General features: G+C 42.9%; 4 protein-coding genes and 2 pseudogenes across 11 annotated transcripts; 4 read left to right on the plus strand and 2 right to left on the minus strand.

The window, feature by feature from the left end:
* Positions 1-12536: 12536 nt before the first annotated feature.
* On the minus strand, positions 12537-96156 carry SLX4IP (SLX4 interacting protein). 6 transcript variants are annotated; one of them, XM_066639000.1, is made up of 9 exons: positions 96065-96156; positions 88158-88231; positions 82739-82793; positions 41939-42028; positions 40411-40534; positions 30066-30143; positions 26573-26661; positions 16055-16164; positions 12537-14373 (listed from the first exon to the last, which is right to left on the minus strand). In XM_066639000.1, exons 3-9 carry the CDS (start codon positions 82763-82765, stop codon positions 14271-14273), a joined length of 621 nt encoding a protein of 206 aa, XP_066495097.1. In that variant the 5' UTR covers positions 82766-82793; positions 88158-88231; positions 96065-96156; the 3' UTR covers positions 12537-14270. The 6 variants fall into 6 exon arrangements, with proteins under 6 accessions (XP_066495097.1, XP_066495117.1, XP_066495090.1 ...); XM_066639020.1 differs by lacking the exon at positions 96065-96156 and adding an exon at positions 94128-94208 and having other exon boundaries at positions 26594-26661; XM_066638993.1 differs by lacking the exon at positions 96065-96156 and adding an exon at positions 94128-94208.
* On the minus strand, positions 53244-53360 carry LOC136638350 (5S ribosomal RNA; annotated as a pseudogene).
* A 121-nt stretch (positions 96157-96277) lies between the features above and the next one.
* On the plus strand, positions 96278-99541 carry LOC136635013 (uncharacterized). 3 transcript variants are annotated; one of them, XM_066610222.1, is made up of 3 exons: positions 96278-96361; positions 97225-97361; positions 99333-99541. In XM_066610222.1, exon 3 carries the CDS (start codon positions 99350-99352, stop codon positions 99539-99541), a length of 192 nt encoding a protein of 63 aa, XP_066466319.1. In that variant the 5' UTR covers positions 96278-96361; positions 97225-97361; positions 99333-99349. The 3 variants fall into 3 exon arrangements, with proteins under 3 accessions (XP_066466319.1, XP_066466403.1, XP_066466242.1); XM_066610306.1 differs by lacking the exons at positions 96278-96361; positions 97225-97361 and adding an exon at positions 96438-96525; XM_066610145.1 differs by lacking the exons at positions 96278-96361; positions 97225-97361 and adding an exon at positions 98866-98923.
* A 3138-nt stretch (positions 99542-102679) lies between these two features.
* Positions 102680-102974, plus strand: LOC136635232 (uncharacterized). Its single transcript, XM_066610420.1, has one exon. It carries the CDS (start codon positions 102680-102682, stop codon positions 102830-102832), a length of 153 nt encoding a protein of 50 aa, XP_066466517.1. The 3' UTR covers positions 102833-102974.
* A 44-nt stretch (positions 102975-103018) lies between these two features.
* Positions 103019-112511, plus strand: MKKS (MKKS centrosomal shuttling protein). Its single transcript, XM_066610118.1, has 4 exons — positions 103019-104019; positions 105440-105615; positions 107843-107953; positions 110003-112511. Exons 1-4 carry the CDS (start codon positions 103029-103031, stop codon positions 110441-110443), a joined length of 1719 nt encoding a protein of 572 aa, XP_066466215.1. The 5' UTR covers positions 103019-103028; the 3' UTR covers positions 110444-112511.
* Positions 112512-132990: 20479 nt separating this feature from the next.
* LOC136637852 (5S ribosomal RNA) lies at positions 132991-133107 on the plus strand (annotated as a pseudogene).
* Positions 133108-144179: the final 11072 nt, after the last annotated feature.

Consider the following 144179-nt stretch of genomic DNA (forward strand, 5'->3'; position numbering starts at 1 on the left):
CCTGCCCCCCCCCCCAGGACTGCAGCACTGGCTGCAGGTAAGTAGAAAACCCCCTTCCTGCCCCAGCAGCAGCACAATCCTGGGAATCACACTGCTGCCTTCTCCCGCAACAACTTACCCCTTGTAGGAGTTTGGGAAGCCCTGATCTAAACTATTTTAGCTGGCATTTCAAGGTTCTCCAAAGCTCTCTTCCCCAACCCAAGGATGAATTCATCAGTTCACTTCTCATTACTTAAAGCCCACTTAAATATGCAAACACACCTGCCAAGCTTGTCTTTCTGCATGAGGAATCATCATCAAAACAAAACCTTCATCCCTTTTCGACCTAGAGGAAACCAACATGCACCACAATTCCCTAAAATGAGATTTTCAAGGGTTTGCTGTCTCCACTGCTGTGAATTGACAAATGTCCTCCTTTCCTGTCAATATCACTCCACAAAATGGTGAGTGAACACACTGGGAGCTGTTTCTACTGCTCAAGAATGCTTGGATGAATTAATTTTAGACAACCTAAATTGTGGTCCCTTATTATGTCCAGGCAGGAGCTGCAACTCACAGGAGTCTCCAACTGAATGCGCCTGCCGGTGAGCAAGACTATACAAAGACTCTGGAAGGTGAAAGATGCCTGTGGTTTGAAGTCCAAAGGCCAAAAGACCCAGCATCAAAACAAACTGCTCAGCTCTTTTTAGTGATACTGTTTGAGATTGTTTCTGTGGTCTGTTTGCTTGGTGATGTTATTGCTTAACAACAACAACAACAGGTATTTATATACCGCCTTTCTTGGTCTTTATTCAAGACTTTATTCAAGGCGGTTTACATAGGCAGGCTTTTATTTAAATCCCTTATTAAATAGGGATTTTTACAATTTTGAAAGAAGGTTCTTTCTTTCAAGAACCACTACATTCAAGGTGTTTCGTTCCGATCTGGCTTCACATTCTGGCCTCCTTCTCCCACGCTCAGAGCAGATGGAATGGCTCGGCTTCAGCTTGTCAGCTGCTTGAAGGTCGCACGGTGCCGGTGGCCTCGAACTGGTGACCTTGTGGATGTTAATCTTCAGGCAAATGGAGGCTCTACCCTCTAGACCAGACATCCTGCTTACTGCTGCTTTTGTGTGTGTGTCCCCCTTTTACTATATTGACTTCATTTTCTTGTATTATTTTAGAGTGGTGGTAACCACGGTGTCTTTCTAGTGGCAGGAGAAAGGCACGATATAAATATATTAAGCAAAATACTATAGATTACTATAGAATACTATATAGATTTACTACTGAATTCAGCCTCCAGTTAAAACTACCATGTTTAGTTGGCAACCTTCAGTCTCGAGAGACTATGGTATTGCGCTCTGAATGGTGGTTCTGGAACAGCGTCTAGTGTGGCTGAAAAGGCCAATTCGGGAGTGACAATCCCTTCCACACCGGGAGCAAGTGCAGTCTGTCCCTGGTCTGTCTCCCTGGCTATGGGCCTTCCTTCTTTGCCTCTTAGCCTCAGACTGTTGGCCAAGCGTCTCTTCAAACTGGGAAAGGCCATGCTGCACAGCCTGCCTCCAAGCGGGCCGCTCAGAGGCCAGGGTTTCCCACCTGTTGAGGTCCACTCCTAAGGCCTTCAGATCCCTCTTGCAGATGTCCTTGTATCGCAGCTGTGGTCTACCTGTAGGGCGCTTTCCTTGCATGAGTTCTCCATAGAGGAGATCCTTTGGGATCCGGCCATCATCCATTCTCACGACATGACCGAGCCAACGCAGGCGTCTCAGCAGTGCATACATGCTAAGGATTCCTCGTTCCAGGACTATGTGGTTTGGACCTTTGTCCTGCCAAGTGATGCTGAGGATGCGTCGGAGGAAGCGCATGTGGAAAGCGTTCAGTTTCCTCTCCTGTTGTGAGCGAAGAGTCCATGACTTGCTGCAGTACAGAAGTGTACTCAGGACACAAGCTCTGTAGACCTGGATCTTGGTATGTTCCGTCAGCTTCTTGTTGGACCAGACTCTCTTTGTGAGTCTGGAAAACGTGGTAGCTGCTTTACCGACGCGTTTGTTTAGCTCGGTATCGAGAGGAAGAGTGTCGGAGATCGTTGAGCCAAGGTACACAAAGTTATGGACAACCTCCAGTTCATGCGCAGAGATTGTAATGCAGGGAGGTGAGTCCACATCCTGAACCATGACCTGTGTTTTCTTAAGGCTGATCGTCAGTCCAAAATCTTGGCAGGCCTTGCTAAAACGATCCATGAGCTGCTGAAGATCTTTGGCTGAATGGGTAGTGACAGCTGCATCGTCTGCAAAGAGGAAGTCATGTAGACATTTCAGCTGGACTTTGGACTTTGCTCTCAGTCTGGAGAGATTGAAGAGCTTTCCGTCTGATCTGGTCCGGAGATAGATGCCTTCTGTTGCAGTTCCAAAGGCATGCTTCAGCAGGACGGCAAAGAAAATCCCAAACAAGGTTGGTGCAAGAACACAGCCCTGCTTCACTCCGCTTTGGATGTCAAAGGGGTCTGATGTGGAGCCATCAAAGACAACAGTGCCCTTCAAGTCCTTGTGGAAAGATCTGGTGATGCTGAGGAGCCTGGCTGGACATCCGATCTTGGGGAGAATCTTGAAGAGAGAGAATCTTGAAGAATCTTTTGTATCGAAAGACAATGACAAACCACTGTAAGGGCTGGAATACTGAATATAAGTACTGATTTATGAGATTTATAGGAGTCAATATCATTTTGTGTGTTACTGTGAACAAAAATTATTCTGTCTATCTTACAAGAGGACTGAAATGTACTAGGACCTACCAATTTCCAGCTTAGTCTGGCTTAATTCCAAAGTGGCACAGTGCACAAGCATAGTGTGATGACATCATCACAGTCATGGCAAGAAGCTTCTTAGAATCTGAAACGGATTTTTGCTAAGGAGCCAGAAGATTGGAAGTGTCATTTAATAACAAACCAAGTCAGTAAATCTTTTCCAGAGGACTGGATCTGGCCATCATTCAGTTGAAAATATAAAACATGGGCAGCCCAATCCTAACCTGTGCCGGTACAGCCAGGCCATGGTGGGGAGGCTGCTGGAGGTCACCTCAGGATAAGGGAATATTTTCCCCCTTTTCCTGTGGTGAGCCCCAGCCTATCCTTTGGGGCTATTCAGATGCGCACCAGCTAAATCCAAAAAGACCATGTACGGTTCCGAAGCCTGGGAGGGGGTGGGGGTAGGATTCAGCAGTGGCATCACCAGGGTTTGCGTCACCCGGTGCAGGATGCCAGCACGTCACCCCCCCATGCAGTGGGCGGGGCAACACCCCAGGTGGTGGGCGTGGAGTACCATCACTCCATCCCCACTGGTTTTTTGGTAGTACCTTTTGATAGAACAAAGTTAGAACACATTCTGGATGAAATTACGCATTGATTGATATATAACATGATAGTTTTATTCTTCCAAACTAATTTTAGTGATTTTGGTCACTAGTGGTGCCACACCCCCCACAAGAATGTCAACTTACTAACACCTTATTGCAGCAGTTCTCAAACTTTTAGCACTGGGACCCACTTTTTAGAATGACAATCTGTCCAAGACCCGCCAGAAGTGATGTCATGCTGGAAGTGACATCATCAGGCAAATTAAAAAATAAGTATAAATAATTAAAAGTAAAACAAATAATTAAATAAGCAGAAGCCAGCCCTGTTCCACCAAGTGAATTTCCTCTGTAGCCTGGCAGCAATAACACCCTCTCCTCCAAAACCAGTAAGATTTTCAGCCCTACCCAGTGCCCAGTTCCACTGAAGAACTTCTGTTTCAACCAGATCACTGTCAGGATCCACCTGGCTTCGCAAGTCTTAAAAAGGTTCACTTTATCAGCTGAAGCCTGTTTTGAACCTTTTTAGTGGGGGGGGGGGGGGGAGCCTGCCTTTTGGAGCACTTGTTTAACTGCAGGTTCATAGGATCAGGAACATTCTGGTAGCCTTGCACTCTCCTTCACCTGATCTTCCACACCAACCAAGGCACAGTAGCTTACTTGCAAGTAAACACAACAGTGAGGCTTAGTTTTGCTTTCCATAGGGCTCAATACATTCATCTGCTTGGAGGGAGGGACTTCCTTCTCAGGTGTTTTTGGGGGCTGCATTCAATGGATCAGGACCATTCTGGTGTTCTTGGATTCCTCTCAGCCTGCTCTTTCGAATGGACTAAGGTGGGTTCACCTACTCACTAGTAAACGCACGGTATGGCTCACTTTCACTTTTCATAGGGATCCAGGCATTTTTTGTTCTCCAGTTTTTTGGCCATAACATTTGATAGAAAGGGGATATTTCACTCAGGTTTTTTGCATTGCATTCTGCTTGAAATTCCGCATCCAACGGTATATAATATGATCAGGTTACTCCTAACCACCACAATTTTAGCGTGTCACCCCCAAGTGTGTGTCACCCCCCCCCCCGTGTGCATCACCCGGTGCGGTCCACACCCCCACACCTCCCTAGCAATGCCACTGGGATTCAGCATGTACTACTACCTCCAATCCCGCCCCCTCCTCCCCCGTTCCACACTCCTCCACCCCAAAACACCGCTCCCCACCCTGGAATGCCCTCCTGCCACCCTCTCCCACCCCTGGTGCAAACCCACCCCATCCAGCTGGTGCAAGGGCTGGATCCAGCTCTGCCATGCTAGCCAAACTGACTCCCAAGTTGGTGCAAATGTGCCTTATGGCACATTTGCAACATTCAGAAGCCTGCACTAGCTCAACATGCACTAGCTGCCTAGTTCAACATGGTGTTTGGATTGCACTCTAAGTAGGTTGCATTTAGCTGTGTTTTTGCTTTTAAATTATTCCATCCCATGTGCCAGCATCAGAAAGAACACTTAACAGTGCAATCTTATGCATATCCACTCAGCTTTTGAATCAATGGAGCTTATCCCAGGTCAATATACATAGGACTGCAGCCTTAGAGAGGAGTTCTTGCCTTTACATCCCACAAAAGCAGAGTTGTCTTCCCCTTAAGGTCAGCAGGAACTTTGGCTGCACCCCTATGGACAGTTTCCTGGGAGTAAGCACCACTGAACACAGGAACTCACTGCTGTGTAAACATGCATAGGATTGTATTGTTAGAATCTTCTGGAAGACTTACATGCTAAGCTTCTGGAATTTTAGTAAATGTTTTTGCCCAGTTTGATAAAGTATTACATTTTAGATTGCAATCTGCCTTGAGCCCAAGGGACAGAGTGACCTAGAAAAGAAAATAAAAAAAGCTGAAACAGTAAGTTTCGTAAAATAAACAGAAAAAAAAAATTTCAGAACAGTACCAAATGCTTCCAGAAAATGCACATGGTTTAATATACTGATGCATGCCCCTTTCGTCAGTTTGAAAAATATGTATTAAACACACTTGCATTTCATTCTGCACAATTAAGGTGAAACCTGCCTAAAAGCATGGTTTTTCCTGGAAAAAAAAAAAAATTCAGTTATGCCCTTGAACCATAATTCATACTAAATACACACTATGCACTGTCATAATAAAGAACAGAAAGCAGAAAATGGGAATAAACAGGCTATTTTCACAGTGGTGTAAGAAGTGCCCCCCCATTAGTGCTTTCAGACTTGTGCTTACTAAAGTGTTCAAAAGTGACCTGGGGTAAACAAGTGAGGTGCTCAAGTTTACAGATGCTACTCAACGATTTAGATGTTTCACAGTGCTCCAAAACAATTTCTCTAAATTGAGTGAATGGAGAACCAACTAACAGTGGGATTTAGAGTACAAAATTTTTTAGCGATGCACACTGGGGCATACTCACCAAAGGGGTCTGAGTGACAAACCAGGAAAGAGATCTTGGGGTTGTGGCAAATAGCTAGAGGTGTTTGTTTCTGGTGAGATAGGATTACAGCCTAAACTTTAATGGGATTACTTTTGAGTAAAATAAATAACAGTTTTCAAACACCTCTACCCAGTGCGTGTCAACCCAGTTTGTGTCAGTGGTAAGAAAGCAAATTCCATGCCAGGGGATTAGTAGAAAAGAGATAATGAATAGGATTAGGAATATTAAAATAATTCTTTCCAAATCCATTATGAGGCCCTCATTTGGAGTACAGTTTACACTTCTGGTTGCCCAGAACCCCGAGGAGATTTGACAGCTTGGAAAAAAAGGTGCCAAAGAGGGCAACCAAAACAATGAGCTGGAGCAGTTCCTTAGCAGGAGACATTAGAACATTTGGTGTATTCTAGCTTGGAAAAAAGGCAGGAGAAAGGGGAAGACGTGATTAAGGGCACAATTCTACATAACCAACTTTCCAGCACTGGCAAACCTGTGCCAGTGGGGCATGTACTCCTTACCCCAGTGCTGGGAAGTTGGTTAGGATTGTGCCCTGAGGCAAAAAAATGATGAGCTGTGGGGAGACAGAGAAGCTCTGTCTCACACACAGTACTAGAACCAGGTGTCATCCAATGAAACCAATTGGAGGAAGATTCAGGAAGATTCTTCACATGGCACAAGTATGTGGAATTCTTGCCTCAAGATGCGGTGATAGCCATTGGCTTGGATGGCTTTAAGAACATAAGAACATAAGAACAGGCCCACTGGATCAGGCCATAGGCCCATCTAGTCCAGCTTCCTGTATCTCACCGCGGCCCACCAAATGCCCCAGGGAGCACACCAGATAACAAGAGACCTCGTCCTGGTGCCCTCCCTTGCATCTGACATAGCCCATTTCTAAAATCAGGAGGTTGCACATGCACATCATGGCTTGTACCCCGTAATGGATTTTTCCTCCAGAAACTTGTCCAATCCCCTTTTAAAGGCATCTAGGCTAGACGCCAGCACCACATCCTGTGGCAAGGAGTTCCACAGACCGACCACACGCTGAGTAAAGAAATATTTTCTTTTGTCTGTCCTAACCTGCCCAACACTCAATTTTAGTGGATGTCCTCTGGTTCTGGTATTATGTGAGAATGTAAAGAGCATCTCCCTATCCACTCTGTCCATCCCCTGCATAATTTTGTATGTCTCAATCATGTCCCCCCTCAGGCGTCTCTTTTCTAGGCTGAAGAGGCCCAAACGCCGTAGCCTTTCCTCATAAGGAAGGTGCCCCAGCCCCATAATCATCTTAGTCGCTCTCTTTTGCACCTTTTCCATTTCCACTATGTCTTTTTTGAGATGCAGCGACCAGAACTGGACACAATACTCCAGGTGTGGCCTTACCATAGATTTGTACAATGGCATTACAATACTAGCTGTTTTGTTCTCAATACCCTTCCTAATGATCCCAAGCATAGAATTGGCCTTCTTCACTGCTGCCGCACATTGGGTCGACACTTTCATTGACCTGTCCACCACCACCCCAAGATCTGATCTGTCACAGACAGCTCAGAACCCATCAGCCTATATCTAAAGTTTTGATTTTTTGCCCCAATGTGCATGACTTTACACTTACTGACATTGAAGCACATCTGCCATTTTGCTGCCCATTCTGCCAGTCTGGAGAGATCCTTCTGGAGCTCCTCACAATCACTTCTGGTCTTCACCACTCGGAAAAGTTTGGTGTCGTCTGCAAACTTAGCCACTTCACTGCTCAACTCTGTCTCCAGGTCATTTATGAAGAGGTTGAAAAGTACCGGTCCCAGGACAGATCCTTGGGGCACACCGCTTTTCACCTCTCTCCATTGTGAAAATTGCCCATTGACACCCACTCTCTGCTTCCTGGCCTCCAACCAGTTCTCAATCCATGAGAGGACCTGTCCTCTAATTCCCTGACTGTGGAGTTTTTTCAGTAGCCTTTGGTGAGGGACCGTGTCAAACGCCTTCTGAAAGTCCATATATATAATGTCCGCGGGTTCTCCCACATCCACATGCCTGTTGACCTTTTCAAAGAATTCTATAAGGTTCGTGAGGCAAGACTTACCCTTACAGAAGCCATGCTGACTCTCCCTCAGCAAGGCCTGTTTGTCTATGTGTTTTGAGATCCTATCTTTGATGAGGCATTCCACCATCTTACCCGGTATGGATGTTAGGCTGACCGGCCTATAGTTTCCCGGGTCCCCCCTCTTTCCCTTTTTAAAAATAGGCGTGACATTTGCTATCCTCCAATCTTCTGGCACCGTGGCCGTTTTGAGGGACAAGTTGCATACCTTAGTCAAGAGATCTGCAACTTCATTCTTCAATTCCTTAATAACTCTTGGGTGGATGCCATCAGGGCCCGGTGACTTATTGATCTTTAATTTATCAATGAGGTCTGAAACATCTTCTCTTTTAACCTCTATCTGACTTAACTCCTCGGTCAGGAGGGGCCGTTCGGGCAGCGGTATCTGCCCAAGGTCTTCTGCCGTGAAGACAGATGCAAAGAACTCATTTAATTTCTCTGCCATCTCTAAGTCTCCTTTTATCTCCCCTTTCCCTCCCTCACCATCCAGAGGGCCAACCGCTTCTCTGGCGGGTTTCCTGCTTCTAACATATTTGAAGAAGCTTTTATTATTCCCCTTAATGTTGCTGGCCATGCGTTCCTCATAGTCTCGCTTGGCCTCCCGTATCACCTTCTTACATTTCTTTTGCCACAGTTTATGTTCCTTTTTACTCTCCTCATTAGGGCAAGACTTCCATTTACGGAAGGAAGCTTCCTGACCCTTAACAGCCTCTCTAACTTGGCTGGTTAGCCATGCGGGCACCCTCCTGGATTTAGTGGAACCCTTCTTTCTTTGTGGTATACACCTCTGCTGGGCCTCTATTACTGTTGTTTTAAGCAGCCTCCATGCACTCTGGAGAGATTGGGCTCTTTTTACCCTCCCTTTCAACCTCCTTCTAACCAGCCTCCTCATTTGGGGGAAGTCCAACCGTCAGAAGTCAAGGGTTTTTGTTAGAGATTTGCCTGGTATTCTTCCCCCAACGTGCACATCAAAACGGATCGCAGCATGATCACTGTTCCCCAATGGCTCAGTAACGTTTACATTTCTAACCAGGTCCTGCATACCGCACAATATTAAATCCAGAGTCACCTGTCCTCTGGTGGGCTTCGTGACTAGCTGCTCTAAGCCACAGTCATTTAGTACGTCAAGAAATCCAGTTTCTTTATCGTGACCAGAACACAAATTGACCCAGTCAATATGAGGATAATTGAACATGATTACAACCCTGTCCCTCCTTGTCACCTCCCTGATCTGTTTCCTCATTTCAAGGTCCCCATTCAATTTCTGGTCTGGAGGACGATAGCACGCCCCCAGTATTACATCGCTGCACAAGCCTGGTAATTTAACCCACAGAGATTCTACGGTGGAGTCGGACCCACCTTCAGTCTCTACTTTGCTGGATTCTATCCCTTCCTTAACATAAAGGGCCACCCCACCTCCAACACGCCCCTGCCTGTCCCTCCTGTAGAGTTTATAGCCCGGGATTGCGGTATCCCACTGATTCTCCGCATTCCACCAGGTTTCCGTTATGCCCACTATGTCAATGTATTTCCTTGTCACCAGACATTCCAGTTCTCCCACCTTTGCTCGTAGACTTCGGGCATTCGCATAAAAGCATTTGTACACGGAATGCCCCAGGATGGGCTGCTTATTCACTCCTTTGTCCCCACATCCTCTCATTGTGCCAAACCGTCTATCACATCCCATCACGTTACCATTCCCAATTTCTTCTCCTACTCTGCCTTTGTCTTGTTGTTCTCTAACCTCCCCATCCTCATCCCATAGCCTCATCCCATAGGGATGAGGAGTCCCGAACCGGATGCCCCTTGGCTCCTGTCGGCCTTCCCCCAAGGATCAGTTTAAAAGCTGCTCTGCCACCTTTTTAATGTTATGCGCCAGCAGTCTGGTTCCATTCTGGTTCAAGTGGAGCCCGTCCCTCTTGTACAGGCCCCGCTTGTCCCAAAATGTTCCCCAGTGCCTAACAAATCTAAACCCCTCCTTCCTACACCACCGTCTCATACACGCATTGAGACCCCTGATCTCCGCCTGCCTAGCTGGCTCTGCGTGTGGAACAGGTAGCACTTCAGAGAACGCTATCTTTGAGGTCCTGGCTTTCAGCTTTCAAGGGGATTGGACAAATTCATGGAAAACAAGATTATCAGTAGCTACCAGTCATTGTAGCTATGGGCTACCTCCAGGTTGAGTGGTATTATTCCCCTGAATACCAGTTGCCAGGCAGAAATGATGGGAGATAAGCCTCTCTCCTGCTTGTGGGCTTCAAAAGGCCATTGGTAGATCACTCGGGGACATAGGATTCTGGACTAGATGGGACTTTGCCCTGACCCAGCAAGGCTCTTATGAATTTCTGATTAACTTTCTTCTGTAAAGGCTCCATTTGAATACTAACATCCCAATTCTAACCAACTTTCCGGTGCTGATGCAGCCACAATGCAGTCCCAAGGGAAGGAACAAATCTTGAGACGTCTGTGAGTGCCCCCCCAACTGGCACAGCTGCATTGACACTGGAAAGTTAGTTAAGATTGGGCTGTAAGTTTCCCCCTCCTTCTAAGCAAGGAAAGGACTGTAAGTACTATTTAATGCTGGTGTTTTTGATTCCTGCTTGCTCAAACATGTTAGCACTCATAAAATAAATTTAGTCAATGTTTTGACAAAGCAGGCAGAGAACCTCTTAATGGACAAAGAGGAATTCTTTTAAAAAAAAAAAAAAAAAGCAAAATCAGGGTCATTTCCCATATACAAGTCATTGCATGCCAGTTTAAAAGATTATCGGTTGAAGTTCCAACAATTTTTTTTTAAATAAAAAGGCAATTCTCTATTGTATGTAGAGCCATGCTAGATGAAATGGAGAAAGATCCTGGATTAGATTTCCTGTAATATTTTTAAAAATTGAAAGTGTAGTTGTGGGGTGCTCCAGTTCTGATTGGGATAGCAGTGTGGGTGGTGGGGATGCTTTCCCCTTGCACAATTTTCCAGTTTAGAATTGCTGCCCTGGAATAGGCAAACTGTCCACATACCTTCAAAGCACAGAGTACTGAGAATGTAAAGTGGATTGGAGAAAGAAGCAGCTGTCTAGGTTATCGTGTGTACCTGTGGTTTGGAGAACAGACAAGGTGGAACCTAAGCAGCTCAATAAGATACAATGATAGCTCACAGTGATAGTCCCAATGATAGCCTCAACCAGTATAAAGAATATTTAGAATTGTGTCTTGATGGCATTAAGCAGCAGGTTAACGTTACATGGGAATACAATCTTAGCAAAAGAAGAAAAAACTACATTCATTGTGAATGTATCTGAAGGACCACTTTCTCTCATATGAAAGTCCTATACCTGTCCTATAAAACCCTTTAGAGGGTTCTTATGGGTTCTACCACCTGCTCAGTGGTGACCCCCTGTGCTATGGAACTCCCTTCCGTGGAAGCGTGGTCGGTATCATTTGCCTGCTGAAGTCCTGGTTTCTTCATCAGGTCTTCACAGTTTATTTAAAATAATTTGGCTCTTTCAGTCATTCTCTCGGCTGTATTGTTTTCAGCTGTAGTGGCAGCTTTCTTTACTTCAGCTTTTCAGTGTATTTGTTTTCAAAATTTTGTGTTAGCCACCCTGAATCCTCTTTGAGAAGGCAGGAGGATGTAAGTTTTTACAATAATCAGTCACTGAAATCAAAGGGTCTGTCCAAGAGAATAAACTATGGTCAGTTCTCGCTAACTGTGGATTTGTTACCTGCCAATTCACTTATCCACAGGCAGCAGGATTGCCACTTACCTTGTGCCATTTGTCAGATGTTCTCAGCTATCCAGCCTCTGAAGCTTGCCACTATCATTTTAAATGGCTCTGTGCTAATCATAGGTGCCATTTTGAAGGTCTCTGCTGCCATGCCGAGGGTCTCCACTGAATTTTCAGGGTCTCCGCTGTTGGCAGGTAAGCTACCACACCCCTTAACCCCATTGATCCTGTTGGATCAATGGTTTGCTATCCACAGACTTGCTAGGATTTCCTGGAACCTAACCCCAGCAGGTGAAAACTGATTGCATATTCTTTAAACAGCAGATTATACAATACAGGATCCGAGCCAATTCACAAGCTGCAGTCCGTTGTACATTTACTCAGGAGTCAGCGCCACTACTTGGATTTGCTTCCAAGTAAAAATGCAAAGAAGCAGGTGGACAGTTCCTTCTGATAGGGCAAGTATTCTTTAACTTGATTCCATAGATGGGATTCAGGGTGTCTGTGAACCAGGTGCAAAAGACATTTTGCGAATACATGTTTACGTGCATTTTTCTGGGGAGGAGGTCCATAGTTTTCATCCAATTCTCAAAGGGGTCTGTGACCCCAAAAAGGTTAACAACCACTGTGATGTGGCATTTGCAGATACAGTCCTTGTGTCCCTAAATTTCGCTGTAATATCCAAAGAAGGGACTCTGGGATTGAGCATACTGATTGATTCATGAACATTAGGTGACCAAAGAAGAGATTCTCAAGAGGATACTACATTCAGAAATATGAATCATTTGTAAATCTGCCTTCTTCCTTATTATTTACAACTTATTTTCCTTTTGCTGAAAGTCGCACAAGGCAACCCACAAAACAAAACTGGAATCATGTCAAAATATCACATGGAAAGCAATCACAAGTGATCTATCAATAAGAAGTCCAACGGTTTTATTTAACAGACCAAAGTGGTTAGCAGTCAGGGTGGCACAACAGTTAAGAGAACTGGAATGGGTCATGAAGACCAGAGTTCAAATTCCTCACCTTGAGCTTGAAGTTCTCTAGTTGGGCTAATCACATCCTCTTGATTAACCTACTTCACAAGGTTGTTGGGACAAAATGGAAGTAAGCTCTGTATGCAGCACTCTGAACTCGAGGGAGGGAGGGAAGACAAATGTGCGTGAGACACAAATAAAACCAGTATATTTCTTCCATGTTCAATAGTACTGACAAGTTTTGCAGCCTTGTAGGTTCTAAGCCTCTATAAAGGAGTTTTATGAAGTTTTATTTCCCCATAAACGTTTATCACAGCAGACTAAATAAGCAAAAATGAGCCAAGTGAATGACAAATCTCATAATAATCGACTAATGGATATTTAGCTTAAAGTCAGTTTAAATGGATTTGAGGCACAAGCACGATTTTATTCCACTCTGTGTGCGCGCGTTTGTGTGTGTGCCTTTCTTCCCAAGTTGCTAGCTGTGAAGATGGATTCTATTAGTGTACTCTATTTCTTCTAAATGAAGTTTGCACAGGAAAGGCTGTCATGCAAAACTGAGAACAAAAAGCATTCGCAAGTACATACATTTCCCAACCCCTCACAATATACAGTAAAAAGTGGACTGTAAACATCTCAGCAGATAAAAGGTTGATAATTCACTTATGGCAACATGATGTACGCTCTTTTTCGGAAGTCAAAGAACTTAAATCACCAACTCTGCAATCACCTTCTGTGGAGAACTTCCAGAGATTCATGGAGATGCCTCTGAGGTAAAGTACGTCAAGAGCCATTCACACAATTAAGGAAGCTGCACCCTCTTAAACTCCAATGCCTTTGTAGTAACCTAACCTAACCTTGTAGTAACCCCTGTAAACATTCTTTTGAAAGCCACTGGACAAGGAGAAATTTTCATTTTGGCATTCCATTCAAACATTTGAATAAATTCCTCCAGGAGCTGGTATATATGCTTAGAAGTGACTTTGGCAGCAGAAATTGCACTGAGAAGCATGTGTATGTGTTTATGTTGCTTTGAGTTTTGTGCTTTCCTTTTGCGCTGGCCTTTCCCTTGCTTGGATCCTCTGTGGGCTTAGCATATAGGGGAGAAGAGGCACTAAGGATTACTCTTTAGCAACTGTGGTTGGTTTGCAATTGTCTGCCCAGCGGCTGCACATTTCTCATAAAACCAGGTCTCAGGGGAAGGTTTTTCTTCAAGTAAGCAAGTCTTCATGAGACATGGCTCTTGCCAAGCCCCATTTGGAAAACAATGTGGGATTTGGTGGAGACTTCTCCCAACGATGGCCCTGAACAAACAGCATGGCCACATGTCTGTGAACCGAGTGATCTTGTCTGGAGACATGCTCCTGCATGATGCATGCTCAGAGCAGCAGCATTTATGCTGCTTCAGTCACCCTTTGACTCTGGTTTGGATGTGACAGTGCTAGCTCACAGCACCGCAGAGAGTTAATACATACGAGTCATGTCTGTCCACTCCGCCAAAGGACATTTTTGCTGGCTGCTGACACTGCTTAGTTGTCTCCAATTTTCATCACTGTCCAGTTCTAAAACAGGAAGCCCCAAGCTGCTCTCAGTTGTATTTATGCAAACCTCTGGTTGTTCTGTCTGCCTACAGACAGAACAGTTTTGCTTCAGACTGAGCATCAGAAGGAGCTTTAGATACATTCTTCCTATTCCCTGTCTGAGCACAGTGAGCCAAGATATACTGTCATGGTGTCCTTGCTGGGCTGAAGTTGGCTCTGAACAGCTTTCTTGGCTTTTGTCCTCTTCACTCTAGTTATAAAAAAAACAACAGACTTTTAGTAATGTTGAGCTCTTCATTGCTTCAGTTCACCCTTCCTACAAATTCTGAGAAGCAACTGAGGCAACTGCTTTTGGAAACTATAAACCTGCTTATTTTGACAAGCAGCAATGCTGGCCCAGTCCTGATAACATCAAGCAGCCACTGGTAGAGGGAACCCTATTTAGTGCAGAATTAGTTGTGAAAGAGCTACATTCCAACTGTTGTACCAGCGATATGATTTGAAGGCTTACGTCTTCATCCTTTTCTCCTCACCAAATTCACCTAAGTTCACTCGGAGACATGTTTCTGCCTTTTGCATAGGGCTTAATGGTTTTTTACTTCAATGTCTGCAAATGTAGAATCATACTGTAGCCCTCTGATCACAAACTGGGAGCTTCTACATGTGAAGGGAGGGCCTCTACACAGATGGGATCTTTTACTCTTTGAAGAAAGACAGCAGGGAGACCACATCAACTCTGAGCCCCAAGGAATCAAGTGAGCACATAGATACTGCCTGGCAACAGAGGGGCATAGGCTGGCTAGGGCTTCTGGTGGCGTAGGGCTGCTTGCTTCCCAGCACAAGCCCTGTGAAACATGGCCAATGACAATCTTACCCCATTTTCAGCTGCAAAGTCATGGGCAGAAGAGGTCAGAGTTCAAGAAAAGCTACAGCAACTCCTTCAGGGCCAATGGGGGGCGTCACACACAATAAAGTGTTTTCCTTCCCCCCCCCCATTTGTGCAGGAGAAAGGACACATTCCATGGTAGAAGGACAATGCCATGTTTGCTCATCCACAGTGATGTATTATTTTTCCCAGTCTTCTCCAGCAGAAAAGGTGAGGAGAAGAAATCTGAGGGTGGAGGTCCCTGTTCCTGTAATTGTTTTTGGTAGTGGATGGGGAAGCACTCATAAGGATGAAAGAAATTAGGATCTGATGAGCCCAATTTCCCCCTCCTCCTCCACAGTTCTTTCAGGGATGGAGGGAGGCTGCCTTCCTCTACGCCTGAAGCAATCACCCAATGGGATAGAAGTGGAACTGGATTGCATAAAGGAGTGCCGAAGGGCATAGTTTCTCTGAGATTAATTCCTTTTCTTTCTCCAGTGATCACTGCAAAAGAGGGGCCAAGAAATAAAAACACAAAAATGAAAGTCTATTATCCACCTCACTCCTTTTCCTTCTCCTTCCAACTCCTCGCATGTTCTAACTTGTCTTCAATATTTTATAAATAGAGCTGATTTTATGGAACCCAATGACACTCACAGTGGGTATGTGGGGTGGAGCAAGAAGCAAGGGGACAAAGCACAGTATTTGCAGTACAGGTCCAGGCTGATTCCGCAGATTTGGGACCCATGGTTTTATCTAACCGTGGCTTCCGAACCTGTGGGTTCAGCTGGACCTGGTCCAGTGATCAGAGTTGTGCTCCCATTGCATCGAGAGAGTCTTCTAAGGATCAAAGGGGCTTCCCCGGCCCTCAGAACGCAACCGGAGGATTTGGAAGATGCCTGACCCAAAGACTTCATTATCCACAGGTTTTGGCATCCATGGGGGCTCCAGGAACAAATCCCTCACAGATGCCAAGGCACTACTGTACTTTGCTGCAATCTTGTCACAATTGTCCTTTGGATTTCTACTTAAAATAGATGAAAAGCAGGGGTGCAAAGTGGCTTACATCGTTTTCAGGATAGTTCGCTTTTCCTGCTGAGTGAGTGGCGTCCTGCACTTTTCACCTTCGACTGATTTGCCAAAATAGTCAGATGTCCCAGGGGATAGGACCTCTTTCTAACCAAAAAAGGATAACACATGTTTTTTAAAAAGAAGCATTCCATTAGTACTGATACAATCCAAATATACAATTCTTTATCATTGCCACCTCTGTAAATGAAGAGAAGCAAATCAGAACTACACTTAGATCTTATAACACACAAGGCTATCTTCTCCACTACAATCTTCTGCTGCACACTTTTCATACTTAAAACTGCACCACAAACGAACAAGGCCAGTCATCTAGATTCCACACGCCATCTGAAGAAACTATTGGCAAATGTTCGATGTTTGTGTCTCAAACTGTGGCGAATGCCAGGAATCTGCATAGCAGACACAGCAAGCCTTGACATTAACAGCCTTAAGCTGTTATTAAAGAGGCTTAGTGGCACAGCAATCTTGATTTTCTCTGAAGGATTCTCATGATTTTCCATATTTACTACATGGGATAGAGTAAGATTGTATTTTACTTATAAAAATGCACAGAGACTAATATGCATAATTCTAGTTCTAGTCGGTATTCAGCTAAGAGGCGTGAGAAGTTCTATTAATGCACCTCCAAAATATGCCCCTCCCATACATGCACATTAGCTACATCACCACTCTATGCTGTCCCCCCTTCTACTTCTGAATAAACCACAGGTCACTTCAGATTATTCCATTTCAAGTGACCTTTGGCATGTTCAGCCCATCCTGTCACTGATTCGGTTATTGCCAAACATATCCAAATGCCACAAGATTGTGTCACTTCAGGTGATGGGGGGAGGGGGGTTTCACATTATTTAATGCTTCTCCATACAACTTCCTCCCTCAAACCACACATACCTTCACCTTATACCTAGAAAATCAGCACGTCAGAGAGCAGGGTTCTAGCTTTGTATTCTCTCCAGCATGTAAATAACACGACCATCCACCTACAGCCCAAAGTGGTACATCATGGACATAGGTTTACCTCCTCATTAAGAATTAGGCCTTTCAAAAGTACCTTCAGAATGGCAGACTCTCACCTGGTATGCACAACAACAAAGTCCCCAAATCCCATTGGCCATTTCTTAATGCTTGGGTGCACCTGGTGAAGTTCTTTCAATCCACTATGACAGAGGTTCCCAAAGTGTGTGCTGTGGTGCTCGAAGGTGCCACGGTGCTCCAAGATGCCAGAGTCAGGCCTCACTTGCTGGGTTGACATCACATGAGATCTCGCAAGAACAGCATGAGATTTCATGTGATGTTGGCTGGCAAGCCAGAAAGAAGAAGCTGTACAGCGCCACTGTGAGTGCAAAGGGCACCATGGAGTGAGTTTACTCCAGTTTACTCCAGTGAGTTTGGGCTGCACTATAACATAATAGGCATTGAGATGGCTGTAAACAGCAGTCAAATAATAATACAGCCAGGGAAGTGAAGATTGATCATGAGACTCTTTATAAGGTTGAAAAATCCAATGATCTAGTTTATTTTGGAGACTGAAATCCAGACTCAACACATACATTAAGTACTTCTCAGATGCTTGTGTTTTTACTTTGAAGCAGGAGGGGGGTGGTTAGAATTTGATTGCAGCAGCAACAGCCAGTGGGGGTGCTTAACTCATTCATTGCTGTTCATTTTCAAAATCAAACTCACCTGCCTGCTGCTTTCCCATCCAGAAAAGAAAAGATACTGCATCCATGAATCTTTCCCCATGTGTGATGTAAAGAGCTAGGTCTTATTTTGATTGGGAAAGCAGCCTGCAAGGAAGGGGTTAAGCACAGACACCCCTCTGCAGTCCCAATTCAGAGTCTTCTGCAGCCACATTACAGGTTTTTTTTTATTTTTTATTTTTAAAAACCTACATATACTGTTGTAAGACATTCTGTGTGTCTTTCCCATCACATCCAGTTGCCCTCTAGTGACATGAGTAAGAATCTTCAGTGATCAAGAACACAAATGTCACTTGAACAGCCTTTGAAGTTAGTCATTTGCAAGTCAGAATGCCAGATGCAAGGGAGGGCACCAGGATGAGGTCTCTTGTTATCTGGTGTGCTCCCTGGGGCATTTGGTGGGCTGCTGTGAGATACAGGAAGCTGGACTAGATGGGCCTGTGGCCTGATCCAGTGGGGCTGTTCTTATGTTCTTAAGTGAAAAAATTGGTGGGCTAAAATGGCTGCGCTCTTGGACTCAGGCTTTGCTTTAAAATATTTATCCCATTAAGAAGTGACCGAAAAGGGTTAAAGCTTTGAAAAACTAGAAGGAGAAAATGATGTATATGTGAAACACTTCTCAACTTGCCCTATAAGTATAGTAGATTTTCCCCTTGGAGCCACACCCTGTAAGTGCTATATTTTGAGAACCGAACAATTAACATAAGGAATATGAGTCATCCGTTGAACGACTTTGTGGGAACCAGAGAGCCTCTTGCTTTTAGGAGGGATGTAAATTGCCTGAGGCTGGAAGAACTCCACAACAGAGGATTAAAAAAAAAAAGTAACAAGAAGTGGACTCTGCATACACCATGATGTCACTACAGTATTAATGGCGATACTTGCTGTAACAATCAGCTAATTGGAAGGAGAGAGAGGGAGAGAAAGAGAGAGAATTTGTTTTGGGAGTACTGTTTATTTCCTGCGGGAATACCAAGCTTGTGGAAAAAGAGAGAAGATTAAATCTGTTCTCATCCTGTCCAGTAATCCCAAATACGTTTTAGCCAACACAATAATTAAAGAAAAATATTACAGACAACGAAAGGACATCAGAGGTAGACGCCACAAGTTACTATGAAGAGAGAAATGCTGAAAAAATGAGTGACTTTAACAATCAAGGGGTTGGCTCATTTTCTCTGTGAGGAACGGCTAAAGCGTTGGGGAGCTTTTTTAGCCTAGAAAAAGGGTGACTAAAAGAGGACATGATAGAGGTGTGTGATGCACAGTGTGGATCAAGTGGAGAGAGATTTTTCCCTTCTTATCCATCCACCCCCTGCCATAATAATAGAATAAGGATCACCCCATGAAAAGACAGGGGGGAAAAAGTACTCCTTTGGGCAATGCATAAGTCACTTAGGCAACTTGGTGCTACGAGATGTGGTGATGGCCACTGCCTTAGACGGTTATAAAAAAAGGATTAGACAAATTCATGGAGGAAGACAGGCCTATCAGCAGCTATAAACCATGACAGCTAAATACAGTTTCCAGGTTCAGAGGCTAAACATGTTGGTTGCTAGAAGGGGGAACTCTGGCGTGACCCAGGAGAGCTGTCATGTTATCTTAAATTTGTGAAGAGCACCAGAACAGTGCTAATGCTCTTTTCTAATGCTAAGATGGAGATCATGTGGGGCTGAGATTTAGCAGCACAAAATGTAAAGCATACACTTTGGCAAGCTGTTAAAAGAGATTTACCTATTTTTGTGTCAGTGCAGGCATCCAGTTACTTTCTCACCTCTTTCAAATATAAAACCCCATTAGGCAACTTGCATTCAATTCTTCAACCTTATTACTATGAACAATGATGACATCGGTTATCAAAGAGAGAGACAGTCCTTTTCAGATTTACTTTATAGTGCCACAAATCCCCCTGGACTCACATATCTTTCCTCAAGGAAATACATTCAGCCTATAAATAAGGGACTTGCATAGGAGCTGAAACCTACGTATTAATGGCAAAGTCTTAGGAAGCCCCCTTTCACTGCCTCCCATCTACCTCTGAACTTTGCCTTTAGACTGGATAGTTGGATCAAACAAACAAGATGGTACTCCAGAATATGAGACTATTTAGTCTCAAATTTCAAGAATGCATTTTGGAAAAAGAATATGCAAATAATGTGTTTTGAATGCAATATTTTACAGATCTTTTAAAAGAGTATGTAACACCTTACTACTGGGGAAAAGCCACTATTGAGAGCAGAATATAAGTTTTAGCCTTACAAATGTAATAGTTACCCCTAATAGCTTGTTCGGCACCATGTCACAAACTGAGGTGATATGGTCCACAGCCAGTGGTCTCCCAGGTCAAATTTAGTAGCAGCGGATAAATGTGACTGTGGAAAAAAGATTTTGATGAGGAAGCAGCAACCATAACGCAGGAAAAGTTAACTGGTAGCATACCATGGTGGTCTGTGGCTGGATTTAAGTTATGGAAATCGGGCAACCACTATGTTTGCCAGAATTTGGAAAGCTGACTGGGGTTGAATACTCAAGTGAGAAAATGATACAGACTCAACCAATTGATTATAGTATGGGAATGGATGTTGGTTATTTTTAAGCATCATAAAACATAATTAGCTACAGTGTTACTGAAGTGCTTGAACCCCAGTATGCATTTTTACTGAGCCCACATCAGTTGCACACTGCAGGGCTACTCACTTTACCCGGGGGGGGGGGGAAAGGGGACAAAAGTCCCCTTCTCCCAAGGAGCCGCTGGTGTATAGAATGCACCTTTCAAGGTGCCCAGATGGACTGACTAACAGGTGTGTCTGGAGGTGGGCAGCTGCTCCTGCCCCTGTTCAAATGACACAGCTACCACTTGGGCTTTAAGGGGAGCCAACGGTGGCTCTGCAGGGATGAGCTGCATAGCTTATGTTAGCTCCAACAAGGGCTCCCATTGCCATTGCAGCGGGGACATGTTGTCCAGGGATTCTGGGATAAAGAAGAAGGTATGGAGGAGACAGGTTAGGCTTCAAAGCCCAGTTGCAAGCTCACGATGAAGCAGGAGGTGGACAGAGGCAGCCAGGTGCTGCAGTGGAGGGTGTTTGCTGAGAGGGAAAATGGAGCCAAGGGGCCTCAACTACACCCAGGGAAGTCATGGAAGCCCCTTTCATGAGAAGGATTTGAGTGCTGTATGATTCCCTTCTCACAGCTTCGGGGGGGGGGGGAGACAATGCCACTCTTTTTGGGGTGCTGTGTAGCCAGCCTGGAACCTTCCCTCCCCCCACAGGTGTTACTGTTTTCCAAAATAAGCTGGTTTAATTGACCAGGTACTGTTTACCTGCTTTGCCTTGACTAATGAACACAGTGTACTCTTTTTGCTGCCACAGAAAAGGGAAGGATGGCTACGTTCACACAAAAGCTGCATTTATATGCCAAGAGACATAAGCAATGCACATTTTACATGATTACTCCAGAGCAACTATATTAACAGAGGCATGAATGGCTCTTGGTCAAATATGATGTCACATGACACTAGGCAGAGGATTCAGAGGAAATATTTGCAGAGAATGGTTCTATTGTTCACTGAGAACACAAAAGGGAGTAAAGGTCAGTAGCTCTGAGCCAGGACAATATTAATGACATGCTAAGGAAATCCAAGCCATAGTCATCTTTGCAGTTTTACTCTTCCTAGTTGTTTAATTGTCTGTAGTGCAGAAGGTACTGAGAGAGATAATGGTTAGGCAGAAGTGGCATTGAAAGCTTTGTGTCTGAGACTTGGTACACGCTGAGCATCCCTTATCCAAAGTGCTTGGGACCAGAAGCATTTTGGATATCGGATTTTTCCAAATTTCAAAATACTTGCATATAAAAAATGAGAGATCTTGGGGATGGCGTCCAAATTTTAAACACAAAATTCATGAATGCTTCATATACCCCTTATACGCATAGCCTGAAGGTAATTTTATACAATATTTTTAATAATTTTGTGCATGACACCAAGTTTGTGTATGAAACGCAGTTCGTGATTTTATTTCTTTAGGTAGAAAGTAAAAAAGTCATGACAGTGCAAAAAAGTTCCATATTTCGGAATACTCCATATCTTGGAATTCTGGATAAGGGCTGCCCAACTTGTAATACAACACCCCCCCCCCCCTTTTAAACCATTTCTACCAAAAGTTGCATATACGCAACAGGGATCAAATGTGTACACCTGCAGGTTGGGCAGAAATGGGGTAATTAGAAACACAGGGAAATACCAACATGCACTTTCCACCGTCAAAGTTCTTCATGCTTAATAAGGCATGTAGGCTTAGTAAGGTAGGCTCTGTAGATGGGCAGACCAATCCTGAGCTGCCCAGTGCGCAGGGCTGCAGCGATGCAGAAAATGGCTGCCGCCGCATCCTAGGTACCCTAAGCAGCCACCAGCGGCACCTTGGGAGAAGGGGACTTTTGTCCCCTTCTCCCAGGTAAAGTGAGTAGCCCCACAAAGGGGCTACTCAATTCTATGGCGACCCAAAGGTCGGTGTAGAATCAAGAGCTTCGGTGTCAGGCCTGACATAGAGGCTAGCCTGACATAGAGGCTCTGGATCCAGTGCAGCAAAGCTCCTCCCTCCCACCACACTCCCTCCCCCGCACGCCTCCTCCCCACCCTCCCTCTGCCTCCCACCAACCTGGAACACCTTCTCCCTGTCTCATGCCTCCACCTACCTCTCTGCTGCTCAGTGATACATGCAACTGCCGAGTGGCAGAGTTTCAGTGCTTGCCCAGCACTACCCAGCACCAGCCACAGCTGGATTAGAACCAGTGGAGCACCGGCACTAGGGCCCACAAACGTACCTTAAGGCACGTTTGTGACAGTGCGTGCCGAAAGTGAGCCAGCGTGCAAAGCTTAGGATTGGGCCATTAATAAGGTTTTGAGTTGAAAGGAGGGCAAGAAGGTCACCAAGTGTTTATTATGGAATGGAAGTAAGAAGGTGGGAAAAGGTAGATTAAAATATTACAAACTTTATCAGAAAAGTATACAAAATTTAATTTTTTTAAAGTTCTTTATGAACTGAGCAGGCTACACAGGGAAGACACAAGGTTCTCATAGTGTTGCAGTCTGTATCATTAGAATATTGACCATTTGCAGATGGGAACTGGCAGGTTAATATTTCCCCTTCCTGCCAATTCTCCCCAATTCCACCAGCATTACTTTCCTATTTTTTTTTTCAGACACCTCCCATAAATAAGACTGGAAGAGGAAGAGAATGGGGGGGGGGCAGAACTGGAGAAGGGCAAACATTAAGCAAACCACTTCTCCTTTGTACATGCTCCCCTGCGTTACTGCTAACTAGTCAATGTCTGTTTGCCAAGGCAACCCTTTGGAGTTCACTGAAAATAGCCCACCATCTTGTTCCTCTTAGTTGCAGGATCAAAACTGTGCATGCAGTTGTCACACTGCAATTCTTTATACAAAATTACAAGCCCCCTTTCCTTTGGGGCCACACTCCATTTCTCACTAATAGTTTTCTCTCATTTACCCACTCCACCCTATGCCCTCTCCTCTGCATCTTGAGAAAAAGTTGCAAAGATGAACTCAAGGTATCTATATATATATAGCTTTAAAACTACTAGAAATTTATATAACAAGGATGAATTCTAAAACAGCAATAGGAGTACTGTTTGTGGCTCTAATTATGAACAATAACTGCTGATGACTTCAAAGGTTAATAGAACATATCCTTGATCTTGCCACTGATAGTTAGATTAGTTATGTTGACTTGCCAGTGCCAACTGGTCTGAGATAAGTGTTATAGTTAAGCAAGGAAGTATCCTTATCAAAACAAATCCCTTCATTCATACTTTAATTTTAGTCCCTTATCCAGTGAAGAGACAGAGGGTTAAACTAGCCACGACATGGTTGGCCACAGTTGTTCGTGTGTCTGCATCACTCACACCTAAAGCAGGGTATGAGATTTTTTAAATTTTTTTTCTCCATATACTTTCCCCCAGCCTGGCTCCAATACCGTAAGTAGGTGTGAGGCAGGGGACCATTTAATGCTCTTCACCTGAACTCCACCCTTTGAATTAAGAATCAGACCTCTCCTCCCACTATATATGTGAATAAGGAAGACACATGAGGAAACAAACATGGTTGCCCTATCACTTCTAGTTTGGTCCTGAAGAGGAGAAAGGATAGGTCTGAAAACTTAATTTACAATCTTTAAATTAAAAAAAACAAAACAAAAAAAAACTCCAATCTTCTATTTTGAGTTAAGAAAAGGGAAAAATGGAAATGACACAACTGGACAAAAGGAATTAAGAGAACCTCTGAGAAGGATCACCAAAATTAAATGTCTTTATGCTATATTTAATGTGTTAAACTTAAAATAACATCTCTTTTTAACTTCTCTAGAGAATAAGAGGACAGCTTTGGGAAAGTAAAAAAAGGCCAGTGATATTATGGCTATATTACTAGACTACATAGTGCCCATTTTGTTCTGAAATGTATATTTTATAGGACATCTATATAGCACTATCTTGAATATGCAATGCAGTGCAATTGGAAAGCAAAACTCAGATCAAATTTTACAGCTAATGAGATAATGAAAAGACTTTAGGGGGGAAAATACCACATTAAATCTAAACAGACATGCTCTATGTTTCAAATTGTGCCTAACACTGAATCACAGCTCAATTCTATCCACACTTTCCTGGGAGTAAGCCCCATTGACTGTAATGGGACTTACTTCTGAGTAGAAATGCATAGGATTGGGCTGCCAGGCACTATTAAGTAACAATCTATTTTCAGGAGGATTGTTTTTTTCTCGCCCACTATCTTGGCATCTTTGAACCACAGGGGCACTATTAAAAAAATGTTCATATAAAATCTACCACTTGTAAAATGCAAAGGAACACATTTTTTTCTGGCTTACCTTCCTGAAGTTTATCATTATTTATCACTGGATAATTATTACACTCTCAGCTACCCACAAACATCAACCAAGGTCACAGACAAAGATATTGTTTTATATATTCAGCACAAACAAGTAGTAAAGCTTTTCCTAGTTTATACCATTTCAGAGAGCAGGTGAGGGAGTTACTTATTTGAATGATTTCCCATAAGACTTCCTGCACAATGAAACACAGCCACTCTGAAAGAAGACTGGTCTGAATCTCTCTCTTTGTTATTTTAGTTTTATATGCACAAAGGTGTGTCTCTCTTCACACACACGTGTACATTCCTAAGATTGATGACTCTCCTAATAAGCAAGCCCTTCTCTAGATTGCTAAAGATTACTATACAAAACATCAGTAACACCCCCCCCCAAAATCCCTAGCAATACAATGCGCTAAATAAAGAGCACATCATCTGCAGAATAATTGAGCAAACAGAACTGAAAGTTGAAACAAACAGGCGACAATCTTATTTCAAAACACCAAAATGAGTGATGATGCATTCAGTGCAATGTGGGAATGTTTACAGCAGACCAGGTCTGATACAGTCTCATATTAGAGAAAAGCATGACAAACTATACACCATTTCTCATATCGACATCAAGCAAAAGTATAGCTATTCTTGCAAAAGAATTTATATTGCATGCTTCAACCATGAGATCTGACACAAGCTGATATGATGAACCATGGTCAGAACCATCTCAGCTTAGGACACTATCTACATTCCTATTCCCTCAGAAATGCCTTCATCACTGTTCCTTTAAGCTGCTTGAAGCCTTGGGAAGCCCAGAAATGATGCATAACATCATCATCGTGCATCCCAAAAGCACAGCATTCCAGGATTCTAGACTGAGGGGCTCATAATATAACTTTCAACTTTAATGCATTCATTTTGAAAATAATCACTCTAAAAATACTTGAGAGCATGCCCTGATGCTCTTCAGCATTTACAGTCCCTGCAGTGCTAATACGCTTATTGTTTTGGCTTTGCTTGTTCTACTACTGGTCCACGTCACTGATAAGGACCAGTACAGGCTCTGCAACCTGCTCTGCCACTTCCCATGAAAAGAGTGGGAAAAGTGGGTAGAGCAACTGTGCAAAACTGCACTTTGAATGTAATAGTCTCCAATGACTTGCCTCCTACGCTGGCAGAAGTGGTAGATCTTGTTTACCCTCCTGACTTGGGCTAAGTAACTTAATAAAACCAGCTTTTCTGTTATGCTTGGCTTGATTATCTGGTACGTGACAGGTGAAAAGCTGAGAAACAGTGCCCACTGAGATATAACTCAATAAAGAAATTGTGGTTAGCATGTAACCTAGTTAGTCCGCCGCTGGCCATCTTCAACAGTGAGAAAGTTGCAGTCTAAAATCAAAACAATTACAGTACAACACTAAAAAATCCAGGAAGAATAATTAAGGTTCTAAGCTCCTTCTCCTGTTCTTAAAGCAACATCTGCTATGATTTTGAGTTTTTAAGAATCACTGGATGCACTTCCTATTCCAAAAGATATGATCAATATTTAGTTTAGCTGAAGTATGTATAGCAAAAGCATCCTAAAATTACTTTTTATAATATAGATAATTTAAATCCACAACAAGGTGGCAAGTTCCCTATTTCAGAACCTTAAGGAATAGCCTTGTTTCCCCAAAGTGTCAGCTTCCCAGAAGCTCTCATCATCTTCTCTACCTTGTGAGTTGAGAGAACAATTTTTGACTCCAGCTTTTAAACATCTTGGCCCGAGGACTTGTGTAACATTTTCCATCCTAAGCACATGCCAAGAAACTATGAATGGCAAAGGCCTGTGTAAAACCACCCACGTTCCTAACCACTGCACAGTAAAACATGCTACTTGTTAATACTCTTTCATACATACTGGTGCCACACTTTCACTAACCCGAAGAGGTGGACTGGATTCAAGTCTTGTGACACAGATCACAAACCGGTCTGGAAAAACACGCAACTCTGTGTAAAAAAAAAAGGAAGTGTAGAAATATCACGTATCTCTTTGGACATCTTTCTGTTTCATAACTACAAGTTTAAAGACATACTCTGAACAGAGAAATGAATTTTTAAAACATTAACACACTACGCTTTGTTTTGCTCAATCCACTTCCACACCCCTTCTTTACTTCTCCTTTAATGAATAAGAACTCCTGCCTGTATTGATCTCCAGTGCAATATACTGATCCAGAGATAGTACTGGCAAAATAGTACCATTTAGTCACACAACCCATAGGGCAAGACTTGTAGCTGACTGGTGAACTGCCCCAGGATACACCGATCAGCCTGCCACCCTCTTCAATTCGGAAGTAATTGCAGTGAGATGATGACATCACAGCAATTACTTCCAGCACAGTCAAAGTGAAGCCAGTCACTTCTGGAAAGTGGCCAGTTTCACTCCAAACGACTTCGCTGAGAAAGGTGAACCTGCCCACCCGCTCAGCCTCTCTCAGCACAGTCGATTGGAGTAAAGCCGGCCGCTTCTCTGAACTATCACAGCTCAGAAGGTGGGGAGGGGGGTAATGACTGTGGCAACTGGATTGCATTGCTGCACCCGGAAGAGTGACGCCCAGGGTCCTATGATCCCCCCTCAGCAGTCAGTCCTATGATCCCCCCTCAGCAACTGTGTAGGGCAGAACAAACCCATTTTCAAAAGTCCATTATTCGTCCCTGCCTGATATTCTTTAAAAGCCACACTGCAATGTGTGGCATCGAAACCGGGCTTAAATGTCAGTCATAGTTAGACAGCCATATTCCCCATGCCAATAGGCAACAAAACATATTTAAAGAAATACATAACAGTTTCCTATGTCTGAATCATGTACATTAGCAATTCTGGCAGAGCTATCCAATAACAAGCTCAGAAACACAAATACTATAGTCACTCCAGGCCAAGCTTTATTACAACTGTCAAGAGCACATTGGATCAGATCTGAGCAACTTTACCAACAAAATGATCACAGGAGCTGTGTGTGCCTCACTATCTGCGGATCTCTTATAAGCATTTATAATAAACACAAAAACCAGAATTCAGTATCCTCTAAGATGCTACAACAAAACTTCAGCTACAATAGACTTTGAGGAGGGGGCACCTTACACTTTTTTAATATGAGTACTGAACTGCTCAAGACTACACTAGTTTGGCAGCTTGGGGCTTGGACTTGTAATCTTCTGATTGGTGGGCTGGATCAGGGGCATGATCCAGAAGCAGGGGCATGATGGTGCAAGTAATCTCCTCTGCCATACTGCAGCTCCCCAAGTCCCCCAAAAGCTGCTTCTGTGGATTGGGAGATCCTGGGAATGATGTGGGATACAGTATGGTGGGTTTCAGTAGGAGGGGAGCTAATACCCCAATATGGGGTATTCACTTTCTGCTGAACCCCACATGACACAAGTCCCACCAACCCTCAGGGAAAGCGGGGGGGGGGGGGGAACTCAAGGAGGTGCAGTAGGGAGAAGGGAAAGGGGAAGATATTGTGTGTATGCACACGCATTGAACATGCACTTATTTTGGCATAAAATTGCATTCAGAATCAAAACTGATAATATAAAATCAAACAACTGAAAGAAAAAACTGTAGCATATAACCAACTATCTAAAATTCCAGAGGAAAAAGATAGAGCTAAAGCTTAAATATTTTTGACACAGAGTTCTACTGTTAAAGTCAAGGTTTAACTAGGATTCCAAGATATAGGATATTCTACATTAAAGACGAACATGATACAAATAGGTTTTTCAACCGTAGCTCTGAGTTCTTTTTGTTATTTCTGGCAGAACAAGATTTGATGTCACATCCTCCTATGGTTCCTTGTCTTGGGAAAACATAAAATGACATCATCTAGAAGTAGTTTTATAGCAGCGGGATGAACTGAAGCATTTTCTTGCATGCACTTATGCCACCCCTTGGCAACAGCCCACTAGGCAAACTCTACTGATTCATAATCTACAGACTCAATAAAATGCTCAGCCCCAGCTTGATATAAACGATGGTGCAATTACACTGACCAAAGTGAAAACCAAACTTTGTTAATTTGTAAAGTCAGTTAAAACCCTTCTAAATACCACATCAACTTTTGTCCCAATCTAGGAGATAGGCTTTCCCAGTAGACAGAATAAGCCTGTGCGTGTGGACAGCCCTTCTGGGCTGGCTCCTAATTCACAGTTGGCTGTTACTCTGCTGGAAAACAATCCTGCTTCCAGAAACTGGGTCCCTGACCTAGAGAATTTTGCATGTGAGAAGGGGCAGTGTACTTGCTGCTGTTCAAGAGGACCTCCCCTCCTCCCTCTCCCCATATAGGTGAATGCCCACCTATGCACTCTGTAATAATGCCCATCTGTTGGATGGACTGGATGCCCCTGTCCCTCTCCTTCCCGAAACATGGTCAGCAACATCAGAGAGAACAATACTGGTTATATGCTCAAGGAAGGGGTGGTGAAAAGGAAATCCAGGGAGTTAAACCAAACTCAAAAACCAGTTGAGGGAGCTGTTTCCCCCCAATGAACTGGAACTGAATCTGAACCTAAAACTTGTTGGTGGACTTTAACTGGAACCAAATCCAAAAAGTAGTAACTGATATGGCACAGGTTCAGTACACAAGAGACATGCAGGAGATTATTCTGAGCTGTGAGGAGAACTCTCTCCTCCAGTAATATCTATATTCCCTAGTGAAACATCTGAAAAGAACAAAAAGAGAATGGTAGGCAGAGCCTGGCAGCCCTCATGGAGTTTCAAGAAGAGGCCTGCTGACTCATAGGCTCTTGTCCAGCAAAAAGGCTTCATGATGGAAGATTCTTGAACGGAGGCTGGAAGTTTCTTGCATTTCTTTGACATTTCAGTGTCTTCCTAACTGCCATTTTACCAGTCATTTAAAAAAAATTTCTGCTTGTGCTATTTTAAATTCTGCTATATTCTATTTGTAAATTTTAAAATAGGAATAATTTTAATTTTAATCTTAATTTTAAAAATAATAATCTTAATTTTAAAATCAAGAAATATTTTCCCTCAAGTTAAATAGTTATTAACTTTATAGAGTTGCACTGCAAACAAAAAAACACAAATTCTATATTATTATACGTGAAATATATCTAAGCTGGTCACTGCACATTTTTAAAGTCAGTATTTGAACCAGAGATTGAAAAAATAATGATAAATCTGAACCAAATCCACATTTTTAGAAGTTCTGACGCCCTGGAAAGATTTGTTTATTTTAGAACATTTATATACTGCTTTTCAACAAAGTTCTTTCAAGGACAGCATAATTCTGTCCAAAAACAGCTCTTGATCAGGGCAAGTTATAAAAACAAATTTCTCCTGCCTTCACCCACTTTCTCCAAAATCCTACAGCGGGAGAAGAAAAAGAACTTACCACTATGCTGTTGCCCCCCAATACAGCGCAAATTTGTCCGTCGCTTCACAAAGTAGGCGGCAACACGAAAGCCATCAGCTGCAACATTAAAATAGTTTAGGTTTAATATACCCTGAGATCATCTTTGCCACTTGTGTGACCACTGGAATATTTTAATTAAAGGCTATATACAAAAAGTGTAGATAATGAAAACACACCAAGTGGATATAAAACAGCAGAGGTGTAAACTCTATATCTCTGCCCTAACTGGAAATGCCAGAAATTGAATCTGGAAGCTGTTCTATCACTGGACTACAGCCCTATGCCCAGGAACAGGGTATACAATGAGGTATATTGTATTGTATTGTATTGTATCAATTGTAACATACTGATGTGTTAATATCAAGGAAAGGGAAGATAAATCAATCCATGCTTCAAAGACAGAATTGGGTCTTGGGGCACACCTTGAGGCAGGGATCAGACCATGAATACTGGTGTGCCAAAGGAGGACTGGACATGAACATGAAACAATTCTGTCCAGGAAAACATCATATAGGAGGAGAGACCTGTATGAACAAACTCCATACCTTCAACATCAAGACAGTCAAAACGTTTGGGCTCAATGTCTGTTCAGAGCAATAAAAACTATCCAGAAAAGAGGGCTGAGAAGAAAGATAATGACAGAGACATGTGTACCAAGACAATGCCAAAGTTCCTTGGTTCTCAAAGTGTTACATAAGTTCTGCATAATGTGGTATGAGCAGCTGCCAGAAAGAGCACATGATCCTTTGTGGTCCTTCCTTGTCTATTTTCAGACTCCCAATTGAGTCCAAAGGCAATGCACCAACCTGTTCCTACCCCCCTAGAAGCTCCCTTGTGTGTTTGATGACACTGTGAACAAAGGGACAGGCACTTCTCCATAGTATTATTTCCCCTACCTTTGCCTTCAGTATTTTCATTCTGGCCTGTACTTCTGAATGCTTGTTAATGATGAAATCCTTTTTTGCTTTTGAAAGAGATATGGATGGCATGACACAAATCTAAGCACCACTGAAGCGTTACTTTTCATGCATGGCTTCTATTGCAGCCTTGTACAGCGACATTCAGCCAAATAGCATGATCACTCAGGATAATATTTTTGGAGAGCTCAATTCCTTTTCAATTTTTAAAACCTTTTCCTACTAAAAGACCATTCATATTTGCATGCACCCTAAAGATTAGGTCAAGATATGAAGAGTTTAATGCAAAATGTAAAGAAAAAGTCTGAAGCAATGCACACTAGGGTCAAAAAAATCTCAGCTTCACATATATGCGGATAGGGTCAGAGCCGTCAGTGACAAACCAGAAAAGAGAACATGGAGTCATGGTGGATAGCAAAATGGAAAAAGCTGAACGATCGTGGAAGAGCGGTGAAGAAGGAAAATGCTAGAATCATTATGAAAAGGATCAAGAATAAGATTGCTAATATAGGTATGTGTCACTTAATGATGTGGATATATTCCACAAACCCCATCATTTAGGCTCATTCATCGTTATCCAGACAACCTTGACTGGCTGTTGGGTAACATCCCAAAATGCCTTGTGGGGCTGGGAAGGCAGGAAGGAAGGCAGCTAGCTGGTAAAAGGAAAACACACAAAGTGTGGATTAACAGGTTGAGCTGGCAATGAAGACAGAGGTAGGTAGCTTGTGAATGTGCAAAAGAAAAGCATCAAAAGCACTGGTTAGCTGGTTGAGCCAGCAAAGGAGGAGGAAAGGAAGCTAGCCCATCGAGTTCAGTGGGACCACCACCATATATGCATTCAGTCATTGGCCAGAACATTGTTATATGTTATATGGTGTATGCCTGTATTAAAAAGCCCCTATTCAAACCTATAGTTTTTACTTACTTATGGCAGGCCTCTTGACTGCCCTCCCCCCACAGGATGCAATGTGTGCTCCACTAACACAGGTGCATCAGTCCCAATGGTGGGGGATAGGACTGGGCAATTTACATTGTATTGTAGATCAACTGGTTTAAATTAGTAGTTCAATGGGAAGGGGCGATAAGCAAACGCTTTGCGTTCAACAGGTCCCTGCTTTGATCCCTGGCATCCCCAGGTACAGCTGAGAAATTTCTCTGTCTGAAATACTGGAGAATCACTGCCATTCAAGGTAGACAATGGAGAGCTAGGCAGACCAATGATCTAACTCAGCACAAGATAGTTATGTGATCGTAACAGTAAAGTTTTATCCCTGGTATGCGTGCTCAGAGACTAAATTTGCTCACATGAAGTTCAATTTTTGTGTACCCCATTTAGGATTTAAAATATCCACAGTAAATCTAGGTCATTTTAGTTAGCTTCCACAAAGAGGAAAGTATATGACCTGCACCATGAATAAGGCCTCCTATGGGAGTTGGAGCTCATTCAAATGATACAAATTTCACTTGGAACTATGCCTCAGAAATGACAACTATGGACAAAAGTCTTCATCACTATGTTCACACCCTTTGGTTAGAGATTAGAAATCAGACAGCTGCTAATCAACTGCCTCACCCTGTGTTCTTAGTGCACTTCAGGATTTAACAGGAAAGACCCTAAGTGCAGATTGACAACAGCAGGAATTTTAGGACAAATTCTAGAGGGTAGCCATGTAGGTCCTTAGCAGAAAACAGGAGACTTGCGACACTTTAAAGACGAATCAGTGTATCATGTCATAAACCTTTGTAAACCAGAGCCCACGTTCAGATAAAGTGAAATGGTCACAAAGTAGCTACCTACCCAGCTAAAGTGGCTGCTTCACGCGTCTGATGAAGTGGGTTCTGGTCACGAAAGCTTATGCCACAATAGATAAGGCTTTAAAATGCTGGAATACAGTCAGCAAAACAAGACTGCATTTTTAGGGTCAAATAACAGTCTTACTGTATATAGAATCCCCCTTCACAACATTCATCCCTCCATGTTCAGGAAACACATGAAGGGGAAACGGGAGTGTGTCAGTTGACCATGCCCCCCCAACTTGTCCACCATGACCTCCATGCTCCCCCAGATGCCCACATTCTCCACTGCTGGTCAGTAGGCATGCTTGCATGGTGGGGCACAGTTAATAGGTCTTGCTTCCCCCTCACAAATGTCTGAATTTGTGTGAGGGGGGGATATTTTCTCTAAACAGCGCCAGAGTCTCTGAGGTAGGGTGGTACGTTAACATACAAGTACTTATTAGTAGGGAAAGAGTGTGTACCTTTTAAAAACAAAAACAAAATGGTACACACAATCAAAAATAAAGCAGAAAGTAAAAGTTATCTAGTAAGAATATTTTTTAGGATTTTTAACTTAACTAATCAAAAATACCACAAACAGAAACCAAATTGTGACGGATTAAGTCCCGTTTTGTGTTTTACTGTAAGGTTTGTTGATGGAAGGTGTAATTTAACCTGTCTGGTATACTACATAGTCCCAGGACTCAGAGGAAGTATCATATACAGCCCTTTTGGTTAAGCTACCTCACAACACGTGTTTGCTGAAGAACAATTAGGTTGACTGGAGCATCTACCAGACTGCCAGCAGAACTCTGAGGTACGGTATGTAACAGCAGAAAGCTGTCTCCCACGGCTATTAAAGACCATTCACCTGGGAGCCTGGGAAAATGCCTCTGAGCTGCCGAGTTATCTGCTGCAGCCTGGCAGGTGTTCACTTCCCAGCAAAATCTGGCACCTGAACAGCTTTGTTACTGAATTCAGCAAAGTCTTCTCCAAAACCACAAGACAGGCCTAAGGAGGCCCACAATGTGTTTGCACCCGACACTCCTGTGTTTCATATCATAATGTTTATTCTATACTCTCCTCCAAAACATCTACTTTTCTCCCTTACAATCAAATATTTTAGATGTTAAACTCCCTGTCCTTAGCTTCCCTGCTATGCTTGTTTTCCTAGGTTGCAAGAGCTGAAACTCTCACGTTTGGAAAATATATTCCAAATTTATTTCTTGCCAGATAAAATGGGAAGCACATTTTTAAAAGTGTAGTAGAAAGCTCAGTGGGTTGAACCAGAAGTTCATGGAAGTGCTGACGTACTTGATTGTCTAATTTGGTTATATTTTTAAAAAGCATAAAATTCCAGTAATTTTATTAGACCGCACAGTTTAGCAGTCATATAAACGTACAACATAACTAGTATATAGTATGCTTCATTTTCAATGCTTTTAATTACATCTAATCCTTTAATTACCTTTCTTCTCTCAATATTTCAACACCAAGCTTGGAGCTACAAAAAAGTGCTTTCATTCAAATTCTACCTACTGGTCCTTGAAAAATTCCAGGGCAGGCTGAATGCTCAAGAAATTCCATCTAGTACTGGGACACACACATGCATAGAAGATAATACGCAATTTGATCTATTTATGACTAAGGGCAATGGTTTCTACTATCTTGTGATTCTGGTGCCTGACCTGCTCTAAAGCAGGATGCCTTTTTGCTAGGTTGCATCAGGTTCTCAACTATACACAACAGGGAATGGTTAACCTGCTGTCTCAGAATGAACCCCAACTATATCACGTACTGTACACTCTTCCCTCTTTATCGATACACTCGCTATAAGAATGCCCACTTATCCATTCTGCACCTATTAAGACAATCTCCCTTTATCCATATCAAGATTTCCAATTAGAAGTACAGGAACAGTACAGGAACAGGAACAGATTGGGCAGCCCAATCCTAACTAAATCCCCTTGTGGTGATGCAGTGGTACCTGTGTGGGCTGAGCTGCATCCCACGGGAAATTTTCACCTGCCGGAAGTCTCCTCGAGATAAGGGGACACTTGTCCCCTTGCCTGTGGGCAAACCTCAGCAGCTACAATAGGTTGCTACAACAGCAGCTACTCAGACCTGTGCCAGCTGTATAGTTGGCACAAATCCACGTTAATCTATCCAGATGGAAGGGAGTCAGGATACAGTGTGCACTAGCACTGAAGATTGTTCCATCCCTCCCCTGCCGTCCTCCCTGCGCTGGACTTACCTGGTTTGGTGGGTGTCCCAACGACCGCCAGTGTGCATGGGAAGGCTTCAGCCTTCCTGCCAATGCACCAGCTTCTTATGCTGTTGCAAAGCACTTTACAGTAGTATTCTTGTGACTGCAAAGCATTATCTTATCAACAGCACAGCTGGATGAGTTAGTTGGGCCCACAGTTTTATTCAAATATATTTTTGCCTCTGTGAAGTGAGTATGATAGAGTGCCAATACCCTTCTAAGGTCTCATTCTCTCAAACAACACGTCAGGTGGTAAAATTGGTTTCTGGACCATATTTCTTTAGTGTGCAGGTGATGGGCTCAAATGCTTGAATGCTCCTCCATACTAAATAAATAAAATTCATCCACATGGAAAACTAGCAGGTTCGTGCCTAGCTTTCTCCCTTTCTCCTCAATGTTCAATTTTCTACAATTTTTTGTACAGAGGAGCATTTCATCAAGTGAACTTCCAACTGAATCTGAAACTGTGCAGTCTGTACAGCTGAGATACAGGTTTACTATCTCACCTGCAGTTTGTGAGAACTAAGACAAGAACTCTGGAGGATAAAGACAAAGACTAATTGCCCCTGTTTCCAAATGAGCCCTGTAATCATACTGTCAAATTAGTTAACCTGGCACCTCTTTCCAGCACACAAATTTATTATGTATTCTATAGCACCATCCATGTATTACACTATACCAAGCAACATAAGCAGAAAAACAAGCTCTCTGCCCCCAAGGGCTGACACTCAAATATAGAGTACCATATTGCTAGATGTAACAGATAAAGGAAGTGGGGACAAGAAAAAAGGGGAGACAAGGGTAACAAGGAATGACAATGCACGAATGTATTTAAATATTGTTATAACTTAGCAGTGGTTTGAGAAGAGGACCAAGGAATTTGTTTCCAGTGCCCTGATTCTTAAACACTGCACTCAGGAATATGTATATATTTGATAAATCTAACTTTTTCTCTCATTAGTAGCCAGGTTTGGAAATATACTTCTAAGTTATCTGAATATTTCATTTTCTTTGAGATATAGTTGTCTGGAAGTTTTTTCAATGCTGATAATAGTCCAACCCAGTGCTTGCTACATAACAAATATAGGAATCATTCAGAAAGATGCGACTTTACATTAGACTTCTCTTGATGAAAATAGGCTTCCAAAAATTAACAAAAACATTAAAAATATTTAAAAGCAGTGATCTGGCTGTCAGATGTCACAGTAAATGTATTTTTAAGGCTGCAACTATATGCACACTTACTTGCGTCCATGTGCCACTGAACTCAGTGGGATATATTTAAATAAATATGCATGAGATCAAGCTGTCAGTGAATTTTCCTTCAACTGAATGTACTCTGAAGGTCAGAACCTACAAGACACTCTCTGACAATATATTCCCTCCACAAATTTTGCATGTGAGCACACGTACAGGAACTCAACTAGATTGTGCTCAGTAGAAGATTACCACACAATGATTTTAGGTGGAAACAGAGAGGCACGCTTTATAATAGGCAGGATCCTAAGGGTCACCAAAAGGGTGCCCAGACTCTGTGCGGACACAACCTTCCATTCCTGCTTTTTTGACAGAGACTGTAGGGTTTTCTAGCAAGCCTGGAAAATCTGCAAGGATGCTGCTACTTACTTACACCAGTGAGAAAAACCCCTAACATGCCCTATTCATAGTACACACCACTGGGATGGGGAGAATATGCACACTTTAGGAAACTAGGTCAGGCTGCAATTTCTCCATCCAAATTCAGGAATTATTTTTTAATCAATTTTTGTCATCTTCAGCTTTCTTCTTTTGCAAAGGATTCTCAATCCTCAAGCATCTTCCCAAAGGGAAGATGGAAGGCAGGAGGCTAAAATGCAGGTGGGGAAAAAACAAAGCCCCAAAACATCTTACTGGATATGAGCCCGCCCACCTCCACCACCTGCAGTTCCAGGGTCCTGCCGCTGTCATCCTCATTGCAGCAAGGTGACTGGGCAAATGTTCGTAAAGTATCAGTGGATTTATATACCCTGTGGGTGTTAGCCAGGCTTCGCTTATGGGACTGAACATTTGGGGTCACTTGGGCCACCTGAACTGCCCACTCTAAGGTGGGCTTCATAATCCAATGAGCTGGCTCAAAGCCAGGTCCTTTGTTAACAATCAGACCAGCAGCAAAGGAACAAGGGCTTCTGAATCTAGATGACACAGCAGCCTCTGAGGTGACAGACAGTCCAGAGAGGTCAAAGTCTGCAAAAAATGGGGGGGGGGGATACTGATTTCTTTACATGCTCTCAAGCAAACCAGCAAGAATATTTCTAGAAACTGCATACTAATATAAGATGTTGTTTTCCATCTGTGTCCCATCTACAGTTAAAACTTATTTAAACAAATTGGAAGAGTTTTTCGTTATTAAACACCAAATCAAAATTTAAAGGCAAAATAAACATTGCCTCCAGTCAATAAAGGTACTTTAATGTTATTTATCTCTGCATAATCCTTTTACAGTCTCCAGAGTGGATGGTTCCATGTGTGCAAGTTCAAAACCCCTTCCTTCATAGCCTCCCCTACTTGCCGTACAGAGCCAGAGTGGTGTAGTGGTTCGGGAGGTAGACTTAGACCTGGACGATCCAGGTTCAAATCTCCCCTCAGCCACAAAGTTTCCTGGGTGACCTTGGGCCAGTCACTTTCTCTCAGCCTCACCTACCTCACAGGGTTGTTGTGAGGACAACAGGAGGGGAGCAGCTGTGTACACTGCCCTGAGCTCTTTGGAGGAAGGGCGGTATAAAAACGTGAAAATAAATAAATAAATAAATAAAACGGCTGTGACCAGTTTTTTCCTTGGATCAGAGTCATTAGATTGCATTGCTATATACAGGCAGCCATCTTTTCTAGACCCTAGCATGCTAGAACCTAAAAAAGCAACACTCCTAACATGCTAGGAGCCAAAAATACCAGCTCTCTAGTGCTTGTAGCGCTAGAAGGTAAAAAAGAACTCGGTCTCAGTCAGAACATCTCTGTTGCTATTTAAATCCTCGTGCTGGAAAACATTCACACTTATGCTTCATTTTAAATGCCTAGATAGCTTTAATGTCCTACTAAACAATGCAGAAATGTTCATTTTCAAAGATCATATCTGACCACAACACAGAACGAAAGACAAATATGCAAAGATTAAAATACACGCCTAACTTTGACTGATACACATAGTTACACAGACTTGTTTTCAGCCGGGTTGCTTACTCGTAACTATAGATCCTGTTGTCATCTGCAAAGACACATGTAGTTGAGTTCTGTGCATGTGCAGAACAGACCTTAGAAGCTTCCTGAGCTTTGCTGAACATTTGGTCCTTGTGCTCAAGGGGGGAACTATACCCAGTTGTATGCACCTCAAGAGCCCAGAGGAGGCAGCAAGAGCATGCCTGTTCACTGAAGACTACTTAAGCCAAGCAGACCTTCTACATCTATCCATACTACAGAAGTTCAACAAGGCTTCTTCATCTTGCCCTAAGCCACCAGTTCCCAAACTACGTGCTTTGGCACTCTAGGGTGCCACAGTAAACTCAAAGGGGTGCTGTGCACACCATGGGATGTTTTCCCAGAAATTCCGACTGCAGGTCTCTAAGATGGCAATGAAACTGTAGGGGTGCTGTGAAAGAATTACTCTGACATGAAGGGTGCCATGACCAAATAAGTTTGGGAACTTACTTTATCATGTTTCCCTACATTACAAAACCAAAAGATTCCTCAATTTAATTTTATCCATTTTCCAGGATGCTCTCTTCCTTCCAGATTATGATCCCTTCCAGACACAACAGACTGGGGAGACAGGCGCAAGAGGCAGAGAACCTTGTGTGAGGATACTTTCCGGAAGAGTTAGTTCTGGTGCTTTTAAAAACAATAAGACTGAACAATATGACCTCCTATAGAGGATAAGGGAGTATTCAAAGGGAAGGAGATAGCAATTTGAGCCCTCACTCTGGGCTCTGCTAGTCTGTCTCACCAGCTAATTTAGCTGCCACTCACTGTTTCACAAACTGTGGCAAGTTCTTAAATAGATGGGAGTACCAAACCACCTTATCTGTTTCCTAAGAAATCTGTATGCGGGTCAAGAGACAACAGTTAGAACCGGATATGGAACAACTGATTTGTTTAAAATAGGGAAGGGAGTACAACAACGCTGCATATTATCACCCTGCTTACTTAACTTATATGCAGAGTACATCATGCAAAAAGCTGGGCTGGATGAATCACATGCGGAGTTATATCAATAACTCAATTGAGAAAAATATCAATAATCTCAGATATGCTGATGATACCACTTTAATGGCAGAAAGCGAGGAGGATCTAAAGAACCTCTTGATGAGGGTGAAAGAGGAAAATGCAAAATGTGGCTTGAAACTTAATGTTAAAAAACTAAGATCATGGCATCTGATCTCATCACCTCATGGCAAATAGAAGGGGAAGAAATAGAAGCTGTGACAGAGTTTATCTTCTTGAGCTCCAAGATCACTGCAGATGGAGATTGCAGCCATGAAATTAAAAGACCCCTGCTTCTTGGGAGGAAAGCTAGGGTAAGCCTAGATAACAATGAAAAAGCCAAGACATTACAATGTCAACAAAGCTCCGTATAGTCAAAGCTATGGTTTTCCCAGTTGTTATGTATGGCTGAGAGCTGGACCATCAGGAGGGCTGAGCACTGTACAACAGACACTTTCGAATTATGGTGTTGGAGAAGACTTTTGAGAGTCCCCTGGACTGCAAGGAGATCAAATCAGTCAATCCTACAGGAAATCAACCCTGACTGTCGATCCTTCCAGATGCTGAAGCTTTAATACTTGGCCATCTCACAAGAAGGAAGGACTCTTTAGAAAAGACCTTGATGCTGGGAAAAATTGAAGGCAAAAGGAGAAGGAGCAGTAGAGGATGAGATGGTTAGATAGGCAATGAACATGAATTTGGACACACTCTGGAAGTTAGTAGTGGACGGGGGGCCTGGTGTGCCGTGGTCCATGGGGACATGAAGAGTCAGGCATGACTTAACAACTGAACAACAACAACACTGTTTAACAGCATTATTCTCTCCCCCCATCACACTATTTTAGCAAAATTGTTCATTCTATGGGCCTGTATGCATACGGAGACACTAGGATACTCACTTGAGCTATGACTCAAGACTAGGACAATGGTACCTGGGTTGGCAGGAAGCCTGATCCAATGAATGTTTCGCCATCCATCCCTACCTGTTGTAATACAGTGTTCCTCTCCCATAACCATCAAGGTGTGTACTCTTGTTTCATTACATAACATGATCCCACAGAGACAATTCAGCATTCAAAAGCTTAAGTTAAAAACCACTGAGTATGAAAGCAACATAAAGTGCTCCTACCTTTCAGAGACAAGGGATTTCCTTCTAAATATTCCTCCTGCTTTCCTTGACCATGGCATTTTCGAGCTTTCAGGTACTGTTTCACTCTTGAATCAATTGTGTCTCTTAGCAGCATGCAGATTTCCTGGAAGAAAATTTATTTATAGGGGTAGATTTGTACATATTCTACAAAAGTCTGAGATATCAATTATGACTTTTCAAATTTGTTAATTACATAGAGAAATGCATTATTTGAAAACTTATATAAGAACATAAAAGAGCCCTGCTGGATCAGGCCAAAGGCCTATCTAGTCCAGCTTCCTATATCTCACAGTGGCCTACTAAATGAGTCAGAGCACACAAGACAACAAGGGAACTGCATCCTTGTGCCCTCCCTTGCATCTGGCATTCTGATAGCCTACTTCTGATAGCCTACCGCATCTGGTAGCGTACTTCTAAAAGCAGGAGGTTGCACATACCCATCATAGCTTGTAACCTGTCTTGGATTTTTCCTCCAGAAATTTGTCCAATCCCCCTTTAAAGGCATTTAGTCCAGATGCCATAACTACATCTTGTGGCAAGGAGTTCCACAGACTAATTACAATCTGGGTAAAGAAATATTTTATTTTGTCTGTCCTAACTACCCCAACACTCAATTTTAGTGGATGTCCCCTGTTTCTGATGTTATGTGAGAGGGAAAAGAACATCCCTCTCCATTCCCTGTATAATTTTGGATGTTTCAATCATGCCCCCCTCAGGTGCCGTTTTTCTAAATTGAAGAGCCCCAATGCTGTAGTATTTCCTTATAAAGGAGGTGACACAGCCCCGTAATCATTTTGGTCGCTCTCTCCTGCACCTTTACCATTTCCACTATAATCTGCGCTCAAGCAAAAAAAAAAAAAAATCACAGATAATTTAATTTCAAAGGAAACTTAGCAGTGTAACCAAATCCATGAAATTTACTTTCAAGTAAATAATTGTTACTCCTTCACTGACTGGTATATAAACACAAATAAAGGCATAGATCCTAGGCTTAAAAGAGAAAGGAGATAAGTAGGGGCCTAATATTGGAGATTTTATACTTAAAATGATAGCCCCAATACCCTAATTATGTAACATGGCCCTTACTAGATCTTTCTCAATGTCATTCTACAGGCTGCTGTGACACACAGAATTTGGAATTGCCAGGGTAAGCATAAACTTAGAATGGATAGTGGTGGTGAAAGAGAGAACAGTAGATTCTCCTTTTGCTGCAATAACATAAATAAAATGTTGCACCTATGCAAAGGTAACTAATCTATGGGATAATGAACTTCAGCGCAAGCACTCAGACATGATCTTCAAATCTGAAATTGGTACATCAATTTAAAGGTAGCATATCATGTCAATCGACGGATTAAAAGGAAAGCCTCCAATGATGAAAAGAGAGATAAGGTTCTGGAATAGCATGCAAGAACTGACTGTGGACAGGTATAATTTGCAATATATTCACAATATGACTAAACCAATGCAGTCCAGTGCTTTAAAGAACAAAAAGATTAAGCCCTACCTCTCTCTTTTGATCAGAAAACCATGTGGTATCCTTACTGGAATCCTCTGGCCTAACATGGAAATCCACCAGGACTGCAAAGATTCCACACTTGAAGTAGAAAGTGGGGGTGAGGAAACACAGAAAGTGAGAACAGGAAAAACAATCTTGCAAAGTGGGTTGGTAAAGTGGTCAAGTGACTATTCAGTAACATTTTATTTATACTATGCTTTATGTAAATAAAAGTATAGGCAAAGTAATATTTCTGAGTTTCTAAAGCAGATAATATAGGTCTGATGAGTACCATAAATGCTTGCCTATAGGGCGAGAAATTTATGTCAATAAATCAAGCTTAGATCATCACCTCGCCTTGTCTCTGAGGTCATTCGGGGTCAGGGCTTTTCAAGCAACTCCAATGCAGAGATAATTAGAGGGCTGTTAATCTCCACAGTTACCTCCCTGGAAAGCTCCAGCCAAAGTTAACCTTTCATTCTCCTCCTGAGAAAAGGGCTAAAGGCTTCCATTTCAAGCAAGAAAGCTTTGTTCCATTTTGCAAACATCTGTTTTTTTTTAAACACCAGCATGAAATCCTAATTTCCATTTGAAACAAAGTCCCAGGCTACAATTCCCAGGCACCATGTCTTAATAACACCCATGGAAAGCAATGGGTCTGCTTCTAAGTAAATAAGATTGCAACTATATGCAGTTGCACTTGCACAAAGTCATTCCTTGGTGTTTGTCTCTGCTGTGAATTGACTTGCACACTCCCTGTCAGGTCTTTGGCATCCCAGGCGCTGAATTCTTGTAAGCCAGGTTGTGGCAGGAGGGGCCTTGATGTCCAGGCCTGGTATGGAATGTACTTCAAGGAACAGCTGCACTGTATATGTGTGTGATTAGCAATCAACTGCACCTGTGTTAGGTGGGAGCCATGTGACCTGGGAGGTTGTGTGCAGAGTCTATGGTGGAGTGGTGCAATGCAATGCACCACTGGACAGCCAATCAGAAAGGGTCACAAGACAGTCTTGTGACGATGAGGTTGCCCTATTCTGATTGGTTGGTATATAAGGGGGCAAGCACAGACTCCAGGTGTGGGTTGTTGTGGTGGAGTTTCTACGTGCTGTGCTGCTGATTTGGACTGCCTTCTCATGACTGTGACCTGCTGTATCCCTGACTTCTGGACCGTATGACTGACTACTCTTCTGCCTGCTCCTTGTTTACATGCTTCTGCAACAAACAAGCCTGTGTCTGCTCCTTTGGCTCTGTTTGGGATCACCTGCTTCTTGTGCTGTCTCCCTGCACTCCTGTGCCACTCTGCTATTGGGAAAGCAAGGGCTATCCTCCCCTGCTGCCCTGACACTCCCAGTTATGTGTTATAAGTTATTTATAGAGCTTCTGGCTTAACACACCAGGCACCTTAAAGAAGGATTTGATTAATAGTTCTCCTACAGTGGTTCCCAACCTTTTTTAACTTGCATACCCCTTGGCAGCCCATTTCAATAAATTGTACCCCTCATATTAGCTAAATGCTTACACTCGCACACCATTTTCTAAAATATACCATTTAATTATTGGGAACAGAAACATAACCGAGAAAAACCATGTATGGATAAGTGGAAGAAAGATGTAAAAATCATTCCCATTCAAAAACATTTCCTATTTGATGAATGGTGTTAATTATTTCAATAGTGTTGATTTCACGATTGAATACTGATTTCAAGGAGAATTGTATTATTAGGATGATCACACAGATGGTCAAACAGTGGCACTTAATCCACTGGAAATTATGTGAAATACACTGGTTTGGAGAATAAGAGTCAATCAAGAAAAGGTTATTTTTTGTGGTGGAAATGTCTTAAAGCAAAAAAGAAATTGAGAATATTCTTATAATTTATTAATAAAGGTATTGCATATATGATACAGTTCGACCCTTTGGTCAGTCTTTTTAATAACTGGAAGGTCTTTCCGAAAACTACAAGGAACCAGTACTATATGCTTTAATATCAGCTAGATTTATGCTTACTGTAATATTGGAAGGAGAATGAGATACCCAGGCAGAAGGACTGACTCAAAAGAACGTAGGAATAGATGAGGTTGATAAAATTGATGACTTGGGGAAAAAACTGGAATGAAATCACCAATGAACTATCAGTAACTAGTACTAGAACCTGGTGTCTGGGGGCAGAATTGTTGGCCTGCTTGGCAGGCACTGGGCTGGGTTCAGGCTAAGAGAGGCTGGGGAAGACAAGAGGCAGAAAGGTGTGGCAAGTAGTTGCAAGAGCCTCCCTGCTTCCCCAGAGGGGAGGTTTAGGACCCAGAGAGTGAGCAAGCCAAGTGGGTAGAACCAGGAAGGGGGGAGGGACCAGTCAGGGGAATATAAGGAGAGGGTAAGGAATGAGAAAGGGCTGGAGTTTGGCTGGAAGAAAGTCTCCGGGGCCCAGAGAGGATGGAGAAGGTCCTGAAGCAGAGCAGGAGTAAGGTGCTGCAAATTCCCTCCCTGCCTCTGCTTTGAGGCCCAGGGGAGGAACACAGGAGACAAGCAAGGGTGGTGTGGCTATGGAAGCCCTGCTTAGTCGACTTGCTCCTATACAGGCTGAGACCCCAGTGATAGGCAGACAATTAAGACTGGCGCCCTTGACAAACAGTAACTGAATATTTGTAAGTTTTAGTGACTTAGATTTTGAATTTGTTAAACAGGAGTTGCACGGGGGGTCCGCAAATCCATGGTTTCACTTATCTGCGGTTTTGTGGATGCAGGAGTCCCCCTGCCCCCCCTCCTGAGGTCTTGCCTCCGGAGGTTCTTCTGAGCCCTGCAAAGGTTCCCATTTCTGCCCTCGGCCTCTGTGGGCCTCAGAATGTCTGTTACAATGAAAAAAACTAGTGACTTCTGGTTTTGCAGCAAAACCAGAAGTTTTATGCCTTCAAAAGGCATTATGAGGACCAGGGAAGTCCTGAGTGTAGCTCCCCAAACCTCTGGAGGGTCCAAGGTGTGTGAGGGAGGAGTGTCCCACAGATATGGGGGCACACCTGCATATGCCTTTTTAATTGTTTTATACATTTAGAATGCCAGGTATATTTCATATTACATTTTTGTATATTAATACATACAAAGTGATGGTATCATATGCAACATGTTATGACCCTAAATAAATAAATAATATCTTGCAGACAGTAAAAAATCATCGTCATCACCAATATACTGCTTTTCAACTGAAAGTTCGCAAAATGGTTTGCAGAGAAAGTCAAATAAATAATGACTCCCTGTCCCAAAAGCATTCACAATCTAAAAAGATGCAAAAGAACACCAGCAGACAGCCACTAGAGGTGGGGTGAGGAGGGCCAGTTACTCTCCCCCTGCTAAATAAGAGGCTATCACTGAGCAATAACCAAAAGGGACACAGTGCTCTTACTGGTGGGTGTTCCGAGGGAGTAGCAAGAGATGGCATCGACAGGTCAAGCACTGAATAAGCAGTTGCTTGTAAAGGCATCAAATCCTCCCTCAGCCACTGTTACCTACCAATGAACTATTTCTTCAGTTGCCACTCTGTCCACATTAAATTATATTAACACTGAGTCAATTATAATATCAAGAGCTGATTCATGAACAAGGGTCCATGTAGTGTTTACTTTCAATCAAGTTCTGTGGTCACTGCCTCTGCAGGATGAGAGAAGTGTTTGCGGATAGCTCACCATGCAAAGATGAGGTCTGCCTCCACAGGCATATACATTTCAGACAAATTTACGTTTCAATACGGTTGCAATGTCTCAAGGGCTGAAGGCTTCTATCTGTTTGGAAGTATCATCAAAACATTCCTTTCTGATTTTCAACCAAATGTAAAATTACAGGCCACCATTTCCATTCCCACTGCCTGGAAATGGATGGGGAAAAAAAAAAGTTTCTCTTTAGTAATTCAGAGATGCCTGCTGGAAGAATATACTTTTTACTCTGATGAATAAGGTTGAAAAGTTCACAGGAGTACGGATTTTTCAAGAACAATGACTAGAATCAAAAGGATGACAAGTTGAAAATATATTTTTTTTAAAAAAGGTTAATTTCAGATACAGGACAGGGAAATGGGATAGACAGGGCTAGGTCTACACAGGTTACACATCAGGATAATGGTCTTGGGTTACAACATGCATTCTTTAAAAAAAAATTTTTAAACAGCTATAAAAAAAATTATCCATGCAGATGTTACTTCATTTGTTATTATAATATTTACTAATTAATCTAAACCATCAATATTTATCTAAAATTGTCTTTCCAGTCATAAAAAGGCCTCCAATATCATCTTATTTTACCTAATTCTCTCTTTCATTCTATCTGTTAAGACATCCATTTCTGCTATGTCATCAATCTTATCTATCAATTTTTCTCTATTTGGAACGTCTATAGATTTCCACATTTGCGCATATAATATTCTTGCCGCTGTACTAATATGTACAATAAGGTGTTTCTTGTGTTGGTCTTTCATTTCTGATGACAAGATGAAAATCTCTCGAAAACAGACATTTCAAGACAGATTCTTGAAGACAGAAAAATACATTCAGATGATTTCTAGTGGTATGGGATGATTATAATGTATGACTTTTAGTGAGAATTCACATATGTGCTAGTATCTGAGACAGAGCAGGTGTGTAAGAAAGGCAGAGAACAGAAAAGCATTTACAACAGCAGGGTCAGCCCAAGAAAATTACTGCCTGAAACAAATAACAAGATGGAGCCCTCCTGGTATAAAAACAACATAAAATAATAAATGCTGGTATTGGTCCACAAAAAGAATGCAATTCAAAGGAGGAGGATAATTTCTTGCTATAGAACAGCCCTTGGGTCATTTCATATAATGGGTCGAACAGCATTCATGCTGCCTGCTGAGGGCGGGAACTGACATCATTAAGCAGGTGATGACTAGAAATGAGCACATTTTTCTTACTTAAGTACTCATTAGCTGTAAATGACCGAAGAGAAGATACGTAAATCTCGATCATATTGTCAAGATGTAGGATAGCCCTACATGAGCCACTTTTCAATAGCATCGCTTCTGCTGAGGCATCACTTTGCAAAGTGACACCTTGGCAGAAGTGGCGTTGCTGAAAGGGCAGTCTGGGTGTTAATTGGGCTCCCCCAGCAGCTCGGCAGTGTCTCCCTACTTTCAACCCTCTTGTCTGCCTCTTCCCCTGTACCATTCCTTGCCTTCTGAAGCAAAAGGAACTTCCCCACAGAAGACAGACGCAAGCAAAACTGGACACTTGCAAGATACCCTATATACTTAACAAGCTATACTCTCAAACATGGTCAGCTGGAAGAAACAGGCCCTCTTCACCATAGACTGAAAGGTCATAGAGCTACCATATCAATCAGAAAAATTTAGCAAACAAAACAAAACAGTACTTTTGTTAAATCTTAAATGTAGCATAGTAAATGTAGCAAGTAAAATGTGATGCAGTAGGGTTTCAGTGTACCACATTAGTACATCTACCTAATTAAAAGACAAATACTGTTCTAACTGGAGGTTGTTCATGACTTTGTGTACCTTGGCTCAACGATCTCCGACACTCTTTCTCTCGATACAGAGCTAAACAAACGCATCGGTAAAGCAGCTACCACGTTTTCCAGACTCACAAAGAGAGTCTGGTCCAACAAGAAGCTGACGGAACATACCAAGATCCAGGTCTACAGAGCTTGCGTCCTGAGTACACTTCTGTACTGCAGTGAGTCATGGACTCTTCGCTCACAACAGGAGAGGAAACTGAACACATTCCACATGCGCTGCCTCCAACGCATCCTCAGCATCACCTGGCAGGACAAAGTTCCAAACAACACAGTCCTGGAACGTGCTGGAATCCCTAGCATGTATGCACTGCTGAAACAGAGATGCCTGCATTGGCTCGGTCATGTCGTGAGAATGGATGATGGCTGGATCCCAAAGGATCTCCTCTATGGAGAACTCGTGCAAGGAAAGTGCCCTACAGGTAGACCACAGCTGCGATACAAGGACATCTGCAAGAGGGATCTGAAGGCCTTAGGAGTGGACCTCAACAGGTGGGAAACCTTGGCCTCTGAGTGGCCCGCTTGGAGGCAGGCTGTGCAGCATGGCCTTTCCCAGTTTGACGAGACACTTGGCCTACAGACTGAGGCAAAGAGGCAAAGAAGGAAGGCCCATAGCCAGGGAGACAGACTAGGGACAGACTGCATTTGCTCCCGGTGTGGAAGGGATTGTCACTCCTGAATTGGCCTTTTCAGCCACACTAGACGCTGTTCCAGAACGACCATTCAGAGCGCGATACCATAGTCTTTCGAGACTGAAGCTTGCCAACTAAGACTGTTCTAAACATCATCCTTTACATGCTCCCAGCATCAAATATGATATCCTATGATTTTTAAAGCATATAGTATAATGGGATTATACTGCCAAATTGCTTGGAATGTATAAAATGACATTAAAAGTTCCCGGTTTGATGCTAACTGATGACTCACGGAAGATTTTAAAGGAATGCTTTATCTCATCAAATGAAAAACATGAAAAGTTTGAGTTCAGTAGTCATCTGTTAATTCTTTATTCTCCTGAGGAAAATAGAAGGTAGGCTTTTGATAAACAGATCAAAGCATTCTGTTCTTTCAGTGAGTGATTCCTATAACACGGGAGGCCTAGCAAACCGATTCCACAATGACTCAGTTGTAAAAGTTGCATTCTATCTACTGATATTCTGTTTCTAGAATTCAAATACAACTTAAATGCTTTTTAGTAATCTTAAATAATTCTCCCCTGCACAGGCTGCAAGGGTCAGTAACTAGGCCCAGACCAACCCAAACCAAGCTCCCTAAAGAAAGAGGAGAAACAAAGATGCAGAGGATGCAACATTAGAACCTATCTAAAGGCAACTTCGAGGTTCAGGTTTGGTCTAAGATCACATACCTCTTCCTTTTCAGCACGAAAGCTTCCCATCACACCAGCAAAACATCTTGCTGGTCATAGACACAGGAACAACCCTGACCACAGGTGTATTGTATTTCAAATTGCCCTTCGCTTAGGGATGAAAGGTATAGGGAAGAGGTACTCAAAAGTTTCATTATGATTCTGGTCATTGAATTAAAACCACTTTCCAAGAAGAAGACATTACAGCAAACTAACACTTACACTGCCATCCCAACACCTTATTATAAAAGTAAAGTCTGTATATATTAGAACTCCAATAGTTGGGCATCTTTCAAACCTGTGTGGCATCTGATAATCAGATATACTGGACTATGAGGAGATGCTATTCCACCTAGATCAAGCGACAGAGTCGCTACCTATCTTACTGTCTCTGTGACACCATCACTACTTACATAACTGCCGAGATGCTCAGATTGTCCCCAAAGGGCTGTTGTTGCCTGTTTCAGCAACACTGTTGCTGGGCTAGGTGCACCTGTATCAGGGCAAAAGTGTTCAGGAGCCCACTCCTTAGCCAGGAGCTCTCCCAGACAATTGGGTTCCAGATTACTGGAGTTTGACTGTCCAAGGCTCTCTTTTCCATAACTAGCATAGAAAAGAAAGTTAATCCCATTTGGATGTACTTTTTTGGTGACTATGTTCCTTTAGGAAGAATTATGAAATACTGACTTGAAAAACTTACCTTTTTCTTGAAACCATTGATCCAATCCCTTAGGCACCATACAATATTGAATCTAAGCCTAAATCAGTGTAAATGACTTAGGGGCATCCGGTCTGGGACTCCTCATCCCTATGGGTCAAGGGTGGGGAGGTTAGAGAACAACAAGACAAAGGCAGAGTAGGAGAAGAAATTGGGAATGGTAGCGTGATGGGATGTGATAGACGGTTTGGCACAGTGAGAGGATGCGGGGACAAAGGAGCTAATAAGCAGCCCATCCTGGGGCATTCCATGTACAAATGCTTTTATGCAAATGCCCGAAGTTTCTGAGCAAAGATGGGAGAACTGGAATGTCTGGTGACAAGGGAAAACATTGACACAGTGGGCATAACGGAAACCTGGTAGAATGCGGAAAATCAGTGGGATACTGCAATCCCAGGCTATAAACTCTACAGGAGGGACAAGGAGGGGCGTGTTGGAGGTGGGGTGGCCATTTACATTAAGGAAGGGATAGAATCCTGCAAAGTAGAGATTGAAGGTGGGTCCGACTCCATAGAATCTCTATGGGTTAAATTACCAGGCCTGTGGAGCGATGCAATACTGGGGGCGTACTATCGTCCTCCAGACCAGAAACCGGAAGGGGGCCTTGAAATGAGGAAACAGATCAGGGAGGTGACAAGGAGGGACAGGGTTGTAATCATGGGGGACTTCAATTATCCTCATATTGACTGAGTCAATTTGTGCTCTGGACACAAAAAGGAGACTGGATTCCTTGATATGCTAAATGACTGTGCCTTAGAGCAGTTAGTCATGGAGCCCACCAGAGGACAGTTGACTCTGGATTTAATATTGTGCAATACTCAGGACCTGGTTAGAGATGTCAATGTTATTGGGGAACAGTGATCATGCTGCGATCTGTTTCGACATGCATGTCGGGGGAAGAATACTGGGCAAATCTCTCACAAAAACCCTTGACTTCCGATGAGCAGACTTCCCTCAAATGAGGAGGCTGGTTAGGAGGAGGTTGAAAGGGAAGGTAAAAAGAGTCCAATATCTACAGAGTGCTTGGAGGTTGCTCAGATCAACAGTAATAGAGGCCCAGCGGAAGTGTATAAGGAAGAAGGGCTCAACCAAGTCTAGGAGGGTGCCCGCATGGCTAACCAGCCAAGTTAGAGAGGCCGTAAAGGGCAAGGAAGCTTCCTTCCGAAAATGGAAATCTTGCCCTAATGAGGAGAATAAAAAGGAACATAAACTGTGGCAAAAGAAATGTAAGAAGGTGATACGGGAGGCCAAGAGAGACTATGAGGAACACATGGCTAGCAGCATTAAGGGGAACAATAAAAGCTTCTTCAAATATGTTAGAAGCAGGAAAACCGCCAGAGAAGTGGTTGGCCCTCTGGATGGTGGGGGAGGGAAAGGGGAAATAAAAGGAGACTTAGAGTGGCAGAGAAATTGAATGAGTTCTTTGCATCTGTCTTCACGGCAGAAGATCTCGGGCAGAAACCGCTGCCCGAACGACCCCTCCTGACCGAGGAGTTAAGTCAGATAGAGGTTAAAAGAGAAGATGTTTCAGACCTCATTGATAAATTAAAGATCAATAAGTCACCGGGCCCTGATGGCATCCACCCAAGAGTTACTAAGGAATTGAAGAATGAAGTTGCTGATCTCTTAACTAAAATATGCAACTTGTCCCTCAAAATGGCCACGGTGCCAGAAGATTGGAGGATAGCAAATGTCACGCCGATCTTTAAAAAGGGAAAGAGGGGGGACCCGGGAAACTATGGGCCAGTCAGCCTAACATCTATACCGGGTAAGATGGTGGAATGCCTCATCAAAGATAGAATCTCAAAACACATAGATGAACAGGCCTTGCTGAGGGAGAATCAGCATGGCTTCTATAAGGGTAAGTCTTGCCTCATGAACCTTTTAGAATTCTTTGAAAAGGTCAACAGGCATGTGGATGCGGGAGAACCCATGGACATTATATATCTGGACTTTCAGAAGGCCTTCGACACAGTCCCTCACCAAAGGCTACTAAAAAAACTCCACAATCAGGGAATTAGGGGGCAAGTCCTCTCCTGGATTGAGACTTGGTTGAAGGCCAGGAAACAGAGAGTGGGTGTCAATGGGCAATTTTCACAATGAAGAGGTGAAAAGCAGTGTGCCCCAAGGATCTGTCCTGGGACCGGTGCTCTTCAACTTCTTCATAAATGACCTGGAGACAGGGTTGAGCAGTGAGGTGGCTAAGTTTGCAGATGACACCAAACGTTTCTGAGTGGTGAAGATCAGAAGTGATTGTGAGGAGCTCCAGAAGGATCTCTCCAAACTGGCAGAATGGGCAGCAAAATGACAGATGTGTTTCAATGTAAGTAAGTCTAAAGTCATGCACACTGGGACAAAAAATCAAAACTTAACATATAGGCTAATGGGTTCTGAGCTGTCGGTGACAGATCAGGAGAGAGATCTTGGGGTGGTGGTGGACAAGTCAATGAAAGTGTCCACCCAATGTGCGGCAGCAATAAGAGGGCCAATTCTATGCTGGGGATCACTAGAAAAGGTATTGAGAACAAAACAGCTAATATTATAATGCCGTTGTACAAATCTATGGTAAGGCCACAGCTGGAGTATTGTGTCCAGTTCTGGTTGCCACATCTCAAAAAGGATATAGTGGAAATGGAAAAAGTGCAAAAGAGAGCAAATAAGGTGATTGCTGGGCTGGGGTACCTTCCTTAAGAGGAAAGGCTATGGCATTTGGGCCTCTAGGCGTTTGGGCCTCTTCAGCCTAGAAAAAAGATGCCTGAGGGGGGACATGATTGAGACATACAAAATTATGCATGGGAAGGTTAAAGGGAACAGAGAGATGCTCTTTACACTCTCACATAACACCAGAACCAGGGGCATCCACTAAAATTGAGTGTTGGGAGAGTTAGGACAGACAAAAGAAAATATTTCTTTACTCAGCGTGTGGTTGGTCTGTGGAACTCCTTGCCATAGGATGTGGTGACAGCATCTGGCCTGGATGCCTTTAAAAGGGGATTGGACAAGTTTCTGGAGGAAAAATCCATTACGGGGTACAAGCCATGATGTGTATGTGCAACATCCTGATTTTAGAAATGGGCTATGTCAGATGCAAAGGAAGGCATCAGGATGCAGGTCTCTTGTTATCAGGTGTGCTCCCTGGGGCATTTGGTGGGCCGCTGCGAGATACAGGAAGCTGGACTAGATGGGCCTATGGCCTGATCTAGTGGGGCTGTTCTTATGTTCTTAAATGATAAATAAGTATTTTTAAAACTATTTTAATAGTCAGAAGTTTTGAAAGTGTGCTCAGTTAATCAAATCATAATATTGTCATAGGGGATAAAGAAGCTAAGACCATCATTCTTTTGAAAATATAAACATTCATATCATTCTATAATTGCTAGTATCTAACCACTAGCGTTTAAATTTCCAAAGGGAGAATCATAGAATCTTCTTTCCAGCAGGCTTTGGCACAATCTGGGCTCTTTTACACTTTGTACAAACTAACAATTGGTCTGCAGAGAGCTTCCTAAATCACTACCTTAGGATTGTCCATATTAAAGAGACCGTCTCCATCTGTCGTTAACCTGCAGTATATTTCTCTCTCCCCTCTCGTTTTTAAGGGACAGAGGCAGTGTAAATTTCAGCTTCAGGAAAAGTTCTGCAGAATATGAAAGCTGATGGTTGGCAACCTTCAGTCTCGGAAGACTATGGTATAAGCCTACAGCACCCGGTATTTCCAGGCAGTCTCCCATCCAAGTACTAACCAGGCCTGACCCTGCTTAGCTTCCGAGATCAGACGAGATCGGGCATGTGCAGGGTAACAGTTGCTAGCTCACAACTTTATGCTTTTCAAGTTAGTCCTAATAAAGGTATTATAAGTACTTCTTGGATCTTTTCTAAGGCATTAATAAGACAGCTTGCATTTTTCTTTAGTCTACTTTGGAGAGTTCCCAATAAGAAATCAATAAGCTACATTCAACTCTGCCTTCTAAAGTTCTGCTCTGATGAGCTGTGAAATCATTGATGACTGACCACAAATTAGAGTACCAGTGAAAGGTTAGTTTCCTTAGCAACCATCTGTTTTCCCCTCCTTAGACTGCTTAGTTATTAACAGAGGGAAAAGACAAGGAACAGGTTTGTGCAGGGATAAAACTCTGTCAATCAGTTCCCAGGGCACGCTGAAAATGAAATTTATAATAAAGTAATTTCTCATGAATGTGTTAGTTCTTGTGTACAATTAAATTCTTTAAAGTGTCCTGTACCTTAATGCTGATATTTGTCAACATTTTACGCTGCCACCACGATAAAAGTTTGTGTTTTCTTAAGTTACAGAATGGTCAAAATGTCTTTATTCTCCTCCAAGGTGAAACATATAACTGCCAAGACTCTGCCATATGAATTACAAACTTTTGATAGAAATCCTCATATTTTGAGATTGTGTTTTAAAAATTGACAAATTTTGAGGAGTCAGTTACAGAGATAATTAAACCAATGGCTCCTAAATGCTCACAGCTAACAGCACATACAACTTGGTGAAGTTTAATTTTCACCAAGAAAATTCACTAGGGGTTATTCACTAGTCTAGGAAAAAAAAAAAAAAACTCTACTTGCCACTTCCATACTTGTACTCAGCTACTGTTCCCCTAATCCAGTAATTTTCAATCTTTTTTTCATTTCACGGAACACTAAGAAGCTGCTAAAACTGTTGAGGCACACCATCAGTTATTTGACAATTAAGGCACACCACACTGCTGGCTCACATGGCACTAATACATTACTCTCCCCCAAATTCCCATGGTACACCTACAGACCATTTGCAGCGCACCAATGTGCTATGGCACAGTAGTTGAAAATCATTGCCCTACTCTGTCACTGGTAGGGCATTGCACCTAAAGAGTTTGTTCTTCTACTTTGCATTACTTTCAGTGGGATCCCCATTTTGTTGCAAACCCTAGTGTTTCTCCTGATGCTCCTCCTATGCAATAGTTTGGCATCCCTTCAAGAAGCGAGGGGGAAAGGTTTGCGAAATGCACAGCGCTCCCATTTTAACTCAGCACTATTCACAGTTCCATCAGCAAAATCTCCAAAATTGGAGGTGTCATGTTTCATGACTGAAGAGCCATCTCACTATTTTAAAGGTCAGGAATTGTTAGTCTCCTCAGTGTTGCTACAGCATTCCTCAGTGCTATAAGATGATAAAATGGATGCTCTTTCTGAGCACGTGCAAGGCACAAGGGGCAGCAGCATGTTGAACAGGACATTCATCACATTCCTGGCAGCTACCAGTTGTGGAGAACCCAAGGCTATCTGCCTATGGCAGGTAAGGGTAAACATCAACCAACCAGGCAAGTTTCCTGCAGTTCAACCGCTGCTTCACTACGGTGAATCAACATATCTGCAAGTGAAGGTATGGCATTAGGGGTCTGAGGAAGTTGTGGAGTGCTCTCATGACTACACAGAAGAAAACAAAACATTGGCTAAAACTGTATGAACCCAGAGCACGAAACCTCTTCTCACTTTGCATTAAGCAGTCTTTTCATGTGAAAAGTGAGACAACTTTAGAGTATAGAGTATAGGAACCACTTCAATATTATGATCAATTTGTAACGGCCATTTCCAGATCGGTTACGCTCAGTGCTGGATTGACCCAGCTCAGTAGTGTAACTGGAGCCTTCCAATACTTTGTGTTCACAATATATACTGCAAGCCTACTAAAAAGGAACTCCAATAATTTCCCTAGAGTGAGGATTTTGTAAAGTGTTGTTCTAAAATTTCACCTGGTATATACATGCTTCAACCTATAAGTCCTCATATCCTATACTAATTTCCTTTGAGCGCATAGGAAAACAACTGAGATTCTGAGGGTACACTATATTCTCCCAATCACTGCAGGAAAAAAATGTAAGAAAACAAGGAATGGTCCTAATTTAACAAAAAAACAAAAAAAAGCTGCCTGAAAAGCCTGGATAACTGCAATATCTATGGGGATAAAGTTTAAAAATTATTTAGGAGGCGTGCTTTGCTTAATTATTTAGGAGGCGTGCTTTGCTTAAATACCCAGAACAGAGTGCTTAAAAGTGGGTCCAGATTTTGCTTTCTAACTTCAGTCCATTTGACAGATGTGAGATTATCAAATACAGGACAATGTGTCTCTACAAATAACCAATTTAAGAATTAATCTTTAAACTGAAGAGGCATAGTTGGAAAGAACAAGGATATTTTTCAGTAGTATCGCTTTCTACCAAGCACAGTTTCACAAGTTGCCAAGCCGTCCTGAATACAAAACTCAAGAAAACCTGAAACAGATTCAGAACTTTCTACTCCAAAGTAAAATCCATATTTTCAGAGACCTGCTGTGATCAATAAAGATGCAAGAGTAAAAATGTCCTCATAAAATGAATACAATAGTCATTTTGAGAGCAACTAATTAGGAAAGGAGAAAAAATATATTAAATACACCAACTGCAAAGCAATAAAAAGGCAAGGTCTGCTAAGCTCTACTTTAACTGAAAGGTACAATACATTTAATTAGCGACCTGTATATGCAAACTACTATAAAATACCTAAATACTGAGAACCAAGATTATCATCTCTGGAGCTTTTGATGTGCATTATTACTTTACTAAGACACTCACCTCAGTCATAGATACCTGAGAAAGGTTTGCAAAGGTCAGGAAGTTCAGATAAAGTGATGAAGAATGGAAGTGTAAGGTAAGGTATCCACCCTTTAGGTGAATTTTCAAAGGGACAATAGCTTCAGGCTCCTTTCTCCATACTGTCTAGTAAATGCACAACATGGGGAGGTGGAGAAAGTTTATTCCCTTGTCTTGACACTGAAGGACTGTGAGATTGCTTCCTCAGAATTTGCAGTTAATTTCATAAAAATGAGCTTCCCAACTGGATTGAAAGAGGGGAGTGGTGAGTTCCATGTGCTTTACTTATCTTCATCTTCCTATTATTTTAAGAGGCTACCTACCGCAGCAATCAACTCAAGTCATCATCTGCACACCATATTCCTGCATAAAACATCTGCAGATGTTGAATTCCTATGCCAGAATACTTCAGTGCATTAGAAGATATGATGATCACACAGCATGAAGTTGTAATGTTACGAAGTTTCAGCTTACATATTTGAGAGGATGGGGGCTCACCATATCTGTGGATTCATTTATCTGTGGACTGAGTCTGCAGGGCCCCCCGGCATGCACCCCTTCCAGAGGTGCTCCAGAGGTGCTCCCCTGACCTCAGCAAAGGCTGTGCAAGTCCGTCCGCAGTCTCTGCCAGGCTCAGACTGAACCTTACAGCAAAAAAAAAAAAAATCACTTCTGGTTTGTTTTTTTTTAAAACTGGATGTCTATAATTTCTTATAATGCATTAGGAGGCCCAGGGAAGCCTTTCCAAAAAACTGGAAGCAACTTTTTAAAAATTTTTAAGGCTCAGGCTGAGCCTGGCAGTGGCCGCAGACAGACGTGCATGGCTCCGGAGGATGGGGGGCATTCCCTGGTATTCACGGTTTCATGTAACCATGAGGAATAAAACCCCCGCGAATACTGGGGCATGCCTGTATTCATATACAGTACGGGTAGGCCCCTGTATCTGCGTGGGTTCCATTCCTGAATCAGCGAATATGAGGGGACATCCCCAACTTCCCCTCAACAGCTGGGCTCCTCTCACCTCTGGAGGGTCTTCTGAGGTTGGCAGAGAACTGAGGCCCACAGAGATCTCAGAATGGTTGAAAAGGCCCAAAAAAGCAACTTCCGGTTTTACGATAAACCGGAATGTTCCTCGTGCCTGCCAATGCCTTATGAGGCATTAAAAACGTCACTTCTGGTTTTATCATCTTCCTAATTTGATAAGGATGGTGATAAGGTTTCATTTTAATCTGAGGAGCAGACAACAGTTCTAACATACAACAACTGCACAATCCATTTCTATTTCCTAGTCAATTCAGGATTGTGGCATTAGTCCATAAGATGACCTAGGGCCCAATCCTATGCTGCCCTGGCACCGTGCAGTATAGCGGCAGCTAAAGTGCCACCGCTGCATCCTGCGAAGCCAGAGCTACACAGCTGTAGGTCTCCTTGGGCAGGAAACATCCGTTCCTTTACCCTGTGTAGTTCCCCTGCAGTCCCTATGGATCTACTCACGTATGCATTAACGAAACCCAGAGTTTGAGAACCACTGCCCTAGATGGTTGGGGGCATGGAATTTAGAATGACTGCTTCCTTTTGTAGGACACTGCCCATCCTCTCAGAACACTTGCGGGGCCTCACGTCTACATTCCTCCTCCATCTCAAGTATAGTTGATAGTACATGAGTTATATATTGTACATTGATAGCACATTGTTATACAGAAGTGCGTGCGTGTGTGCGTGTATATAAAAAATATAATATTGTTGTCTATAGAAGTTGGGGTTTGGGTTTATATAATAAAAGGAAAGGAACTTGGGGTTTGCTATGAACCTGAGGAGGACACAGCAGATTGGACCTCATCCTCTGCTCCCCTCTCTGTGCAGAAGACAACATTGCCTGCCAGTGTTAATTTGTACATAAAATGCTCCAGAATCTACACATTCCATGTCTAGAAATACTACTGACCAAAGGCTACTATTTCCAGATATACTTCCAACACCAGATACAAGAAGTTTGGAGAAGTGCATTTCTAAACTTGCCCTTACAAGTTTAATACTTCAAAGCCTTACTTCTAATTTCCATTGGATTGTGTTACTAGATGAAAATATTTCCCACAGTTAACTATTATAACGATAATGGGTGGTAATTAGGAAAACAACACACACACACCTGGGAAACATTAGATTGTTTCAAAAAGCTTCTCTGAACTTCCTTTCGCCTTTTATGAAGTAACTAACTCCATCATAAAAACACTGGCAGATTCTGCAGTGTCATAAATATACTCAACTAAAATTGTAGCTATGGAAAGTCTTTAGCAAAGTCAGTGTGATTTCATAGCTCAGAAAACAGCTCCTAGTGAGAAATGCAAATACATTAAAGATTTTTTCCCCTGTCCTCCATCTTGAAATCCTTGCACCATTCAGGCAGTATCTACTCAGAAGTAAGTCCTACTGAGCTAAATGGGAGCGACTCCCAGGTAAGTGTTTAGAGGACTAGTCTAAATTTACATTTCAAAATTGAATACATTAGTAGCATCAAGAGTTTCACTTCCTCTGAGGCGAAGTTTCGCTTCCTCTGAGTCCCTCTGGATTCTGGATGCTACCCAATGCTTTAAATAAAACAATAGTTTAAGTCAGTGCTTCCCAAACTTCTTCAAGGCAGTTCGGAGCACTGTAAATGTGTGCAGAGGAGGGGCTATGGCAGCAGTGCGGTTCCCGGGATCATGCTGCTGCCTTGGCGGAGTGTTTTTTAAAAAACTTACCTGAGGGGCTGTTGGCCCCCAGAGAGTGCAGGGAGCCCGGCAGGTACCTCTGCAGGGTTCCCCAAACCTACAAAACCAAAAATCACTTTCTATTTTTGATTGAAAACTGGCATTTGCAGGACTCTCCCCCCCACCCCGGAGGCCGACACTCCCTCAGGTAATTTTAAACTGCCCTCCTCCCCAGTAGCATGCAATTTATGTTAGTCCAATCCTAACTCCCCACATGGTTATGCAGTGGCACCAACACGGCATCCGCTGCATCCTGCGGGAGAGGCCACCTTAGGGAAGGGAACATTTGTTCCCTTCTCCTGGGGTAAACCCCTGTTGCTGCCATGGGACAGCTTCAACCTGCGCCAGTGATATCGCTGGTGCAAGTCTGTGTTGAAGGTGGATCAGACCCAGGAAGGGGGTTAGGATTTGGTGGGTGCTGCCGCCACGCTCTTCCCAGGCATGATCGGCCCTCCTCTCTGCTCACTCCCTCCCCATTCTGCCCACCTCCCATCCGTTCCGCCCCCTCCCTTGCCTCCAACCCCTGCACAAACTTACTTACATCCACTGTCTATTGTCACGCGGACTTGGCCACTTGCTGCTCGCGGTCAGGCCATGCTTACTGGTGCTGTTGCATTTGTGTTGTCATAAAGCTGTTTAAGCAGCCGGAACGCTCAATTCAGCAAACGCCCCTTAGAATTGGGCCGCAATTCTGATTTTGGCAGCTTTTCTAAATAGCGTCCAGAAACACTAGAGTTATACATTTTATCATATTTCAAAAATCCACCACAAAAGTACTCTACTCCCAGAACAGAGATCACAACAGTATCCAAACTGTGTGATATCACAACAGAGATCACAACAGTATCCAAAAAGAGAGTTTCAGGCAGCACAGGGCTGTGTGAGCAATACATTCCTATCAGCAAAAAGTAATACATTTTACACTTCAACTTTTTTTTTTTTTTAAAGTGTAAAATATGGGCTTTCAGCAAGGAAAAAAATACTCCTACACATACATGTATCCTATGTGCCAACAAAAACAATAATGTTTAGCTCTCCATTCATTTTTATCTATCATCACAGCAAGATTAGAAATAAAAAAAATATATAAATTTCTGGTTCATACACATTCAAAGAATAATTGCTGGCACATTGAATTTAAAAGATTATTCTTCTCACTCCTATAGTACTTATGGAAACACAGCTCTGGTCTACATCAGGCTCAATTCCCCAAAGTCCTTCAACCTTTACTAATCTCTTTCAGAGGTTCCCACTGTCAAAAGCCTGTTCTTAAAACAAGGGAAGCTGTAAGTAAAGATTACTGTTATTGATCAGCACTTGATAACACTTGATAGTGATAGCATCACTATCTCCCACAATGATTGGACTTTTGGGGTATAATATCCATTGTGGTATCTAGACACGTTTATTGAAAATTTAATATTTCATTAAGTGCATAGTCATATAATACAGCTTTTTATATTAAAATCAAATAGCCCTGAACTTAGTTGTTCAACATATTTAACACTATCATAAGAATCTGAAAGTACTGTATATCATTGTATGCAAATAGCAGAAACCAATTTTTTAAAAAAAAAATCTTAATATGCAAAATAAAGAATTTGAATTACACATAAAATGCTTACACAAAGTTCTGATACAAAAACTAATAAAAACACAGCTTCTCCAGAAAGATTAACCAATAGAAATGTTAAGAGTTTGCTTCTGATAGATGAATGTATGAACACATCTCATGCTTTAATATTATTATTTATTATTTACTTACTGTATTTCTTTGTGTATTATTGTACGCCACCTTTCTCCCCGAAGGGACCCAAGGTGGCATACAACATAATTAGAAATACAAAACCATAAAATCACAATTAAAAGCACAAATTAAAACAAGATATTAACACATTAAAACCAATCATAATAAATAGGATCTTAAAAACAACAATCAGGGTTCATACACTAAAGAGAGCAACAGCAGCAATTTTACAAAGCCCCAAACCTGTCAAAAAAGATGTGAAAAGGCCAAAAGGTTTATCTTAAAAAAAAAAAAAAAATCCCTTCAGGCCTCATCAAAAAGGTTCCAGGGAGGGAGAGGTTGTAATCAAGGGGAAGGGAGTTCCATATGTTGGTGCCACTACTGAGAAGGCCCTATTTCCTGCCGTCACCTCATGCATCTCTCTGGGTGGAGGCACTCCCTTCTCCAATGACCTATGGCAGCAGTTTTCAAACTCTCAACTATGGGAGAGTTTGAGCCACTCTAAGTTCTTGCAGGGGCAGGGGGGAGGCAGTAGGCGTGGGGGGAAGGCAGCGGTACGATCCCTAGGACGAAAGTTCCCTTCCCCTGAGGAGCCACTGCGATCTACCTGGATGTATGCTGGATGCCGCGCTAGCCATTTTGGCACCACGGCAGCCTTGCGTGCTGGGCAGCCCAGGATTGGGCTGCCCGACAGCAGACAACAGGAAAGTGAAAATGTTATCGTCAACCCAATAGCGGCTTGAAAGGACAACAGTTCAACTTAACTCCATCTGTTGAGTCACCCTAATGAACCCACCACAGTGTATATCCAGAATGAAAATAAAGGTGATTTTAGAGTCTAGAGCAGGAATTCCCAAAGCAAACTACATAGCGAGAAGGAAAATCTTTAAAAAGTAAAAATGAGCGGTGAAGTTGACATAAAACTGACACTTGTCAATCACGTTGTCATTAAGACCAAAAAGGCCTCAGGACTCCTTCTGTAAACAGGTTCTTTCAACACATTATTTCAGTCACATTACCTCCACACAGCATGCAGTTTCTCACTGCTTTGAAGACAGCCAATGGTTGCAAAGTGAGTGCATTTGAAAATGCTTAACTCACTCCAGACACTAATTACTACATCAAATCTGCATAAGTAAACAATTTAGTTCTACATTATCAAGAGGTTACAGAAATGAAAACTATGCCAAGCAGCACTGACATAGCTGCATACAGGGCTTTAACATGTTGATCGTATTAAGAACAGAGCACAAGACATTTTTCCACTTCGTAAGAAGCCAGACTGTTTACATGCTTAAGTGGCTAGGGACTTGGCTATCTGTGTGTGGTCTATTTTTTAGTATTATAACCTCAAGTATAAAGAGGAGCAGCATGGAATTCATTTTACTTTGCAAATGAGGCCACAGTTTGCTTACCAAAATTTTTCAAGATAAAATTTAAAGGGTGTTCTCAACATACAAGTATTGAACAAAAATGATTCAACAGGAGAGAAACGACAGTGGAACAGACAGGAAATCTAAATGCAATTCCAAGATTTTCTTCAAACAGAAGTCAAACTAACAGCCCAATCTTGACAGCGGTATACAGGCAAAATGTGTGTTCTGTTGGTGCACCTGGTCTTTGCGCTATCGCAAAAGCACTTTAAAGTGATTTGCAACAGTGCTTCTAGTAGGTGCGCTTGGTGGAAGGACTATAGCCTTCCTGCTGGCAACAGCACTCCCATGGACACCCACTGGAGCAGGTAAGTCCAGCACAGGGGTGTTGTAACAGGGTATAACAAGGTGGAAGAAGGCGGATTGGGCCTGGGAGTGGAATTAGCAGCACCGGTGCACACCACATCCCAGGCCCCTTCACTTGCACATGCACAGGTGGGGCTTACATAGGGGTAAGGGAGAAATGTTCCCTTACCCTGAGAAGACTTCCAGCTGCTGAAATTCCCCCGTGAGATGCAGTGTAGCCAGCACTGGTGCTGCTGCATTGCCAGTGGGATTTTAGTTAGGATTTGGCTGCCCAATGCTTTAACAATGCACAGAAGAAAGATAGACATTCACAGGGCTAAGCTTGCCATCTTAATTTTAAGTGCATAAAATTATCATCACTAATAGGGACACAATTGTTGACAAATTCTGCAGAAGAGTTTGATTTGATTGGTTCCCTTATCTGAATATAGGTGGCATAAAAAGATTAAATGTTTATTTGCATGCCCTTATATCAGGTGGTGAAGAGAGCAAAGGAATGACAATGTATTTCTATGCAAAAACCCAGATGATATGAACTGGGTTATAAGAGCTGCAGGACAGTTGGGTCATCAAACCCTAGAATGAAAATGTGTACTTGTTTAAAAGGCTAAAATTAAATCATAGTTTTATACCTTTGGGTATGAAACGCAAACCTAGAAATGTTTACTCAACTGTTAAATACTATTGTGGTCAATAGGATTTACTCCAAGGTAAGTGTGCATAAAATTACAGCTTAAGGCACAAGCTCTCCATTTTATTATCACTTTAGATGCTGCTTTTCAGCAGAGAAGGTAGTCCATAAATGCTCAAATAAATAAATGCCACATTTGCCAGTAAGACACCATGGTAACTACTCCTCAGAACGCTGTCAATTAAGCCTATGTGTGTTGTCTGTGCATAGTCTTTGCAAATCATTCTGCAGAAAATAAATATTCTCAATTCAATATTTCAAAGCATACACAACTTTGAACAACGTCAGGAATAGCAGGTGTGAGAAATGAATAGGATGCATTGCAGAAACGCCATTCCAGAAAGCTTCTTTAAGTCCTTAGGTTACAAACACTGGTCAGGGGATGGGAAGCTAAACGGTTTTTTTTTTTCCACTCAGAAAGAGACATATTTCCAAACATATTTTGTGCCTAACACTAGTACCCAGGTTTGCGCTGCGATACTGCAGGGGGAAAAATATCATGCTGTGATCAAGAGCTCACCTGATCAAAGAGTATGTTTATGTAAAATAAACACGTGCACGTTTCAGACATTCGCTCCCAGTACTCATCATGCAGCATGCTTCTTGAGAAAAGTCATTATCAAGATATTAAATACAATTACCATGTCTTTTAAAAAAGTTGACAAAGAGCCAAATTATCCTAGAATTAATCCAGGGTTCCAATACTCCTTTGCATTTTAATTTTTCCCCCCAAGTGAAGCAAATTCAATCTGCCCGAAGAGAAGAACAATAAAAAATCAGTAATAATAATAATAATAATAATAATAATAATAATAATAATAATAATAATAATACTTTATTTGTATCTCGCCCTTCTCCCTGAAAGGGACCCAGGGCAGCTAATTCTGACTTTACTACTCAGTACTAATTTTAGTACTATTAGTACTAAGTACTAAAGTAAAATTAGTACTAAAATTAGTACTCAGTACTAAATTTAGTACTAATTTTATTAGGGTTAGTTATTAGTACTCAGTACTAATTTTAAAAATTTTACTAATTTTTATTTATTAGTACTATAAATATTAGTACTAATATTTATTAGTATTAGGACCCAGTACTAATTCTGACTTTAGTACTCCCTGACTTTCAAGACAGAATGTTCCACTGGTACGCAAGTATACATACAGGCTTGTTTGCGTACACATGAGCCAATGTTATACCTACTAGAGACATGCACAGAGCTTTGGTTAGTCATCTCAAATTAATGTGTGTTGCCAACATAGTTCTCATTCACTCTCACACATACCCCTACCACTACATGTATACACACATGCACAATCTTGGGTCTGAGTCTGCCCAGCCCACAATTAAACTCAATTGGGAAATTTATAACTAAAGAAGTTGAAATGCAGTGCATTGCTATTTTGGGACCATTGCTTGGATAATACAGTGAACAACCTCAAAATGCCTCCAATGGTAACCATGGGACAGAGTTTTCCAAAATATAGATTTTATTAAGAGATATAGGAAAAGCTAGTTTACAAGTGTCCCCCTGAACCCACAGGGATAGGTTCCTGCTGCCACCACAGATACCCAAAACCGGAGACAGCAGAGAACCCTACAGGAAGCAGGAAGTGATAATGGGAAGCATTGTTTTCAGTTCTCCAACCCACTTTCTGTTAGCACTTCCTGCTAGCGTTTGCAGAGAGCACAGAGACAACAAGACTCGGGAGACAAATACCAAGGCCCTTCCTAGTCCATCACTGAACCTCAGTTACCTAATTTACCTCATCACTGGGCAAGGGGTGAAATTGCTTAATAGCAAACTGGTCTACAATTAAACATCTATCGGCCATGATTTAATCTTGGATAAGGGTGCTAACCTGCTTGTATTACCAAGAACTAGGAGGATGAGCTGGGAGGAGTTTGCCTTTCAGCTATGTCTGCCTGGGTTCTTCTAACACCGGCACGATGGTTGAGGAAGGGTGGGTCATGTTATCTATATTAAATTCCATCTTCCTTCCCAGTACTTGCGTTCTGGTTATGGATACTTGTACGGGTGTTGGTCACTCACAACAGATTTGGAATTCAGTTGGTGTGTACCAACCAAACCACACCACTGCTCCCTGCTCAAGCAAATGAAGGAAGTCTTGAATTTGGAGTTGAGAATCTTACACGCTTGTAGTTCAAGGGCCCTGAAAGGGCAGTGATTCAGGCAGAGGTTACTTTGTCTGGAGCAGCTAAGGACTTCAAGGCCATCAAGACAACAGTGGGGCTGTCCCAACATGTCATCAACTCATGTCACACTCTGGACTTGGTCATGCTCACGTATTTCCTGATGAGATTTGGACTTGCAGTAATCTCTCCCCTAGTGGCTGATGAAATCTGATAGTCCTCAGGGAGTTTTCAGCCAGCATGGCTGACACTCTTATTGAAACCACAGACACCCTGTGGGATATTGAGATGACTCTGGTGGTAACATGAATACTCCCAAGTGCTTCCCTGCTAAGCAGAACTTGTTCAGCAACTCAGTTCACTATGGTGCTGGGAGCTATGAAGCGAGACTGCTAGAATGGAGGGAGCAGAAAACTTGATGTGAATCCAACCAAAGAGAGCTAAAACATCACTATTGAGTCTACTCTGGAGTAGGGATGCCATCAAAGCAGCAATACTTTGCCACTCTTACATCCTTGCAGTGCTGAACTAACTGAACTTCTTTTTTCTGAAATCAGGAACCATCACAGAAATGTGAAGGAACACTCAAAGACATGTTATAAACTTAATGATCAGAGGATAAAATTCTCAAGTTCAATGTGTCTTGAACACCATTCGCTTTGCAGTTCAGTCTATAGATGTAACCAGAACACTGCCTGGTCAGGTTTTGTGGGATGAATTCCAGTTGTTACAGTCTAAGAAAATGGACACGATCCTTGATGGAGTGCAGCCTGTCACCTGTCAGTTCAACCCTTACCTTCTTGGCTGACAACATTTAGCAAGAAGGGATTGAGTGGCTGGATCTAGGAGGTCATGAAGGCCTCTGTCCAAGAGGGAGTGATCCCAGTTGCCCAGAAGGACGCACTTGCAAAACCACTGCTGAAGAAATCTTCTTTGGATCTAGAAGACTACAATAATAGTCAGTTGCAAATACACCCTTCAAAGCGCCCAAGCAAGTGGCTGCCATACAACTCCAAGTAATCTTGATCCATTACCTCCGTAGATCCATTTCGATCTAGTTTAAGAACCGAAACTGCCTTGGTCACCCTGACTGGATCAATGTGTTGAGAGAAACAGGAGAGTTGTCTTGAACTTCTCTCAATACAATCACCTATGTTATCCATGTACAAGTCCTCTGGGTTTGAAGGGCACTTGTTTCACGGTTACACTCCTATCTGAAGGAAAAACCACAAGAAGTGATGCTGGAAGATTATAGCTCTGCCCCCAAATTTATGCCTAAGGGTTGCATTTGGACTCCAGTGTTTTTAACATCTACATGTAGCTGCTGAGTAAAGTCATTCAGGGATTTGGAATGAAGTATCATCAGTATATCAATATCTAGCTCTATTTCTCCTTTTCATTGATCTGGATGAGGCAGCAAAGAGACTGAAACAGCATCTGGGATCGATAACGGACTGAATGAGAGCCAATAAACCGAAGTGTATTCTCAACAAAACAAAGGTGCTCTTGGTGGATGGTTCATCTGCCCAGGATGGGATCAAGCATGGAGGTGCTAACTGATCCCACTTTCCCACTGGATCTGTGGAACAAAACACTTTCCACCAGAATGGTTTACTAGCCATTACCACTCCTGGACAGAAATAATTCATGCTCTCATTACTTCCAGATTAGACGACTATACTGAATTGTATCCAGGGTTGCCTTTGAATACCATTTGAAAACTTCAGTCAGCTGCTAGGTACTAACTTATGAGCTGAAAAGAAAATAGCTTCACTGTCTGGCAGCCAACTTTTGAGCTCAAGTCAAAGTGCTGGTGCTTTTCTTTAAAGCTCCATATGTTTTGGGCTCTTTAAGGCTCCATATATTTAGGACTCAGGTAACCAGAGGATCAGCTTCTCATATGAACCCGTCCCTCTTAATATTCTGAATATTCTTCAACATTGTATGCCATAATAATTGTCAGAGGTCCTTTTCCAGTAGTCCCTACTTTTAAAGATCCAGTTTTACTTTTAAAGATCCACTCTACTTTTAAAGATCCAGTTAGTGACTACCAGGCTTTTTATGCTTGTGGTACCCTGCCTCTGGAATACCCTCTACAGGAAGGCTTGTCTAGAATCAATCCCATCCCCTTTGGGGAACAGCAAAAGCAATGTTATTTTCCCCTAAGCATTTTAAAAACTTGTTCAGAGCTGGTTTTATCCATGCCTCTACTTATTACTCTGTTTTTACTGTTGTTTTACTGATACTTTATTGTTCAATGTTTTAGCTGGATCAATATTTTATGTTTCTTGTAAACCGCTTTGGAGATTTTTTTTAAGTATATAAATAGCCTGAATAAAACAAACAGATTGCCAAACAAACATCCTCTGCCTCCTACCTCCAAAAATTGGCTTCATGTTTCTTAATTCTGCTGCTTCCTGGATCCTCTTCCTATTTAAATGTTCAGTCTTCCTGCCCACCCAGTTAGAAATAATGGTTAACAGCTAAATGATATATATTCAATTAAGTTACAGGTACACTCTCTCACACATGCACCCACCTCTAGCAAGCATATATTGCAGAACACAAGATTCCTTGTGTACTGTAAATCCTGGATTCCCAAAGTATGTGTCACAACACCTTACGGTAAAACGGCTAACTGCCAGGGACGCCGTGGGATGTTCCCAGTTGCCCCTGGATACAACCACCTTGGATTTTTCTAGATCCAAGACACTGACGCCCAACACAGCCGGGAAGAAGAGATTGTGGGGGTGTCATGACCCAGGTGAGTTTGGGAAACACTGCTGTAGACCATTATGAATTAATCTTTAGTGTAACAAAGATGATTTTCTGAAGTAATCCAATGTGTACATTTGCTCTTGTTATGCCAGAACAAGGTGTCTTCACAAAGAGAATCCTACTTAGTGGATCATCCCTAGAAAGAGTTGGATAATCACATAAGTTGAGATGTTCGAAAAACGTCGTTTATTCAGAAGTTTGTAAACGACTAAGTTCAGTAAGACTTAAGCTATAATCCTATCTTACTCACCGGAAACACATAAGGTATCTAGCTTCTTTCACAAATATGCATTCATAAGATACTTCATCCTATCTATACCAAAATAATTTGTAACATTCATTTTTGTAGTCATTCCACAAAAAGAAAAGCACTGAGTTTTTAGTACGCTGTGTCAATAAACTGAAAACAGGCTCCTAAAACAGAACAAAGATTATTGGCTATTCAGATTGTCATTGGTTTGTGATGTGTTGCATGCTTATCAACACTGCACATAATCTACACAGCATGGTTCATTTTTGTACATATTTGAAGTTTTTTTTTAAAGATTTATATTATCTCACTTAGCAAAACTTTTCAGGTTTAACAGTTAGCTGTCACAAGACATTCAAATTAAAAACCCTTTAATATCAAAGTTTCATGTGGCAGTATGAGACAGTATTTCCCGTTTCACAACCAAGACAAGAGTAATACAATCGCCAAATAATCAATTCATGGAAGAACAAAGGAAAGTATGTTTTATCTATGTAAAACCCTACACAGCTCTGCTGGAAGGAAGCAACCATATGAACCAGGACAATGCTGCAGTAGCTACAGGAACAGAAACTGGAGTTCCCCAAGCTTCTCCTAGCGTTGTTCTGTGGAGAGCTAGACATGTGCTTCTAAAAAAATGCAAGCCCTTACTTGCTGAATGAAAATAGTACTTTCCAATGGACAAATTTCTAAAAGTACAGAAAGATTAGCACATAACATCCGGGATGACAAATAAAGTTGTACCCACTACTGCCTTCAATTAGCTGGAGTAATCTGGTGTGAAAAAAAAAACTCCATAATAAAAGGAGAAAAAAGTAATAAAACCCAAGGTAAAGAATGCCTCAGTTTTTTAAGTGCAATTAACATGTTTTAAATTCTCTCTCTCACACACACACACACCTCAAATATATAAGTTAGCATAAATACACATTGAAAAGCAATGTTTACAATCAGAGGAAAGCTGTAGTTAATTTAGAGGTGACAACAAAAAAGGGATGGAGCAAATCATACAAATGACAATTTTTGTTGTAGATCTTCACTTGTTCGGTTATATTTCTGAAACAGATTTTTTTTAGAAACTACAGGTTTAATAGTTTAGAAATGTATTACAGGGAAATTTCAATAAACTTTTTAAAAAATTGTTCCTCTTGGTACAGAAGCAGTGCACTAGCATACAAAACAATACCAGACTTCTCCGCTTATTTCATCAAATGACAATCTGACACACTCGTATATCATTCCTGGGGTTGGCTGAACAGAGCAGAATGCTGTTTTGTGTTCTATCACTCAGAAATTCCTCTCTCCACGTATTACAATTTCTCTCAACCGTTCCACTTCCATTCCTTAGGCTTGAGCACAGCCCTCAACCACCACCGCTCATCTTTAGACCCATCCTAACGCTACCATGATGAAATTTAAGAGTTGGGTCTCACCCAACATAGAATAGTTTTTGGACGCATGCAATATTTGAACATGGGCAAATGGGTGATCAACAGACAATATCAATCAATGGACAGACATTGTTGCCCCGTTTAGTAATTACTAGAGAAGTTTTGAGAAGAGGACACATACCTCTCACTTGAACCTGAAGATAAATTCTTCTTCATATTACTACTCAGAAATATTAGGGGGCACAGCACCAGGGGAACAGATGGGCCTCCTATAAAAAGAAAATTTCCCATTCCCAGCACTGCAATTGCATGAATTAGGAGTCAGTCCTACTGAACTCAATGGAAATTGCTTCCAAGCTTAAAGAGGAGACCTTTTGCTTCTATATCGTGATCCCACTTAAAGTATCTGGTGAGGCAGTATGGGAAATAAGATCTTAGACAAGGTGGACTTTTGTTCTGATCCTGCTAGATTTATGTTGGATCAGGGAATGGATCTGTTTTGTTATATCATTCTTAAACTCTGACATTTTACTATGTGCCTTCTCCATCACTGTCCACAACAACTTAGAAAAGGTCGCCTACAACTTAATAATAATAATAATAACAGGTATTTATATACCGCCTTTCTTGGTCTTTATTCGGGACTTTATTCAAGGCGGTTTACATAGGCAGGCTTTATTTAAATCCCTTATTAAATAGGGATTTTTACAATTTGAAAGAAGGTTCTTTCTTTCAAGAACCACTACATTCAAGGTGTTTCATTCCAATCTGGCTTCACATTCTGGCCTCCATCCTCCCACGCTCAGAGCAGATGGAATAGCTCGGCTTCAGCTTGTCAGCTGCTTCAAGGTCGCACGGTGCCGGTGGCCTCGAACTGGCGACCTTGTGGATGTTATCTTCAGGCAGACGGAGGCTCTACCCTCTAGACCAGACCTCCTGCCCAACTTTGCTTTGAATTGGCTTTTTCTTGTACAACACTTTTATATCTTTAGCCCAGGGGTAAGCCTTTATTTTTAATCACTGGCAAACAGAATAATGGACCATTGGCAAAGGGGGTTTCATGAGAGATTGACGTCTACAGCATAGGTAGTCTCCACTTCCCAGTATTATTACTGCTTTGATTAAGCTAAGGTAGTTGTGGTTAATGTTTGGCGATCTAGCAAAAAATTGTGCATGCTTCAAACTTGGGTTGACACAATCGCAAGACTGGTGTTGATCAAGGTAAAACAGAGAAAGCAGACTGTTAAAATAGTTTCTTTAACATATTTTCCCCTCTGTAAATCCGAATGAAACGTTACTTAGCCACAGCAACTTCCACTAACAGTCCAAAGTATCTCATAATTCTTTGTGTTATAATTGACAACAAGGCATAGGTGCCTGATGAATTTCAGTGTAATCTGAATGCTGAATGAATGTAAGGAGTGAATGCAAGTTGCTTTTTTGGTTACAGTTCACGGCATTTCAAACAATTCACGGAAGATAAATATAGAGAACACTTCAGAAGAATTTGCAGACGTTTCATTTAGCTAAAATGAATTTCTCGAGAATCAGGTAGACACCACAATATTTCACTAGCACCAGTCATGTCAGACACATTAAAGCACAAAACACTCCCATGGCATTTCCATAGCACATGTGCAATTTTTTCACCTTCCAGACAGTTTTTCAGTTCCTAATTTTTAACTAACAGGAGTTTATAGCTGTACTCTACTGCAGGACCTTGGCTTGCACAACTATCGTTTTGTATTAGAGATAAACTAAGCTAAATATGTTTATGGTCTGACCACACAGCTAGCAGCATCAGCTGACCATTAGTCAGCACTGCAAAAGGGATAATACTCTAGTACTTCTGAATCAGAATGCTAAATACAGTAACTAAAATGACAGAAGCAAAAAAAGGACAACCCCAAAATTATATTGCTGAAATATAGGAACTAGCCTGAACACTTTTCGCAGAGTCATGCTACAGTATTAAGTGTGACAGTCTGTACATGATGCTCAGCTGCATCATGGTTATTAGAGAAATGAAACTGATCCCACATCCTGACAACACAACATAGGCTAAACATGCAAGGAAAAAGACCAAACAGGAAGAAAAAATTGCAACAGCAGAAAGGCCATGGTAAGAAGTTTCAAGTTTGAGCTTTCTCCTTTGGTTTTCAACTTCCATCCATCACCACAAACTTCTACATACCTCACACTGCTAAGAAGTGAGCTTATTGAAGCACCCCCAACAGAATGCTATTGTTACAACTTGACTTGCCTTCTCAGATTTAACTCATGTTTTACTTTAGCCAAACCACTTAGCTTATGGCACAGCATGCAAAAACTAAAGCTCTTCCACCTTCTCCAAATGCTGTCAGTTTCTTTATTAATGTACTGTTCAACAAGATAAGTCTCTTCGTCCTGGACTTGATGATCTTGCCTTCCTCCTTTCAGCACAAATGAGGAGGAGGAACAACCAGAATCATACTAGGCTAATTTTACCAAAGATCACTCCCCAAAATATGCAACATCTAGAGCTTTTACCACTTGAGTATATTCTAGGTTAGCATTTCCCAAACTGTGGGTCACGACGAAATTCGTGGTTGATTGCGAGCTGTCTCTATCATGCCCTAAAGTGTTACTGGGAACCTCCGGAGGCTGCTTCTGGATCACACCGGGCCTACGACCCACTTCACTGGCTTCTGTGAGCCCCAGAATGCCCTGCAGAAGTGACCAGAAATGACTTCTGGTTTGCTCCCACGACTTCCAGCTAACTATTGCAAGGCATTCTGGGACCCACAGATGCCAATGGAGTCGGTTGCAGGCCCAGTGCAACCCAGAAGCAGCCTCCAGAGGTTCCCTGAAATGCTTTGCAGCGTGACAGAGAGCATAATGGAGGATGAGGTGGGTTGCGGTGCTAAAAAGCTTGGGTGTTGCTGTTCTATGACACTGCTTTGCATTATGGCTCCGTTTAACTTGATTTGAGTTTTAAGGTGACATTGACAATGCACTTTCTGCAGCAGTCTCATACATGACTTAATACCATGACCTTGACAGAGCCCAGCTACATGTTACATTTATCATGGCAGAAGCAGCCACTCGAAATCTAGGCTCTGAAGCCTGTGGAGAAAACTGAAAGAGAAAGCTGGGGGGAACTGAAAGTCAATACAGATGGAAACAGGACTGGCTGCCTTCTAACTGTTGTTTATCTCATCTATCTTTGCTAATTTTCCCTAGGGGTTTGAAGGACACAAGACAAGCATTAAAAACTGTTGGAGAAATGCAGCAAAGGAAGTTCAACTGAACCTCAATCAGATCTAAACACTGAACAGGCTCCATGAAGGCAGTTCACAGAAAGACCATGTAGTAGGTACTTTGCCTGCCCCAGACTTTGACCTTGTTTAGATTAGTACATGGGTACTTTGTGTGTGTGAGTGTGAGTGTGAGTGAGAGAGACACTTTCCCATAAGTGGCTCCCACACAGCTTGGGTCATCTTTAAAAGACATAACCACATGAGCAGGAATTTGCATGGATTTTTCCTAGAGAAGCTGAGTAAGGTGCCAAGTCCACTTGCAGGACCCTGCACAATCAGCTTCTGTCCACCTGGCTGGGTCAGTTAAGCGTATCTTCAGACACATAAGGAGCTACTTGTGGCCAAGCAGCTCCCATACACCTAGGGCAGAGATTGTCAGAAGACCTGGTCTCTTTCCCCTTAAGGGTTCCCTAGGTCAGCAGAAGTGAAAGTGGAGTTCCGGTTTTGCAGCAGTGGAGCGTGATCACTCCACTTTCACTTCTGAAGACCTGGGGAGCCCTACAGAGGCTCGTGCAGGGTTCCCCGCACCCCAGGATGGCTGCTGCAGGGACTGGTGAGTGCACCCTAGTCCCTGCAGCCCCCCTGAGAGGTGCAATCCTGGGGACCACATCACTGCCTTCCCCTCACCCCCACTGCCTCCCCCTGCCCCCACAAGGACTTACTGCGAGTTTCAAACTCTAGGAGAGTTTGCAAACCGTAGACCTAGGGCAATATTTAAAGGAGTCCTCAGTTACAAATCTCATAAATGAGTTGTACTGCAACAGCAGGTCACTTCTTCTACCCTTCTCTGTGGAAACCAACAATGAAAGGGGCTGAATAATTGCTGCAACTAGAACTTACAGGAGTAATTCATTTTCTTTCCCCATCACAGAGAAGTCTGGTTTCACACAAGTACCTAAGCCCATTCTTCTGAAACCAGACTTTCACACAGTAATATTCATCTAAGTTCCAAAGGCTTGAAGCTAGTACAAAGGTACTAGGTACAGGAATGTCTGAATAAGGGGTTATTTTTCTCCTGTCACTATTTTTCAACCACCAGCCACCATTTGCTCCCTTACGTCTCTCCCATCCCAGCAATAAGCTAAGCCAGCAGCATGAGACAAAACAGAAATAAAAGATCAGTTAAACTTCACACACAGCTTAATTTACGTTGATACTGACAGCCCATTCACACAAGTGTTAAGGGCAAACCAAAAGAACTAATGTATGTTAGAAAATCTATTTCCTCACATGCTGGGAAGTATCATAACCAACAAGTTTTTTGCACGTTATCGAGTGTTGAGTCTGGAATCTCCCCATGCTTCTATTTTGCTATAGGATCGGGATTTTAGCCCCAAAGACCAATCAGTTATTTCAGGGTACATAACCTTTACAAAAACGATTAACTGTAAAGTTTTTCAAGTCAGTAAAGGAGTCAACTCAAGCTACCAATCACTGAAAAAGAATTCTGGCAGCTACTCAATCAGAATACACACACACACACACACACACACACACACACACACACACACACACACACACACACACACACACACACAGGGAACACAATCACAATTAGAAGAAAAAAAATAACAGGTCTACAGCCAAAGGAGGAGTTCAGACTTATAATCAAAGGAGCCAGACTCTATTCTCAAAATAGAGGCTCTCTCTATCACAGAGCTCTGCATGCAGGCAGGCCTACTATTTGGCCAAAGGTATACAGTTTACCAAAAAGGTAGATATGCACATTATCTGGCAAGTAAACAGTTTCTCAGGGGAACCAGCAGAGAAGTTAAGGAACGAGCAGATAATCCCAATTTTATGAGAGATACTTTAAAGCCTTCAAGAAACTGCCCTTAAGGAAGTGCAAAGAACTCAAACTTGTTTAGTGGGAGAGCATTTAATGTTTCATATTTTAATCATAGCTATCGTTTTCATCAAAGATTGCAAGAGCACGTCCATTCGTTAAGCAACAGTTTGTTTGTCTTCTGAAAGAGAAGAGAAAAAGACAGGCAGAGAACATTCCCTCAAGGGGAGGAAGATACAGCTACACCAGCAGCACAGCGTCAAGCTTTAAAAACATAAGTAACGACAAAAACAGTGGGATGGTACACCTATGAGCCAAGTCTTGTAAGGGGAAAGGAAAAACAAACCAAAGAGGAAATTAAACTACTTTGATAATTCAATACCTATTATCATTAAGATTATTTTTACACCAATTTTTAATAAATCAAGTTCAAATGGTTTACTTCAGTAAACAGTTCCTTGTCCCAAAAGGGCTCAGAGTCTAAAATGATGCAGAAGAAACACAAGCAAATTGCCACTAGAAAATGCTAGGGTTAAGAGGGACAGTCTTCCCTTGCTAAATGTTAAGAGGAACGCCACTTTCAAAAGTGCCTCTTTGCGCCGTAAGCGGGTAGCTGAGAGCCTGTGGCATAGCTAAGGAGGTACTTTGCTCTGGGTACCATGCCTCGAGGGGGTGCCAACCTGCACCCCCAACAGTGGAAAGGCAAAAACAGTTCCCCAAGGCAATTTAAAAAAAAGCCTTCTGAGGCTCAGGGAGGCCACCCGCAGCTTCCCCATGCAGCAGAAGGCCACCAGGAAGCCTTGGAAGACACTTCCAGTTTTTGTGGGCTTTCTGAGGCTTGGAGAGGCCACGCAGGGTGTGTGTGCTAATAATTTTTGTGCCAGATGCCTTAAGCTACACCACTGGTTGAGAGCAACGAGAGACCTTTAAAAAACGTGGTATTTTATCCACATCAAAACAGCATACAAACCCTAACCAAAAGTTGCACCTACTGGAATAAGTCAAAGTAAAACATGGCCATCTGAGGAATTCTATGGGGCACTGAACTGAAATTTGATAACTGTTTGAGATCAACTGAACTAGCAGTATTGTGGTTAATAGAAATGCTGCACCTATTATGGACTGAAAGAATACTTTGTTTCCTCTCACGCCAGGATGAAATCTGCATTATTTCCATGAAGGTTTTTCAAAAACATATCATCATACTTGTTGAGGTGTGGATGTGGGATCACTATAGTTGAGATGTGGATGTAGGATGTCAATGGGATGGTCACTCCTGAATTGGCCATTTCAGCCACACTAGACGCTGTTCCAGAACCACTTTTCAGAGCGCGATACCAGAGTCTCCTGAGACTGAAGGATGCCAATGATGCCAACGAGGATGTAGGATGACTATAGCACACCAACTTTGCTTATGTATTCCCTATAAATGCTTGTATTTTTTTAATCGCACCATTACAGTCTCATAGTACACATGGTTTGTTTTTTTCAGTCTGCTATGACAGCATGCAGAAACCGAACTGCAGTGCTATCAATTCCCTTACCAATGCCAGAACCTACATGAAATCCTGCTGCTGTTTTTTCTTTTTTCCCCTAAATCAGTAGGGCTCAGGTCCAACTGAGAGAGTTTACAACTGGTTTGCAACACATATCGATTTGCATCACACTGTAATATAGTTGGCAACACCTTATAGTATCTCATCCAAGCAGCAACTGAAATTTTTCGTTTAGAATGTAACATTTACCAGGTCTTCCATAAAACATCACGAGATTGTTTTACTAAATCAATACTCATTTGATGTGGTCTTAATTTCAACCAAAAATGTGTAGACACAGTTCAATTTTAGATCAACTACTCCCTCTACAGAAAATACCACAGCATTACACTTCAAGAAAAACCTTCCAAGATCCTCTGGGAGCTTTTTAATGTGATACATGTGCTCCAGTGATGCAAAGCTATTAAGACTGTAGGTGTTCCTCTCTTACTAAATTACATCTGAAACCACTGAGACATAAACAGATGAGCAGACAAATTTTCCACAAACTTACAAGCAGTACTTAGTGAAAACATTTTGAATAAATATATTACAGAGGAGACACAATGATGGGGTACAGAAAACAAAATCTATATTTCAACTTGATATCAAACACATCATATGAACTGGCATCGATTTATTTTTTTTGAAAACTGCTACAACCAAGTTTTATATTCCCATGTTTCTTCACTGTTTTGACAACAGTAGAGTATTCAAAGAGTAGCATTTTTGATCAACAGTTTTAGAAGTGAAATAGATCCACTTCAAAAGAAAAAATGGAGCAAATAGCGGTGGGAGGTAGAACTGTACAGATTCCTGCCTAAAAACATTCTCTTCTTCCAATAGTGAGCAGAATAAAGGCTTACAGTTAGACTTTTAGGATTCGAATGAAACATAGAGTAAATTAATTAATCAGTCTGGGGCAGTGGTTCCCAAACTGTCAGCCATGGCTCCCAGGGGAGCCACGGAAACTAGGTCAGGGAGTCGTGAAATACTTGCAAAAAAACCCGCTGCCCTATACCATTTATAGGACTGTGGTCCTAAAAGGGAGCCACAGCCAATGGCCCAGCAGGTCAAGGAAGCTGCAGTTTGGGAACCACTGGTCTAGGATATTCCGAGATAACATATTGATGGAGTTCCAATGCTCCTTCAAAAATCTATGGATTTGTTTTTATTACATGAACAGCGGAAAGACAAATACCTATATTTTAAAATGAGAGTCTCTCTCATTCTGCGGAAGCCATGCTTACGTGTGTGGTAGTAACAAGGTCCCTAGAGAAAGCTGCTGTTCTGCTAAACTATCCTGATGTCACTGGGAAAGCCAACTGCCAGAATAAATGGAGAGGAAGACTCCGAAAGCTTGAATGTCTGCATTGTACCAGAAGTCCACACAAGATTGCAGATCAGCAACCAGAACGATTTCTGGACTCCCAAAACAGTACAGAAACCTTACCCACTTATTTACTTTGGCATTTGCACGTCTGCTAAGGAAATCAAGACCACTCAAAATATGACGCTAATAGTCTGTCTTATTACTGTTCCTCTCTCCATATGAGCAAGGGGTATTGTTTATGAGTCTGTGGTCTAGGGACCACAAAGTGTTTTGGAAACCCACGGTAAAATTAGCTGTGCTCTGCTGGGGATCCAAAACGACAACAGCAGTCTCTACATTTCTAGGTAGATATTAAATGCAGTCGTCCATTACAACACAGAATGTTGACAGAAGCTCACTGGCCTGTCATTCTTTCCCTAAAAAGTGAGGGAGGCTTATAGTATCAGTACTATGCACACAAGACATGACTAATTTTAAATTGAAGATGCAAGCGCATATTGTTACCCCTGGGTTGGCTAACGCCTTTTTGGTTCTTTAAGACAGCACCTAATTTGAAGACTCTATACTCTCAAAACTATTCGATTTAACAGCAGGGCCAGCACTAAGTCAATTAGACCAATTGCAGAATTGGGCCCTGCACCAGGGTAAAAATAAAAAAAAATGTTTTTACTAAATCACTTCACAATCACTAAAACAAGAGGATATGTAACTACAGTGGTGCCTCGCATAACAAAATTAATCCGTTCCGCGAGTCCTTTCGTTATGCGAGTTTTTCGTTTTGCGAAGCGCATTTTCCCATAGGAATGCATTGAAATTTAATTAATGCGTTACTATGGGCAAGAAAAGTCAGAACAAAGTCAAATTTGGTTTACAAAGTGTTTATTAAGTGCTCTTTAAAGGCATACATACTGTACTGAGGATTTCAAAAACGGGGGGGGGATGCTGAGTGGGGAGCTTGAAGGCTGTAATCCTGTGCACACTTTCCTGGGAGCAAGCACAATGGGACTTACTTCTGAGGAGACACGCACAGGATTGTGCTCTAAGCTGGGGAGGACACAGCAGGTACACTCAATTGCTTGCTTTTGCCGTGATCATGGGGGGAAATGGGGCAGTGAGAGGGTGAATGAGCGATGGGGGGGATGCTGAGTGGGGAGTTTGAAGGCTGTAATCCTGTGCACACTTTCCTGGGAGCAAGCTGACATGAAGATCCTCCCCTTACTAGGGTGGACGGGATCATAAAGGGACATGAAGATCCGCCCCTTACTAGGGTGAACGGGATCATAAAGGGACATGCAGATCCGCCCCTTACTAGGGTGAACGGGATCATAAAGGGACATGAAGATCCACCCCTTACTAGGGTGAACGGGATCATAAAGGGACATGAAGATCCGCCCCTTACTATGGTGAACGGGACCATAAAGGGACATGAAGATCTGCCCCTTACTAGGGTGAACGGGACCATAAAGGGACATGAAGATCCGCCCCTTACTAGGGTGAACGGGACCATAAAGGGACATGAAGATCCCCCCCTTAAGACAAACCAGGACAATAAAAAAAAAATTCGTTATGCGAGTTACCAAACTTCGCACACCGCTTGCGTTCTGTGGGTTTTTCGCTGCGCGGGGCATTCGTTATGCGAGGTACCACTGTATTTACTTTTCAAAGGTAATCCACACATTACTTTTTTGCCTACATGCATGCAATTTTATATTAAAAAGTATTTAGATCCATTTGGTCCATTAAGTCACATGGACTTTTTAGACACACATTTTGATGCGCGCTTTCCATTCTGCCGTAGAGATACAGAGGTAAAAATTCATTATAATTTTATTTACATCTCTAAGATTCTACTGACTTTGGCTGTGAACCTGGTATGCTGTAGATAACTAGTTGTTATCTGATTGTTGCAGATAAGTTGTTATCTAAGTTAGGATAACAGATTGTTGCAGATAAGTTGTTATCTAGTTGTTGCAGATAACAGATAACTAGTTGTTTCCAGCTAGGCCCTGCAGCTCCAAAGACAGGCCCTGTTTAACAGTTAAACTAAAGAGAATTGTTGTAAAGAAACTCAGAGCCCAATTCTGTGGTCCGCATTGCACCTCCGCGGCGCAGACCACAGTCGCAAACGTGCTGTAAGGCACGTTTGCAGGGCTTACCGTTGGGCTCCCGCCAGAAGTGGCTCATCGCCGGCCGGCACTGAGCCACCGCCCAGTGGGTGCCAGAGTTCCGCAGCTCGGCAGTGCCTGCGACTGCTGGGCTGTGGAATGGGGAATGGGGGCGTGGGGGAGGCGTTCTGGGGAGGGGGGAGGCGGGTCCGTGGAGCCGAACTCTGCAGGATCCCAGGTGCTCATGGAGGGCTGCGCGCCCCACATGAGCGCCTTCACTTTAGCAGCGGCCAAACAGTCGCCGCTAAAGTGAGTAGTACGTACCAATGTGGAACTGCTTCCCTTACTCGGGGGAAGGGGATGAATGTCCCCTTCTCCCGAGGAGCCTCCTGCGGTAGCGTGGGAGCCTTGGGATCTGGCGGGAGCCCTTTGTGGAGCCACCGGGTCCCACAGCTCTGGGCAGCTCAGCATTGGGCTGTCAGTCATGCCATTTGGGGCAAGGAGGAAAGGGGTCTCAGGCAACTAAGCCAGGACATGCTCCCGGTATTGCTCAGAAATTGAACCATGGATAGAAGAACTTGGGCACTACATAAAAGCAAGTGGGACACATCGACAATCAGTCAATGTGGATTAGCCACTCCCATAATAAATTTCATCTACCCACGCTAGTTAAAAGAGTGCTTTAAAGCATTTCTCAAGATTTTTAGTGAGTACAGTGGAGCTACTAATCCATGTCACTGGCAGGGAGCACAAAGACAGGGGGTGGAAGGTGCTAACACCAATTAAGGGTGTAATATTTTAGGCTTGGCATAAATTTCTTGAGAGAACAAGTTCTTTTCATCAACAGAAACATCAGCTGCATACCTCATGCATCTGGTGAATTAGATTGCCACCTATAAAACTCACATCACAGTAAACTATCATTAATGTCAAGGATGTTACAACACTATGTCTTACTGCTGTCCTGTTAAACATGGCTATTCTTCTGCAACTTAAGCGAACTGAAAGCCAGAAAGTTAAGCTTACCTTTAGAACAGATTTAATCGCACTTAGGCTAGGAAACAAAAAATCTAGTTTGATTGCTTCCCACCCCCCCACACACTGTGGATACCATTTAATAGTCAAATAAAATGCCTCAAGTCACTTACTCAAGCAATTCCATTTAACAGGAGAATTGCTTTAAATTGAATATCTTCAGAATGACGCGATCCACATTTCCATAAGAACCACATAATGCTAAATACGGGGGGGAAGGAAGGAACCAAGAGCAGGCTATGGTCAGTCAGTGGTGGTGGGAGAAAGCACTCTGTACATGCTCAGAATCAATTCTGTACCTCCAGGCATTTACCCGGTCCTACTTAAATTGAGGGTACCAGGAGTTTAAATATTCTTGAGCATTCTTAAATAAATCTGCCTGTTTATTACTTGGCATTCAATAAAGGTGCATGAAAATAATGAGGGAAAGTGTTTGCATGCACACCAGCAAAATGATTCATGAAAAGGAAAATGCTGGGCAGTGTGACTAAGTGCAGTTCACTAACATTCACCTCTGCAAATCTAACAGGCAGGTTGTGACAATACAGGTATAACCTAATTATCCACTGATTTTTTACCCATGGTTTTATCTCAACAAGATAAGGGCCCTTTATATCAAAGGAAAAAAGACGTTTTAACAATAGCCTCATTAATGGGGGAGAGGGCAGCAGGCAGACAATCCATCAATCATTCTCACTCCAGGCACTTAGCCTCACTCCCAGGCAAGCGACCCCTCCCTTCCCCCTGAGCACATGAAAGAATGCAAGTCATTATCACCTCCTCCATTCTTTCAAGTCATTCTCACATTCCTCCATTCAGCTCCCAGGAAACTGAAGGGTCGATGCCTCGGAGAGAAGCCTTTCTAAGTGCCTGGAGAGAGAATGATTGCCTCTATGTGCATTAAAAACAGCCTTGCTGACCTTTTGTAAATTGCTGAGCAAAAGGACATTGTTTCTTAAATGGATTTGCTTTAGCTTGATTTTTGCCATCCATGTGAGTTCTGGGAATGGAACCCTCCTGAATAACAAGATTCAATCTGCACTGTCTGCTATCTCTTTCAAATTTTGAGAAGACAAAATTAAAGATCATACTAATGTGGCTGCTTCCAGATTGACCACCCAGGTTTACAGTTACACCCAAGACCACAAAAATCATGTGTTATCCAATATGAAGGTTGCACAGTTGACATAGGAAAATAGTATATGGAGAAAATATTTTTAATTCAAATAACAGAACTTATGATTACCCAATTTATGGTTTTTATGTTACATGAAAATGACAAAATCCAAAAATTGGTTTGATCTAATGGTGCCCCTTCTGCAAGATGCAAGGTATTTTTTGCTATACACAGAAGGGCTGGTTTACACCTTTCATTAGAGCACTGTACAAGAAAAAAATGGGACTAATCCCCAAAATGTTCTTCCATTAATGTAGAGGAAGCATGAGAACAGGTATAAAACCTACCACTTACAAAATCACATGAGTTCTTGAGGAAGAATCTGTGGAACTGCTCTAGTGCATTTTGTTTGTGCTAAAAGTTCTTAAGCCATTTCTGCCTAACACTGCATATATGCAACAGGGATCAAATGTGTACACCTGTGGGCTGGGCAGAAATGAGTTAAGATCCAATCCATTAATACTGTCTGCCAGCATCCAGTACTACATTTGGCATGCATCTTTTAATCTTCGTTGAATACAGACAAGGTTTGTTGTGTGTGGGGGGGATAAGCTTTCATTGCATATATTATGAGCTTTTGCCCTACAGCATATACAGTAGACTAAAGCAATCTTCAGAGTGTCACATGTTCTGTTGCTATTTTATATACACTCAGCTGGAGCGATGCCATTCTAATCTACTATTGAACTGGAGTATGATAGCATAGTAAGGTTGTATACCTCAATATAAGAAAAAAGCTTTCTAAGTCAATGATCAGTTGTTATTCACATTCTGAAGAGGAGCTTACCTTAATTACCAACTTATGCACCATCATGATTGTTCTCTTTCATTTTAGGTGGGGCCTATAAGAGACATAAAAGGGAAGACACTTTTAGAAAAGGCAGCAGATCTTGATAGGGTGACCTAGGCACACACTTTAGGGAAACAAACTTTCTGTACACATACATACACGTCACAGCTAAGGGCAAAACTAGGCGTGGGGTAGGAGATGTGTGACGCATCTCCCATGATCTTTTTAAAAGCTTTACGGTAGTGATAAGCAACTCAACTCTTTTGTCACAAGGCTGTTTTTCTGATCAGTGCTTTCCCACCAAGAGAGAAAAGACAGTGGGCCCATGTATCTGCTTTCTTGTGGGGAGAAAAGAAAATGGGGGGGGGATTTTTTGTGAACATATATCCCATGGGAAAAGGATTACGCATGCCATCCCTTGTTGCACTTCTAGTCAAATTCTCCACACCAGGCAACATTTCATATGTCTCCCACAATACATCTAGTTTGTCACCAAGACATACTGGCTGACTCCAATGAAAAACAGTATGTTTGAGCAGCGATCTAGTGGTAAAATGTTGAAATACAAGAGCTTGGCATGATATACTGTACTCCATAGCCATGCCTCACTAAGATTATACAATACAAATTCCCCTTCCCCAAACTTTAAAGTTTCTTCATTAAAGTGTTTTTTTGTCACAGGTTTGAAACGCATCACACTCCACTTAATGATGCAGCTAATTGCATCCTAAACTCTTGCAGTGCATTGCAACAGTATAAAATAAGTGCATGAAAACTGAAACATGAGACAAAAAACTCCCGAAATAAGTACAAAAGTTGTATTGGAGTGCTAACCTATGCATGTTTACTCACAGGTAGGTCAAACTGTGTTCAACAGAACTTATTCCCAGGAAAATAAATATGTGATATACTGTCTCTCAGGGAGACTTTAAGATGATGACATTTGGATTCAGACTTTCCAAGTCCTACCTGGAGATGCCAGCCATTGAACCCAGGACCAGCTATATGCAAACCATGGCTCCACTACTCAGCTACTGTCCATCCCTGTAAGGCAGTGGTTCCCAACCTTAGGAGCCTGTGGACCACAGAGGCAAACATTGGCATTGTCGTGGACCACATGCAACCCCCTCCATCCCCACCAAACAAAAATATATAATTCAATTTGGTAGCCTATGGGGGAGTGCTCAGCAAGACATGGGAAATGTCAGCTGAGGGGGGTCCATTCTCTGCCCTCTCTAGTGATACCATGGGGAAGCATCTTGTCGAGTGAGTGCTCCTTATCAGACTGCCAGAAAGGGTGGCAAATGGACCCTCCCACAGCTGGCACTTCAGCAAGCACTGGACAACCAGAGAGGGTTGAGAGCAGACTACCTACAGCCATAGCCACGAACCTTCAGCCACGAACCACCTTCAGAGGTTCGTGGGGGAACGCTCACTTGGAAAGACACTGGAAATGATCAAAGGTGAATGATCAAAGAAATGATCAAAGGTGATCATTTTTTCCCCTGAACCCTCGTGGACCACTTCTCAGGGTCTCGGGGACCACAGGTTGGGAACCACTGCTGTAAAAGCAACCCTCAGATGACCCAGACTAGACCTTCTCTTCATCCTCATCTCCATTACTAACATCCTCCCTGTGTGCCCCCACCCCCCAACATGGCTCTTATGAGACTGTAGCACAGCTCAAAGCAGGCCAGAGACACAGCAAACTCCAATGACAAAACCCGCCAGTTTCACTTTCCAGTTCTGGTATAATGCAAACAGTATGGGTGGCGGGGGGAGGAATAGAATGAATGCATATTTAATTTAAATTAATTCAATAAATTTATAAATGTTTCTGAATAAAATTAAAAATAAACAGCTTGTCTGAAGTGTGCTAGGAAAGAGGCAAGACAACTACTGAACCAGCATTTGCTGCCCACTATGTCAATCAAGTGCGCTGTGCAGGCAGGAAGAAGCCAGGCTTGAATTGCAGTGGGTGTGTGTATGTAAATTGCTGTGTTCCCAGATTTGCAGGCATGCGTGTATGCATGCACCCAGTATAATTTTTTTTTTTAAACAGAGAAAACAGGTCTAGATGGACTAACTCCCAAATAGTCTAATGTACTGCATGTTTAGCTTCTCATTAGACTCCCTAGGCACTGTCCCAAAACCTGCTTCAGACTAGGGTAAAACTACAGGTCATCCATCAGACGGACCAAAATGCTTTCTACATTCCTCAAGCCATGGGAAAAATAGAGCAGATTCTTTTATTACTTATCTTTGCACTTCAACACTTAAAGAGTCTGACAGAAGGCCTAATGCCATGTAATTAAAAGCAAATGTCTTCTGAATCCAAAATAAAACAGGACAGGATAAAAGCTTGGGGAATTAAGCATTGGAGTCAACAGCAAAAGGGAGAGCTCTTCTGTGGCAGGAAGGGACTTGACTAGAACAAACTATGCAAACAGAATGCTACAGAGAATTCTGATTTTTAAAAAGCTGACTCAAAGTCTAGAGCACCCTCAACAAGGGTATAGTGAGAGAGGACCTAAACGTACATCGTACAGAAGGGTTAAACAGGTACGTAAGGCCTAACATAGAAGCCATTCTGATCACCACCTCATTGTAAAGTTTCAGGCTCTATGTAGGAGAAGGCTGAGTTCAAGATTGAGGGCTGTGACGTAGCAAGGAAAAAGTTCATCTGGATGTCTCCACGTTCTCTCCCTCAGAGATACCAGGCACTAACAAAACGTACAGAGGGGATATTTTGGGAACCAGTACTGGTGAACCAATTCCCCATGCCTGAAGCAGGAAACCAGGCACAGGGTCTACCCTCTATAATGCAGGGGCAGAACACTTGACAAAACTCTGAACGATTCCAAAGGCAACTCTGTGTATATGCAGAACTACACTACAAGGGACTACCCAAAGACCATGAGGAAGGGTTACTCCCCCCCCCAATTAATAAAACCTTACCTGATCAATCATTTGGTGAATCAATTAATCTGTCTGCAATACAAACACAGTAGCTTTCGCCATAGAGCAGGGCTTTTCAAACTGGGGAGTCACGACACCCCAGCCTGTGGGCCGTGGCCACTTTCACCTTAAGGGGTGGGGGTAGCCTGGAGGCAGGGAGGAGGCAGCTGCGCAATCCCCGGGGATTGCTGCTTAGGGGGCTGCAGCACTGCTCAGGGGGCTGCAGGGGCTTGTCCACTTACCCGAGCCTCCTGCAGTCTCCCTGGGGTGCAGGGAGCCCTGCGCGACCTTCTGCAGGGCTCCCTGCAGCTTTGAAAGCTAAAGCAGAGCAATTGCGCCCCACCTCCACTAAAGCGGAAGTGGAGCGCGATTGCTCCACTTTCACTTCTGAAGCTGCGGGGAGCCCTGCAGAAGGTCGTGCAGGGCTCCCCGCACCCCCAGGAGGCCGCAGGAGGCTCGGGTAAGTCGACTCAAGCCCCTGCAGGCCTCCTGAGCAGCGCGATCCTGGGGATCACACCGCTGCCTCCCCCCACCCCCGCAAGAACTTAGAGCGGCTCAAACTCTCCGAGAGAGTTTGAAAACTGCTGCCTTAGAAAAGGCATTCCCCTCCTGTGATGAGATAGTGGAATGATGCTTTTAAAATGTCTGCCATCTGCAGTTTTAATAAGAGTTGAGTTACATTTAAAAAAAAAAAACTTGACTAATCACAAGGCTGCAAATTTTAAAATATATTCATTTAACCAATTCATCAATGCTACAATGCTAAAGTATAGCAGGCAATGTTGCCTACCATCCATGGCCTAGCTTGTTAAGATTTCTGCTCATATATATGTAACTGGCACCTCCGTTGTTTATCTAAATAGCACCTTTCATGCTTGAAGTATTTTTCTCTGCCATCACTACCATCATTATGCTTCATGAATGCTTCTTATTTGCTGTTAGCAGAGAAAGGAACTATTAAGTCATCAAAACTGTACCCATTTTTAAATTCTAAAATTGTAACCAAGAACTGATTAAGATTTCAGTTTCTATTTGATAATGCTTTAAAATCCCCCAGTTCTTGTTTCAACAGTCAATTTCCCAGCTGCCTACAAATCCCACAGCAGGTGATGCCTGGGACCTTTGATTTCCCTTCCCCCACCCCCGCAGTTCAGAGAAGGGCTACCACCTAAAAATCTGATGCAAAGACAAAGGCTCCTATACACGTGGTACGCTATCAGACTTCAGCAGGATTATTCACAGGCTGCAATACACTTTTAAGTGATTGCATACAGGCCTACGAGACATGGATCTAAAAGACAAGACTATAAAGCTGTTGCCATGAGAAAGACCTGATACAAATCTAAGTGCATCAAAGAGCCAAGCAGGAATAGCAAGTCCTTATAAAAACCAATTACACTTCGACTTTAAATTAAAACCCTTCTAGGAGACAAATGCCATCAGAGTTGCCTGTGCTTCATGCACTTTTAAAGAAACTTCATTCCTAAGGTTAGCTTGGAAGTGCGATTAGCCTTATGCACTTCCTCCCTCACATGACCTATGAGGACAGCATGTCATGCTGCACGCAAAGATCCAAAGTGCTTTTCTTAACATTTGGAAAATTACGATTATGGTTTTTGTGAAAATCACTTTTCAAATTTGTGACAGCAAAGACATTTATTTATTACAGTATTTATATACTGCCTTTCTCAAAGACTCAAGGTGGTTTACAAAGGAAGGCTGACCACAGAGCCCATTTTTCAAACCCACATTAAGAAAGTTTCTCTGCTATGTCTGTGTAGAAATGCTTAAAGAGGGGAAAAAAATCACCGAAGTCTTCTCAACATTAATGTACTTCATTGTACTAAGGGTTGGTATTTTTATTATTTTTCCCTTTTGTTCTATTTTACTTTGATTAATATCTGCATATAATTTTGAAGTTCTTCCCCAGCAATAATGTGGTGGGCAGCACAGGTTAGGTGTAGGCTGGGGCGCAACCTGGTGTAAGGGGACTTATATCCCTTAACCTCGAGTAACGCCCCAGCCAGTCCCATGAGGCTACTCAGATTTGCATCAGCAAATCTTATGGCAGTTGGTGACAGTACTGGGCCAACGCAAGTCCCTTGCGCCGATCTAAAGCGCTCAGGATTGCACTCTAGATATAATATGTTCTGAAAAAAACTAACAACTGTATTATGCTATGCCTTAGTTTCTTTGTGATGAAGAAAAGTTTGTACAGATGCTAGGAAGAAGGGGGGCAGATTTCTGGGAAGTAGGAGAACACTAAAGAGTACACTATGAAAAGTATTTGCAAGACTTAGCATGAATTTTTAACAGCTGCCATCTATTTGTGAAAAAGTAGAAAGGAGTTTTATGAAACTGCTGTGAGGCCCCAAGATGTATACATAAATTCAAGAGTACATAAAGAACGGTCATGAGGCTTGTTGCAAGTCCACAAAATACCTGAAAGCATTCTTACTTGAAGCATGTGCGGGCCAGCAGATTTCGATGCAGACTCTCAGTTCAGCTAATAGTAGCCTTGAGCAAATCAATCTGTAAAATGGTCATTAAAATATTATTCAGAAGGTTCTCAAATACACATTCTTAAAACAATATTATAAACGTTAACAATAACACTCTGGGCTTCTATGTTAGATATTGGAAGGATTGTAAAATACCAGTGAAAGATGAATTAATAGAGAAAATAATGAATGTGGCGGAAATGAACAGGTTTTCAGAAAATTTGGATCAACAACGAAAACCGACACCAAATTGAGCAATGGAAATTATTTTATGCTTGGCTGAAAATGAAGTTTTAGAAATAGGGCATTTAGATGATTGCATTACATATATACTATGATATGATATAATAGATGAATGATGAATGAAAAATGATATTAAGAGAAATTTAGAAGAGGAAACTGATTAAGCTATGTAATGATTTATTAATTTTAGTGATATATGATAATGATATATGATTGCCTGCACCCACTTTTTTGTGTAGTGAAGTCTGTTATGTTTTTTGTGTTGTGTGTTTGTTTATATTTGTTTTTTGAAAAAAAATTTTTTAAAAAATAACACTGGGCCAGGTCTCCTCTGAAGTCTTTACTCACCCATAGTTTTGGGGAGTTACATCTGTGACTGTAATACACAGATAATCCCCATTACACTTCATAATGATACCCAGTTCTGCTCTGGTTTCTGTCATTAACAAACGCACTCCTGATTAGGGAACGTAGATCGGTCAATAGTTTACTATGCTAAAGTGACATTTAGTATTTGAAATGAGCATTTGAAATGAGGAGGCAAATTGGGAAATCTGTCGAGGGGCATTTGTTAATGACTAGACCAGGGGTGTCAAACTTATTTCATGCAGCAGGCTGAATAACAATCATGGTGCCTGCTGAGGACCAGAAGTGATGTCATTAAGCAGGTGATGACCAAAACACCCACATTTTTTCTCACATAGGAACTCATTAGCTACAAATGACAGAAGATGAAATACGCAAATTTTGATCATATTTTCAAGGTATGAGAGAGTCCAACAATTATGCAGGCCACCCTTTCAGCAGTGCCACTTCTGTCAATGCGCCACGGCAGCTCAGCAGCTGATTGTGGTGCTAGAAGAGCCCAACTATCACACAGGCCAGATAAAGAGCTTCCACATCTGGCCCTTGGGCTTTATGTCTGACAGCCTTGCCTTGCTCAAGAACTAAGTGAGAGGTTGTATGTAGCTCATGTTACATTAAAGCCACAATCCTAGGCATGTTTCCTTGGGACTCAGTCCAATAAACACAGTGGGACTTATTTCTGAATGAACATGCATAGGTTAGCATTCTGCTTACCCCGTGTTTCTGTTTTGCATAGAGTTTTAAAGTATTAGAAAACACCAAGAGTCTGGAATGAATGAGTGACACCTTTAAAGGAAGTATGGTAAATTTCAAATTTGTAACAGGAAAAACTGTAATAAAGAGATATTAAATTGATGTTGTTGCATAGTCATAGCTGAGCAAAGCTGAGCATGGCTATGGCAGTGGTGGTGTCATGACAAGCTCTTGCAAAATTTACCACTTGCATGACTGAAGCTCCTACACACACTCACACAAAATCCCTAAATACAGAAAACTAGAGAAGGCTAGGTGTGCATAATCCTTGCCCCCAAACAATTGATTGTTTGTGTTTTTAATGAGCAGGGAATATTTTTGAATGGAAGAGCATTCCATCATATGAATCCCCATTTATAGTCCTAAACAGCATATCTCAAAGGCTCAATATCATGGTTATACAGATTTGGAGATAAACAGCTGACAGTCTCATAGCACCTTGATCTCCAATTAGGACCAGACGTGCACAGTGTCCATACCACAAGTCGACTTTTCAAGACTACACAAAGAGTCTACAGCTGAACTTGACAGATAATTTAAGTATTTAAGTTGAAGACTGGTAACCTAGACAGACTGCAGAACAGGCAATACAAATGACTTCCTGCTTGCAACTCACCTCTCCCTTTCCTTATAACATCTTCTCAGTTTCAAAATGCAAGCCTGCAGGCAGGACCATGTCTATTTACTGCTATAGTGCTTAGCAGGTTGTAATCACTCAATGAATGAAGATGACTGTGAGGGTCAATTAAAGTTGAGAAACTTTGCTTCTTAGGCAATGAGGACTTTTACCCATTCAGCATAGTTAGGCACCCACTAAATGGGGGGGAGGGGGGAGAGAGAGAGAGAGAGAGAGCCTGACATTGCAACAGTGTCCTGTTTTCCCGATAATGCAACAGTGACATCTAGTGTTCAAAGGCATTACCACCGCAGAGACAGAGAGTTGGAGTTTCTCTAATTCTAATTACTACAGATATAGTCACGAAGTCATAGGTGACCATGTTTGACCAGCAGAAGAAAAATCCCCAGCCCAAAGTAGGGTAATGCTACAAGAATGCTACTTTTCTAAAGCAGAGAAGCATTACAGCTTCTAGTGCAAGTCACTAGAGTAGTTTTTGCTATCAGCTCTGGAAATTTCCTTCTTGATTCCTGTCTGGAGAGTGACTTTGCTTTTGGTTCTGCTTAGATAGTCACTTTCTGATTTCTGTAATAAAAATATTTAGCATTGCTTTCGAATACAGTACCTTAAGCCACTTCACATAGTTTGTTGTAATCCTTACAATAATTCTGTAAAGTAGTTACAGCCAGTTCTTGTCATCCCCTAGGGTTGTTCCTGGAAAACCTAGTGGATATTGAATTAGCAGATTCTGAATCATTGAACACATGAAAATGGAGTTTTTCCAGGGAAAAATGGAGTTTTTCCAGGGGATCCAGGGGACCCTGAATCTTACTTTAAAGTCTATGGGGCTAGGTGATAGTGAGGGCTCATCAACATCTCTAGCACCTGATGCTTCCTCCTCCATGCTGGATATCCCTCAACTTGTTGACGGTTGCTGGCCCAACAATGAGGTCTCAGTTCAGAAATGGAGAGGGGTTTTTCATCCTTCCTCCTCTCTTGCCCCAGAGCAGTCTTCAGATAACCTTACAGAGATCTCTCATCATCACTAGGGTTGTGAAAGTTCAATTGTAGTCCCCATGATGGTATTTTAGAAATGGGCTATGTCAGAATGCCAGATGCAAGGGAAAGCACCAGGATGCAGGTCTCTTGTTGTCTTGTGTGTTCCCTGGGGCATTTGGTGGGCCACTGTGAAATACAGGAAGCTGGACTAGATGGGCCTATGGCCTGAGCCAGTGGGGCTGTTCTTATGTATGGCAAGTCTGGAAGTGGATACAAATGTGTCCAATTCTCCTTTGGACCAATACCAATTTTATGTGGAAAACTGACCCAATCCAGACAACTTTCTAAAAACTAAGGAGTATAATTGGCTGGATGCAATTACCACAACCCTTTCCCCATTGGTACTATATGTGTCTCCCCCCCCCCATGACACAGGTGCTGCCTTCTGCTTGTGAGGAGGCCATTGTCTCTTCTCTCACAACATCTCTCATGCCCGCCCGCTTGTAGCTGTGCCAAACCTTCCCCACCCGAGCACAGTATTAGCAGATAACAAGAATAGAGGTGCAGATAACAAGAGGTAAGTGCCAATTCTGCCCTTTGCAGATATGCAAATTTGTTAAATGCAAATTTGCTTATAAAGAGAACTAACTGTATTATATCTATATGGCTGGGGAGGCAGTATCAAGACAGTGGTTTGCCTGACACCCCCTAGTAGGTTATTGTGAGAGACAACAGTTGAAGCAGGGACTTCCCAGGTTGCAGCTTGGACTTGAAGTACACATTACATTTACAACATGATGCTATAATCTGGGACTTTCACCTCTGTGCAGGACTGTGTTTTGGATTGGGACCATGGTGCAGAGGTAGATGGTACTTGATTACCATGCCATTTTTTTCTGTTGAAAGCAACCTGTTTACCTTTCAAGTGCCATTTACATTTTACACACATCATGGCTGTTAAGAGTTACAAAACAGACCCAAACTACAGCATCAGATAGTAAACATAACCCGTCCTTAGGCTCCTTGGTTTTAGCCAAGTCACTGCACCAGCTTTTAGGTGAGGCTTAAAAAAAGGCATCCTTCAACTCAAACTGCAAAACTAACTGCAAATTATCTTTTACAGCCTTCCATTAGAGTGGGTCACAGAGCAACTTTTTGTTCCTTGGTGATTCTTTAAATGGGAGCCCATCAACATGCCACCTTTGTAAAGCTTTTTTTGATCAATTAGCTAGTCTGCCTGTCATGCCAAACTCCTGGCAAAACATCCCAGAAGGTAAAGCTTCCTAGTGTACACAAGTGCCCACTGCTGCTTCTTGCTCTCTTTAGCTATGAATTACAGCTCTATCAGATTGAGAAGCAGTTTCACTGTTGAGGAAATCACCACAGCTCTATATTGGCCTTCAACAGCCAAATCTCAAACCTTGCCTTCTCCTAATCTTGTGGCTCCCAACCCTTAGGAGTCCATGGACCACCTGCAAACCCCCCCCCCCCATCCCTACACTAAAAAAATAAAATAAAATTTGGTAGTCTGTGGGGGAGCGCTTGGTGAGATGCTGGAAGTACTGACTGTGGCTGGTCTATTCTCCACCCTCTCTGGTGGCCCCTGGAAAAGTGGCTTGCTAAGCAAACAACCCCCCCTCCCCACAGAGAGAGCAGAGAATGGACTGCCCACTTTGGCACTGCTGTGGATGATCCATTCTCCTCCCTGTCTGGTAGTCTGTGGAGAACATAAGAACAGCCCCACTAGATCAGGTCATAGGCCCATCTAGTCCAGCTTCCTGTATCTCACAGCACCCCACCAAATGCTTGCAAATGCACAGCGGCCCACCAAATGCTTGGAGGAATGCTTGCTCAGCAAGATGCTTCCCCACAGACCACTAGAGAGGATGGTAAATGGACCAGCCACAGCCGGCACCCCCTGCTTTTCATTTCCAGGCTGAAAATGATCTAAGCCAGTGTTTCTCAATGCTGCTCCCCCAACATACCACTTACTGTTGCACTATCTTCAGAAGTACCACCAGACGTAACTAGCAAGAATGTCATTGCCAGTTACTTCTGGGTTTGGAGACCGTGATGGGAGCTTCCAAGGTCAGTAAGAGGCTCAGGGCAGGCAGGAGAGCTTTTTCTTGTGCTCAAAAACCATGTGCTAGAGCTCTGCCCACCAGCTCTAACTTTCTATAACCATTGGAAGCTCCCATAGCTATCTCAATGCTGGGTGGTGGGTGTTATGCATACCACCCAATACCACCTGGCATACCACCGGTTGAGAACCACTGATCTAAGGCTATTTTCTTCCCCCAAGACCCCTTTCTCAGGGTTTCACAGACCACAGTTTGGGAACCACTGCCCTGATCTGAGGCAGCATGGGGGGGTAGGGGTAATATTGCATAGCTTTTTTCTCATAACACAGGAAGGATTTGCAAGTCTCCTTTTCAAACGGGGGGGGAATTCAAGCCTCCTTTTCAAACTGTTAGAAATGGGGGGGATTCAAGCCTCTTTCAACAGTTGTTAGAAACTGGGGGGGGGATTCACATTTCCACCCACAAGAAGGCTTTGGGTTGAAAGAAAATAAACTTTGGAGGTGGGGGGGGAGGATAGACACACAAACCTTTGCCATAACTAGAGGTGCTTGTTTCTGGTGAGTAAAATACACCCATAGTAGTAAGATACTAAGAAAAGATACTAAGTAGGATACTTAGGGTGTATCTTACTCACCAGAAACTTCCTCTGGTGAGTAAAATACACCATAGGGTGTAAGTAAGTTACACCCTAAGTCTTACTGAACACAACAGGCTTACTCCTGAGTAAGGTAAATAACACAATTTTCAGACGCCTCTAGCCATCACAATCAACCTCTCCTTTTGCAGGAGCAGCTGTCTAACAAGAAGCAGCAACTGCAAAAATGCCCAGGAAATGCAGTGTGCCCCATAAGTCCTCCTTCCAGCTGTACCTGAGGAAAGCAGGAGCATCTCCATAGCCCCCTCACAACCCAATGACCCTTCCCTAAGCAATGAGGAGCATCCGGTACTTGGATCAGACACTCTATGCCACGTCATCGACGCTAGCCAATCACTCCTCACTTCCTCCTTCCGCCCGGTATTCGGCTACTGGTGCAGCTCGAGAGGAAGGCAGGTTCGTGCAGCTGCTCCCTGGGAGAGCTTGGAGCCTGAGTTCTTCGCTGCAAACTCTGCAGAGTCCATGCTGCGGCTCATTCCCAGGCCATTGTGCGTTGCACCATTACTCTGGGTGGCCAGATACACTGGAGAACAGAGTGCCTCTACCTTTAGGCTGCAATCCTAACCACATTTTCCTGAGAGTAAGCCCCATTGAACAAAATAGGACTTACTTCTGAGTAGACCTGGTTAGGCTTGTGCCCTTAGCCACTGTTTAGAAGAGGGCATGGGGGCAGATGCAGCTCAACATGGGAGGGTTTAAATCAGCTGCACCTGCCCCCATTCCCTCTAAGAGGCAATGGCTAAAGGTAGAGGCACTCCCTCCCACTTTGTATTTGGCCACCCTGCCATTGCTGAACTGGCAAGAATAATTAAAGGCAAATGGAAAGCATTCAGAGGTAGAAAGGTCAAGGTGTGGCACTGGACAAGGAAGCACAATTTCCATCCAGCCACAAAACAGACCAGTGGGGATCTTCTTACTAGAGCAGTCAGTGACTCACTGAGAGCCCAAGGCTGTGCATGCCTACTAGGAAATAATTCTCATTAGTCAATGGGACTTACTCCCAGGAAAGTGTGGACAGGATTGGAGCCTGAGAATGCACGTTCCTCCCATGCCCTCATCCATGCCTTGCAGCTCTTTATGCCTGAAGCTCCCACCCAGGGTACCCACCTGCCTGATGCCCCTTTTCTCTCTGCCTTCTCCGCCTCAAAACTCAACTTTGCCCTGAAACCTTCAGCACAACCCTGACTCTTCATCATCATCAAGTAAGTGCAACTCAGCCCATCACATGATCTTCCTGTTTTCCCCTTGCCTCCGCCTTTCTCCTTGGTGTCAAAACAAGGCTGCACACTCCTGGGGCAGAGACCTTTTTGTTTTTGTCAGAACACTGCCCAGCATCGTGTACATGGATGGCACTAATAACAAAGCAGATAGTGCTCTTAGTGCGTGCATGCCACCTGAAAGACAAAACATAAACCACCTTGAGCACTTCCTTTAGGGCCCAACTCTATCCAACTTTCTAGCACTGATGCAGCCCTAAGGAAAGGAAACAAAGTATTTTCTTAGCTTGACTGGCTGCTCATGGCAGAATGCAGCACACGCCCCACTGGCACAGCTGCGTGAGTGCCCAATCCTATGCATGTCTACTCAGAACTAAGTCCATTATAGTCAACGGGGCTTACTCCCAGGTAAGTGTGGGTAGGATTGTAGCCTGAGGGCTGGAAAGTTGGATAGGATTGGGCCCTCATTTGGATGGAAAGTATTTGCATGAATAAAATCGAGGTATCTGCCCCAAGGAGTTTACAAATAAAGATTGCACAGCAAAGAAGGGGTCTAAGGCTTTGTCATTAAACCACAGCAAAAATACACAGCATTGTGGCTTATGCAACGAGGCTTTGCATTCCAGGGGGGCAGAAGCAGTCTTTCCCCCTCCTGCAAAGCTGAACCAGGAGCGTTATCTATGCCTTGAAAAGGCTCCAAAACCCATCACCTGGTCCTCTAATCCTGCTGTATGATTTAAAATGTTTTGTCCAACAACAGCATTCCTCTAAGTCGAATAAAACTGTTTGATGGAGAATTTATACCAGAGCACAATACAGTAGACAGAGCTAGAGAAAGGGGGTGTCACCTTCCTCTTTTAATATTGCTTGTTAATAAGCATTTCTTTAAATTAAACTAAAATCATACTGTGGCTCAGAGTAATGGAAGGATTACTTTCCGTGAGTCCTTGCTGGAATGAGCTTTAGAGGCAGGCAGCTAGAGCCTCCAAACGCTTCCCGGCTTGCTTGCAGGCAGACACCCTCTCTCCTTTTGCCTCCCATTGGCTTTGCAATGCACTACAGCTCCCAGCATGCATCGGGTAATTTTTGCGCGTCATAGTCCCTTGACGAGTGGTGCATGATGGGATTTGTAGTCTTAGCGTCTGGAGCCATTTCCGGTTCGGCTGGTGGCTTGGAGAGTGCAAGTCGACCTTCAAGGCTTGGGAGTGTGCACAGTACTGAACTAGATAAGGCAAGTCATCAGTAAGGGTGGGGGCAGGATTTTCTGGGGAGGGAAGGAGGATTTGCCCCATAAGTACTTTGGGGGGCACCCACAGTTTTCTACCTGCACACAAGGAGGCTTTGCTGTAGACTAGAGCAGTGTTTCTCAAACTGTGGGTTGTGATCCAATTTCAGGTGGGTCCCCATTCATTTCAATATTTTATTTTTAATCTTTTAGACTTGATGCTCCCATGGCATGTGACTGCATTTGGGGAAATGTGACAGCTCTGTGCTTTTAACAGGCTACTCTGTTTAACAATGATAGTCATTGGGACTTAAGTGTGGGTAGGATTGCACCCTAGGATTGTTAAAAGCTTTCCTGCTTGATGATGTCATAACATCACTTCCGGTGGGTCCTGACAGAGTCTCCTTTTAAAAAGTGGGTCCCAGTGCTCAAAGTTTGGGAACCACTGGACAAGCGGAAGTCAACCTTCCTCTAAGGCAAGGGTGCCCAAACCCCGGCCCTGGGGCCACTTGCGGCCCTTGAGGACTCCCACTTCGGCCCTCTGGGAGCCCCCAGTCTCCAGTGAACCTCCGGCCCTCCGGAGACTTGCTGGAGCCTGCGCTGGCCTGATGCAACTGCACTCAGCATGACACCCAACTGTTCAACCTCTTGCGTGAGCTGTGGGATGATGGCTTCCTCCACTGCTTGCTGTTTCACGTCTGTGATGCAACAGTGGCAGCAAAGGAAAAGCTGGTCTTGCTTTGTGCAGGGCCTTTTATAGGCCTTGAGCTATTGCAAGACCTTCATTCATTCATATAAGTGCCATTTCTAATATATTCATTTATGTAAATTTATTCAAATTTGAAATGTAAATTAATTCTTTTTTCCAGTCCGTCCCCCCATCTCAGTGTCAGAGAGATGAGGTGGCCCTCCTGCCAAAAAGTTTGGACACCCCTGCTCTAAGGGAAGGAAATTGAGGATCCCCCCCCCCCGTGGCTTACTTTGAAGGATCATAAAGGATGGAAAAGTGGGTAGCTGCATTTAGAAAAAAACCTTGTATGCAAAACACAGGAAGGAAAAGATCCAGTTTGTTAATTTCTCTTCTCTCTCATTCACACACATGTTTTGAGCTCTTCTTGTGGCAGCTCAGAGCATAATAGACCCAGTGGCATGTTTCTTGGTTGGTCAATTTTTATTTAAAGAAGTGGTTCCCAATTTTTAGGAGCTTGTGCACCACTGAGGCAAAAATTGAAATTATTGTGGACCACCCTACCACCCTGCACACAAAAATTCAATTAAATTTGTAATAATTGGAGAATATTTATTAGATTCATTATTTATAGAAAAGATTTCTGGTTCCTGCTTTTGTTGCCACCTGTGGCTGCAGGTGGTCCGTTCCCTGCTCTCTCTGGTGGTCTGTGGGAAAGCATCTCCCATGCGAATGCCCCCTTAATGGACTACCAGAGATGGTGGAGAATGGGCTGCCTACAGCTTCAGCTGACACTTCATTGACTGCTACAGACAGTCTGTTCTCCACCCTCTCTTGTGGTCTGTGGGGGAGCGCTCACTTAGTGATCAAAGGTGATCATTTTTTTCTGAGATCTCACAGACCACTTCTCAGGGTCTCAGGGTCCACCAGTGAGGAACCAGTGATTTAAAAGAATCTTTTTTGGAAGGTTAAAGGGAGTCTGGTCTTCACCAATTTTGGGGTTGGTGTGGAGTGAGATTGGGGTTTCTGATGTCTCCTGTTGTTCCATCTTCACCCTTCTTATGCTTCTGACCTGCCTCATCCAGGTGAATGTGGAACATACAGGATCATCAGACTGTGTAGCCATCAGGAGGGTTTTGTTTTTTTTCTTTCACTGTTGTTGATACTTGATGGGAGACTACTTGCTCTGGATACTGGTTGCTTCTGGGTCCTGAGTGAGCGTTTTTGCAAAACATACAATCCAGTGTACCAAGAATTACTTCTTGTACTCCATGTTAAAGAATCTTGAAACTATCCTCTCTTGGTACTGTACTCACCATCACTAATACTTATTTATGCATGACAGTTTTGTTCAAAACTTTCTATATGAAGTTTGGAGTGCCTTTTATGTAGTTCTCTTTTCACACGTCTGTGTGTTTTCCTCACATTCGCCCTGTGAGGTAGTTTGGGATGAGAGATGATGATGAACTAAAAATTGTCCAATATGCTTCTACGGAGTGGAGATTTCACCCCCATTCTGCTTGATCCAACAGCACAGTGTGCTAGCTCTCAATTATTAGACTCCCTTTTCTCTTGTAAGTATGCACTGAAAAGATGGAGGGAGGCTCCCTCCTTTATTCTCTCTGTCTAAGCGACCTAGAGCTCACCAAGGTGATAAACCTATGGCTGATCTGTAGCATTTCAAACTGCAGTTCTGGGTTCACAGGAAGGCATGTTACTACATCCAAAATAATTCCTTGCAATAGAAAGCTAGCATGTTACTGCTAAACTTGTAGCCTTTTTCCTAATGCACTGTTTTCTATGTACAGGGAATTCTTTTGTATGCAGCAACACTCAGTCGTATGAATCCCCACTGCAATCTGAAGTGCTACAGCCCAGAAGTAGGTTGATTATCTTGTTGAGAAATAAACATGATGGGGTGTGTTACTGAGGGTTAGTGAACCCTTATGCTCTTTGAGGGTGCAATCCTAAACACGTTCACCATTGATTATGAATGCAGTGAATGAATGCATTGGGACTTACTTTGAAGTAAAAGAGCATTTCTGAGTGATCTGGAGTAGGTGCCTGATATTCAGCTCTCAAGTATATCTGTTCTCTGACATTTGCAATTATACTAGTGTGTATCGACCTAACATCTGAAAGTGTTTGTAATTTTGCGTGTGCTAAAAAAGGGTCTTTCACCTTAAAAAAAAAAATATTCTTTTCTGCACAATTGTGTTCTTATTGATGGGGGGAGGCCTTAAAAGCATTTAGTGGAACGTATTAAAAATTCTCAACTTCTTTACATAGGGAGTGGCCAGTACAATATGAGCCTTAAAAGCATTTGGAAGAACTATCGAGTTTTGATTGTTATGGGAACTGGACTTGGGCTGGTGCATTGGGGTTGGTTTAACATCAAATCCAATCCTATTTTCCAACCAAAGAGCGAGGACTATGTACAGGAGCCTGGCATTGTGACATACGTGCTACAGCAGGAGAAACAAAATAAAGGAAAATAGCAAGACATTGCTGCAAAATAATTTAAAGGTAAGTTCCTATTGCAGAAAAAGCAAAGCCATTGTCACAGTATCAATCAAAAAGGAAGAGATGATGATGAATATTTATATCTTCTTAAAGCGGTTTACATAGCAAAACAAATGAAAAGGTGGTTCTCTGTTCCAAGTGGACTCGCAATTTCACTTCAGAATTCTCTTTGCATATTTTTTCCTTTACTGTAGTAATCTCCCTATACCAGCTCTGCCATATGGTCTCTTTCCACATAGTGCCCCATAAACCCTCTTTGTAATGCTGAACCCACAATGGTCAGCACGTTGCATCAAATAATTTGAACCTTAGGAGGTTCTGACTTTTTTCTAAGGGCACAGATTTTTACTAGCCATTTCTAAATTGATTGGACAGATAGGAGTCAAAGAGTAACTGGCAAGTGGACAGAGCTACAGCATTTATCTGGCCTCTGCTTCCCTAACACAAGATGAACTTATGGCAGCAGCAAAGCTTTTGTTTGAGAGCTGGTGTAGAGTAGTGGCTAAGCGGCTGAGCTACGAATCACAAAACCCCTGTTTGAATGTCACCTCTTCCGGGAACTCAGTAGGGCCTTAGGCAAGCTATTGTCTCTGACCTCCACCCCCATCAGCTTTATTAGGATGATAGCATTGGCCTACATTGCAAGATTGTTGTAAGGAAAGACATAAAAGTGCTTGTAAAACTCAAAAGTACTATGGGTTGTGCTGGCAGTGCATACAGCGCTGTGGCTAAAGTAGCAGCCTAGGTCCAGGCTGAAAATCGTTTGAGTCGTCTGGTGACATAAATCTGGTTTTAATTTTCTGCCTTTTAAACAAGAAAATTAAGGCAACACAGGAAAAAATGTATTGAGATGATGCACTGGTGAAACAGGAGTACATATTGGAAACCATGAGAATTCCAGCTTTCATTTTTAAAACATGTATCGCCATTCCATTAACTATTGGTTTACATTTCCATTGGTTTACCTTGTCATACATGTGGATTCAGGCACTGGTGCACATCTGCAGTGAAGGTTACACCATGCAGCTGCAGTTCACCAGCCACCTTAGCAGAGCTGCAAAAACTGTCTTCAGGCATAATTCAGGGTGGCATGTTCTGAGCTCTTAAATTGGAACTCATCTGTCCAGCCGCTCCTCAAAATAACATTTTTTGTAATTTGCCTGTCTCCAGACTTTAAAGATTATTGCTGAAGGTTTTAAAATCTGCCTTCCTTTAATATAGGGGGAAAAAAGGTAGATTATTGGTATCTTCAGATGAAAGTGAAATTCTTTCAACCCTTTCGACTGAATTATAGGAACAGACTTGAACATTTCATCTTGTGTCTGATTCGACATAGGTAGCAGTTCTTGGGCTAAATCCCACCCCCAATTCCAAAAGTAGGTTAGATGGTGCAAACTAAATAAGGTGGTATAAATCCTTGTGCAGTCCATTGCTGATCACTCTGATCCTAAACAGGCAACACAATAAGCATGTTTAGGTTCGCAAACAAGGCAGTGATTTTTAGCTGTTTCCCCCTCCCCCCAAGACAGAGCTATTTAGAGCAGCAGGGAGGCCTGCAGGAGGGAGCTGCAACCCTTCTGGAGGCTAGCACAACCTCCCCCCACGTAAGTTTAAAATCCCCTTGCTCCCAGCTGTACTACAATCACTGTGGTGCCACCAGGGCCTTTGCCCCTCCCTGCCCCTGCAGCTACTTACCGCGGTCCCAAAGTTTGAGTAGGACTTTGGGAACCGCTGCTCTAGAGCAGGGGTGCCCAAACCCCGGCCCTGGGGCCACTTGCGGCCCTTGAGGACTCCCAATGCAGCCTTCAGGGACACCCCAGTCTCCGATGAGCCTCTGGCCCTCTAGAAACTTGCTGGAGCCTGCACTGGCCTGACGCAACTGTTTGACCTCTTGCATTAGCGATGAGGGCTCCCTCCACTGCTTGCTGTTTCACATCTGTGATGCAGTAGCGGCAGCAAAGGAAAGGCTGACCTTGCTTTGGCAGGGCCTTTTATGGGCCTTGAGCTATTGCAAGACCTTCATTCATTCGTACAAGTTCATCTTTAATATATTCATTTATGTAAACTTATGTAAATTTATTCAAATTTTAAATGTAAATTAATTCTTTTTCCCCCCAGCCCCTGACACAATGTCAGAGAGATGATGTGGCCCTCTTGCCGAAAACAGGGACACCCCTGTTCTAGAGCTCTAGAGCAATTTTTCAGGGGACAGGGAGCTGCCATAGGGAGGAGGGGTCAGGGAAGATAGCTTATGTCAGCACCATTCCTTAGGATGCAACCCTTTGCATGCCCAGACCTCTGTGTATAAATCAATAATCACATGTATAGTTTTGCTCCCCCCAAATACTGTAATGAACTCTTTAAAAGAAAATTATGGCCGTTATCAAAATTTTGAAAAAGGCATGAAAGTCTGTGGTGTTCAGTCACATTCCCTAACTTCCTTTACCTGGGAAATGTATATGACCCTTTTATCTCCTTGTATGTGTATGAAAAGTCACTCAAGTATTTTAACAGCAATGTACCGTTTGGCACCCATCTCCTGTTGTTCAACCTGAGTGACTGGCTGCCAGGTCACATGATGCATCTCCCATCAGATACATGACATGACTTTAAATAAGTGCAAACGGTGTTAGGATGATAATCCTACTGATGTGATTAGTGCGAATTGCCTCGATAAGACCCAACGGGCTGCGTGAAAATTTCAGTCACAGTATTTTACAGCTACGTACACCAAAATGTAGGTGAAATGAAACACCACAAGTTGAAAACATAGTGTTTTGTGTTTTTTTGTTTTGTTTTTTGGCAGAAACCAGGAACTGTCTAGATTGGTTAATGTTGTTTTTCTGCATTTCTCAAGGCTTTAAAAACAGCTGAGTTTCACATGCTTGCACAACACATTATGCGTAGGGTGTGTGTACAAGCTGCCTGAATGTTTGTATGTACATTATGTTATAGTCTTGTACTTGGCAGAGATGCCCTTTTACAGGCTTACTGAAATAGAATGAACATAAGCACAACTATGCCTCTGTACACAGAGTTATGACATTTTCCTTTTTTAAAAAAATTATTTTAGATATATTGCACTGAGCTGTAAGTCCCTGTGGACTTAAGAGATGAAGAAAGTCAGCTGGATTAGAAAGAATTGGCTTCTTGTGGCTGGACTGTCATTTATTGGTGTTCACATTGGTACCTATCTTATACAAAAAGCTGCAAAGTCCTCCGCTAAATCAGGCTTGGAAATCAAACCAAAAGACCTGGATGAATGAAGAATTTTCTACAATGGTCCCATGTATCACACATGCAGTCATGGCATTAAATGTTAAATAAGCACTTCTCTTTTGGCATGTCTTGTCTCTGATTGCAGACTGACTGTATTCCGTGCACTTGTATCTAGAGTTCATTAAACATGTTTTGTACAAATGGAATTCGTCTCAAGTCTTGACTGGACTCTTACCTGGAAAGATGTTTCGCGTTGATGCTAAAAAGCCTTCTTTGTGTACTGAGGAACCTTTAACCCAGGCGACTATTAGCCACATGCTGTCTACGTTTAGTAAAATAGTGAAGTCCTGCTATGGCCCAACAGGTAGGCTTAAACAACTTCACAATGGCATGGGAGGATATGTTCGCACAACATCACAGTCTTCTGCATTGCTCAGTGGCCTTTCAGTTTCCCATCCAGCACTAAAGCTTCTGACAGCTTCTTTACAGAATCATGTCGCACGCTTCAGTGACTGTGGCTTATTTACAGCCATTTTCTGTTGCAGTCTGCTTGAAAAATCCCAAGGCATAAATGTGGCTTCTTGCAGGTTCGTTAAAGTCAGCCAGTACATTTTGAGCCTCTGCATTGACTATCTTGCCTCTGAAGCATGTGGTTGTAGAATACCTGTGGATTTTAGCAGTACTAAGACTCTCCTTGATTTGGTGCGCAGTATATTAACGAGCAAACGTGCCAGCATGCTGAGGAGAGAGGAAGCCGATCATATCAGTGTGTTGGTTTTAAAGGCCTTTCTGTTTACAGTGCCACAAAATGTCGAAGCCAGTGTTGTGTTAGGAAAATGTGTTTATGTACCTATCAAAGATAAGACAGTTATGGATTCTACTGTATATCCTGGCCTTCTGATTGAAATACCTGAAATCCATCCAACAAGAATGTTTCCCATCAAAAAAACCACTTCAAGCACAATCAAGATGGCACTATTCTGTATGTCTCTGTCGGGTGATGTGTCTGACACTGGAGAGGGATCCATAGTTGTCCATCAAGGAGTTTCTCTAGAAGCCACTATCTTAGATCAGTTGCTTGATTTAGGGAAGCGAATGGTAAATGACGAAGTAGGCCTTGTGATCTGCCAGAAGGTCATTCACCCAGCTTTGAAACAGTACCTGAAGGAGAGCCACATTGTTGCTGTAGAAAGAGTCGGAATTGCAATGATGGAGCCCCTGAAGCAAATGACAGGTAATGAAAAGCATATCATAAGCGCTTATTCAAGGGAGAATGATGTCCTAGGCTATAAGCATAAATTCTTAATCTGACAGTTCCACTGATTGCCACATATTGGATTGTTGCTTAGTATGCTATGTTAGCAATTTCATAAAAATTATGGTGTAAGACAGGGGCCAATATATATGTCATGTGCAAAGGTAAAGCTATACTTGATATCTCTAAGATGTCATATATATGCGCTCTCTCTCTCGCTCTCTCTCTCTCTCTCTCTCTCTCTCCCCCCCCTCTCTCCCCCCTCCCCTGGTTGCCACTGGGGTGTTAAGCTGTTCCATTTCTCAGAGCATGTGGGGCAGGTTGCCCAACTGAATGTTTCCCCATATAAATGTTGTTTCCTTGCATGTAACAAGCAAGTATATCCTAATAATTATATACATTGAAAAGAAAATGATTTGTCAGAGAGAAGACTGAGTATCCATCTCTCAACATCTAATTTCCAATACGTCAGTTTAAGTCGGTGACCCCCCAAACTGAAGCTCAGCTCCTGGGAGTGGTACAGCGAATACACAGGAGCATTGTGGGATGCCTGCCACCCAGCAACAACCACCTAACACAATGTTGAAAACAGCAGTAAGAGACTTGGCAGGCAGAACTCCATGTGTGAGCCTTGCAAGCCAGAAGTAAGTGGCGGTGACGTCATCACCAGTTACTTCCAGGTGCCAAGCTCCGTTCCTGCAGCGTGGAGGGCATCATGGTGGAGCTCTGTTTAGGGACCACTGGATTAGATGACACAGTACTTTTTATCCTGAACTAACCTCACGTGTGCTCATGGCATGTGCATGTCCTAGTCCAACCTCTTATCAATTACTTTCTTTAATTATATTGCAAGAGGTGATTTGTCTGAACCTCCCCTTTATGCATGCTGCTTAACCAACAGGAGTGGGGCAAGTTCAGGGTAAAAGTATTGTTTACACTGGCCCTAGGAGGGGGAGAGAGATTTTGTATTGAGCATCAGATGATAGGTGTCCATACCTGCAGTCTGGGGTCACAGGTTTACCATCTCAATCCAATGTAATGCCACTGCCCCCATCGAATGGCTCAGTGCCAGATAGCTCTCTGCTGCTGTTTTCTTTGATTGTGTAAACTATTATGCTTTTTCCTGCTGCATATTGTGGGGAGGGGGATATTTCTAGAATGCCAAAGGAAAAGCCATGGAACATTTTTCTATAATTAATTGTTCTAATAAAACCTGATAGATTATCTGTCGATTATCCAACAATCACATAACAGTACCAAGAATTCATAACAAAAATAATAAAACCATTGTCCCCAGGCAAATTCTAAGCATCAATGTTTATAAGACAGAACAATTCACATCGGCAATTACTTGCTCATTCAAAAAATGCCATGTCCTTTATTTTTCCTAATTGGACAGGATCTCAGCCTATACCTTCTCTACAATTCCTGTCTCCTGTTTGTTATGGCAGTCTGAAGGATGTGAAGATGCAACATTTTGCTTCAAAGTGGTTCTTGCATCTAATTGCTAATGACCCAACTATCTGCAGCTTGATCCTTTGTAATAGGAATGAAACGGCATGGGATGAACTGAAGGTAGGAGTAAACTCTATAAATATCTACTGTAATGCATAGTCTTGGAGAAAAGTAGCAGGGATGTATTATTAAAAGTTCAGTCACTTGCTGACAATCCCTTCTGCCACGCAGTCTCTGCTAGGCTAACAGAGAGGTTGCAGTTTGCAAAAAGTTTATGCTGATCCTATAGAGGTTGATGAGATTACACTATTGGAAATCTCAACATTGTCCTTCAAGTATGATCTCTTGAGCTAATTCAGGTCTGTAGTAAACTTCTGTGCGTTTCCCGTAAAAGGATTTCAAAGTTGCCAAGTTGCAAGAGAAATAAATTGGGCAATGTGCAATTAGAAGGAGTTCTTGTTGAGTTCTTTCAGTTTGGAAGTACTGGATTGGTCGAAGGATGGATGGCCTCATTCTTTTGATGGGCAAGGGAGGGGAGGAGGAGCCCTATGGAGGGGGGAGGGTGGTCTTGATATTTCCTGAATGGGGGGTTTGTATGGAAGTTTGTATGGAACCAATCATTTTTCTGCATCGCTACACTCACTAGAATAACAGCACAGCTTTTGTTTATGTAAATGAAATAAAAATGGTGGTTGAAGTGAAGGATTTCAACACATCACTGACTGAAGATGGGATGGGAAAATGAGGACAGTGTTAAATGAGAATTCCAACACACACACACCCCACCAGCACTTCTGTGTTTTCTGCAGAAACGTGCATGACCCATGCCTTGACTCATTTCTCATAAAGACTCAGAGTCAAAATGACTCTGAAAAATGCTCAGGACGAGCTCTGATGGCTGCCCATTATGACTCACAAGTGTGTCGAGTCCAGGGAGCAGAGACTTGCGACTCAGGTGCGGTGATTCCGGCACATACCTGCTTATCATAGTTTTATTACATTTTTATCTTGCCTTTTTTTAAGGAGCTCACACTGGCATTTTAGCACCACATCAATTCTGTGAGTTAGGGTAGGTTGAGAGAAAGATATTCGTGCATTATGTTGTGTGCATATATTTACGTTTTTGTGTGAATGACTTGACTGCTCATGCTTGTTTTAGGACCAAATCAAACATTCCAATAAATGTATGTGCTGACCCAGATTTTTCACTTTCGTTTAAAAATTGCATGGGGTGGCACCTAATTTGGGCCAAACCCATGTTGGAAGGGGTTTTAACATTTCGCCCCCACTGTAATTCTAACCCAAATTGTGCATGCTCAGTGTATTATTTAAATTATATTTCATTGGCTTTCAGAAGAGCCTTTTCTAATAGTGTTTAGGGGTGTGTATGACTGGGATCAGAGCTACGGCGGGAATGACCTGTCAAAGCCCCCCTACCTCTTCTGCAGTTTTGTCCCTAATCAGGCACCAAGCAGCACTATTTTAAAAAAAAATAAAACAGACCAGAACATGCATTGAATATAACTGGTGATTTGGTCCTTAAAAATCAGTGTTGGGGTCTGGACCCTGTGAAAATGTGTGGAACAGATTCTATGTAGTGCACATTCAGCATAATATGTGAATCAACCCTGGCCTCTGAGCGGCCCGCTTGGAGGCAGGCTGTGCAGCATGGCCTTTCCCAGTTTGAAGAGACACTTGGCCAACAGACTGAGGCAAAGAGGCAAAGAAGGAAGGCCCATAGCCAGGGAGACAGACCAGGAACAGACTGCACTTGCTCCCAGTGTGGAAGGGATTGTCACTCCCGAATTGGCCTTTTCAGCCACACTAGACACTGTTCCAGAACCACCTTTCAGAGCGCAATACCATAGTCTTTCGAGTCTTAAGGTTGCCAACATGATGATGACATAATACTGTATACAAACACGAACATACGTGCATACAGAAGAGTTATTAATATTGTTAGCAACCTTCAGTCTCGAAAGACTATGGTATCGCGCTCTGAAAGGTGGTTCTGGAACAGCGTCTAGTGTGGCTGAAAAGGCCACACTACTACAGAAGAGTAGTCATCCCTGAATTGAACTATACATGTGTTGATTGTATCATATGAATAAGGTTAGAGAACTTTTGCCCAGGGCCACTACAGATCTCTGAGCTGAAGGCCAAATTAGATGTGATGGGGCAGCCACATCTATTCCTTTGTTGTTGTGATGGTGGTGGGTTTTGTGTTTGGGGGGGGGGGGAGAACTACACTTTACAAATAGAGCTTAAATAACCTTTAGTTCCCTCTGCCTTAAAATTGTGTTTTCTTCCATTGCTTTTTACAATAAAGTGTTTTATGTCTTCTTAGCTTGCTTGTCAAACTGCCGAACATGTGCTGCAATTAACAATCAAAGATCCCTGGGTTTTGCTGGGCGGTGGCTGTACAGAAACTCATTTGTCCTCCTACATAAGACACAAGGTATGCAGAGCTTTGGGAGGGTATTTAAAGCTGCTTAATTCACTTAAATCCACTCAGTTTATAGGGGATTATAGGCAGAGGTGAAACACCTTGCTTAGGCTCAAACGATAGTTTGATCGTTGAGTTCTGCGAGTGTTTTTTGTGTGTATGTCTTGAAATCAAAGCAGCCTGGGCAGGCTGGAGGAAGAGCATGCAGGGGCATGCTGCTCATCCATTCTTTCCTCTACTCAGAATCACCCTCCCCAAGCTGCTTTTTCACTTGCAAGAAGAAAAATGCAAGGTCCTGCTTTCCCCCACTCAAGCAGCTTGAGGGAAAGCATTTTTGAACTGAAAAACTACCAGAGGGGAAAGGCAACTTCTCCACTCCCGTGTTTTTTCTCAGATGCAGCCTGCCTAAATTATTTTGAGGGGGGAGAGAGAGAGCTAGCTCCGCCTAAAATGCAGTTTGAGCCTTATAGTCTTCCGTTTATAATGTGAGACATTGATTCTCGAAAGAACAATGCTCTAAAATGAAATACAATGCAATTTCTGCCTATTCTAGTTAAAGACCTTGGCCTCATTACTTCTAAGTACATAATATCTGCTTTACTTACATGCTTCAACGTTGCTTCAGAATTTAAATTGCTGGGTAGATTTAAATTTAAATCAGAATTTAAATTGCTTGGCATTGGGGAGGGTATGGTATGCTAGCTGTATGATGTGATTTCAGGTTTTCTTTTTCCTTGTCTTAGTCAACACTTATTTAATGAGCCAACCCCTGATCCGGAACTAAATAAAAACTGTACGAGTCTTTTTTTGTAGCATTAGAAAAGAATAAATGGTGAGTCTTTTATGAGTGGAAAAAAGAGGAGGCATTCTGGGCTAGGTGCACAGCACCCCAAAGGGGGTAGCTGTAGGGATACCTTGCCTTCTCAAGGCTTCAGAGGGCATGTGGGAAGAGGGTTATGTAGCATCTGGCTCATTATCATGGAGGGGGGCTTCCATAACATCCTTGGGCTTGGCCAGGGCTCTTGGCTCCATATTCCCTCTTTCCATATGGCCTCTGTCGCAGCCCCTCCCCCCTCATTATGGGCCTGCAGTTGGGGCTTTTATGTCCAGCCAGGCCACCTGGTCTGCTTCCCCTGGGTTCTCTTCCTACTCCATCCCTGGAAAATGCATCCCTGTGGTCATGGTAACAGGGTCCCTTCTCGGATCTGGTGCACACTTCACAGCTCATCCCTATAGGGCCACCATCCGTTCCTGATGCAGCCTGAGAGGCAGCTGCAACATGTGGACGGGGGAGAGCTGGGAGTGCCTATCTTGCTCGCTTTGGGTGAGCCCACCCCTGGTCAGTTTAAATTGCTATCGAAAAACACTTACCTTGCTGTAACACGAAACTTTACCAAATGATTTTTTTCTTCAAAGTCATTAGACTTCTTTTTACATTTTGAATTTTTCTTGTCTGATTTGAATGACACCAGGCTAGCAACTTGAGTAATGCAAGGCATTAATCTTTGAATTACACAGGCCTACAAAATTGAGGGTCAGAAAAGTTTTTCCCAAACTTTATGGTGGTTTGATATGAATTTGGGGTGCCAATTCCAAAAATGGCATCTGTTTTGCTCTATCACGTCTAGTTTTGGAGATATAGTATAGCCTCATTAGTAAATGGTTCAAGCAGCTTCTTGAACCATTCACTAAAGAGGCTATGCCGTGTCTCCAAAACTAGACGTGATAGGGCAAAACGGGTGCCATTTTCGGAATTGGCACCCCATATATAACCAGGAATTGGTGTAACGATTAAGGAAGCAAAATGTGTGTTGGCCTGTGTTATTAAAGTAAATGAATAAATTATTGCAACTGCTTTTAGTAGAACATATTTCTAAATAAAGGTAATTGGACTTGCCCATGACATTGTTTTCTAGCTAACGGATTTGTTTTGGTTTATATTATAAAGGTAGTGCTACGATCTATGTATTGGCTGTGCCTAGGCTATTTGTTTTGTCTCTTAATCGTAATTTACTAGACTGCAGCGTAACAATGGCTTTCATATTTTCCCTTCTATTTTAGAGCTGTCGCGTGCCAAGTGGCACCTTGGAAGAGCTATGCTGTTCACAGGCAGAGTTCCAGCTGGTGGTGGACTCCTTTTGCTGCTCACTAGAATCTGTAGCTTGCTCCCTAGAGCATGATGGTGGTGAAATCCTCACAGATACAAAGTGGGGTCATTTTTGGTCTGTTCCGCCTGCTGCTCCTTGTGACTGTACCTGGTCAGACTTAGTTGTGAAGTGTGGCTGTGGCCTTTGTGACAAACAACCAAACCTCAGTTGGAGGATTCTGCAGAGTCATTCTAGTCCTTTCCCTCCCCACAGTTGTGTTAATGAATCTTCTCTAACCTCAGCTGAAAATCTCATTCTGGACTGTTTTGCTGCAAAGAAGAATGGCCTACAAGTTGCCGTAGAGACAGTCGGTCTACTTCTGGATCTATCATATATAATTGAAGATCAGAATTAGTTTTGTTTGCCTATTCTGGTGGGGTTCCACACAGGCATGGGATTTTTTAAGGCTCGTCTGTCTGACACATCTAATGAAGATTTAGGGCCAAACTAACAACACACCCACTGTGGGATTGATGGAGGCCTACATGCTTGATGTTTCTAATGAAAATAGGATGCACAGAGGCCAACTGAATCACCTGGAGGAGGTGGCAAACAGGCAGAGGATACTCCATACCTGCCTGCCACCTCCCCCAGCCCACTGCCTTCCTGGCCACCCATCTTCTCACACACACTATCCTTTGGAAAGTACACAAGAGGAGGATGGGATGGGGCAGCTTACATCATCCAATGCCACTGTCAACCATCATAGCAGAGGAAGAGGAAGTAAAGACTCTGCAATCCTGTTCCAGAAGGCTCTCCTGAATTCAAACAAGAGCAGAAACCTAACAGTTTAAACGCACGCACACACACACAATGTGTGAGTGATGTGTAAAAATAGATGACAATGAAAATCTGAACAGCATGTCAAATGCAACATAGGCCATCTGAATGTACATCTAGATGAAAATACCAACATACGTTGCAAAGCAAATAGTGGCAATTCATTGTCCTGTTACAATTGTCTAATAGTCCAAATCTTTTTCAATCACAGTTCATGATGCAAGCTTTTTCTGGTGTCTTGTGTATTATATGCTTTTTCAGTCAACACATGCCTGTTTTGCTTTGCGAATTCCTCAAAGGAATGAGGGAAGAGCAGTAATTCGCAAAGCAATTCTCAGTAGCAAAGACTATATTTTTGATTATAAAAAATGCATATTTAAATGTGAGGTTTCTTTTCCAAGTAGGCTTTTCAAATACACTATTTTGCATCTAGTGATGCCACATATTTGAAGGTGAGCCTTTGAGGTAATGAAATGATTTACATGTGTAATAGCACAGTAGTGGAAGCCTGGGTTTTGTTTGTTCTCTTCCTCAGAATTACAGGAACTGTTCAGACAGAGTTGTGTACAAGAATTAATCGGATGTTCATGACTAGAATGCAGTGGCACTTGTTCTTTCAGCTTTTGTTGGAATGATGAAGTGTCATGTTTTTGTCTGACAAGGTACATAAATGTCTTCTCATCACCAAGCACACACTTCAGATCACCTTCTTTCATCCTGACTCAGGTAGAGCTCTACTATTCTTCATTGTCATCTGCAAAAAATGGCAGCTGGTTCTGAAGGTCGAGATAAGAAGTCTCCTCTGGGGTGTGACCGTTAAGTCTTCACTTTTTGATTTTATCCCGTGAGTGCATACCAATGGGAAACAGATGCCAGGGCTAGTTATCCATCTGGCTTTCATCAATGGGTCTGTGCATGGGATGTCAGCAACCTAGAATTCTTCTCATGGATTCCTCTTGGATTTGTCTTCTGCCTTTGCCCCACATGCAGCAGAATGAAGTGATATAATCTTCAAAGGGAAGAGTGGCCACTTGGCAATGGGGAAGGATGCAAAGGGAAAACAGTTCTCATCTAGCTTTTCCCTGTTGTGCTAGTTTTCTACCTCTAGGGAGTTGTTCACGTGCAGGAGCTTTTAAAAACATGGTCCTTGGCCTGAAGGCCAAAGTTCTTCATTTCATTTCAGCACTTCAACCACTTCATCCCTACCTTATTTTGCTATACATGTTGATCAGCCTCCCATTTGTGCATGATTTGGGTTTGTACTATTTCAAAAGAGCTCATCTGACGAAGGGTAGTCTGAAAAACTCAGCTATGCAGATAAAACTAGGGCAGTATTATGCTCTTTCCGATATTGCTAATGCTGCTTGGTGGTAAATTTCACATTAAGTTGTGACAATTAATCCTGTTTAATATAACCAGGATACTATCAGTGAGATCCACATATAATAACTGAGGAACAAAAACATGGAGGCAACCATTTCCCAGTTTTCTGTTTGGGAAATTGAAATCAAATTGAGATCTGTGTTACATTCCTTAACTCTAGAGTAGGTGGGCATAGATCTATTAGGATTTAATTCCTGTAAATTAAGCCTTTGATTAAGAAGCAAATATCGTTACAACTAATAAAACCTTGGTTTTTTGAACTAGTGAAATTGGTGTCTATTTTGGGAGAGAGGTGTGGGTTGTTTGCGAGAGGTGTCTAGAAACAGCCTAACAAATATTCACTTTGGTTCCTTCAAAGAGACATACCATCTGGAAGTAACATGAAGGCAAATAATTTGTAAAGCACAGTACTAAAAAAGATCCACAGCTTGGTATGGAATATGTAAACTATGAATTATGGGCTTTATCTTTTTGGTGCTGGCTTGTTTAAGGCAGGCATGATAGCTCTAAGCCTGCGTTTTCCAAACTGTGGGTCAGCACCCATTAGGTGGGGCATGAACCAATTTCAAGTGGGTCCCCATTCATTTCAATATTTTATTTTTGATACATTAGACTTGATGCTCCCATGATATGTGACTGCATCTGGAGAAATGTTACAGCTCTACTTTTAGCAAGCTGCTATGTCTATGCTTTTACCAATGATAGTCCCATTTACTATCATTTACCTCCTAGGTAAGTGTGGGTAGAATTGCAGCCTAGGATTGTTAAAAAATTTTCCTGCTTGGTGGTGTCGCATCCGGTAATGACATCACTTCTGGTGGATCCTGACAGATTCTCATTCTAAAAACTCTTAAGTTCTAAAAGTTTGAGAACCACTGCTCTGTTTTTAAGAGAATCCTGATAGTAGCAGTATCTGTGGACCAAAGTTCATATCTTCCAATTCTGCATAGGTTTAATATTCTTTTAAGGCAAGAGTTGGCAACCATTCCACGCTGGCTGAGCCGAATGCCCATCGGCTGCAGACCAATGCTTACCTTGATTCTGCCTGCTCCTGGCCAGAAAGCCTTAGCTTTCTGCTTAAGGGCAAGAGCCAGCCAACAACACTTCCTGCAGAGAATCCAAAATGGTGCAGGTCAGGCCCAAGGGTGGTTGAGGGAACTGCAGGACCGTGGATGGCTATGGGCTGCATAATTTTGGGTGGTGGACCAGATACAGCCTGTAGGCTGCCAACCTCTGTTTTAAGGGATACCACTGTGTGAGCTTGTCACCAGCTTCTTTGGTATACCGTGCCATAAAAATCCAGACAGTCATCAAATGTAGGAAAGAGGGCCATTTTCATTCTCACTTTTCTTTGGATAAGTTTAAAAATGCAAAAACCAGGGGTGCTTATTCTGGGAAGGGAGTCAGAGAAAACACACAAGCCTTTAACAAGAGAGCTGCTTGTAGTGTAGCGTTCATTCACCTCTTCCAGTACCCCTAGAGCCCTCTTCATTTCCCCCCTTCTTTAGAGTAAGTAGCCATGCCACTTTGAGCTACAGGCTTAGGCCAGACCTTTCTCTGATCAGCATGGCCATACGCTCTCCTTTGTCCTTGACACTGGCATACGTACAGATGCAGGCTCCCTGAATTTGCTGTATCCTGCCCAACTTGGAACAGGCTTTGAACTTTGTTGCGTGATATGGGAACAATTGCCCGGAATTGTGGCAAACTAGATATTCTTTTAGCTGCTACTCTTTGGTAATTCATCTAAACAAATCCATCAGTAGTAGGTAATGTAAGACGGCAAGCTAGAAGCAGTGACTCATCTCTGTTACTTTAATCATCGGCTGTCTTTTCATCAGCAGGAAAGTGGAAAGTAATTGGCCTGCCTGATCTTTCTAACCACCCTTGACATTGGAAACTTTTGCAAAGGTAACGTAGCTGGTTTTCCCATCTATTTGGATTTCTTGGAGATACAAATGGAAGTCATGAACCAGTAGGAAAGTCTCCTGGTGTCAAGCTCTCCTGAAGTAAATAATAACGAAATGTAAAACAAAAATGGGATAGTGATGGCATAGATATTTCAACCACTTGCCTGTTTTAAATTTAATCTGAAAGCCATTTTCAGCACTTGAGGAGGGGCATTGTCTCCCACCCTTTTCAGCTGCAGTCAGTGGTCTTTCAGGCATGCAACTTAAGTTTTTAGACAAAATAACTTTTCCCTCTTGTTACTTTGCAAGTTATAAATGCCTCCACGCAGAGTTCATTCTTGGAATGCATATGTCTCTTTAAGAAATGAAACCAAGCTCTGAGCTGCTCTGCCTGTTTTGATCATACAAGAAGCCTGTGGATGGAATGACAGAAATCTTTTTCTTTGCATGCTTCCAGTGCACAAGCAAGATCAAACAGTTCCTCTGCCCACATGGGACAGCTTGTTTTCTGCATTCATTCCCACCAACTAGCTCTGAATTACTCATGCAGAGAATCTCTGTCTCCTGCATCCTTCAATCTGTACAAACGATACGATTGTAAGAGGCTGCTTGATGCAATTCAGATTGAAACATATAATTAAATACAGATACCCCCTGCCCTTTTTTTGTTTTGTTTGTTTCTTGCCTTTAGCTATGAGCATCAGCAAAGCAACCTAGTTCTGTTTTGGGAAGGAAGAATTAAATCCCCAGAAAGATATTGATTAAAGTGGAATATCTGAAAATGCTGAGTTATTGAATGTGAGATGAAAATACCTTTTGAAGACATTCCCATTCTTATTTGTTAAAAAAGGGCTATAAAAATATGAGAATTATCATGTCTTTGGTCTTGAAAAGAAGCAGCAGTTCTTGATGGTACAGGAAGAAATGCATGTACAGATAACATCAGGACTGACTGATATACAATAATTGGCTGGCAGCATTTGAAGACATAAAACTTTTCATACGGTGCTATGTCAATGTTGTGGTCATGGGCACTTGGAAAGCCAATGGCCAAAACACCTGATCTCTGAATTTGCACTTAGGTTCACCTGGAGGATTTCTCAGCAGATGAGAAGGTATGATTGAAACTTTATACAGCTGAACTGAAAAACAGGAAAGGATTTCAAATTAGCTTCATTGGCACATAAGTGGTTAAGGCTGGGTTGCAAAAATACCTCCATTAACCATTGCAGTGACACTGCATGAGGTTCCTGGAGGTTGTGTTTGCAAGGAGCATGCAACTTCCATAGCTCTATTGCCACCTCTCATCTGTCTGTCCCCTTTAGCTCCAAGGATTTGTTCCCTGCATTTCACAGTCTTGGCTGGTCTGGTAACCCTTGTATGAATATTTTGAGATGTAGGGTTTTGGTTTGGGTGGAACGTGACAAATATGGGTTATACCCCCCCTCACACACACAAATTTGCAGTCTGCAGTTCCGCATCCAGTCTGAGGGCCAGACTAGATTGTTTGGGTATGAGTGGGGCCTGTGTGTTTGGAGTATATACACCCTACTTTTGCTAACCTTGACAGGTAACTCAAAGTGGCTTACAAAATAAAGAACTTGCAGTTTATGGAGAAACTTACAATTTTTCTTAAAGAGAAGTCAGTAAAGACTTTTATGGACAATTGGAACCATTCATGGACTTCTTTCAGGTGAAGGGGAAAATGGGTCTAATGAAATATGGATTTGATGAGTAGATAATGATAAACAGATGAAGTTTTTTGTTGAAAATGTATCTTAGAAATAATCAATAGACTGTTCAAGACATACGTTAAATGATTTTGTAGAACAACAACAAAATGTAGATATAGAACTCTGCACTTAACACAACTTTCAGTATCTGCTTTTATTTTTATTTCTAATTTTCTGAGTTTGTACATGTTAGTCTTTGGTGTTGTAAAATAAAAATAAAATTGCATTAAAAACTATTGGTGTGTTTTACTGATGTTTTGTATTTTATATGCTTTTGAGGGTGACTGTTGCTGGTTGGGTTTAGTTATGTTTTAATTCTTTATGAAATTGTTTTATATTCAGTTCAGTTCAGTAAGACCTTTATTGGCATAAAATACAGAGAAAGAACAGAACAAAACAGGAATATACAAAGACAACACAACACAACATAAACATAAGTCGCTGCCCAGAGTCCCAGGGCTCTGCCTGGCTATTACACCAGATAAAAAGGAAGCAACATTATCCAGAGTCTCAGTGTTTTATATTTGTAAGCTGCTTTGAGTACCCATCAGGGCAAAAAGCAGAGTATAAACTGAATGAATCAATGAATACTAAGGCCCAATCCTATCCAACTCTCCAGTGCTGATGCAGCTGCATTGTAGCACAAAGGAACAAGTGTTCCTTTACCTTGAGGAGGCCTCTGTGATAGCCTCATCACCACCACAGAATGCAGCACACACTCTGTTGGCACAGAGCTGCATCAGCGATGGAAAATTGGATAGGATTGGGCCCTTAGGCTGCAATCCTAACCACACTTTCCTGAGAGTAAGCCCCATTGAACAAAATAGAACTTACTCCTGAGTAGACCTGGTTAGTCATTCAGAGACCAAATCAGAACGTTGGTGTCTGTGGGAGATATTCTCCCAAGGCAAATAAAGCAACTGCATGGGGAATTGAGACCAAAGGGAGACAAAAAGCCTATGGTCTGTCTTGATCAGGATCTTGCAGAGCTGCTATTTGCATTTAAAAACAAACAACCAGGCAGGTTCCCATCATGCCACTTTGCCTCTCATTTATAGCTGAGGTAGAATTTGCCAATAACTCTGGAGCTAATTTAATATGTTTAATATATTCTGCATCCTCTCTAAGGTCTCTGTGTCATGAAAGTAATGATTTGTATGTTTGCATTCAAGGCTGTGATCAAATATTTGCACAGAATATTTTCCCCTTGCTCATGCAAAGAAATAACTCGGTCACTGGGAAGGTTGGGAGCATTCTGTTGCCATCTGCCTGGCCCAAAATGGCTATAAAATGAAGACATACAAAAGGAAAAGTGTGTCTGAGATGTGCTTAGTAAACAGCAGATGTCACTCCTGCTTTCGGCACTGTCCCGTCCAAATATTCCAATTCCCTCCTAGCCGCTTTTTGGCTAATTAACACCCTCCTTTTCCAAGAACAGCAGCTGTGGTGTGCAAAGGACACAGAATTCCTTATCAATTTGTGCAATTAACAAATTTTATTGCTACAAACACATACACTCCCTGCAAGTCCTCTTGTCCAGAGGCTTTCCTTCCCCAAAACTCCACTTAACTTAGTGGATAGATGTCTGAAGCCTCCAGTCCAAGTCCAATCCAGTCTCCAAAGTACAGTCCAGTCTTCCCAGTTCAGTCTTCTGCAGCAGAGTCCCTCCTCTCCAGTAGAGTGTCTCCTCCAGCAGGGTCCTGGCTGTCCTCTCATCTGTGTCCTCCAGCAGGTTCCTGGCAGTCCCCTTCTCCCATGGGTCTGTCCTGTAGGTCTGGGTCAGGTAGCCTCTTAGTCAGGTTCTCTCTGAGTCAGGGTCCCCTTTGGTCTGGTAGCTTTGCTCCTTCTGAAGCTGCAGCCCCTTGTTAAGTCCAAATGCAGCTCAGCTGTGAGCTACCTTGTTAGCTAATTCAAAGTCCCATCAAGGTCAAATGAAGCTCAGGTGTCCATCCAGGTCTCCATTGGCCTTGATTGATTACAGCTGTGGAGCCAGCCCTGCCCTTCCCAGAGCTGTCAAACAGCTGTCAAAACATGGAATCACTGTCAACACCACATCATCCACCTGATGATCTTCTGATCTTCCATTATAGGCACTTGCAGCAGGCAGTTTGCTCACCCTCAAGGTGATTAATTTTTTTTTAAATTATTAATATCCTGTTACCACTAGTACATGTTGAGAATTGCTTAATACGCAGTGTGTGATTTCAGCTCCAGTCAACCACATTATTAATCCAGGGTCCTTGCTCTCCCCAACTCTACATTCCCACATCTTTATTGCTGTGAAATCTTCCGAAAATGTGTGCGTTTTCCTCCATTAGGAACTGTGGGAAGGGAAAGAGTACAACAGAAGATTGTTGTGTGTAAATCTAGCAACTGGCATGGAAGAAATTACCTTCCCTGATGCTTGCAGAAAATCTGTTTTTAGGGCAACAAGTCTTGCTGCCTCAAAGTCCAACACTTTCTGATATTATGCATGAATGATATTCTAGGAAAAGGCTTCCAGCATCTGTCTGTTTCCCCTTGAAATACCGCTTCCCCGATACTCTTTTACTTGCAACATGAACAGCAATGCACGTGATAAATCTTTTAGAGCAGTGGTTCCCAACCTTTAGGAGCTCAGGGACCACTAAGGCAAAATTTGGAGACGGCGGAGACCACATGCAACCCCCCCACTCTCGCACACAAAAAATACAATTAAATTTGTAATACATAAGAAGATTATTTAATAATTAATGTGATGGTTGTGCTTACATTTGCTTCACTAGCTGTGAAAGTCTTGGGTTTACATGGAATACATGGAACACATAATAATTCCCCCCGCCCCAAACTCAGAGGTTTTCACACCCACCCAAATCAATCCAGTCTCTTTTCCCCCACACCAGACCACATTACGCACAGCCCTTGCCTCTTTTAAGTGTGGAAAAACACCTCAAAAAGGGAGAGGGTAAGCACAAGGGGATTATAGACAAGTCATGCAAGGTAGTTAAATGAGCCAACAAAAAGCACACACATCCCTCCACAGTTCCTTTTGTTACACAGCCCTGGCCCTGCTCCCCCCACTTGTGAGTCCAGAGTCCTTAGGAAAGTGTTCAACACAGTTTAGGCAGGTCGGTCCTGAAGGAGAAGCACCAGCTCAGAGCAACATCTCAGAATGGCTGCTGCATGTCTCAGGAAGAAAAGTCCTTTTGGTGTGCACTGCAAGGTCTTTAGGGGGGAAAAGCCTCTCTTCACTTCCTGTTCTAATTGCTGTCATGCTCTAACTGTGGACTACTTTGGTTGGAGCTAAGAGAGTGTGAGCAAGCCTATAGGTAGGCTGCAGCCACAAAACAACAGCTGCCTACTCTGCCATTAGTCTGTGGAACTCCTTGCCCCAAGATGTGATTATGGTGTCTAGACTAGATGCCTTTAAAAGGGGATTGGAGAAATTTCTGGAGAAGTCCATCACAGCCACAGTGTGACTAACAGCCCCATTCTAGGCATGTCTACTCAGAAGTAAGTCCCATTATAGTCAATGGGGCTTACTCCAAGGTAAGCATGCATAGGATTGCAATTTGAGGAGATAGGGGAACTGGCCAAGTGTGGGGTGGGGAAGGGCTCCCCATGGACAAAGCTGCTGCTGCTCTCTGAGGAGGAAAAGTCAGGGGTTACACCTGCTGTACTTGGCTACGGTGGTGCCTGTTCTGCAACTTCTGGGATTGCTTCTCCCCAGGTGGGCAGCTTGCAGTAGGACAGCAGAGGTGCTGCCTGTTTCCCTCTCCAAAAGGGGTGCCCAAACCTGGTTGCCTGGATCCCTTGCTCCATCCCTGGGCGTTAGAAGAGCACATCCAGGGGGCCCAATCCTGTCAACTGGGGAGGGGGTACCAGGGCTGGGGGCTGAGCATACTGTTTCGCCCCTCTCCTGCTGCCACACTGCCTCCAACTCCCTTCCTCTGTGTTCCCTGGCCAGCTGGAGTCTGCACTCTCAGGGAAATCGCATCCAGAGAAACCCACTCCCAGGGAAACCTCCCCCCAGCCAGCCAGCCAGCCAGCCATGCCTTTGGGAGCCTGCTCCTCCTCCTCATTCCTCCCATTCCTCCCCCTTCTCAGGCCCCTCTCCTCCTCCTCCTCCTCCTCCCCCCTCAGGCCCCTGCCCGCCCACGGGACTTCCCAGGCTGGCTGGAGTCCTGAACTGACTCCTGAGAAACCAGGCTGCCAGGGCTCAGGGTCAAGGAATGGAAGCAGTAGGCTGGAGACAGTGGGCGGCAGGGCACCTTTCCTCTGCATGCAGCTGAGCTACGAGGCTGCACAAACACACACGCACCTTACAAGGCACCTGCGCTTCACTTTTTTGCTTGTCTGGGCACTCACAGACAAGGAAGGAAGGGAGGTGGAGGGGGAGGCAGGAGATGGAGAGGCTATGCTCTGATTGGCTCTGAGCTGCTCTGATTGGCTGCTGGCGCTGCAGAGGCTTTTTTTCTTCCTGGAAGGGCTTTTTTTTTCTTTTTTCACTAGAGACGTCACGGACCACTGGGGGGCGCTGCGGACCACCAGTGATCCCCAGACCATGGATTGGGAACCCTAGTTTTAGAGTGACTGTTGAAGTGCATGGAGTGGATCAGAAAACTGGGGTGCAGGGGAGAAGTAAAATTTGCTCTTATTTCTTGGAATATATTGCAAATGACTGCCCTATACTACTTACAGTACAATCCTAGGCGAGTCTACTCAGAAGCCCCATTGAGTTGAATGGCACTACCGCTCAGGTAAGTGTGTGTAGGATTGCAGCATTAATGTTTCAACTCATGTTTGTCCTTACTGCAAATAGCTGCTTCAATATGCGTGCAGGGAAGTGTTAACTTCCCTCCTCATGGTCCCTGGATCCAGATGAGTCCAGGAATGGATTTTGTTTTTACTTATGTATTTTCTGTATTAAGCCTGCTTCATAATTGTCTCGCTTACCCTGGCATTGCTTAAGAAGTAACATTTGCAACCAAATCTAGATCTCAATAGCTGTCTCTTGGTAGAGCAACTAAGAGGTGAATGATCTTCAGACATTAGTGGGGTTAAACAGTGGGGGGGGGGGGGTCTGTGATGCCATTAGGCAATTTCATTTGGTCCAAACACACATGGAAATGGCCACATTCAACTGAGTGGGACTTACTTCTTTTTTTCTTTTTTTTTGCATTCTAGTTCTTTATTATTTACATTACAATATTAAACTAGCAGAAATTTTAAAAGACTTTTCTCTACTACAGGTTTACAAACATACATAATAATAATATCTTTCTTTATAATATTTAATACAATAAAAATAATAAACTTAATATCTTTTATATCCATCTCTTCTATTCAGTCTCCAAATCCACAGGTATATAATTCATTACAATCTGAGCTCTGCAGGAAAATCACAAATGGCTTTCACTCAGTCAAAAATGTGTCTATTTTCTTTTCTCTAATTAAAGCTGTCAACTTTGCCATCTCTGTCAGCTCCAGCATCTATGCCAGCCAATCTTCTATTGTTGGTATACTGGAGCACTTCCATTTCTGCACAAAAAGTATCCTTGCTGCTGTTATCATGTACAGCAATAATACCCCATGTTCTCTTTCCAATTGTTTGTCCATCACACCCAACCTGAAAAACTCCGGCTTCCACTGTATATTAATCTTTAAAATTTTCTGCATCTGCAAATGAATTTGTGTCCAAATTTTTTTTGCAAATTTGCAGGACCACCACATATGAAAAAATGATTCCTCCTGGTGTTCACAGTTCCAACAATGTCCCGTTGTGTTATACATTTTAGCCAATTTCATGGGAGACAAATAATAACGGTACATCATCTTATAGAAAGTTTCCTTAAGATTACTATTTAAAGTAAACTTCAAACCTCTTGTCCACAAACCCATCCATTGATCCACTGAGATATTGTAACCAAAGTTCTGAGCCCATTTTATCATGCAGTCTTGTACTTGTTCTTCCGTTTCAAGTTTTAATAAGAGTTTATAAATTTTAGTGATAATTTGTTTGTTGTTTAGAAATAATTCCCTTTCCAATTCTGATTTGTGTTGTTCAATGCCAAAGATTCTTTTGTCTATTCTAAACCTTTCCTGAATTTGCAAGTAATGAAACCACTGGCACACATATCCTTCATCTAATATTTCCTCTCTTGATTTTAACATACTTTCTCCCTGGGAAAATTTTAACACATCTGGATAAGTCAACCAATTATGTGTAGTTATCATTTCTTTTCTATGCAGAGCTTCTTGTGGTGATAACCACAATGGAGTTTTTGGGCAAAATCTAACTTTATATTTATTCCAGATTCTCAAAATGGCACGCCTAACAGAGTGGTTATTAAACTCTGCGTTAATTTTAGCTTTGTCATACCATATATACCCATGTCAGCCAAACCTCAAACCATGTCCTTCTAATTCCAGTTATCTTCTGTTTCTCAATGTTACCTGTTCCTTCATCCAAGTTAGACAACAAGCAGCGAAGTATAATTTTAAATCAGGTAATCCCAACCCTCCTCTCTCTTTAGCATCCTGTAGAATTTTATATTTAACTCGGGGCTTTTTCCCTTGCCAGATAAATTTGGATAAAACTTTTTGCCATTGTTTAAATGGTATATCACACGTTAAAACAGGAATTGCCTGGAACAAGAATAGCATTCTTCATAGAACATTCATCTTAATTGTTGCTATTCTTCCCATAATTGAGAGTTGAACTTTATCCCATCTTTCTAAATCTTTTCTTATTTCACTCCATAGCTTAACTTGTTGGCATCCTTTAGTCTCGGAAGACCATGGTGTCACGCTCTGAATGGTGGTTCTGGAACAGTGTCCTCTCCAGTGCGTGAAGCCTGGGTAAAGCAGGTATGGAGGATAGGCTGTTACCCATGCAGCAAATCCCCCCTCTCCACGTCGCTGAAATGGTCCAATGGAAAGGCAGAGGCCAATACGGTTGGTTCCAGCGGCGTCGCAGGAGTTGCCAGAACATGACTGTGTTCAGCCATGAACTGCCTCAGGGACTCCGGCTCTGGATTTTGCCTCGAGGTTGACTCCTGAAGCCTTTTCCCTAACTGGATGTAGCCACAAGGCAGTGGAGGTTTGGGATCAGAGTTTTCCTTCTCTCAGATGAGCTGCCTTCCCAGGCTAACGAGTCCCATCTACCCGGTGGCTGTTTAGTCGCCTCTTACGACAAGTATAGCCAAACTGAGGGCCTGTTCTTATCCCCAGCCCCCAGGGTGGTGGGCCTTGCCACATGTGTTGCTTTTTAGGAGGAAGCTCAGGGGAAGGGAGGGGTGCCACTATCAAGAGAGTGACGGGCCAGGGGAGATATGGCGGTGGAGGTTGGACAGGCCATTACAGGAGAAGGAGAGTTCATCATAGGCAGATCATCTCTCCTTCTGGTCCTTCCCCCAATTCTCAGATGCCTGGTGGTCTTGGCAGTGAGTCCCTGGATCTGAAGCTGCTGCTTTTGAATGCCAGGTCGGTGAATAACAAAACCTGCATCATCCGGGATTTAATCCTGGATGAGAAAGCCGACCTGGTATGTATTACGGAGACCTGGTTGGACATGGTGGGAGGAGTTAGTCTCTCCGAACTTTGTCCACCAGGTTTCCAGGTGTTGCAGCAGCCAAGATTGCAGGGATGGGGAGGGGGAGTTGCAATGGTCTATCGTGAATCGATCTCCCTTGCCAGGTGCCCTGTTCAGCAGTTTGCTGGGTTCAAGTGCCTGTATGTTGTGTTGAGAGGGCTGGACAGGATTGGGATTCTGTTGGTGTACCGCCCACCCTGCTGCCCAACAGTCTCCCTGCCTGAGCTGACCGGGTGATCTCGGGGGTAGCATTGGAGTCCCCCGGCCTACTAGTGCTGGGGGACTTCAATGTTCATGCCGAGGCCCCTGCAGCAGGTGCAGCTCAGGATTTCATGGCCGCCATGACAACCATGGGCCTGTCCCAGAAGATCTTGGCCCCAACACATACTGCAGGACACGTGCTGGACCTGGTTTTTACAGCTGGGCACGGGGGTAGTGATCTGGATGTAGAGGAGATCAAGATCACTCCGTTGTCATGGACAGATCACTTCCTGGTAAGGTTTAAGCTTGTTGCAACTTCCTACCTCCGCAGAGGCGGGGGACTGTCTTCTATGGTCCGCCCCTGGAGGCTAATGAATCCTGAAGGTTTCCTGAGGGCTCTGGGGTATTTCCCCACTGCCAAGACTGGCTCTCATCTGAGGCCCTGGTTGACCTCTGGAATGGGGAAATGACCAGGGCAGTGGATGAGATTGCTCCGGAGCGACTTCTGCCATGTTGCAGACTCGGAGCGGCTCCTTGGTTCACTGAGGAGCTGCGAATGATGAAGCGGCAGGGCAGGCGTCTAGAGCAACGGTGGCAGAAAACTTGGGATGAAACCGATCAGACACGGAGTAGAGCTCATTACAGAGCCTATTCCATGGCGGTGGTAACAGCGAAGAAATTGTTCTTCTCTGCTACCATTGTGTCTGCTGACAACCGTCCGGCAGAGCTGTTCCATGTGGTGCGGGGCCTCCTCCATCAGGCCCCTCCAGTAGACCAGGAGGAACACACAGTCAGCCACTGTGATGTGTTTGCACAACATTTTGCAGATAAAATCGATTGTATTCATCACAACTTGTATGCCACATTGACAATGTCTGACGATGTCCCCTTGGCAACTGCTTGTCCAGTGTTGTGGGATTCTTTTCAACTTGTACAGCCTGAGGATGTGGACAGACTCCTTTGGAGTGTGAGGCCATCTGCCTGCCTGCTTGACCCTTGCCCAGCTTGGCTGATAAGAGCTGCCCGGGGTGGACTGGCTGAGTGGACAGGGAGGGTGGTCAACTCTTCCTTGATGGAGGGGACGTTGCCATGTGCTTTGAAACAGGCGGTGGTTTGCCCCCTCCTGAAGAGGCCCTCCCTGGATTCCACTGTGTTGGACAACTACCAGCCAGTCTCCAATATCCTGTTTCTGGGCAATGTAATTGAGCGGGTGGTGGCGTCTCAACTCCAGAGGGTCTTGGATGAAGCGAATTATCCGGATCCTTTTCAATCTGGTTTCAGATAGGGCTTTGGGACAGAAACTGCCTTGGTCGCCTTGGTGGATGACCCACGCCGGGGACTGGACAGGGGGAGTGTGTCTCTGTTGGTCCTGCTGGACCTCTCAGCGGCGTTCGATACCATCGACCATGGTATCCTTCTGGGCCAATTGGCCAAGTTGGGAGTTGGAGGCACTGTTTTGCGATGGTTCTGCTCCTATTTGGAGGATTGGTCCCAGATGGTGGTGCTGGGGGATGCCTGTTCAACACCCTGGCCCTTGAGGTGCGGGGTGCCACAGGGTTCAATTCTGTCCCCCATGCTATTTAACATCTATATGAAACTGCTGGGAGAGGTCATCCGGGGGTTTGGAGTGGGGTGCCATCAATATGCCGATGACACCCAGCTCTATCTCTCCTTTCCTCCAGACTCCAGGGTGGCAGTTGAGGGCCTGGAGCGCTGTCTGGAAGCAGTGAGGATCTGGATGGGGGCTAACAAGCTGAAATTAATTCTGGATAAGACAGAGGCTCTCCTGGTTCGGAAATCCTCAATGCAGGTGCTTGACTATTGGCTTGCACTGAATGGGGTTGCACTCCCCCTGAAGAAGCAGGTCCGCAGCTTGGGGGTCCACCTGGACTCGCAGATGCTCCTGGATTCCCAGGTGGCAGCTGTGGCTAGGTGGGCCTTCGCTCAGCTTCGGCTGGTGCGCCAGCTGCGACCATACTTGGATCGTGCAGACCTGGCCACGGTGATCTATGCCACAGTGATGTCAAGGCTAGATTATTGTAACACGCTCTATGTGGGGCTGCCCTTGAAGACGGTTCGGAAACTGCAACTAGTGCAGAATGCGGCGGCCCGTGTAGTTACTTCCCCTTGACTTAAGAATGGCTCCCTCTCTTGAGACTTTTCGGCGAGGCCTGAAGACCGTTCTGTTTAAACAAGCCTTCTGAGTTCTCGGCCTTTTAAACATCTTTTCAAAAAAATTTTTACAGGCCTGATTCTTTTATGATTTGCTGCTCTATGCTCTTTTTACCTGACTGCTTTTTATCTGACTGCTGTTTTTATGATATGTGTTAATATGCTTTTATCTGTCTTAAATTATGTTTTTATCTGTTTTAACCTGTTGTAAGCCGCCTTGAGTCCCTTCGGGGAGAAAGGCGGGGTAAAAATATTATTATTATTATTATTATTATTATTATTATTATACTCTTCTTTCTTAATCTTTATACCCTGAATTCTATTATCTTATATCCCTATTCAATATTTCCAGGGCAAGAATAAATAACAAAGGTGATAATGCACAACCTTGTCTTGGGCCTCTTTGTATTTTACATGGGTTTTTTTGTCAATTCCCCATTAACTTTTATCTGAGCTGTTTGCGCACTATAAATTGATTTCACCCATTTTATAACATTTTCTCCAAAGCCCATAGCTTCCAAAACTTTCAGTTCAGATTGTCAAAGGCTTTCCGTGCATCCAAGAATATCAATGCTGCTTGCTTCTCATTATGTTTCTCCATATATTCCAGTGTATCCAACACAACTCTAACGTTGTCTCTCAATTGTCTTTTTGGTAAGACTCCACTTTGATCTTCATGAATAATGTCTTGCAAACCTATCTTAAATCTTTCAGCTAATATTGTTGTAAACAGCTTATAATCATTATTTAATAATGATGTCGGTCTATAATTTTGTGGTTGAGTTGAATCTTGACCTTGCTTAGGTATTAATGATATATTTGCGTTTCTCCAAGTTTCGGGCATCTGTCCTCCACTTAAAATGGAAGTCATCGTTTCCTGCAAAGGATATAAGAGCTCCTTCTCGAAAGTCTTGTAGTATATGCTCGGGAGTCCATCTGGGCCTGGTACCTTCCCTAATTTAATCATTTTTGTAGCTTCTTCCACTTCCTTTATTGTTATTGGACTGTTCATGATTTGCCTGTGCTCTTGTGATATCCTAGGTGACTTTTGCTTCCCAATGTATTCATCTATTTTTTCAGAAGGTACCTCATATCCTTTATATAAATTTGAGTAATAATGTTGGAATGCTTTTTTTATTGCCATATTTTCTGTTAGCGTCAAATCATCCTCCTTTATTTTCAATATTGTTTTTTTTTCTCTCTTTCCTTTCGTAATTTATAAGCCAACCATCTCCCTGGTTTATTTGCAAATTCAAATGACCTTTGTTTCAAATAATTCAATTTCCATTTCTCTTACTGTTAACAGAGATAACTGTTGCTACAAAACTTTAATTTGTTGTATGACGTTTGCATTCCCTAAGGATCACTCCAGTTCTTCCTTTCTTTTTATCTCCTGTAAAATAGTTTGAATTTTGTCTTGCCTCTTTCTCTTTAATTGAAAGTTATGTTGCATGAAACATCCTCTAATAAAAGCTTTACTAGCATCCCAGACCGTTCTTGGATGTGTTCCCTGATCCAAATTATCTTAAAAAAATTCAATTTCTTTTTACAATCTTGAATAATAGCTGGGTTTTGTAACAAAGCTTCGTTTAGTTGCCATCTATAAGTATTAACTGTTCTCCTATACTTCAGCATTACTGGATTATAGTCTGAAAAGCTCTTTGGAAGGACATCCACTTTAGCTACCTTAGTAGCTAAATTTCTAGACATCAAAATCATATCTATTCTTGAGAAAGACCTATGCCTCTGGGAGAAGAACATATATTCCCTTGAGTCACCATTCTTCTGCCTCCAAATATCCACTAATGCCAAATTGTCCATTAAATAAAAAAAAATTTTTTTTGCAATTTGCCCTGATAATTTTTGATATTTCTTTCTGATTTCCTATCCATCTGTGGTAATATTACTCCATTCCAATCACCCAACAAACACCAGTTCTCAAAAGGCAACTCTAAAAGCTTAAGCATAAGTTGTTTATCAAACTTCTTTTTATCCTCATTAGGTGTGTACACCCCCAACACCAAAATTTTGGAACCATTTATAATTACTTGTACTCACCCGAATCATCTGACATTACAAGCTCTGGTTTAAGGTGTGACAATATATAAAACAACTCCATTTTTCTTTTTATCATTTCCTGATACAAACTCCTCCCCTAAGGATTTATAAACCAAGTATTTTGTGTCCTTTTTCATTATATGTGTTTCTTGTATACATGTGATGTCATTCTTTAATTTCTTCAAATAAAATTTCTGCAATAAAATATCTTTTTCCTTTTCTGGGGGGCATTTACCCCTTTGACATTCTATGTTAACTGTTATAATCCATTTGCAAGACTTGGAGCTTCTGTTTCTTCTGTATTTTGCAGTTCTTTCAGTTCCCTTCCCTCTCTTTCCAAAAAGTCTCTCATCTTCTGGATGGAATTCAACTTAAACCTTTGGCCTTTAAAATGACACTCCTTCTGGAACTTCCCATCGGGAAGGGAATCCTTTCAGCTTCGGGAAGGGAATCCAGAGGGAATGCTTTCAGCTTTAACACCAAGGGGGAATAGTCTTTTCTCTTGCGTAAAATCCTGGTAGGTATTTCTTTTAAAACCATTATATCTATGCCTTCCACCTTCATTTTTGTAGAAAAGTATCTTTGAAGAACTTGATCTCTCACTGTCCTTTTAACAAAATGGACCCCCACATCCCTTGGGAGTCCTTGTGTTCTAGCAACTGCAGAGTTTATTCTATAAACTCTATCAGTTTCCTTTTCCATAACTTTCTCTTCACATTCCAAAAAAGTTGCCAGATTTTTAATAATTTTTATTCTGATCTCCTCCTCCGTCTCAGGAATAGATCTGAGCCTTAAACAATGTTCTTTATTTCTCCGTTCCAGTATGGCTAACTTATCCAGTTCTCTAGACATAGTTTCTGTTTAATTATCCAAAGCTTCTACTTTGCCTCTAATTTGTTTAACTTCTCCAGATGCTTGTTTTAGGGAATACTCCAACTTTTTCACTTCTTCTGTCATTTCATTTTTTAATCTAATAAGACTCTCATCCATTATATTCAGTCTCTCATCCATTTTATTTTCAAAATTTACCATCCTGCAGCTCACTTCCTCCATTTTATCCAAAATCTTCTGTAACATCTCAAAATCCGCCATTTTTTCCCGGTGTTAAAGCCACTGACGTTTTTCTAGTTGTCTTCTTCATATTAATTATTAAAACAAACTTTCAACAGCCTTCACCACGATAGCAACTGAAGGTCAAATATTTCTGGCTGTTTTCCCAGAGTTGTAATTTCACTCTTATCTCAGCTGTACCAATTAAATTCAAAAGACCAAGCAAAAGTCCAATTCTACAGGACTCACAGGGTAAATCAAAACCTTTTGTATTTTTGTTGCTTGCAGCCCCCAAACAGTAACCAAACTCACCCTGTGAATAGTCCAGGTCTGTGTAGGGAAAGCTCCTGATTCTCAAATCTTTTATAGCACTAAATTATCCAAGGAAATGGAGAGTGTCAGGCGTTGTAGCATATTACAGCTTTAGACACGGCAGCGAGAGTAATGGAACAGCCCACACCAGAATCACCTACAGGAATCGACTGATAAAGCCTCCGCTTCAGCAATGAAAATCCTTTAGGTGGTCCTTTTCGGTGCACCTGGCTAAACTCTTAGTCTTCCCCTGTAAGTGGGACTCACTTCTGAGTAAACATGCCCTGGATCAGGCTGTACATCTATTCCCCCAAAATAATTTTTTTTTAAAGTAGCATGACACTTAAATATTAAATATTAATATTTAAGTGTCATGCTACTTTTTTAAAAAAATTAATATTTAAACTAATATTTTAATATTAATATTTAATGTTTAATATTTAAATATTTAATGGAAGATTCTACAGAGTGGTGGAAGGACTTTAAATTCTGATCACCCCCACTCATTGGCATATCCTTTCCATTGACTGTGCTAATACGTTGACCTTTTTGTACATAGGAAACATGGAAAGATTAGGCAGTGGCGGGCCTGGAGGGAGGGCAGGGGAGCAAAAGCCCCAGGTGCAGTGCCTGTGGGCCTTGCGGGGATGGCACCACTGTGCCTGCTGCCACCTACACCCACCGTGTTGCTTCTGCCTGCCCTCTGGAGGCAGGCAAAGATCTGCACGGTATTCAGGACTGCTTGGAAAGCCTTCTGATAAAATCTGACTTCAGTTTACGAAAAGTACTGTTTGACACTGTGAGGGAAGGCTCAGAAATCTTTCTGAGTAGTCCTGAAAGCCATGTGAGGCTCCATTGTGCTGGGTAGGTATCCAGGCTGGAGGGCGGAATGATGCAGGGGGGCGGCATTGTGTTCCTGCGCCTCGGGGCGCAACGAGGAGCAGGTCTGTAACCGAGATTAGGCCTGTCTCTTGCACGTTCAATAAGTAGGAATTTAGGAAGCTTTGTTCATGTACAGCAGCTGTTTAAATAGGTGACAGAACTCGGGAGTCACATGCGCCTGGGTTGGAAAACAACATGTGCAAATCTGTTTAGAAGCTGTCATTGCCGTTGTTCTTCTGTGGAGTCTTGTAGGCATTTTACAGATTTGTTAGGCGTTCGACTCCTAATCCTCCAATAGCATCTCATGCTACTGTAAAAAAAGAAAAGGAAAAAAGCCCAGTCCAAATCTTATTTACGCCCCTTAATTTCTATTCTCTTCAGCAAGGGCACATTTGTCTGTCAAAAACGAATGACTAGGTAAGAGAGCGGCAAAGCTGGTGGTAATTACTAGACCTCAAAACAGAGATATCAGGAAGTGCAAGAAATAGATTTCTGCAAATAACTGAGGGAAGCAGAGACACGACTCGTTTCTGAGCCTCCAGCAAGAGGATTATTTTGGTACAGAGAAAGTAAACGCATTTGCTTTTATCATAATCGCATGAAAGGCCCTTCTCTCTGTGCAACCAAAAAAAGAAAAATAGGCTGAATTATTTTTAGAACAGAACAGAGACTTTATTTAAAAAAAAAAAAAATCTTGTGGCAAAGTTACTATTAGTCGAAAAGTCAGGTAAACTGCTGATATATTTTACTGCCTAGATCCATAATGTGTGACTATTTATCTACTACTTTTATATCATGCAAATTGCACAGGAAGGGGCCATAGTGCAGAGGTATGACAAGGCCGTGTATGCTGAAGGTCACAGATTCCATTGCTGGTATCTCCAGGCAGGGCTGGGAAAGCAAAAAAAATACGGTAAATAAAAAAATTGGACTACATGGGTCTGTTTTGGTTCAAATGCTCATTTATGACTAAATGAACACACATTTCTATTGGGCACAGCAATAAAGGATGTTCAAAATATGTTCCTGGTATCATCTCTTTTATATGAAAACCATTTCTGTTCAAGAGCAAAAATGAGAGAGGGAGAGAGGCAGAAATAGTTTAACTAGATAAATAATGTGAGATTATATAAGAATCCATCACATCACATCACACAGTGCTTTGGAATCACAGGTGACAACGAGCAAGTCCCAAAAGGATGCTTTGTCAGTGACTATCAGACTACTGGCAGTAAATGTTGGAAGCGGAGGACTCTGCATCACAAATTGGAGGAGTGACAGCAGGGCTGGCCCACCCATGAGGCCAACTGAAGTGGGCACCTCAAGCAGATCGCAGCAACTGTTGCCCTGCACATGCCCGATCTCGTCTGATCTTGGAAGCTAAGCAGGGTCAGGCCTGGATGGGAGACCGCCTGGGAATACCAGGTGCTGTAGGCTTATACCATAGTCTTTCAAGACTGAAGGTTGCCAACCAACCAAGCAGATCGGTAGGGGGTGTCCACCTCTGCCCACCCACTTGCCTCCATTGCTTTTCCTTCTTCTTCCACTCCCTAAATTCGAAAAGAGGAAAGAGGAAATGTGGAAAGGGAGGAGGGTGCTGAGCTAGAACACTGGAGAGTGGGAGGAACAGAGCCTGGCACATCATGGGGTCAAGGGGCTGCATTTGGCAAGTTGCCTCAGCCATCAGGAAGGACTGGTATCCCAGAGGAGCAATCCTTGTCCTGAACCATTTCTAAGTGAAAGAGACGAGGTAGTCCCTTCTCAAGTTGCTTTCCCTCCTGATGAGGCCAGAGGCTAAAACCTCTATGATTATATCACATATATTAAAAGTGCAATCTACCATCGCAGCACCATTGCACAGGTTAGCCCGTCCTTGCTGTAGCAAACAATCTGTTCATCTCATCGGTTAGAATCTCAGCACACCATGCCAAGTGCAAACAGGTTGTTACATTGCCTGGGGAAATTAATTTTTCCCCGCTGCCATTATACATCCAATTCCAAGCCACCTCTATTCAGAGATATATAAAAAAAAATCTAATAGGTATGTTTTAGGCCCAAGAGAACTGTTGAGGCAATTTAAGTTTTTTTCAATAATATAAAGCTCTAAGGATACTGTAGGCCTGTTTGGTTCCTGGCCATTTTAATCTCTAGCAATACCCAAAGGTGTTAAGGTGCTATCAATGTGGCAAACAGGCTAGAGGGCAATCCACAGGTTGTTGATAGAATACAAAGCTGAAACTTGAAGTCTCTAATGAAACCCTATTGACTGTGCTTATATTGCATGACATGAAGGTTCACACATAATGAGGCTCCCACTGCAGGCTCCTGTAAGAAAAATTCAGATAATCTGGAATGAACTCCACCACCTCCTATGCAATCATTAACAACCCAATCCGATCTAAATCCCCACATGGCAATGCAGATGCACCAGCATAGCTGCCATTATATGCAATGATACAGCTGCACTGGTACAGCTACCTTTTTGGCTGGAGATTTCCTCAGGGTAAAGGGATATTTGTCTCCTTCCCTGGATTAAGCCCCAGCAGCCACGATGGCTCCATTGGGACCTGTGCCAGCTCGATTAACCCAGGAAGGCAGATCAGGCCTGGGAAGAGATTCAGTGTGTGCCATTGCCACCGATCCTGCCCCCTTCTCAGGCCTGATCCACCTTCCTCCGCCCCATCAACTCTGCATTCCACACACCCCTCCCTGTTCTGCCCACCCCTGCCCCGGGTCCACCAGCAGATGGGAGACCTCTTTGGCAACTCCACCAGCAGGCCCGCTGTAGCGTTGGTGGAGGCTGCTTTGCGACTGCTGAAAAGCAGCCACCACCAGTGCAATGCACTAGTTATGCAACTGTTACCCTGCACATGCCTGATCTCGTCTGATCTTGGAAGCTAAGCAGGGTCAGGCCTGGTTAGTACTTGGATGGGAGACCGCCTGGGAATACTGGGTGCTGTAGGCTTATACCATCGTCTTTCGAGACTGAAGGTTGCCAACCATCAATTAGGCTGAAAGAGTACAAATTAATACATGGAGGAGAGAACTTGTATCATGCTTACTGGCCCCACCAGTTTTCAAGTTCCCTTTTAGATAGGCTTCAATGTATGTACATACAAACACATCCAGGTTCCCTCTACACCAGTGGTTTCCAAACTTTTTTCACTTGAGTACCCCTTGGCAGCCCACTTCCATCAATTGTACCCCTCATATTAGCAAAATGTTTGTAGTTAATATAGGTGCTGTTATTTCAAATGTATATGTTGTAAGTGTAAATTAATGGCCCGATAATGAGATTAAAAAGCAATGGAATATTTTTTTTATTATAAAAAAACACAACAAATATGTTATTCACAACCAATGTTCAGTGTGATCCTTGAGCTTAGGAAAAGCCTTGCCTTTTGGCAAATTCCATGACCAGCCTCACCTTGCTGGGTCAGCAGATTTGAACCTATAAACAAGGCCACATCCTGGGGCCTCCTGTCTTCATTGCAGACAAAGGGCCCAATCCTATCCAACTTTTCAGCAATGATGTAGCTGTGCCAGTGGGGGCGTGTGCTGCATCCTGCAGTGAGGGGAGCAGTCAAAGAAGCTTCCTCAAGGAAAGGGACTGTTTGCTCCCTTACCCCTGGTCTGCATTGCAGCTGCTTAGCAATGGAAAGTTGGATAGAATTGGGCCTAAAGTTATTAATGACCATGAAAGATGTGCCTTGGCTGCCCTCCAACTTCATTGCAAACTCCATTAAGAGGTGTATAGTAACGGAGGCATGAGTTTCCTGAGCAATCAAGGAGTTCTCTGCTGCACCCTCCTTCGGGTGCAACAGAACAGAAGGTACCCTTCTCCAACAGGGGGTGGACCATCAGGGCCCAACAAGGCACAAAAGAACAGTTCTTGATGAGCTCATCCAACAGTAGCTCATCCAAAAGGACAGAGCTCATCTGTCCTATTATATAGAACAGAGCTCATCCAATAGGACAATCTCCATGTTGTCCTATTGGGACGCTGGACTATAAAAAGCTGGGTCCTAGACCTCTTATGTTCCCTGTTTGTCCCATTGCTGCTTGCCTCTTGTCTAGGTGCTACTCCATGGATCTCCACTGCATGATGCATACTCCATGGTGCCACTGCTAATGGATCACTTGGGTATCCACTTGTGGTGCGTCAAGCACCTTTGTTCCCCCCGCTACCCAAGAACTGCTGTGTCAGCCAGCATCCTGGATAAGTATTAGAATGCTCTCTTCTCTTTTCAGCCTTTCTCCTTTCATGGAGAGACCTTTTCTCATCCTTGCTACATGAGTTCCTTTTGTCACTGGGGATGCTGGAAGGACTAGAACCTTATGGATGCAAGGGCGCAATCCTAACCAACGTTCTAGCACTGGTATTGCTGTGCCAGTGGGGCATGTGCTGCATCCTGCAGTTGGGGGGCAGTCATGGAGGCCTCCTCAAGGTAAGGCAATGTTTTTTCCCTTACATTGCATTGCCCTTATGTCAGTGCTGGAAAGTTGGTTAGGATTGCGGTCCAAATCACGTACACTGAGGCCTGGTTCCCAATGCTCAGCTCCATATGATGGGAATGTGATTTGCAGACTGTTAACCTCACCAGAAGCCCTTAAAATGTTTTACTGATTGTAAAGAAAAAAAAAGAAAAGAAAAAAACCCTAGCAAAAGGCAAGTGAGAAAGACCAATAACCAAATAACCAATAACCAAAAGCAGACTTAAAAGCCAGCCAGTCACCAGATTCAACCATTCTACGTCAGCTTTAAAAAATATGAAACAAACTGAAGAATGCTTTGCGCTGGGCAAAACAAAGACAATGGAGTAATCTCTGTTCTGAGGCTGGGAAGTCACTGGTGACTAAAACGAAAAGTCAAAATAAGTTGATGTTAAATAAATAAACAAACGAGGCTGCTTCACAGCAGAAAAATTCTGACAGGGTTCATTTGAGATGAATGCTTTGTGGTGCCCTCCTCGTTCAGTTTGAATGTTAGTCTAGTACGATGAGACCTGTCTTGATTACTTAAGGGGAAACGTCTCTCTTAAATAACTAAGCGGCTGATGAAGGAAAACAAGGCAGACGTGTGCATGGAACACAGAAGCGGAACTGAAGTTGTTCTTTTGGGAGCTGGCAGGCTCAGAAGTCTGACTGTACTGAAGTTGCCCCACCAACCTTTACAGTCAGGGGGTCTGTGACAGTCTTGAACAAAAACAACATTCTAAAATAAGAGACAATCCTTCTTAAGAGCAGACTGCAGGTGTGAGGGGGCCCTGGGTAAAGGCAAATAGTGGGGCATCAGGCTGAAATAAACCAAAATGCTGCCATTTCAATTCTCCCACTGCATAGTTCCATTGCAACGCCGCTTGGAGTGCCACTGCTTTGGGTCTGGGTGTTGGGGAAATTTTAATGGTGCACATGCTCCAACCTGCTTTCAGACAAAGTCCTGGAATACTGCACCTGAAATGCTAGGCATACTCACCGGAGAGTAAATCCCATTGAACTCATTGTTTACACTGCAAACATGCATGCAACCAGGCTGAAAGGGCCCCTTAACATAGCACCCGGGTTGTGCAAACAGGCACAACAGCAAAACACGAAGCATGGAAAGTAGATGTGAGACCGTTAACACTCAGGGATGCATGGTGGATATTTGTTGATGACAGCTATGTTTAGAGGCACACATGTGGACAGGGCTGGCCTTAGGGCAATAGACCTATTTGGCCAAATTGCGCGCCTGGAGGGGCTCCACACTGGGGTTGTGAGGGGGTGCCCACAGGCAGAACCTCAGACTGTAGCTGACGCTCCGGCATGGAAGCTTCCATGCTGAGGTGTCACAAGGACAGTGTGTTGAGCTGAGCCTGCTCCTAGGTCTGATTGACTTGGAATTACCCTCCCCCCAGAAGCAGTCGGTGGTGATTTGCTGCCGGGTGCCTCACCTCGCAAAAATGTTTTGCATTGAGTTCTGCAGCTCCTAAGACTGCCCTTGCATACGGAAAGATGTTGCACTCCAACAGGAGCAGGTTACTAGATTGCTGGTGGCTTCGGTTCATGAACCTTTCCTGGCTAAGCCACAAGGGACAAGACTCCATCCTATTTTCTCTATGGAGAACTCCCTGTTTGTTCCTCTACCTGTATTCCTTGGTACCGAAGCAGATATTTTGTTTCTCTGCTTTACCTTGTCATGTTGATAATCAGCAGGAGCAGCAGTGAGTCATGCTTATCTGACTTTTAATTCACCACTTATCAAACGGCGAGAGCGGCAATCGTACCGAGCGCTAAGAGAGATTTCAAGCAAATACCAACTTCTTGTTCAAATGAGTTTGGATTTGAAATTTTAAACTGGGAGCAGCTGAAATGCTGATTCTTTGAAAATGTCAAGCATGGTTCTTTAGGTCCTTCCCATTTTGTGGAATGCAAATATCCCTGGGAATAAGCAAGTACAATTCTGTATGCATCCCTTCCCTGAAAGCAGGAAACCAGAGAGAGATCTGTTAAGATGAAGGTTTTCACTTCCACAGGTTGGTGGCCTGTAATGTGATGTATACACCTATTTCTTTTTCCTGTATGCTTGTATTGGATTTATTTTTCAAGTGCCATCTCTGTTCAAACAGGCGTGACAGGTTTTTGTTGTGCTTCAGAAACTGTTTGAGCAGAAACAATAGTCATGAAATGAATGTGTACGATATAGGCAAAAAGAAACCCATTCACTTCCAACACGAACTTTAACCTGATTGGCCCTCTCCAGCTACATACTTTTCACAGTCTGTGCAGATCATATAATGTTCCCTTTCAACACTGTGATTTGGCTAGGAACAACATCAGCCTAAGGCCTGAGAATATACATTTGATCCTATAAATAAAAACAGTATGGGCCCAAAGACATGTTATAGTACATCTACATTTAACCTTAATTCAACAGCCTCCAGGAGTGGCCCCATTTATGGGGAATAGTCCAAGGAGAATTATATTTAATTCTAGTGTTCTAGTGCTGCTACCTGCTTCTTTTCTGTTTTAAAATATCCTTAGGAAGAAGCATTATTTACTATTTATCATCATCATCATCATCATCATCATCATCATCTCCTCTATGCCACTTTTCACCATAACACAGCTTCTAAACAGCACAATCTATCTATCTATCTATCTATCTATCTATCTATCTATCTATCTATCTATCTATCTATCTATCTATCTATCTATCTATCTAAAAACAAATGTCCTGACTGACTTCTCAATGCCCAGCCCAAATCCTTGGACCTAGGAACATGAAATTCAGGGAGTATATTCCATCCCTTCCTACTAATAAGGGATTTTTAGAAATTCAACCCCTAAGGGGGTGAAAGGGGGTAAAATGTGTTTTCATGGTTTCCTCAATACAGTGGTGCCTTGCAAGACGAAATTAATTCGTTCCGCAAGTCGTTTCGTATTGCGAAAATTTCGTCTTGCGAAGTGCGGTTTCCCATAGGAATGCATTGAAATTTAATTAATGCGTTCCTATGGGCAAAAAAAGTCAGAACAAAGCCAAATTTGGTTTACAAAGTGTTTATTAAGTGCTCTTTAAAGGCATACATACTGTACAGAGGATTTCAAAAATTTCAAGCACAAAACTTCAACTTTTTAATTTTAAAAATTTGTCTTGCGAAGCACGGCCATAGAAAAAATTCGTCTTGTGAAGCACGGCATAGAAAAATTTGTCTTGCGAGTCACCAGAAAAAATCGCAAAAATGCTTTCGTCTTGCGAGTTTTTCGGTGTGCGAGGCATTCGTCTTGCGAGGCACCACTGTATTTCTTAGGCCTGCTGAGATATTGACTTGGTCTTTGCTTACAAAAGTTATCCCTGCAAATACTTAAAAACATAATTCAGGATTTCGCCCTAATCAACCCCTAAAGGGGCAATTCTAAATTTGGGGGTGAATTATAGAACCCTTCCTATTATTTAGGCCTGGTTGGCTTTTTCTTGAGTGCTACTGCCTGACATAGGCTGTGGTCTACATGGCAACTAAGACCAGGTTGGCTCTTTTAACTTAACCCTTTTTAAGTCGGTATGGCAAGGGGTGGTGACAGTAAAAAAACAGAAAAATAAGTCATTTTAGTGTTTACTCTGAGCAGTAAAATGGAATGTATTTCTGGCTCAGTGCGACTTCCACAAGATTTTGACAAGCCTTTTTCCTTGGAACTTGTGCCATCACCAAGGAATAGCACTGTTTGCTATTTTATCCCTTGCTCTGTTTATCCCTGCATCCAGTGAGAGGAGAGTTAGCAAGGGGCACTGGCTCGAAAGTTGTGTGGCACAGTCTAGCATCCCTCACAGGAGGCATGGCTCTGCTTATCCCTGTATTCCAGTGAGAGGAGAGTTGGGGGGGCACTGGCTCAAGAGTCAACACTTTACTTAAGTCTTTCAAAGGGGAAGAAATGGAGTACAGGTCTGTGGACTCGGTGGTGCAAACTGATGGTGCAGTCCACTACCCCGTGGAGTCCCCCAGCATCCTCAACCATCCTGGCTTCCCAGTCCACAAGTTTCTCCTCAAAGTGGGGACTCCAGTAATGTTGCTTCTGAACCTCAAGCCACCCAAACTCTGCAATGACACCAGGCTGCGAGTGAAGGTCCTCCACAGGAACCTTACTGAGGCCACAGTGTTCACCAGCTGTGCTCAGGCGGAGTCTGTGTTCATACCATGCATACCATCAGAGTATGCAGACTCCGCCTGAGCACAGCTGGTGAACACAGCTGGTGAAGGGGGCTGCAGTTCCCCTTCAAGGTATGCTTTGCTATGACCATCAACAAGTCCCAGGGGCAGTCGCTGAAGATGACAGGGATTGACTTGAGGGAGAACTCCTTCTCACATAGGCAGTTCTACATGGCCTGCTCCAGAGTGAGCTCACCCAGCAACCTGGTGATCCTAGCACCTGAAGGGAGAACTGCTAATGTGGCCTACAAAGAAGTCCTTAAATAGAGAACCAAAGGTTGTACGCATTTTTTGCAATTTTTTTTCACTACAATCTTCTCTTTATTATTTCTTCGTCAAATGTTATATTTTGAATTTCACTTTTTTCATCATTTTTCTGCATCAACGCGCTTCGCTTTATTCAAACTACGTATGCTTTTTAAAATTTGTTTTCTTTACTTTTTTCAAATACCTTTGCTTAGCAGGCGTACTATGCAATTCAAAATACAAAAATAATTTATTAAACAAAAAAATTTGATGGAACCATGACTTTAATAGTTACAGGGTGTCGCCTGACATGGGGTAGTTGAACAATTTCAGTTGTTCATTGCAATCAAAGGAAAGTTTATTGTAGTCAAAATAGATTTAAAGTAGTTAAATACCATAGTGCACTGGTTCTCACACATTTAGCACTGGGACCCTCTTTTTAGAATGAGAATCTGTCAGAACCCACCGGAAGTGATGTCATTACCGGAAGTGACATCATCAAGTAGGAACTTTTTTTAAAAATCGTAGGCTGCAATCCTACCCATGCTTACCAAGGAGTAAGTCCCATTTACTATCATTATTAAAAGAATATACAGCACATAGTAGCTTGTTAAAAGTACAGGTCTGTAACATTTGCAATCACATGCAGTTACTATGGTAGCATCAAGTCTAATAGATTAAAAATAAAACATTGAAATGAATGGGGACCCGCCTGAAATTGACTTGCAACCCTCCTAGTGGGTCCCGACCCACAGTTTGAGAAACACTGCATAGTAAAACATGGAAATCACACTAATATAATAACATCAGAGAAACTGAGGAGGGGAAGGAGTGCTTAATCCCTCCCCTGCCAGCCATTTTGCCTTGCAGCTGCTCCACCTCCCCAGTGTTCCAGATCCATCTTTACCTTGAGTGAGTGGCACTTGAGTCTGGAATCCCACACAGAAGAAATCAGAGCTGGGAAGGGAGTTTCAAAAGGGAAAATGGCTGATAGGGGAAAGCACTTTACAATGGAGAATCGTTCCATTTGCCTGCAGTATAATATGTAGTTGGGCCCCACATCTCTTGCCCTGAAGATATACCAACTATGAAAAGTTTTGCTGCCTAACCTTGAAATCCATGGAAATTGCACAGCTCTGGGGCAAGGGTTGCCCATTGCTGCTGTACCTGAGACAGCAAGGTCCTTTCATTTCCATCGTGGGCGATTTTCTTCTCACTTATAGACAACAACAAACAGCTTTTAAAAAGGAAATTGCATCTATATATTTTCAGAAGCATGCACTCAAATCTCCATGGCAACATGTCTGCAACAATGGGGGGGAAACAGAACATCTCATTGCCGTTGTCTGATTTAAAATGGAACTATTTATCTGAACAAAGAAATGGAAAGGGATGTGGGGGGGGGGTGGAATCCAGAGTTCCTTTCTCAGTAACTTAATAACAAGAAAATCAGGGGCTGATGTGTCAGTGCACTGCAGTACTGTGTACTGTGAACAGCCAGAGCCCTCCAGAAACCCTGGAGAAGAAGACGACTTTCATTGGAATTCAGTGTGCCACTCTGCAGGCAGGGAAGCCTGCCAAGAATTTTCTGTGTGAAAAGTGACATGACCCACTTATGCTTTCGATGGCAGTGACTTCTGGCTTTAAAAAAATCAATGTGGGATTTGATCTGTTCACTGCACCTCCTTTCGGTTAGCCATCTGAGAAAGGGAAATATTCAAAGCCAAAGGGCTGGTTGGGTGAGTGGTTGTTGGCATCAGTTTCCTTTTGGGGATTGCTCCTCTCTGTGTCTCATAAGAAGTGTCTCTCAGGCCAAGGGCCCATCTAGTCCAGCTTCCTGTATCTCACAGTGGCCCACCAGATGCCTCGGAAAGCACACAAGGCAATAAGGTACCTGCATCCTATTGCCACTCTCTTGCCTCGGGCATTCAGAGATAACCCACTTCTAGGACCAGAAGGTTGCATATACCCATCATGGCTTGTAACCTGTGATGGACTTTTCCACCATAAATCTGTCCAATCCCCTTTGAAAAGCTTCTAGGTCAGGGTCCATCACCACATCCTGTAACAAGAAGTTCCACAGATTAATTACATGCTGGGTAAAGAAATATTTTCTTTTGTCTGTTCTAACTCTCCCAATACTCAATTTTAGTGAATATCCCTTAGTTCCGGTGTTGTGTGGGAGGGAAGAGAATGTCCCTCTATCCACTCCATCCATTCCAAGCAATTTCTCATTCACAGACTTGTGCCTCTCGAGAAGGCAGACCCCAGCACTCCCCAAACAAGAAATGCCCAAGTTTGCTTAGTCCTGAGCAGGGCAAAATTAGCAATGGCTGTAGATATATCTTAAAACAGCCCAGCCAAGCATCTGAGGGCCTTTCTGCAAACCCAGGTTGTTGGTTGGTTTCTGTTTTTGGTGCACAGATTGGGAAGGCAACGATGGTGGGTGGATTGGCTCCAGGGGGCAGTGGGTTTGGCGGCAGCAAATCCTAGCCTTCTTCCTAGACCTGATACCACAACACTGGTCAAATTGGGCCTGTGCCAGTGATTTGACTAGCACAGGTCTGAGTAAACCACTACACATCAAGGAGGCTTACCCCTAGGTAAGGGAACATTCCCTTACCCAAGAAACCTCTCAGACTGCCCTCCCTTGCAGGATGCAGACTGAGGGCCCAATCCTATCCAATTTTCCAGTGTCGGTGCATCTGTGTCAGTGGGGTGTGCAGTGCATCCTGTGCTGGGGAGGCAGTCAGAGACCTCCTCAAGGTATGGGAATGTTTGTTCCATTGTCTGGGAGCTGCATTGCGGCTGCACCGGTGCTGGAAAGTTGAATAGGATTGGGCACTGAGCCATTTTGGCACACCTGTATGGGGGGGGAAGCATCAGATTGGGCTATAAATTAACACCACATTGCAAGGTAATAGTCTGGGTAGTCTTGCCTTACCTCGTGTGGGGTGGGGCTGGGCTAAAGAAGCCCCCTCCTTAGCTGCAGAGTGGTTTCCTGATATACTGGTGCTAACATATACTTTTGACCCTTATCCATTCAGCTGCACAGGTCCTATTGAGGCAGTAGGGAGTGAACGAAGCAAAGAGAGGAGGTTAAGTCGAACAATTCCTCCACATCATTGCAGCCCATTTGTCTCTAGGAAATCAACAAAAGGCATGTCTTCTCCAGTGTTTCTGCCTGAGAATTCTGCCCTTGAAGATCTTCCCTCCTCACTAGATCATTATCCTCTAAGTTGTGTTATTGGTTCTGTTGTGCATTCCGTGAAACGTATTGAGAAGCAATACCGCACAAGCGTCCCTTCTGTTGTTGTTTCACTACTGTTTGAAACTGTGTGCTCTTCCAGGAAATATACTCCAAAGAGAACCACCTTACGTAATGAATTATGTGTTTGGCTGGATGACGTCAGCCACTAAGCCAATCTAATCCTGCACTTTCTTTGAAGAGCTGCATTAACAAACCCCACTTGGGCATATTTTCAGCTCAGCTTTTAGTGTATTTTTGGCTCAGCCTTTAATGGACAAGAGGACTAGTCCAGCATCCTCCTCCTGCCCCTTCTCACTATGTAAATCCTAATGCCAGATAAAAAAAGGAAGCAGAGGCCAAAAGTCAGGCTTGGAGGCTGGCGGTGGAAGGGATAAACTAGTGACATTTTGGTAATGCTTTTTGAACTCCAGGTTTGAACTCTGTGGGACTGTGTACTCACTTGAAATCCAAGTGAATCTAGCCTTTCTTTTGTGGATGGCTTCCTAAAGAAATGATTCTCATTTATTAAATATGTGGACTCAGCAATGGCAGCATATAGGAGATATTTGCAATAAAATTCATTCTTTCTTTTCTAATATAAAAAGGGGAGTATCGTCGTCATCGTCATCATTATTTTGGTTAGTCACAGCCCACCTGATGGTGGCTGGCATTTTCTAATTATCAAGTTCTTCCCAGGGACCCAGGATATTTACAGTGCAATCCTATGCATATCTAAGTTCCATTATGTTCAGTGGGGCTTACTCCCAGGAAAGTGTGGCTATGATTGCAGCCATGTAAAATATGTGCAGTTTGAAGTAGAGCTGTTTTTTTTCTGTTCATATGTGGTAATTTCATTGACTCCTAAGGTGTGCAGGTGATTAATAAAGATTAATAAAATCTTTTAAAAAAATCGAAGTGGAATTACAGAGTAAAATCTCAGAGATAACCAAACTGACAATTAAACACCTTCCTGTCTTGTCCCACTTGCAAACTCTTTCAGGCAGGTTGCAGAAAGACAACAGCGTTTTTCTTTCAAGTGTTGAAGATGGAGAAATGAAAGAAACATCCATTGTGCAAAAGACACTCATTTCACTGTCACCTTTTTGGTACGTTTCCAGTGTTTTCCAGACCTGCAAAACCTGTTTGACTGGAGAGGACAGTGGGGGGGGGGGGGGGAAGCAAGCCATTATTAATTGTGGCATAAACCATGGTTTGGTATGAAGCTGCTTGTGATGAGGCAAGTAGTCCAAATCTATGTGATGCGATGAAATCTGTGCGGGAGGCTTTCTATTGGAACTTCTATCAATGATTTCCATGTTAATCATCTGGTGAGACAAAATTATGCAGGGGATGGACAGAGTGGATAGAGAGATGTTCTTTACACTCTCACATAACACCATAACCAGGGGACATCCACTAAAATTGAGCAGGGGACATCCACTAAAATTGAGTGTTGGGAGAGTTAGGACAGACAAAAGAAAATATTTCTTTACTCAGCGTGTGGTTGGTCTGTGGAACTCTTGCCACAGGATGTGGTGATGGCGTCTGGCCTGGACGCCTCTAAAAGGGGATTGGACAAGTTTCTGGAGGAAAACTCCATTGCGGGTTACAAGCCATGATGTGTATGAGCAACCTCCTGATTTTAGAAATGGGTTATGTCAGAATGCCAGATGCAAGGAAGGGCACCAGGATGCAGGTCTCTTGTTGCCTGGTGTGCTCCCTGGGGCTTTTGATGGGCCTCTGTGAGATACAGGAAGCTGGACTAGATGGGCCTATGGCCTGATCCAGTGGGGCTGTTCTTATGTTCTTAAGAGCGATTGTAGATGTAGACTGAGGCAGGACATTGATACATCTTGC

This window comes from Tiliqua scincoides, chromosome 1, assembly GCF_035046505.1.
Source record: "Tiliqua scincoides isolate rTilSci1 chromosome 1, rTilSci1.hap2, whole genome shotgun sequence".
Taxonomy (NCBI): domain Eukaryota; kingdom Metazoa; phylum Chordata; class Lepidosauria; order Squamata; family Scincidae; genus Tiliqua; species Tiliqua scincoides.

What these genes read in the sequence shown, in the direction of transcription:
- MKKS (XM_066610118.1), top strand. Translation starts at nt 103,029, where the DNA reads ATGTTTCGCGTTGATGCTAAAAAGCCTTCTTTGTGTACTGAGGAACCT. An exon ending in CGGCATGGGATGAACTGAAG is followed by an intron (nt 105,616 to 107,842) that starts GTAGGAGTAAAC and finishes ATGTCTTCTTAG; the next exon opens with CTTGCTTGTCAAACTGCCGA. An exon ending in CCTCCTACATAAGACACAAG is followed by an intron (nt 107,954 to 110,002) that starts GTATGCAGAGCT and finishes CTTCTATTTTAG; the next exon opens with AGCTGTCGCGTGCCAAGTGG.
- LOC136635013 (XM_066610222.1), top strand. Translation starts at nt 99,350, where the DNA reads ATGAGCCTTAAAAGCATTTGGAAGAACTATCGAGTTTTGATTGTTATG.
- LOC136635232 (XM_066610420.1), top strand. Translation starts at nt 102,680, where the DNA reads ATGAAGAAAGTCAGCTGGATTAGAAAGAATTGGCTTCTTGTGGCTGGA.
- SLX4IP (XM_066639000.1), bottom strand. Translation starts at nt 82,765, where the DNA reads ATGATGGTGCATAAGTTGGTAATTAAG. An exon ending in TGCATAAGTTGGTAATTAAG is followed by an intron (nt 42,029 to 82,738) that starts GTAAGCTCCTCT and finishes TTCTACTTCAAG; the next exon opens with TGTGGAATCTTTGCAGTCCT. An exon ending in TTAGTGAAAGTGTGGCACCA is followed by an intron (nt 16,165 to 26,572) that starts GTATGTATGAAA and finishes TTTTTTGGTTAG; the next exon opens with AAAGAGGTCCTATCCCCTGG.